Source organism: Bos indicus x Bos taurus, chromosome 24 (assembly GCF_003369695.1).
Source record: "Bos indicus x Bos taurus breed Angus x Brahman F1 hybrid chromosome 24, Bos_hybrid_MaternalHap_v2.0, whole genome shotgun sequence".
In the NCBI taxonomy this organism is placed as follows: Eukaryota; Metazoa; Chordata; class Mammalia; order Artiodactyla; family Bovidae; genus Bos; species Bos indicus x Bos taurus.
The window spans coordinates 26,142,075-26,266,815 of NC_040099.1; the positions used below are offsets into that span (position 1 = coordinate 26,142,075).

A 124,741-nucleotide genomic window follows, 5' to 3' on the forward strand; every position below is an offset into this window, starting at 1 on the left:
TGATCCTTTACGTGTTACATCTTCAAGTTCCTCCAACCTGGGAGTTTCTCATCACTTCCTGAATAAGCGTTGTTCGTCACACTGTTTTTGGTTTTGGTTATAAACTTCTCTGAAGATTGTTCTTCCTTTGGATCCCTTTAGTTGCTTAACTTCACTTCATCTTTCAAGAGCCACTCAAACAGTGCCTCCTCCTTTATGACGCACCAAATCTAACGGACTGCTTTCCTATCCACTGTGCCAAGTGACTCTCTCTTCTCTGTACTCTCATGACATTTGTTCAGAGCTCCTATTACATCATGCAGTGTTATAATTTTTCTCATCTGTTTCTTTTTTTCACACTTTAAGAAGAGGCCATGTCTGTAATCCTGGAAAACCTAGAAAAGCACCAGATACAAAGAAGGGGCACGCTAATTATCAGTTGATAAGTTTGGTCCTACCTATTCTAGCCGGTAACGCTAATCCATTTTGGTCAGTTCTCCATTCAAATTTACAGTTGTTGCTGGGTATCCAAGGGGGACTGGTTCCAGGATGCCCCACTCACAGCACTGAGGATACGAAAATCTGTGGATGTTCAAGTCCCTTAAATAAAATGACATAGGACAATTGGGTCTTGATATGCACAGGTTGGAATCCAAGGAAGGTAACTGCAACCAAGGGTGGGGCGCTGTGTTCGCGTGCCTCTTTTAGATCGGATGTTCTGCAGCCTCTTTTCGCTTATCTAATTCCTTTCTATCTTTCGATTCTCCATTTACAAGATACACTTTCTTTCTGAACCTCCATCTCACTTATAGTTAGTGAGGCGGCATTAACTTGTTTATCCTTGTTTTAATACACACTTACTTTGATTTCAGGGCCATTTTCTTGGTCTGTGCTTGAAGTCCTTGGTCTAGGCTTGAAGAACATGTTGGTGTCTATGCTTGGTCACCTAATACTGGCTAAGATGTTCTGGTGGTCTGGTTTTCTGATTGTCCTGCTCTTCTGTGAATGTCCTTCCTCTGAATGCTGGAAAACTAAAATTCTGACCAATATTTAGCATGTGCTCATGTATTTCATGGGGCTTCCGAGGTGGCTCAGACAATAAAGAATTTGCCTGCAATGCAGGAGACCCAGGTTTGATCCTGGGTTGGGAAGATCCTCTGGAGAAGAGAATGGGACCCCACTGTAGTATTCTTGCCTGGAGAATTCCATGAATAGAGGAGCTTCATGGGTTACAGTTCCTGAGATTGCAAAGAGTCGAACATGACTGGGGACTAACACTTTCTTTCTTTCATATATTTCTTGTTCTGTTCTCTCTTTGAAACATAGGCATTTTGTCCACTTCACAGCATTGTAAGCATTTTTTAGGGTATAAGTGTTTTCCCCTACAAATTTTGTTTTTCTCACATTCCCAGGCAGTGTGATAGACACATCAGTTCAGTTAAATTCAGTTCAGTCGCTCAGTCGTGTCCGACTCTGCAACCCATGAACTACAGCACTCCAGGTCTCCCTGTCCATCACCAACTCCCGGAGTCCACCCAAACCCATGTCCATTAAGTCGGTGATGCCATCCAACCATCTCATCCTCTATCATCCCCTTCTCCTCCTGCCTTCAATCTTTACCAGCATCAGGGTCTTTTCCAATGAGTCAGCTCTTCGCATCAGGTGGCCAAAGTATTGGAGTTTCAGCTTCAACATCAGTCCTTCCAGTAGACACACAGCAAATCCTTATTAATAAATAGGGGTCTTATTCTAATTCACACTGACGACCTGGCAAAATACTGGGCCTGTTCCAATATGAATCCAAACTCTGCGAGTTAAGTCTGGAAGTTCCTACAGTCAGTGCTTTCTAGACTCACTTTCCCTAAATTATTCCAGGGCTGGAGAATTGTATGTTCCCAGTTGATTGCAGAAGCATCTACAGTGCAACAATAATTTGAGTCCAGTGGCTAATTGAGGCTATTTCATAAAGGGAGTATGCTTTAAAGGGTGTGGTTTCTTTTGTTTAATGTTAATCACTCTTAATCCATTTACATAAAAGAATGTGTTTACACAGTTAATACAAACCTAAAGTGTAAATGTGTATTTTTAATGTAACTTAGTCCACAAATATTCAAGGGGCACTACCTTCCCTTTCTCCATCAATCACTATTTTATGCATTATATATTCTATGAGTTAAAAATTCTTATATATTCTATTGATGAAAGTAACACCATCAGGGCTTCAGCAAAACAGACTATAGAATTATTTTCTTTCTGAATAAAGGTAAAATCGCAAAAGAGTCAGCACAATAGTTGAGACCAAGTTGAGATAAAGCCGAGTTCTTTCACCGTACCTGAGACCTCTGATCAGTCTCAAGAGAAGCATAGGGGGCAGCCAGGCACATCTTCGAAGTACAAATATTCTCAGAAACAGTCTAGTTCAAATGTGTATAAGGAAACTTTTACTAAAAGACAAAACACTTTACAAAGTGTTTCTCTATTCACACAGGAGAACATGTTTTGTTTGATCGTGCACAGCAGTTTCTGCTTCCCATTCTCATTATCTTCCTGTATATGACTCAGGATGTAAAGAATCCACCTGCCAATGCAGCAGAATTGGGTTTGATCCCTGGGTCAAGAAGATCCCTTAGAGAAGGAAACGGCAACCCACCACTGTATTCTTGCCTGGGAGATCCCACCATGGACAGAGGAGCCTACTGAGCAACAGTCCATGCAGTTACGAAGAGTTAGACACTATTAAGCAACTAAACAACAACACTGCATATAAGAAATAGCAGCAGTTCATAGCAACCCTTGTAAGGACCAGCAATTTAATCCCTCTTCTTTACTCTTTGAGCCTTAAGCAGCAGCAGGACCACTGATTTGATGATTTGACAGTCTGTTTGTTCAGTTAACCTTAGATAAGAACAAATTCTTAGGGGCATTTCATGAAACACTATACAAAATCAGATCAATAGAGATTTATTTTTATGACATCCAAAACAAGCTACAAGAACCTTAGCGAATGGGTTTTACTTTTAGTTCAAGAATGAAAGAAATTAGAAATGGTTCCACTGAGTATGAATCACATTTGCTATAGAAATGACAACACGTATTTCAATCTAGCCAAAAATCAATTTATAAAGCTCTGGGTGAGTTCATGGTTCTTACTTCAGAAAATGTCAGTAGTTTCTCAGGGAAGATTAGTGTTGCAATGGACTTATAAGGCAGAAATACTTTTGCAGTCAATGCGTTCTGTTGACTCAATCACAAAGTTACAAAAGGCTAGAAATTAAGTGTAAAAATTTTCTCATCTCAAGAAGGTCCATTGAAGAAAGGCTTTTAATTATTAACGTGTTTGGTGTGTTCTATGGTTTCAAATATGTGCCAATACATAAAAAAGAACATAGGCATTATAAAAAAAACTACAATGGCTTGGTAGTTGCGAAAAGTGCTATACATCATGTTTAGGTAAATACTTCAAATTAAAATTATAATTTTTTTTACTTAGTAACATAGAAAGATTTTTAGTGATATGATAACTTCTGACCCTGGTGAGAGTGTTTGTTGTTGCATTCACTGTCAGTAAGAATGTACATAGATAGCATCACTCATTATTAGAGAAATGCAAATCAAAACCACAATGAGGTATTATCTCATGCTGGTCAGAATGGCTGCCATCAAAAAGTCTACAAAAAAATAAATGCTGGTGTGGAGAAAAGGGAACCCTTTTGCTCTGTTGGTGGGAATGCAAACTGTACAGCCACTATGGAAAAAACAGTGTGGAGATTCCTTAAAAAACTGCAAATATAACTGCCATACAACCCAGCAATCCCACTGCTGGGGGACTGCTCCCACACATGGAGGAAACTAGAATTGTAGCACTGTTTACAACAGCTAGGACTTGGAAGCAACCTAGATGTCCATTGGGAGGTGAATGGATAAGGGAATATGATTCAGATCAGATCAGTCGCTCAGTCGTGTCCGACTCTTTGCAACCCCATGAATCGCAGCACGCCAGGCCTCCCTGTCCATCACCAACTCCCGGAGTTCACTCAGACTCAAGTCCATCGAGTCGGTGATGCCATCCAGCCATCTCATCCTCTGTCGTCCCCTTCTTCTCTTGCCCCCAATCCCTCCCAGCATCAGAGTCTTTTCCAATCAGTCAACTCTTTGCAGGAGGTGGCCAGCTATAAAAAAAGAACGCATTTGAGTCAGTTCTAAAGAGGTGGATGAAACTGGAGCCTATTATTCAAAGTGAAGTAAGTCAGAAAGAAAAACACCAATGCAGTATATTAACTCACATATATGGAATTTAGAAAGATGGTAATGACGACCCTATATGCAAGGCAGCAGAAGAGACACAGATGTAAAGAACAGACTTTTGGACTATGTGGGAGAAGGCAAGGGTGGGATGATTTGAGAGAATAGCATTTAAACATGTATATTACCATATGTAAAATAGATGACCAGTGCAAGTTCGATGCATGAAGCAGTGTTCTCAAAGCCGGTGCTCTGGGACAACCTGGACAGATGGGGTGGGGAGGGAGGTGGGAAGGGGGTTCAGGATTGGGGGACGGACACATGTGCACCCATGACCGATTCATATCAATGTATGGCAAAAACAACCACAGTAGTGTAAAGTAATTTCCCTCCAATTAAAATTAATTAATTTTAAAAAAGAAAATATCCAGGTTGACAAAATTAAAGGGAAAAAAAAAGAATGTACACGGGTACTCTGATTTTGTGACGCAAGTTGATTTTGTATACTAAAAGCTATTAAGTCCCATTAAATATTTTTGATCTAGAACTTTGTAGGACTTGTAGGACTCTATCTTGAGAAGATGCTCCTAAATCTAGAGAGAGCCATCCCAGATAGCACAAGTGGTAAAGAACCTGCTTGCCAAGGCAGGAGACAAGAGATGCAGGTTTGATCCCTGGGTTGGGAAGATCCCCTGGAGGAGGAAATGGCAACTCACTCTAGTATTCTTGCCTGGAGAATCCCATGAACAGAGAAGCCTGGTGGGCTATAGTCCATAGGATTGTAAAGAGTCAGACTCAACTGAAGCAACTTAGCAAACAAATCTAAAGAAGGGTTTATCTGTCAAGATGATCTTTATAACCATAAAAATAAAAAATTAAATGACTTAGATATCCAATATTAAGGAGTTGGGTAAATCAATCATAAATCATTTATTTGAAGAAGTTTAATACAGTCACTGGTAAATCTATGTAGGACTTATGACATAGGACAAATGTTTGTTTTATTTTATTAAGTGGACAAGGCATGCTATGTAATTATATTTATAGCACAGTATAACAATGTTAAAAAATTCTATATACAGAAACTGGACTGGAGTATATACCCTGGAAGATTACCTGTAGATCATAGGTGAAGATTCCCTTCCTCATTTTTTATCTTAACAAAGTTTAGGTAGGGAATGTATATTTTTATGTTTAAAAATCAACATTTAAAAACATGATTTTTAATATGTAATATGAATAACTGACAGTAAAATTCCATTTGTCATTTAAAAATACTTTTTAAAAACTTAATTTTGAAAACCAGCACAGAAAATAATAATTGGAGGAAATATTAGAAAGAGATTAAAAGTCTAAAATATTCATTGTGTTTCTTTCACCAGGATGAAGTACTTTAATTTTCAAAACTGATAGTAGACTGTAAGCTTCATGAGGGCAGAGATGGTGTTTTTTCCAGCTTCCATTCAGCAGCACCATGAGTAGTGCTTAGGAAACAGAAGGTGTTAATAAATGATTGATGGATAATCCACTGACACTGTTGAAATGAGAATAAAGAAAAGGTCAGTTTACTGGGCATCATATAATCTGTTTTTCCAGACACCTTTTTCTGTCAATAGCTGACAACTGTCTTGGAGCAAGACCTTCCTCACCACTTCTTGCCCATGTGCTCTGGCCTTCCCTTGAGGTTAGCCTTTGGGGCAAGACTCTCCAGTGGGATTGTGTTTACTCCAATTAGTAAAAATGAGACATGCTCTTCCAACTATGGATTACTGAACAACTGACTGCAGTCTGAGAGTTTCTGGTTGCCATCTTTGGCTCTGTACTGAGAACACACTGAATGATAGTGAAACCAACAGAAAGTCAGAGCTAAGAGATGGAGAGAACCGATAGCTTTACTTATTCACTTGTTTTTGGCTGCACTGCTTCTTACTGTGGTGCACAGGCTTTTCTCTGTGGTGGCTTCTCTTGTTGAAGAGCACAGACTTCAGGCCCAGGGCTTCAGTAGTTGTGATGTGCGGACTCAGGTTCGGTAGTCGTGACACAAGGGCTTAGATGCTGTGAAGCATGTGAAATCTTCCTGGACCAGGGGTCACACTGGTGTCCCCTGCCTTGGCAGGCAGATTCTTAACCCCTGGGCCTCCAGGGAAGTCCGAGACAGCCAGTATCTTGGTGACATCATTTGATCGCTTGACTTGAACTATGCTTGAATCCAGGACATCCCTGGACTTCCCAATTACATGACCTAACAAATGCCTTTATCCTCAATAATTTTGTTTTGTTTTGCTCCTCTTAAGCCAATTTAAGTTGGGTGTGTGTGCTGAATAGAGAGAGTTCTAAATTATACAGATATTTATGCTGATGTTTCTTTTCATAAGTTTGCCAACAATTTTGATGATAATGGGAAGTGGTCATTTTTCATAAAATTAGTCAGTACTCTATGCAAACAGCCTTAAGAAATTGTTCCTTAGTAATTGTCAATAGCTATGAGTTACTTCTAATTTTTAGTAACACTTTACGCAGATAAAAGTCCATGAGTTCACTGGAATTGTAGGGACTTTCCATGGCACACTGAATCTCTGAGACCCAGATGGCTTTCTACAGTTAACTTCTTTTTAACTCCTTTATACATTTCTAATCTTCCACATTAAGCCCACACGCTCTGTTTTATTCCTGTAGTTTCTGTTTTCTTCAGTCCTATACACTTAACCTAAATATGCTTTGTGAGGGCTTCATTAACATGTAAAGCATTCCTACCAGTCCAGAGTCTTTCAGAATAAACTGGGTAGCCTGACATAGATAATATTTTATAAGCAAGAGGCTATTTTGAGGCCTAGATTTTATTCATAAGCAGTACTTTCTGCAAGTCAGCTGTGAATAAATATTTTTTATGAAAACTGTCACTGTGCTTCTATAAGACACATTCTTTGAAATTCACAGAAAGGCATATATTCTTGACACCTCTTAAACTAAAAACTAAAGAATTGCAGAGGTCAGGTGGCCCTTTAGACTTAAATCTTTCTCTGTGTGAGAAATAAATAAATCTAAACAAATAAGTCTATGGTGGAAAAGAAAATATACAATATATACATATTTTAAATTAATTCTTTTCTTTCACAGGAGTATCTCTGTTAAGCATGTAATCCTTATCTATTCTTAATTTCTCTCTAAATTGTTAAGATATTTAATATTTGTTAAATTGCCACTTTTTAACCTATGTGCTGTGGTGTGATTTTGAACTAAAAGAGAATAGATTTGTATTCTGCTCCACAAAGTATGCCTTTATGAATAGTAAGATTTCATCTTCTTTTCTTTCTGTATATGGTGCTAATTGTTTAGCAGGGGTCAGAGCCCAATATACAAACCTTTAAATATTTCTCCAGTGAATCTATCTGGTTATATATCTTTAAATAACATTTTCAAGAGACCTTGGGTTTGCAATAATTTAGCGTTTATTTCATTTAAAATTCAGTCTCTGTTTTTTTTATTATACTCCTGGGCAATTATATGGTATAAAACATTAGTACTTGCTATGAACCAGACGGTGTTCAAAGTGTTCTATGTAACATCATATTTACCCTCATAATAGCCTAAATTAGCAGCTATTATTACCCCCATTTTACTATGAAGAGATTGAGGCACAGAGGGTTAATTGACTTACCTAATGGCATACTGTGACTAAATAGTAAAGCCAGGAGTTGAAGCCAGAGTCTAAGCCCTTAACCACTGTCCTACACTATCAGTCAGTTATGTTGTTAATTCAGACACAGATTAAAAGAAACAAAATACAACAAATGTACACATAAAAATAAAATAGAGCTCTTTTTGAAAAACCTGATGGCAGGAAATTGAAAGGGATGATTTTTATTTTCATTTAACTTGATTTTAAGGTAATTGATTTATTATTTTATTTTATTATAAAAATAAATTGTTTTCATATAAAGTACTTAAATTTTTAAGGAAAATTTTGTGTATAAGTAGCAAATACAGGGAAAATATTGTTGATGTGGTAAATTTGCAAACCAATGATTCAGAGTTAGCCTTTTAAAAAGTTTTTTTAATGACTTTCAAGAAAGAATTAATTGGAGGAAAAACAAAGACTGTGTAACAGGCAGGCTAAAAGAAGTAGAATAAAAAAAAAAGATTCCAGAACCATGGAGAAGATTCTGGATTAACTTGAACTTAGTGATGAATGCCTTGCATCTCTTCTACAGGTCATACATGCTAATTTTTTCAGTATCACTAATTTAGTTTTTGTAATGCATTCCTCCCAATTTCAATGGAGAATGTCATAATATAGGAAGATGCAATTATGACTACATTAATTGGAAAATATAACCCAACTTTCCAGGATTCAAGAGTTGAAGAACTTTAGTCTTTGAATTCAGGAATATATATATAATTAAATATATCTTTATTATCTAAATCTATATTTAGATAATTATGCTTAAACATACACAGAATTTCAGTTGAATTTACACATATATATACATTTTAGGTAATTATTCCTGTTTCCACATTTTCATTCTTTTCTTCCAAAACATCAAATATAAAATTTGCCAATTGAAATGATTTTATTTTCTTAGTGAAAATCAATTGCAACACAGATTCAGAATATATATTTATTGGTGATTTTATCTTTGGCAATAACATACTACAAAATATCATTCAGTTCTTTTTCCAGGACCTTTTATTTTCCAGTTATATTATTATTTCCATCTCTACATATTCTGTCAGATTATAAAAAAAAAAATCTTTAATTTTTCCTTTCTCTGAAGCATGGAGATTAAACTGTACCTTTTTTTTTCCTTTTGAGGTAGAAATATAAGTAACAAGAGCAAGAAGACTAATTTCAAGTATATGTTTGTGTTAGTTGTTCAGTCATGTCCAACTTGTGATCCCATAGTCACGACCCCATGGTCTGTAGCCCACCAGGCTCCTCTGTCCATGGGATTCTCCAGGCAAGAATACTGGAGTGGGTACCCATTCCCTTCTCCAAGGGGTCCTCCTGAAACAGGGATTGAATCTGGGTCTCCTGCATTATAGGCAGATGCTTTACCACCTGAGCCACCAGGGAAGCTCAATTTCAAGTATAAACATTTGTAAGGTAAGTAGTTGAATAGCCATTTTACTTTGCCTATAGAAAGACCCCACAAAAGAGGCCAGATGCCCACAGTATTCTAGAATAATTGACTACAATTAAAAGGTGTAGCATATAACTGCTTCTGAATATATTTCACTGGTTTCAAACTGGCTTATCATTCAACAAGACAGAATTCTCACATTCCTGACCATCATTTTCTGCCCATTTTCAGTATATTGATATATATTTATTATCAGAATAGCAAGAAAGAGTGAAGGAGTAGCACCTTGGTGACGGTCAGACCCGAGTTCACATGTTTACTTCTCCTTTTTCTCTGGGTTAATGGGCAGAGGTTGGTTACTTCCTTTCTCATGGTGTCATTACCTAAAAGGAGCCCTCATTGGGCTGTTTGGGAGGATTTAGTGAAATGCCTGTCAGTGGTTTCTTATTCTTGCTGCTGCTGCTACTAAGTTGCTTCAGTCGTGTCCGACTCTATGCGACCCTATGGACAGCAGCCCACCAGGCTCTAGGCAAGAATACTGGAGTGGGTTGCCGTTTCCTTCTCCCTCAGATTCTTAGTAGTGTCTAATTAAATATGAATTTAAGTTTCCTTTTGATGCTCCAAATTAAACAATTACCATATGAAAATATTTACCCTCCTTTCCCAACTTCCATTGCTGCTGTGGGTGTGCAATTGATACTGACTGGTATTGAACTCATTGAGTTATGATGGGAGAAATGATGCTAAAGTTGCCATTGCCGGGGTCATTAGTGTTTAAAAAAACTAAGCTTGATGGGAAAATGTACTTTTAGGCAAGAATGTCCTGCATGTAATGTACAAGTAATTTGGATGAATGGAGTGATTTTTAAAAAGAGTTGGTCTTAGATTATAGGTGTTCTCAAATAAAGATATTCAAGGGAAAACATCTCTACATGAGTAATAAAAAGAATGCAATAAGAAGAGAATTGATATTTTATATTCCAATGGTATTTTTCACAGAAAGAGAAAAAGCAGTCCTAAAATTTGTATGGAACCACATAAGGCCCAAAAGAGCCAAAGCAGTCTTGAGAAACAATAAAATCGGAGACACTGTGGGACCTGATTTCAAACTCTATCACAGAGCTATCATAATCAAAATAGTGTGGTATTGCACTCGGATAGTGGCTGCAGGAGCAGAGTGGAGCAGTTGCAGCAGCAGCTGAGCTAAAGACCCAGCATGTCTGGTCAGCTGGATCTGGATCCAGTGGTGCAGTGAGCAAGGCTTGACCGCTCGAGCGGTGCAGGTCCATGTACCCATGGAGTTGCCAGTGAAGGGGGCGTCTCCCCAGACCCACCTGCCAGGCTTGGAGAGGCCAGAGGCCCAGGCACACAGGGGTGGGTGTCAACCTCAGGGTTTCTCGAGTGAACCTTTAATTAAGTGTGCCAAGGGAGGACGATGTTAGCCAATGGGTGCTACCTCCTCAAGGAGGGAGAGGAGGACCCCGACCATGATGCACTCTATCAGAAGTACTGCCTAACATTATTTTTTAGAAAATAGTATGATATCGGCATGAAAACAGACAGATCAATGGAACAGAATAGACAGCCCAGAAATAAACCCACAGTTAATGTGGTCAATTGATTTACAACAAAGGAGCTAAGCATATACAATGGAGAAAAGAGTTTCCCCAATAAATGGTGCTAGAAAAACTGGACAGCCAAATGCAAAAACAAATGAGACAGGACCACAATATTCCACCACACACAAAAACTCAGAATGACTAAGACTTGAAGATAGGACCTGGAAGCATAAAGCTCCTAAAAGAAAACAAAGGGGATAAGCTCCTTGAAATAAATATTGGCCATGATTTTTTGAATCTAATCCAAAAGCAAAAACAACAAAATCAAATACTAACACAAGCAAGTGGGACTATATAAACTAAAAAACTTCTTCACAACAAGGGAAAATATCAACAGAATGAAAAGACAATCTATTAAGTGGGAGAAAATAATTGCAAATCATATATTTGATAATGGGCTAATATCAAAACATGTAAAGAACTCATGCAACTCAATAGCAGAAAAGCAAACGATCTAGTATAAAAATGGACAGAAGATCTGAATAGACATTTCTCTAGAGGAGACACAGAGATTGGTCAGTAGGTACATGCAGAGATACTTAATATCACTGATCAACAGTGAAATGCTAATCAAAACCACAATGAGATATCACCTCATTCCTGTTAGAGTGGCTATCATCAAAAAGATTAGAAATAATAAGTGTTAGTGTGGATGTGGAGAAAAGGAACATTTCTGCACTGCTGATGGGAATGTAAATTGGTACCACCACTATGAAAAGCAGTATGGAGGTTCCTCAAAAAATTAAAAATAGAACTACCATATCCAGTTATTCCACTTCTGGGTATTTATCCAAGGAAAATGAAAACACTACTTTGAAAAGATATATGCAACCCCTTGTTCTTTGAAGCATTGTTTACAATAGACGAGATATAGAATCCACCTGGATTCCATTGATCAAGTCTCCATCAATGAACGAGTGGATAAAGAAATTGTGGTGTGTATATATACAATGGAATATTATTCATGCGACAACATGAATGGACCTGGAGGGCATTATGCTAAATGAAATAAATAGGACAGAGAAAGGCAAATGCCCATGATCTTACTTTCATGTGGAATCTAAGAAAAAAAAATAAATAGATGGAAAGCTAAGCTCATAGATACAGAGAACAGATTGGTGGTTTAGAAGAGAAGCAGGAGGTGGGAAATGGTGGAAGAAATGGGTGAACTCGGGGTTTTTTGTTTTTGTTTTCTTCCAGTTTAAATAAATAGAATTTTTAAAAAATTGAAGACTGCAATAAGAAAATTATATCTCATTCACTTACTGTTATAACATCAATACACACTGTAGTAAATTCCTCTGACAGAGAATCAAACCAGTGTGCAGTCGATAATAAGGAGCAGACACAGTGCCATCTGCAAAGTTGCTGCTGTGGACTGCGGCGCTTGGTCTCTAGCAGAACGGCTTTGCTGTGTGTGACAGACTACACCTAAATGCTTAGATGGGGAGATAACGCCTGATGTATGTGATTCCACATGCCTGTGTATCCCTGATTTGCCAAGGGTGGTTGAGGAGGCATCGCTTCTTTGCATGGAGTTCGTGCACAATCTATGTTTGTGCCCAGGGGCAAGACGGGTTAATAAGGCTAGGAAGGAGGGGAGGACGTGGGAGTGGGTAATAACTGGGGAGGACTTCAGAGCATTGACCTGGGGGGAAGGGCGGAGGGCCGAGGATGGAGGGTGTTCCCTGTTGCTTCTGCCGATGTGTCAAGTGGCAGGAGAAATTTTGAAAGCCGTGAGGAGGAGCCAGTGGCTGCGTTTGGGGGTGTTTTGTACCCCACCCTCCCCAGTTGTAGGAAAACCTCTTTCCATTCCGAGGTAACTGAATTGAAGGACGAAGACTGACCCGGGAATAGGAGGAAAGCAGTTGTCCCATTGCTCCCTCTCCTGTCATTTCTCCCGTTTGCCTGCTGACTTTTCTCCAAACAAAGTTCATCCGCGCCAAAGTGGCAACAGGTTACCCTGCCCAGGTGCCGGCTGTGGGGAATCTGCCGAAGCTGCCCTGTGTATTCCAAGCTGCCCTGTTATCCAGTCACCATCCCTGAGCATCAGGACCACTTCTGATGGCTGTGGCCTCTGCCGCCCCAGGGAGCATCTTCTGGAAGCAGCTCCTATTCTCTCTCCTGGTGAGTAACAAGCAAAGGATTAGGGAGTCTATGCATGTTACTCGGTGCTGCCTTCCTTCAGGTTGGGCTTGAAAGAGAGGAGGGCGGGAGTGGAAGGCAGAGAAGGGAGACTGGAAGAACAGGAGCAGAGCTGAGTAAAATTCAAGGAAGCACAGAGACTTGTGACCCAGGACGGCTGGTGTTTGGTTTGCTTTTCAAGTTTCCACTGCCAAGCTGTTCATTTTTCAAGGGAATCCCCTTTTCAATCTTGCTGGGGTGTTTTTCTAAGGAGCAATAGGATGAATTCACTCCTCAGGCATTTGGCCTGGAAAGTTCTGAGGTTTGCTTTTGCTACTAGTCACTAAATAAGCTGTACTTGTTTCACCTGCTTAGTTCCCCTGAGCTTCGAGAAGAGGAAAAGGAGTCTGGATGAAGATGTGAAATATCCAGGATTCGCTTCATTTTAGCCAGAAAGGGCTGAGAGAAGGGCAGAGCTCTTAGTTCAAGGAAGGCGTTTAACTGGGGAAAAAATAATAATAAAGAAAAATGTGACATTCATTGATAAAATACAGGAACTTGACTTCCACTTATGTTTTTTGTAACTGTGTATTTAGGTACTAATTTTTTTCTTTGGCGGGGGTTAGGAAGAGGGGAGTTGTCCCATATCTACATCTGGCATTTCTGAGCACTGAATTTCTTTCTTGTTTTATTTTTCATAAAATATTTTAGCTTCAAATTATATTTTCAGTATTTAAAGATTTTATTGTATCAGGGTAAATATTTTCTCTGTATAAACAGTACACTAGGGGACTTCCCTGGTGGTCCAGTGGCTGAGGCTGATGCTCCCAATGCAGGGCCCAGGTTCAGTTCCTATATCAGGGAACTAGATTCCCGCAGCTAAGTTTCTCATGCCTCAGCTAAGATCCCGTGACTAAAACCCAGCACGGCCAAATAAATGGATCAAAAAAAAAAAAAAAACACTAAGTGGGGTTAATGGTCATATGCTCATCCTATAATTGTCTGGGGGTATGTGTAGGGGGAGAACAGAGATCTTTAGTTAGTATTATTAGTTAGGTAAAATGAAGGGAAAGCTTTCTAAGATATTCACCCAGATTTCTTTTACTTTGGGTCTCTGCTTTGCCCAGTACCCTTTGGTTAGCCCACTGCCCATCCATTCCTTATGCCATGATGCCTAAAAATGAGTCTGACCCCAGCTTCCTCCAAATAACTAAGCTGCTTGTTTAGTTTGAAGACTGGGATATAGTATGTCTTAGAGATCTGCATTGGCTCTGTCTGTGAGGCAGAACCAATGAAGTGGGGACCCTAGGGCAGGAAGGAAAACTGATGGAGGTATGAGAGGATATGTAGATGTATCCTCTGAGAATAATGTGTGACTATATAGTATAGATGTGTAGGTCTATGAATCTATGCGTGTAGATACTCATATCTATTTCTAATTATAAAATGCTCTTCCATGTTATATACTTAGACCATTATTAATATAATTTTTTATATACAGAAAGTTCTTTAGGTATATTTTTGTACATTCCCTGACATTAGAAATGAAAACATTAAGAAGTCAAGTACGTAGTAAAAAGACCCATTTTTTAAAAAGAGGTTATTTAATTTAAAGCCAGAATACAAATACAACTTTTTAAATTCCAGTTTTTGGTGTTATCTAACAGAGTTATTGTAAAATTACAGACTATTTAAATGGGCCTACATGATATAGCCAATAGACTTGAGTTGAGTTAGAAAAGAAATGTACATCCATAGTATAGCTGATGGTTTTCTTTCCTTCTCTCAAATAATGGGTCCCCTAACTCTAGAAGGGCTTCCCTTGTGGCTCAACTGGCAAAGACTCTGCCTGCAATTCGGGAGATGTGGGTTTGATCCCTGGGTTGGGAATATCCCCTGGAGAAGGGAAAGGCCACGCTCCAGTATTCTGGCCTGGAGAAGTCCATGTGGTTGCAAAGAGTTGGATGCAACTGAGTGACTTTTCCTGAGAAATCAGAATGACATTTACAAAGGACCCTAGAGATGATAAACTCTACATATAAAGTCAATAGTTTGTAACTCATTTTCTTGAAATGATGCAATACAATTCAGGTTCTAAGAACTCTGTTCATTTTAATTTTTTCATTGCTACTAAATGACTGTTGGGTTCCTAAAGCCATTTTCTTTGCTGTTTCCTTTTAAAATGAATATGAAAAATATTGAAAGATTAGAAGATTAATTTGTTATTGAAATTCACAGTATTTTTATCAGTAAGACAAAACTGTAATGTGAAAGCTTCTGATCAAATGTAACTCCTGATTTTTTTCTTTCTTTTGAGGTTTTAATATTATTTTGCGATGCTTGTCAGAAAATTTCTCTTCAAGTTCCTTCTCATCTTCGGGCTGAAGCACTTGTAGGCAAAGGTGAGAAAGGATGTAAAGAATTTCATAGTTTTAACTGCTACACTTAGCTTTCGGCTGTTCAAGCCATACGGTAGTCACTTTGGCATTAAAATTCGACTTGAAAGATAAACAACTTGTTTTTTGGTTGTGGTTAGAAACAATTAAAGCACCAAGTTAGTTGTGTACTTTTCTTGCTAGGAAAATTAGCAAACATCAGAAGGCTAAATTATCTTAGTTTAGTACAAACAAAGCACCAAAATGAGAAACGTGTTTTAATTTCCTATGACTGATCTGCTGCCAAAATCACCAAACCAGCATTCTTTCATTGATTAGATAGAAAACAGACATGACAAAATTGAAATGCCCCCAAAGAAAATTTATGCTGGAGATTGATGACAAAGACCAGGTGCCCAGCAAGAATTTGTGTGATCTATTTTACAGAAAAGCTTCCGAAAGTCAAATAAAATGTTAAGTAGTTTTACTGTTGGAGAAGGCAATGGCACCCCACTCCAGTACTCTTGCCTGGAAAATCCCATGGATGGAGGAGCCTGGTGCGCTGCAGTCCATGGGGTTGCTAGGAGTCGGACACGACTGAGCGACTTCACTTTCACTTTTCACTTTCGTGCATTGGGGAAAGAAATGGCAATCCACTCCAGTGTTCTTGCCTGGAAAATCCCAGGGTTGGGGGAGCCTAGTGGGCTGCAGTCTCTGGGGTCGAACAGAGTCGGACATGACTGAAGCGACTTAGCAGCAGCAGCAACAGTCTTACTATCACAGCCAGGCTTCCCTGGTGGCTCAGCGGTAAAGAATCTGCCTGCCAATGCAGGAGACGAAAGAGAATGTGGGTTCAGTCCCTGGATTGGGATGATCTCCTGGAGAAGGAATTGACAACCCACTCTAGTATTCTTGCCTGGGAAATCCCATGGACAGAGGAGCCTAGTGGGCTACAATCATGGGGTTATAAAGAGTCAGACACAACTGAGTGCCTGAGGATGCATACACACACTGTCACAGCTATATCTGAGGCATGACTTGGTTGTTCTAAGTCCAGGAGTAACATCCCTTTCATCAATATTTTTCACTAGCCTTAAGTTTACAACTAGAAAAACACATCTCATATACAGAAGTGGTATTTTTTCCAAGACAGACAATGCTTTGCCCAGTGTTTGGAGGTTTTAAATTAATCCCCTTTTCTTTCAAAAGTACTGAAAGGATATACAGCCTACACTCTAAAGACACAAAGTAAATATGATAAATATTGGGTTAGCCACAGAGTTCATTGGGGTTTCTTCTGTAACAGCCTATGGAAAAATCTGAATGAACTTTTTAGCCAATCCAATATATTAAATATGAATCTGCAAAGGAAATATTTTGATACAACCACTAAGCATAATTAAGCATGGAGTTTATTAAGCTTCCAAAAGATTTTATAGAAGTAGTACTTGCAATATTACTGAGAAATATTATTCAAGTATAGGACAGTTTTCTAATTTTTTGCAAGAGAGTTTTATTAATAACCATCATAGATGATTACAAAGAAGTTCAAAATCTGACATTATGCAGTTAGTTTAACTACATGTAATAGAGAAGGATGCATTTGTGCATAATAATGAGTTAAAGTGGAAACAATAAATCCAGTGACATTAAAAATATTTTATATCTATTCATAAATTAATTGCTAATGAAATCAGTGGAGACAGCAACTCCATCAATTTAATTATTTAATTTTTATGGCCTATAAGTTTTAGAAGAGTAAGTACTCCACACCCTAGCGTAACCTCCCTCTTTTTGCTTCTCCCACATTAACTAGAGGTTGTCATTCCTGTAAAACTTGTTCTATCCTTGTTTCACTTTACAAATTACTGTGATATTTCTTCCCTGCAGTGAATCTGAAGGAGTGTCTCCAGTCGGCCAGCCTAATCCTGTCAAGTGATCCTGACTTCAGGATTCTAGAAGATGGCTCCATTTACACAACACATGACCTTGTTTTGTCTTCTGGAAAGAGTTTTTCGATTTTGCTCTCAGACAGTCAGGGACAGGGGCAGAAGGAGATAGAAATCATACTGGAAGCAGGAGGAAAGAAGGTATATTAGACAAGACTTAAATGGCAACCCACTCTAGTGTTCTTGCCTGGAGAATCCCAGGGACTGGGGAGCCTGGTGGGCTGCTGTCTATGGGGTCGCACAGAGTCGGACACGACTGAAGCGACTTGGCAGCAGCAGCAGCAAGCGCAATAATCTGCTCACCAGAGCCCTTCATCTATTTCCATCCTTGTTAAAATTCTTGTTCTTGAATACTCACTTTTTTTCTATTCCATTTATAACAAACATATGTAAAAACTAGACTGCTTTAATGAGTCATAGAGTGATTTACAAGTGGTGTGAAAATGAACAGCTCTGTAGCCAGGGAACGAAGGCAGAATATCAAAGGTTTCAGGTGATGTTCTGAGGTGTGGCAACAAGAGTGACCTACCTGCAGAACAAGGCAGGGCAGGTCTAAGACTCACTGAAGATTGATCCTGGCTGGAGGCGTGACACTCCACCCTGAATGGCTTTCCCTCAAGTGACTGTGGGTTTGAGTCTCTAAAAGAAAAGATGAGAAGGTCTCCAGTTTATTCCTATCTTAACAGAACATTTTACAAGGTCCTTCCCTTCAGAGAATGCTGTATGGCCAGTCCACGGGATTGGTTTGAATGTTCTGACTCTAAGCTAGTCTTCTTGCAGGGAGTGGTGGTGCTTAGGAAGTGAGAAGGGAGAAGGTTCCTGGAATTCATATAAATCTCACTTTAAACAAATTATGCACAACAATTTGGTCTTACAAGATAATTTATTAATAAGTGATTTGATTTATAAGGAAATTTTTCAGCTCAATTCCTTTTGACTGTAAGAATCTTCATCAAATTTAGAATATGCTTACGTATTACATATCCTTTACATTTGTTTAACATTTAGACTTAATGTTCTATAATAACATAACATTAACATAAGCCTTAATGTAACGTAAGGCTTATACAATATTATTTTATATCCAAATTGTAAAGAGTCTCCATATGAAATAAAATATGCTGGAACACACACTGTGTGTCTTTATATAGGTATACAAATGTATACATTTTCAAGTTAGCTAGTATTTTAGCAAATTCTGGTTGTACCACTCTTTGTGGAATAAAATCAAGTCTTTATTTTTTGGATTATTTCTTTTTAGCGGGTCAGTATTTCTTCAGATAGTATCTTTCATCAAAACCCTATAAAGTTCTGGTTGGTTAGGTGATAAGTGATTAAAACAGGAAATAGGTGAAACTGGTTTTGTGTGTGTATGTGTGTGTGTGTTACTAACAAAAAAAGAGAAATTGGGCATTATCCATAAAATTGTTATGTGCAACTGTTACCTATTTTCTTCATGTTACTGTTTATGTGAAAAATCACTGGATCTAGAATGATAAACAATGCTGTATTTTTTTCACCTCTCATCCAATGCAGGTTCCTAAGAGACATATGAAAGACGCAGTCCTCAGGCGAAGCAAGAGGCGATGGGCGCCTATTCCGTGTTCGCTGATGGAGAACTCACTAGGTCCATTTCCACAGCATGTGCAGCAGGTATATGTCATCTTATTTGATGTTATATGTTAGCTTTGTTTCTTTGTTTTTAGAACTTTCCATTTGAGTTGAATCAGGGTTTTAACCTGTTGGTACTAATAAGGACCACCTATTTATGAGAACTAGGGTCCTATAGAAGACAGTTTGAATTTTATCACTTCCCTCCAAAAGTCATATTTTAGCATTAGAAACAAGTTGTATATTTTGAGTTTCTGATTCTTTTAGGTCTGCATCCAGATTCTCTCAAATATCTTGCCAGAATTTAGCGTTCACATACAGAGGACATGCCTACAGGTTTTGCATAATTCAATTCTCCCTTTCATTAGCACTTACCCTCACAAAAAAAGGCCAATATATCTGTTTTCAAAAAGTAGTATTACTGCCACTTAACTTAGGCCAATTTTCAGTTCAGTTCAGTTCAGTTCAATTCAGTTGCTCAGTTTTGTCCAACTCTTTGCGACCCCATGGACTGCAGCACGCCGGGTTTCCCCATCCATCACCAACTCCCGGAGCTTGCTCAAACTCATGTCCATCAAGTCGGTGATGACATCCAACCATTTCATCCTCTGTTGTCCCCTTCTCCTCCTGCCTTTAATCTTTCCTGGCATCAGGGTCTTTTCCAATGAGTCAGTTCTTTGCATCCAGGTGGTCAAAGTATTGGAGCTTCAGCTTCAGCATCAGTCCTTCCAATGAAGATTCAGGACTGATTTCCTTTAGAATTGACTGGTTTGATCTCCTTGCATTCCAAGGAATTCTCAAGAGTCTTATCCAACATCACAGTTCAAAGGCAACAATTCTTCAGCACTCAGTTTTCTTTATAGTCCAATTCCCATATCCGTACATGACTACTGGAAAAACCATAGCTTTGACTAGATGGCAAAGTAGTGTCTCTGCTTTTTAATATGCTGTCTAGGTTGGTCATAGCTTTTCTTCCAAGGAGCAAGTGTCTTTTAATTTCATGGCTGTAGTCACCATCTGCAGTGATTTGGAGCCCAAGAAAATCAAGTCTGCCACTAATTCCATTGTCTCCCCATCTATTTGCCATGAAGTGATGGGACCGGATGCCATGATCTTCAGTTGAAATTGTACAATTCATGATGCATTAACTATGGGAGGAAAGTTGTGTTATTTCCAGTTTTTTAGTCACAAAATTTCCCTTCCAAATAATTCAAAACCACTGAAATCATGGCTGTATACAGGAATAAGAGTAAGTGAATAAGAATAGAAAAAGAATAATCAGTGCCATGATTTTTCCATACTTATGCAGATAACTTCAAAGAATTTAGTATTCAATAATAAGTGACAGAGTTTGTGGCTTCGCACAATGCAGGATATAACTGAGAATTTTAAAATATGGGAGACACTGGGAAAGAAAGAATAGATATGTGGGAAAGAGAGCAGGAAATAAAAAATAAGGGCTTCCCTGGTGGCTCAGTGGTAAAGAATCTGCCTGCCAGTGCAGGAGACCTGGGTTTGATCCCTGGGTTGGGAAGATCCCCTGGAGAAGGAAAAGACAACTCACTCCGGTATTCTTGCCTGAGAAATTCCAAGGACAGGGAAGCCTGTCTGGCTACAGTCTATGGGGTCACAAAAGAGTCAGACACGACTTAGTGACTAAATAAACTATCACAAGAGATTAGGCTGAAAGTATTTATCATGATATATTTGCTCTTTTCCTAAACTGTCAATTATTGTTACAGGTTCAGTCTGATGCTGCACAAAACTACACCATCTTTTACTCCATAAGCGGACCAGGGGTAGACAAAGAGCCCTTCAATCTGTTCTTCATAGAAAAAGATACAGGGGATATATTTTGTACAAGAAGCATAGACCGTGAGCAATATCAAGAGTTTCCGGTAAGATGATTGCATCATTAATTCAGATTTATGTTTTTTTATTACTGGTTTAGTATTTTCATGGGGCTTCCCTGGTGGCTCAGAGGTTAAAGCGTCTGTCTGCAGTGTGGGAGACCTGGTTCAATCCCTGGGTTGGGAAGATCCCCTGGAGAAGGAAATGGCAACCCACTCCAGTATTCTTGCCTGGAGAATCCCATGGATGGAGGAGCCTGGTAGGCTGCAGTCCATGGGGTCGCAAAGAGTTGGACACGACTGAGCGACTTCACTTTCTTTAGTATTTTGAAGCTATTTGTATATATCAGAAGAATCAATGATTTGTCTTAATATTTTAAATATTGTCCATTGGTACAATAGATGAAAAAGGATGATTATTACAAGGGAATAAAAGGGAGGGGGAAGGGAAAATATAAATTTTAAAGGACAGGTTTTGATGTGTATAATCCTGGGACAAGAGCAGTGAATTTTAATGAATTTAAAGTTCTCTATAATAACTTAGCTCTGATCACATGAAGATTTTTTAAAAATACTGGTGTTTGGGCCAGTTCCCAGAAATTCCAATTTAATTGTTTCAGGATGAAAGTAAAAGTGTTAGCTGCTCAGTCTTGTCCGACTCTTTACAACACCATGGACTGTAGCCCACCAGGCTCCTCTGTCTGTGGGATTTTTCAGGCAAGAATACTGGAGTGGGTTGCCATTCCCTCCCCCAGGGGACCTTCCCGACCCAGGGATAGAACTGAGTCTCCTGCAATGTAGGTTGATTCTTTACCGTCTGAGTCACCAGTTGGAAATTTGTAGTCGATGGTATAAAATTTAAATAATAGTCTTCTAACTCGGCTGAAAATATGACTAATTATAAAATACAATATTCTATTTATACTTAATAGAGCAATATTTAAATATATTATTATTGCTTTCAATATAGAATTATGGGAACTAGCCTACAAAGTCATTAGTTTCATTGAGCTTTTTGAAACTGTTGCTGTAGTAACTATGAAAATATTTATAGTTTCTTTATTATCTGAGCATACGTGAATTATCCTAGGGATCCAGGCTGTAGTTTAAAGTTAGCTGAATCTCCAGTTTAAATCATCTTTTTTGAGATGCTCAGCACATGAATAGTGAAAAATAAAACTAGAAATCACTACATCTGAAAAATCAGTGGAATGTCAAATAATGATATTTATTTTAAACATTGGGACGTATCATTTTAAACGTAAGAAGTAGATGATCATTTTAAATGTAAGAAGTAGATGATCATTTCCATTGAGGAGAAAAACTAGCAAAAAGTAATGTAAATTACAGCAGGATGGACTTAGGTTAGATGGGGAGATGTTTTACTGCCAATGTGATGAGGTACAGAAATTCGTCATAAGTGGTCCTGTAAGGCAGTTTTTACAGAGGGCAAACCCTTGGGGGTAGTTTGTTCTCCTAAAAAAGAAAGACGGATGGAATTATATGCAAAAAGCTGTTTATTGAAGAATTATTCAATGTAAGGCACTGTGCTTTAGTCACACAAGGTGCTTTAGTCACACAAATATTCTTACTCTCAGGCTTCAACTCTGAAAAAAATTGGAAACCAATAGGGACATAAAACAATTATAGAGCTTCCTCTAGCCAAGAGTCTCAAAATGACAGCAGTCGAAAGAGAGAAAAATTACATCAAATATGAAGGGAGAGGGAGGGTTTGATAGGAAGGCTGAAAGTGTGGTGGTGGAGGTGATGATGGTAATGGTGAAGTGGTGATAATACACTGCTGTATCCCTTAGTGCGGAATTTATTAAGATACAGGGATCAGACTGATGGAAACCGAAGTATAAGCTTTATTACTGAAAAAGCCCAGCTGGAGGTTGTTTGGGGAAAAGTGAAAAAGGGAACAGAGGGAACATGGACGGTTATTTCAAAAACTTCTCTTCTAGAGATTAGAAGTAGAAATGTCTTCCCCATCAGGTTAGCATGCGAAGATGAAATATGGCTTTTCAACACAGCAATGAGGATTTTCTGTTACTTTGGTAGATAATGGTGAGATCACAGAAGAGTCTTATTCAGGAATATCATGATTAAGATTGTGCTTTATGGAAATGCGTCTGACTCCTGAGAGCTACATAGTTTGGAGAAGGTCAGTTAGGAAAATTATAGGAAATTTGTTGGACATTGGTTGGAAAGTTGGTCGGCCAATACTTTGGCCACCTGATACAAAGAACTGACTCTTTGGAAAAGACCCTGGTGCTGGGAAAGATTGAAGGCAAGAGAAGAAGGGGATGACAGAGGATGAGATGATTGGATGGCATCACCAACTCAATAGACATGAGTTTGAGAAAGCTCCGGCAGTTGGTGATAGACAGGGAAGCCTGGCATACTGCAGTCCATGGGGTTGCAAAGAGTCGGCCATGACTGAGCAACTGAACTGAACTGGTTGGACATGTATGTACAATATAACAGGAAAGTTGATAGGATGCATTTGGGGTCAAATGAGGATGGTGGCTTTGGAAATAGAAAAGAGGAGATGAATAATAAAGAGACACAGAAATGCTGTAATCTCAAGAACCTAGTGCACAGAAATGCTTCACTCTCTAGAGTCTGGCAATTGACTAACATAAGGCTAAAGAGGGAGGGGTTAGATACCTGGGGTTTTAATCTTGGTTCATTGTAGAAAATGGTTACAGTAGGGGAATCAAGAAAGTTAGCTATGGTGAAGAACTGAATTCACACAGAGTTCACTCTGGGCAGCTTTAGTTGTTTCTGTCAGTGGAGAAAATCTGTTTAACTCAACAACCATTTACCAAAGACTGACTATGCATATACTACATAAGAAGAGTTCAAAAATAATCTGATGGTATTTAAAGAGAAAGGGCATTAAATTATTGCATTTGGGGTCAAGATATATCCTTTTGAGATAGAGTTTGGAATGCATATATGATTTTGCTAACATTTTTACTACACAAGAAATACATCTTAAGGATAGAAAAAATGAGAAAATACAGGTAAAGAGAGAAAAGAGCATAATTGAATCACCCAGAAATCATTGATATATATTGTTTATTTCTTAAGTCATTAAATCATGTCCAACTCTTTGCAACCCTATGGACTTAGCCCACCAGGCTCCTCTGTCCATGTGATTTCCCAGGCAAGAATCCTGGCATGGATTGCTATTTTCTTCTCCATATATGTGTATCAGTTCAGTTCAGTTGCTCAGTCGTGTCTGACTCTTTGCGACCCCATGGACTGCAGTATGCCAGGCTTCCCTGTCCATCACCACCTCCGGGAGCTTGCTCAGACTCACGTCCATCGAGTTGGTAATACTGTCCAACCATCTCATCCTTTGTTGTCCATATATAAGTCTACAAATAACTAGAATCATATTTTGTACAAACTTTAGGGAAAAAAAAAAAACTTGTCATTAGCATGACCTGAGGAAGTCTACATGCATTCTAACAAGGAGAACAGTGCACAGTTAATTCGGGGACCAGAGAAGCCTCATTGAGCTAGAGTGTGGTCTTTGATGGGAAAACAATGAGAAAGGATTGAAGCTGGAGGGCAGGCAGAGACTGTGCAGCTGTGTTGTTTCTCTGTTGCATACATTCTTAGACCTTTGGCAATGATTTTTTTTTAAGTATTATGACTTTCCCCAACTGCTAACTTCAATTTTGTGCCAAATTTGTTATTTAAGAATCAACTGATGGTGTTCATCTACCTTTCAGATCTATGCCTATGCGACCACTGCAGATGGTTATGCACCTGAGTATCCACTTCCCCTAGTATTCAAAGTTGAAGATGACAATGATAATGCCCCATATTTTGAAAACAAACTGACCGTCTTTACTGTGCCTGAGAATTGCCGAACTGGTAAGTTCATGTTTTAGGAAAATATGAGATATTTTGCTTCAGTTGAATTCTTTATTACTGTTTTAAGCAGGGTTAGGCAAAACATTTTTAAATGTTTGACTTTCAAGGTATTTTACATACGGACTTCCCTGGCAGTCCAGTGGCTTAAACTACATGCTCCCATTGCAGGAAGTCCAGGTTCCATCCCTGGTCAGGGAACTAGATCCCACATGCCACAACTAAAACCCAGTGTGGTTAAATGAATAAATATTTTAAAAAATAATCTACATAAAACTTTGTAGTCTTATAAGATCCTAGGCTCTTCAAAGTCAAAGTCTTTGTATTAATTTTCTAGGTACATGTAGAAGGCTGCTAACTGATCCACAAAGTTTCTAACTTTGTTAGATTAATCCACAATGGCAGATAAATGCTGTTTATATTTTCTATTTTGATCATGTGCATAGGTGTCCATGATGTATTTATAAAGCAATAGATCTTTTGAATATTTACAAAGTCACAATACCTTTTCAAGGACTCAAAAATAGATTATGGTATGGAAATGCTGATCAGGCTTATAACATATGTATTCCTTTACTTTGCTTATTTTCCAAACAAATTGAAAAAAATTTTTTTTAACTAGTCTGATGCTCTTAGCAGCCAAGATTGTGACTTCATCAAACCAAAGGGTGTAACAAGTCTAATTTATTCTTAAAAATCACAAGATATGTTCTTAGTGTCTAAGCCTTCTCCATTCTGTTGTCACTCTGTGCCCATACTTTATGTTACTCTCCACAAGAAATGGTTTGCTAAGGTAGCATTACTAATACTTTTATTTCTGAGCCATAAAGCTTGTCCAGATGACACTCAGACTGTTGTGTAATGTTTGTCTCGTATGTATTAGCGATTCAGCACATTTATTAAAATATAAAAGCATGAAACCTTTGTTATCATATGCAAAGCTAGTCTTTTCCTTTAACATTATCAAGTTGAATATAAAGGAAACAAGATATATAGAGAAGGTCTCATCCAGAAATGGTCATGGACTAGATTAGGAGGAAGAATTTGAGCACCCTTGTTCCCAAGGGTGGGGCGGATATTCTTACCTATGTAGAATACAAATCATATTATCAGTGGTAGCCACCTAATTGAAGTTTCCAAGTAAGGGGAGCTTAAAGCTGTGGGAGAGCATTTAGTCACTTCCCAGTTGGCTCAGTGATAAAAAAGATTTGCCTATCTGAGTAAGAGTTGCAGGAGATGTGGATTCAATTCCTGGGTTAGGAAGATCCCCTGGAGGAAAAAATGGCAACCCATTCCAGTACTCTTGCCTGAGAAATGGACAGAGGAGCCTGGAGGGCTACAGCCCATGGGGTCACAGAGTCGGACATGACTGAGCATGTATGCATGCTTCAGTTCAGTCACTCAGTCATGTCCAACTCTTTGTGACCCCACGGACTGCAGTACACCAGGCCTCCCTGTCCATCACCAACTCACGGAGCTTACTCAAACTCATGTCCATCAAGTCAGTGATGCCATCTAACCATCTCATCCTCTGTCGTCCCCTTCTCCTCCCGCCTTCAATCTTTCCCAGCATCAGGGTGTTTTGTCATGAGTCAGTTCTTCTCATCAGGTGGCAGGCTTATTTATTGATAAATTAATCAACCTGGGGGTTTTAGGGGAGAATATGCCACAGCCATGCGTTGATTTTATTTTTGTTTGTAATTCAATTAGATCACTACTTTAAGTTGTTGACAACATTGGATTTCTCTAAACAGGAACTTCAGTGGGAAAAGTGACTGCAATAGACCTCGATGAGCCTGACACTCTACATACTCGTCTGAAGTACAAAATCTTGCAGCAAATTCCAAACAATCCAAGACATTTCACTGTACATCCAGACACAGGTGTCATCACCACAACCACACCTTTACTGGATAGAGAAGTAATGAATTACTTAATTTCTCAATCACTAAACTATATTTAAACTGATCATGAATTCCCAGAGAAGTTACAATAAGGTTCTTGGTGGCCACCTCTCCAAGAATGTTTCCATATAGACTGTGTGTAAATCTTCTCAGGTCTATTCCTTTGTCCCTACAGAGATCTGGGAAGATACAAGGTCTCAGAGATGGTTGACTTGGTTTGACGTGTGGATATTAAAATAGCTTTACTTTTTAAAATACTATATCAGAAACACCAGCTTTTCATTGTACTGACTGAAATATCTTTTCTTTATTTGCATTTATGGTGGCTTCTTTTTTTTTAATCAAAAAAGAACGTTTGTGAAAGAATCAAAGCCTGAGACATGGCTATGAGACTCACAAGTTATGAGAAATATGTGTTCATCAGTGTATCTTTTTCCTTTCTTCCAGAAATGTGATACGTATAAGTTAATAATGGAAGTTCGAGACATGGGGGGCCAACCTTTTGGTTTATTTAACACAGGAACAATTACTATTTCTCTTGAGGATGAAAATGATAATGCACCATATTTTACAGAAACTTCTGTGAGTATATACATGTATTCATTTATCTAGGTTCATTTACATCTTCAAAGAACAAATCTAGAATCTGGTAGCACCATGAGATTATACATTTTGGTTTTAATAGCTACCATTTACAAATAACATCCACAGAAAAACATGATTTCTGTAGAAATAGTCAGTGCTAGGATGCAAGGAAAATCAGGATGCAAGGAAAATAACTACTCTCTTACAGTTAGTTAGTACAGTTTAGTTGCTCAGTTGTGTCCAATCTTTGCAACCCCATGGACTGCAGCACACCAGGCTTCCCTGTCCATCACCAACTCCTGGAGCTTGCTCAAACTCATGTCCATCAATTTGGTGATGCCATCCAACCATCTCATCCTCTGTCTTCCCTTTCTTCTCCTGTCTTCAATTTTTCCCAGAATCGGGGTTTTTTTCTAATGAATCAGTTATTTGCATCAGGTTCTTAGCCCTGAATTCATTCATATAGTTGGTGTTTCTTGGATACCAAGCTTTGGAATCAAATTCTTTGGATTTAAATTCCTTTTATAGGGTGAAGGAAAAGAGGGCATTTGTCTGTGTTCTTTACACGTCATCTTCATAAGAGAGCAAGGGACTAGCTTGTATCTTCTGCTCTGCTGCGAGCTCGATAGTATAGGTTGCCCACTGCCATCTGTACACAGGCTCTGTAGATATGGGTTATATATGAGGACACTTTCACTTAGGAAGTACACAATGCAAGAAATACATTTTGGATGATACTTCTAGAAAATGATTCTTCCTTGAACTTTTCATGAGTAATCTCCACATTTTCATTAACCTATACCAGAATACAAGTCAAAGAAGAGAAAACCTGTAGTGAGAAGCACATTCATGTAATTTTTTACATTAATCCTTGTAATTTATAAGGATATGTTTAATTTTATATTTCATAGGAGGAAATGAAAGTTCAGTTAGGTAACTTGCCCATGCGCTCATACCAAGAGACCATATAAGAGGAAAATGTGGGATTCAAATCTATATCTATTATTAAAAAAAAAAAAAAAGAATCTAGAGCTATTGTATTCCAAAGGCTATTAGGCTATCATCTTTCTATGAATTTATTTTACATCTCTAGAATGTTCTGATTTACTGCTTTTTTAATGTCCTTTTCTGTAATCATATTTCTTGAGGGGGTTAGGGGAGAGAAATTATGATTTCATTTCTCAAAGAGGGCAAATTTTTTTCCTTAAAGTGTTTGTGAATTAAAAGTTTAAAAAATACAATTTATAATTATCTTTAAATAACTGAAGGTTTAATATCTTGATAGAAAGCATTTATGTATTTCAAAAAGAGGAGTATTAGACTGTAAATATTGTAAGATCAGATCAGATCAGATCAGTCGCTCAGTCGTGTCCGACTGTTTGTGACCCCATGAATCGCAGCACACCAGGCCTCTCTGTCCATCACCAACTCCCGGAGTTCACTCAGACTCACGTCCATCAAGTCAGTGATGCCATCCAGCCATCTCATCCTCTGTCATCCCCTTCTCCTGCCCCCAATCCCTCCCAGCATCAGAGTCTTTTCCAATGAGTCAACTCTTTGCATGAGGGGGCCAAAGTACTGGAGTTTCAGCTTTAGCATCATTCCTTCCAAAGAAATCCCAGGGCTGATCTCCTTCAGAATGGACTGGTTGGATCTCCTTGCAGTCCAAGGGACTCTCAAGAGTCTCCTCCAACACCAATGCAGTTCAAAAGCATCAATTCTTTGGCGCTCAGCCTTCTTCACAGTCCAAGTCTCACATCCATACATGACCACAGGAAAAACCATAGCCTTGACTAGATGAACCTTTGTTGGCAAAGTAATGTCTCTGCTTTTGAATATGCTATCTAGGTTGGTCATAACTTTCCTTCCAAGGAGTAAGCGTCTTTTAATTTCATGGCTGCAGTCACCATCTGCAGTGATTTTGGAGCCCCCAAAAATAAAGTCTGACACTGTTTCCGCATCTATTCCCCATGAAGTGATGGGACTGGATGCCATGATCTTCATTTTCTGAATGTTGAGCTTTAAGCCAACTTTTTCACTCTCCACTTTCACTTTCATCAAGAGGCTTTTTAGTTCTTCTTCACTTTCTGCCATAAGGGTGGTGTCATCTGCATATCTGAGGTTACTGATATTTCTCCCAGCAATCTTGATTCCAGCTTGTGTTTCTTCCAGCCCAGCGTTTCTCATGATGTACTCTGCATATAAGTTAAATAAACAGGGTGACAATATACAGCCTTGACGAACTCCTTTTCCTATTTGGAACCAGTCTGTTGTTCCATGTCCAGTTCTAACTGTTGCTTCCTGACCTGCATACAGGTTTCTCAAGAGGCAGGTCAGGTGGTCTGGTATTCCCATCTCTTTCAGACTTGTCCACAGTTTATTGTGATCCACACAGTCAAAGGCTTTGGCATAGTCAATAAAGCAGAAACAGATGCTTTTCTGGAACTCTCTTGCTTTTTCCATGATCCAGCAGATATTGGCAATTTGATCTCTGGTTCCTCTGCCTTTTCTAAAACCGGCTTGAACATCAGGAAGTTCACGGTTCACATATTGCTGAAGCCTGGCTTGGAGAATTTTGAGCATTACTTTACTAGCGTGTGAGATGAGTGCAATTGTGTGGTAGTTTGAGCATTTTTTGGCATTGTCTTTCTTTGGGATTGGAATGAAAACTGACCTTTTCCAGTCCTGTGGCCACTGTTGAGTTTTCCAAATGTGCTGGCATATTGAGTGCAGCACTTTCACAGCATCATCTTTCAGGATTGGGAATAGCTCAACTGGAATTCCATCACCTCCACTAGCTTTGTTGGTAGTGATGCTTTCTTTTTTTTTTCTTTTTTTTTCTTTTTTGGTAGTGATGCTTTCTAAGGCCCACTTGACTTCACATTCCGGGATGTCTGGCTCTAGGTCAGTGATCACACCATCATGATTATCTGGGTCGTGAAGATCTTTTTTGTACAGTTCTTCTGTGTATTCTTGCCATCTCTTCTTAATATCTTCTGCTTCTGTTAGGTCCATACCATTTCTGTCCTTTATGAAGCCCATCTTTGCATGAAATGTTCCTTTGGTATCTCTGATTTTCTTGAAGAGATCCTTAGTCTTTCCCATTCTGTTGTTTTCCTCTATTTCTTGGCATTGATCGCTGAAGAAGGCTTTCTGATCTCTTCTTGCTCTTCTTTGGAACTCTGCATTCAGATGTTTATATCTTTCCTTTTCTCCTTTGCTTTTCACTTCTCTTCTTTTCACAGCTATTTGTAAGGCCTCCCCAGACAGCCATTTTGCTTTTAAGGTTCAGACTAAAGCTAGATCTGAGGGTTTGAATTAGAAAAATCACCTCAGTCAGTCAATTCAGTCGCTCAGTCGTGTCCGACTCTTAGAGACCGCATGGCCTGCAGCACGCCAGCCTTCCCTGTCCATCACCAGCTCCCGGAGGTTGCTCAAACTCATGTCCATCGAGTCGGTGGTGTCATCCAACCATGTCATCCTCTGTCGTCCCCTTCTCCTCCTGCCTTTAATCTTTCCCAGAATCAGGGTCTTTTCAAATAAGTCAGCTCTTCGCATCAGGTGGCCAAAGTATTGGAGCTTCAGCTTCAGCATCAGTCCTTCCAATGAATATTCAGGACTGATTTCCTTTAGGATGGACTGGTTGGATCTCCTTGCAGTCCAAGGGACTCTCAAGCGTCTTCTCCAACACCACAGTTCAAAAGCATCAATTCTTTGGTGCTCAGTTTCTTTATAGTCCAACTCTCACATCCATACATGACCACTGGAAAACCATAGCTTTGACTAGACAGGCCTTCGTTGGTCAGGAAGTTGAAAAGGTAAGGCATAAAGAATGGCCAAGATTTGAAACAGCATTATGCGTTAAATGTGTACATCCTTCCCACTGCGTGTTTGCACATTTCCATATCACTTTGCTTTCTTTTTCTTTAATAACTTTGAGTAGAAAATTACATCATTAAAACTATGAATTTATAATAACAATGGGCAATTGTTTCAGTATACTGTAGAAGTAGAAGAAAACAGAATTGATGTTGAAATTTTACGAATGGCGGTGCATGACCATGATTTGCCAAACACGCCGCACTCGAGGGCTGTGTACCAGATCCTACAGGGAAATGAAAACGGAACCTTCAAAATTAGTACAGACCCAAATACAAATGAAGCGGTCTTGTGTGTTGTCAAGGTAAAAAATATTTATATATATATATATATGTATATAGTAATTCTTATATGTATATAACTAGAGTTATTGCAATGCAATGCTGAAATGATTTATATTGTTTCATACATGAGCTTTATTATTATTTTATCCTCCTTTTCTCTTAGACGAAAGAGGTGGTTGGTACAAAACTGACTGTTCTATACATGAGGAAAACCAAGGCAGAGAAATATTAAACTGATAGATATTAACCTTAGAAGGGGTCTTAGACACCCATTTATCTAATTCCTTATGAAGTATAAGACAGAGAGAAATGGAAAAATCAATATTGAAATTAACCTCTTGACTTTTCGATTCTCTTCACACTCACATTATAGTTTTACCACTCTACAATATATTTTGTAAGACAGACTATTTACTAAACATTTAGCATCTATTCCCATTAATTCTCCTATATTTGAGGTAACAAGTGTGTTGGGATTTTAAAAATCTAACTGCATTTGCTGGCTCAGAGAATATTCACTTTAACTCAACTTGGTTTCTTTCTGAGACCTTCTACCTGCAATGTTCACTAACTTCTTACAACTTTCCATATTAATTTCTTAGAGACAGTGTATTTTCTTAGAAGGGATATGCATAAATTTTGCCTTCCTCATGAAATTTTTAGAATATGTCCTTTAATTATAATATTACCTATTCTATCTTTTTTTCTCTATTTCTTTCTTTTTAAAATTTTTGGACCTTTTTTCTGGGTTTGGTTCTCTCTTTTTTTTTGTATTTTGGTAGATTTAGTCTCTAACTGTTAATTGTTTGTAGATTCTTTCTAGTTATTCACTTCAGGAACAAACAAACCCAAATATAATGTACTTTGAAAAGGTGCTGCTGATAATACAATTATGTCTTTTGATTTAGACGCTCACAGTAACCGCTCCATTATAGCCAAGTCTCATGTCCTAGTGGTCTTATTACGGAGCCCAACTTGGGTCCACTCACTCCTGCATGGTAAAGACAATCTACTGACGCTCAGTTGTGATAAAGTGCAGCTTTCTTGTAAAGGTTTCAATACAAGGAGAGTGGCTGACTTGTGCTTGAAAACCCCAGACTCCCCTATCGTGCGTGTGTGTTAGTTCCTCAGTCGTGTCCGACTCTTTGTGACCCCATGGACTGTAGCCCACCATGCTCCTCTGTTCATGGATTTCTCCAGGCAAGAATACTGGAGTAGGTTGCCATCCCCTTCTCCAGGGGATCTTCCCAACCCAGGGATCAAACCCAGGTCCGCATTGCAGGCAGAATTTTTACTCTCTGAGGCACCAGGGAAGCCCCTAAGGGTTTCAACAAGCCATTTACAAAGGCAAGGTGAGGAAGGAACATTCCAGGTATGTGGTCGGCTTGTGCACAGTGCTCTGATTGGCTGATGGTGAGGTAACAGGAGTTAACAGTATCAGTCTTTAGGTCGGGGGGGCTGTGTTCTCATGGTCATCAAGGAGTTAACATCTTCCATTTGGTGAGTTGGGGGCGGGGTTTCACACCTTTAAAAGAACTCAGCAAGTGTGTGCCAGGTGTCATGCCATTATCTAGGTACTTCAGAAAGAGCTAAAGCAGAGGATATGGGGGACAAGGGCCTGCCCTAGGAAGGCCCCATAGGGTCCTGCTTGGTTACAGTCTATCTAATTATTTTATATACTTAGCTTAGAGGGACTTTTGCTGGTTTAGTTATCACTGTTACCCCATTTGATAAATAATAAAATAATGAGAAACTGTCCATTGAAATTCATTCGAATATTCTGTATTTTTATTCCTATTCAAACTTGTAAAAAAAAAAATAATGGAGGCAGGAACTTCCCAAAGGAAAGCAAGAAGAAAAATTGGTTGAATCTTAAAAATAAGCAATTTTGCACTTGGTAGTGTTTGTTGCTTATAGGAAGCTGATTATTCATTGTTAATACATGAGCTGCAACTTCCAGTAACATTTTATACATAATGATTCTCCCTTTGGTGCTAAAACTTAGAATCATACTTTTGTCTTCTGTGTATAGTGTTAAATATTGACTCATTCAAGTGTGTTTATTGAACAGCCACTGAACTATGAAGTCAATCGCCAAGTTGTTTTGCAAATTGGTGTACTTAACGAAGCACAATTCGCTAAGGCAGTAAACTCAAAAACTACTACGACTATGTGTACTACAATTGTCACTGTTAAAGTTAAAGACCATGATGAGGGCCCTGAGTGCCAGCCACCAGTAAAAGTCATTCAGAGTGAAGACTGCCTCCCCGCAGGCACAGAACTCCTTGGATACAAAGCAGTGGACCCGGAAAGGGGCACTGGCGAGGGCTTAAGGTAAGATATTTTCAGAATTTTCTTCTTTTTAATTGTGATGTTCATCCTCACGCTCAGTCGCTCAGTAGTGTCCGACTCTTTATGACCCCATGGACTGTGAAGAGTCTGACTCTTTGTGACCCCATGGACAGTAGCCCACTAGGCTCCTTTGTCCATGGAATTTCTCAGACAAGAATACTGGATAAGGGTGCCATTTCCTCCTCCAGGGGATCTTCCCACCCAGGGACGAAACTCACATCTCCTGCACTGGCAGGCAGATTCTTTACCACTGAGTCACCTGGGAAGCTCCAGTTGTGGTTGATGATTGATTTCGGATTTGGGAACATTCTATGTGTTTTTCAGAATGACAGATTTTGAGCTTATGTCCACTCTTTGGTTTGAACTTTTACATTTGATTTCTGAAAACTAGGTATAAGAAGATACAAGATGAAGATAACTGGTTTGAAATTAATGAATACACTGGTGACTTGAAAACTGTAAAAGTGCTAGATAGAGAATCAACATTTGTAAAAAACAACCAATACAATGTTTCTGTGATTGCGTTCGATGCAGGTGAGTGCAAGTTTCTAGAAATAAAATATAAATATAGGACATATTTTTAAGGAAATCTTGGAGTTAAATTTGTTTGTTTCCACATCAAAATTAAATACAAACAATAATTGTTTAATTGCAAACAATGGTTGCATCATGATTGCTTAATTTCTTGGCAACCACCCAGTTGAGGTCTCAGTGTATCACTAATTCAAAACTTGGAGGTTTCAGTTTCAAGGTTCATATTATTTGATGTCTGCCATGGACCTAGTGGCATCATCAAGGATCTCTATTGTTTTCAGGATTTTTAGGTTTAGATTATTCTAATTTTATTAGATTATTATCTAATTTTATTCTAATTTTTTTACATTATTCTGAACTTGCTGAAGGGATTCAACTCCCTAAAACAGATGGGTTCAGATAGGTTTGTTCTGAGTCTTTTTTACTAGGAAATAAAACATTTATCCTATTTCCTAAATAAATGTCCAAACAATGGTTTTTGGAGTCTTTTTTACTGAGATTCGCAATCATTCTCCAAGTTTAATTCTAGAACCTATTTTGTGAAGAAATGTCCTAAAATAGTGATCTCAAAACCCTTTTGAACATACTCTCCAAGCAGTAAATCATTTTTTAATATGAACCTTTGCAGTGTAAGCTCTGTTAGTTGGTTTCTCTTTTTGCAATGCAAGTGCTTGACTTAAGCTTTGATTGCCATCTCAAATAAACACATTCTGAGCCACTGAGCTAGATCCAGAACCATGTCAACCCCTTATCCCATCTCCCCAGGCTCCTTTGTTTTGGAGATCTTGGTTGATTTCAATAACTCACTATTTGAGCTGCTTGTTTTTCTCTTCCTGCGCTTTAAATTCTTGCTCTTGTGTTTTAAATTCATCAATAAAGAGTGAGCCTGTGAAACTCAAGGCCCTAGCCTCCACCTCAACTAATATGCTAACATCATAACATACTATGTATACATTATAAAAATAGACCTTAAGAGAAGATTATAAAAAACATATGTAAAAGTTACAATACGGCATTTCATCTGATCAATTATATACTCACTCATTTGGGGTAAATTTCCATAAATGATAAAGATGAGTGAACTTGGGTTTTTATGATAGAGCCTATGTTTTTGACTATCTGTTTAATCCAAGATGGTTGTCATGGTCTATACCTGGGTTGGAAAAGAATTTCCAGACATGAGGTAGAATGAGAGATGAATAAAGTTTATTAGAGTGGGAGAGGCTGTTGGAACAGCAGGCCGGCTCAAGGGAGAACAAACTCTTTTGTTGGGCTAGGAGCTGATTTTTATGGCCTCAAGACAGAGGAAATTCTACTGAAAATGGTGGCATTAGGTGATTGGTTAGGATGCTATAGGGTGGGTATTTTACCTAATATGGGGTCAAGGAACTGGCTGGTTTCGATCTAGAGGCCCATGGCAACAGTTGCTATGGGGCTTGGTCAGTTTCAGAGACTTTTGTCCTGTGACGTTGGTGCAGGGTTCCACTCACCTGTGGTCTTGGTATAGAGCTCTACAATGATATGGTTAGGGTATTTTTATACATTGGATTTTCAAAACAAACAAGCTGGTACAGCAATGCTGTGGTCTTTTTCTTTTTTTTTTGGGCTTTTTCTACAGAATCATTGAATTTCTTTAGCAGGAATGGGCAAGTGAATAAACATGTCAAATCCCATGGAAATAAACAAAAGCTGAAATGGTCCAAAGTCATGAAATGACTTGTTCATTTTATGAAAAATTACTTTTCATTTTACCTTTTAATAGTTTGATAATAAGATAAAGACAAATATTTTCTCACATATTATACTTCTACTCTTTTCTATAGCTTTACAATAAAAGCCACATCTACTTAAAAAAAAAAAAGATTCTCTGTTGAGAGAGAAAGGTTAAACTAATAAAGATGCTGCTGCTTATGATGTATGTGGCAAGCCAGTCCATTCACATTTGTCCCATTTGGGTTTTTTCCTTACTTTCTCTCTCAGCCTTGGTGTATTCTTGTTGCCTGGGAATGGGGACGGTCTGTCGCACGTCATAATCAGTGAGAAAACCAAGCAGTCTGAAAACAAAGTATGCCCACGAGTAGAAAATATTTCAATTTCAAAGTCTGAAAGAAAACCACAGTTTGAATATTGTTGCCTAATCATGTGCATATCATATTCCTTTAATCTTTTTAAAAAAAATTTATTCACTTATTATTTATTGTCAGCTGTGTTGGGTCTTCATTGCTACATGGGCTCTTTTCTAGTTGCATTGAGTAGGGGCTACTCTCTAATGGCCATGTGAGGGCTTCTCATGGCGGGGGCTTCTCTTGTTGCAGAGCATGGGCTTTAGAGTTTACAGGCTTCAGTAGCTGTGGTTCTGGGGGCTCTAGAGCGCTGGTTCAATAGTTGTGGTGTGCAGGGTTAACTGCATGTGGAATATTCCCCAACCAGGGATCGAACCTGTGTCCCCTGCACTGACGGGCAGATTCTTAACCACTGGACCACTAGAGAAGTCCTTCCTCTCCTCTTGACAGCTCTCACAGAATCTTTTATTATAAATCTTTCAGTATAAGTAGGAAAAGAAAATATCCTACTAAATAGTGGGGGAAACATGAACTGAGAAATACAGTTAAAACTGCTACTACTTTATAATCATGGTGATTTGCTGGTTATAAAAAAGCAAAGGTGAAATCTGATTGGATCAGGAACACAATTATGACGTGAAACAAGGATTTATATTTACTCACTTATTACACCAGTGTTGATTGTCTTTTAAATCCTAAGTTCTAAGCCATGAAAACTAGGATTCATAAGACAAAATCGAATTTTTCACATAGTATCAATTGAAGGATGATTATATTCTTATAAAGATTCTCTGGTATAAAAACTTTCCCCATCAAAGAATGCGTGAATATCATAAGAAGTGGAAAGCAGTTAAAGTGTTACCAAACTGAAAGGGTAAAGGGAGGTGATTTCACAGAAATGCAAAAGCTTGTTGATAAAAAAGGAAATACTCTTTGGGGAGAAGGAAAATATGGAAAACAGAGATATAAGAAGCTAACTTTGTCTTTTGGTGATAAAAGAATGTCTGTAAGTATAGTGATCACAGTACAAAGAAATGAAATGTCATATCTATGTCTGAAGCTCATGGATAACCTGGCCGTGCTCAAGAAGGAAAGATAGGGTGTAAGAAATGTTAATGGAAGATTATATGGTGAAGGATTTTGTTTATTTAAACTTTAATCCATTTTAATATATGCTTCCAAGGGTCAAATATATAAGTAATTACTTATATTTCTACATGAACATTTCGTTTTGATGCTCATATATAGTTCATGATGGTCATCTAGGTGTCCAATTAATTTCCTTGTATTTTTTGTGTCAGTTCTTTTTTGTCAACCAGGTTGCTTCCCTGCTTTCGCTCTAAAAGCACTGTTTTGTATCCTCTCCACCTACAATAAGGCTGCCCCTTCTGTTTGAAATTCAGGTCCCTCTGCTTCTTCAAATGGATGGCAGTGATGACTGTTGTGATAACTCTCACTAATCTTTGTTTAGTTCCTCTCTGAATACCTTTTTAACCCTCCTTCCCTGGGAATAATACTGTAATTATCACAGTATAAGTATATATACTTATATATAATTAAGTATAAGACATATAGATGATGTGTCTTCTCTATAAAATGGAGCTCTCATTGTTTCTCATGTACAGTCTTTCCCTCTAGCTAGGCTGACTATGAACTCATGTTCATATAAAGACCTTTATCTTTGCTAAATATCTTTTTACAAAGCATCTAGCAGAGATCTTGGCATGTTTGCTTCGTGTAGGTACTGGTATTTGCCATTCCTCTGCTGTTCTGTGAGTCTCCAGGTTCCAGGTTGTGAATTTTACTGCTTAGTCCTTTGCAAATTCAGGTGCATAACAGGCACTTGGAACTTAGTTTTAATGTAGAAACTTGAGTTCAAAAGTTTACAAATGCTTTGATATACTTGAGTGTAAAAAGAATTTTCTTAAAATGAATATTTCAGGGTTGTCACGTGGAAGAGGTAAACTTTTTGCATGTATAGTCCAAAAAAAGAAAAAATGAGAAATGATTAGGAAATGTATTACAGCTTGGTAAGAAAGAATCTGAAAACCTCCCAATCGTTAAAGAGTTCTGTATATGGAGTGGGCTAATTTATAACCCAGTGAACTTTCTGTTCCTGGAAACATTTAAATAACAATGGGGAACTCGTGCTTTTCAGAGTTCTTATTGTTGTAAATTTGGATTTTAGTTAACCTAAAATGTACTTTCTAGGAGATCATGACATTCCTTACTCACTGATTCTTGGCATTTGCTTACGTGTTTAACTTAAAATAAGGTTTGTTCTTATTTAGTTCCTTAGTTGTGTCTGACTCTTTTGCGACCTCACAGACTGTTGCCCGCCAGACTCCTCTGTCCATGGGATTTCCCAAGAAAGAACTGAAATGGGTTGCCATTTCCTTCTCCAGGGGATCTTCCTGACCCAGGGATTGAACTAGTGTCTCCTGCACTGTAGGCAGATTCTTTACCACTGAGCCACCTGGAAAGCCCAAAATAAGGTTTAGAAGCAGGCAAATATACATACTTAATTACTTTTTCATAGTCTTCAACTATTATCAGGAATTACTTTTTTTGGCTCTGTTTCCCAGAAGGAAAAAATTTGCAATCAGGCTTTCGTAGTTTTAGAAGACATCTAGGACTTAGTTTTGGAGAAGGCGATGGCACCCCACTCCAGTACTCTTGCCTGGAAAATCCCATGGGTGAAGGAGCCTGGTGGGCTGCAGTCCATGGGGTCGCGAAGAGTCGGACACGACTGAGCAACTTCACTTTCCCTTTTCACTTTCATGCATTGGAGAAGGAAATGGCAACCCACTCCAGTGTTCTTGCCTGGAGAATCCCAGGGACGGGGGAGCCTGGTGGGCTGCGGTCTATGGGGTCACACAGAGTCGTACACGATTGAAGTGACTTAGCAGCAGCAGCAGCAGGACTTAGTTTTCAGCTGTGGCTTTGCCTACTATCCGTTTTAACAGTTTCGAGTTTTCCTTTTTTAACAACATGCTTAAAACAGAGATTGTGATGGAAAATAATCATTTATGTGATAAATGTTTGTTGAATATGGAATTAAATGAGTCTTTATTTGCTTCTGGATGGCTGCCCTATTTCTTTATTTCACTTTTTAAAGTGTGATTTCTATTGTACCTTAAAGAGAAATAGCTTTCTTCTTATATTTTAATAGTTAAAATCCTAACACCCATGTTGATTCACACTAGTACCTGTAACTATTTTTTACATTAAAAAAGCTTATTTTTCCCACTTCTCACTTCTTTTTCAGGTGTTGAAGTTGTCATTTGTACTCAAATTTATTTACAAATTTATGGCAATCTCAAAATGTTTATATGCTATTGTGAAAGTGAAATCTTTTGGTCCTGTCCGACTTTTTGTGACCCCATGAACTGTGGCCTACCAGGCTCTTCTGTCCATGGGATTTTCCAGGCAAGGGTACTGGAGTGGTTGCCATTTCCCTCTCCACGGGCTCTTCCCAATTCAGGGATCAAACCCAAGTCCCCCGCATTGCAGGCAGACGCTTTACTGTCTGAATCACCAGGGAGATATCAATGCTATTGTAGATTTTTTTTAAACAAAAAAGTTGTTATTTCTCTTTAATTTCTAGATGTTTAAATTTGTTTAGATTGAATAGTTTTTAAATAGGTATATACTGCTGTTACCTTGTAAGTAACTAATTTAAAAGTCACTTTGAATAAATTCTTATTCAACAGAAAAAAAATTCACTGAAATACGCTACTTGATATGGCTTAATTGTTATTTTAATCTAAAAAGAAAGAATATTAAATTTGCACATGATTTATGGTAGTCTGTATGATAAATTCAATGTTTATGCATCAAAATTTAGACCACCATTCAAAGCAATAAAAGTGAGGAATTTCATCAGTTATTTTTCTGTTTATTTCAATTTTGAAATCTTACTATTTAGAGTAGTTTGTAATTTTATCACAAGCTTTAAAATTTGAACATGTTCTCTAAACTTCATTATCTTTTAAACATGCATAATGGGTATTATGCTAATTTAAGATATTTATTTAGATTTATGTGTTGAAGCATTAGGCCATTAATAGTGGAGTTCTGGAGGTAAGAGTTCTTATTCTCAAAAGCATATTAATTAGATTAGGGTGGGGGTACAACTTTTTTACAGTTTGTTCAATTGATTTTTTTAAATATAAAAATTAATGCTATGACAAACGTAGGCAGTAAAAAACAGAGACATCACTTTGCTGACAAAGGTCCGAATATTCAAAGCTGTGGTTTTTCCAGTAGTCGTGTAAGGATGTGAGAGTTGAACCATAAAGAAGGCTAAGCACCAAAGAACTAATACCTTCAAATAATGGACAGCAAGGAGATCAAACCAGTTAATTCTAAAGCAAATCAACCCCAAATATTCATTGGAAGGACTGATGCTGAAGCTGAGGTTCCCATAGTTTGGCCACCTGATGTGAAGAGCCGACTCATTAGAAAAGACCCTGATGCTGGGAAAGATCAAAGACAATACGAGAAGAAGGTGGCAGAGGATGAGATGGTTGGATGGCATCACCAATTCAGTGGACATGAGTTTGAGCAAACTGGGAGACAGTGAAGGACAGGGAAGTCTGGGGCAGCGAAGTTCATGGGGTTGCAAAGAGTTCGAAACAATTTAGCAATTGAACTGCAAGTGTTCAGTGTGTTAATATTAAGTTAGCCAGGAAATACTGGGCAGATCACTGAACTGTCAAGATGAATACAAAGTAGCTCTTAGGATGAAAAGTTAAGTGCATGAGCTAAAGATGAACAAGGGTTTTGAGAAACTGAAGGAGAATATGCAAGCATTGTCCATAGAAGTCACTGGCAAGTTTCATGCAGAGGTGACATTTGAACGGATTCTTAAAGGATAATAAGGTTTTATCAGGCAAAGGGGAGGAGAAAAGTATTCCCAGCAGTGGCAAGAGCATGTGCCAAAACTGCACACAGGATGGAGCACAGTTTCTGGGTTTGATGATCAGTTTTACAAAGTTTGGGCTTCCCTGGTGGCTCAGATGGTAAAGAATCTGCCTGCAATATGGGAGACCTGGGTTCGATCCCTGGGTTGGGTAGATCCCCTGGAGGAGGGCATGACAATCCACTCCAATATTTTTGCCTCTCTCCATGAGAATCCTCATGGAGAGAGGAGCATGGTAGGCTACGGTCCATGGGGTCGCAACGAGTCGGACACGACTGAGTGACTAAGCACACACATGACAAAGTTTGAACAATGAGTATATGAGGGAAAGGGTCAGGAGAGAAAGTTAGGAAGTGATTGTGACCTAATGTAAAGTGTTTATATTTTAAGCATGAATACACTTTCAAAGAAGGATGAAAGAAATCAATTATCTTCTAAATCGGTCATTCTGTAGTGACATGACTCATAATCTCATACCTTTTAATTTTAAAAACCACTTCACGATGTCATCTGATACAGCTACCAATCTCCAGGGAAGAGTAATGTCACTATTTTGTACTGGTAGCAGCGGTATTTGTGGTTTGGAAAGTGTGTGAAATTCAAGTTCAGACATCTAGTAGAAAGCAGATGTCCACTGTACATCATAGAGATTTTTGAAAATAAGTGTTCAAGTGGAGAAAAATCCTATTTTTTATTTTTCTTAGATGGCAGATCTTGCACTGGAACGTTAGTAGTTTTTTTGGAAGATAAAAATGACCACCCACCGCAGATAAAACAAGAAGAACTGACAATTTGCCGGCATGATAAGGATTATGTTGTCCTCGAACCTACAGATCAAGACGGACCTGACAATGGGCCACCTTTTCAATTCATTCTTGATAATTCTGCCAGCAAACTTTGGACAGTAGAGACAAGGGATGGTGTGTAATTATGCTAAACCTTCTAATCAATAGGACTTAGAATGTTTCGTGGCCTAGACTTCTACCTTAGTTACTTATACTAAATAAATCTTAATTTTAGTAAATTATTTTATTGATCCCAGATAAGGGATAATACATTGTTTCTTAAGACAATGAGTAATATGATTAGATTCTTATCCTGAATATCTTTAAGAAAACAGACAAATCCATTTTAATAAAATATTTGAATAACATAGTAAATATAGTAAAGATGAGCACAAAGCAATATCAATTACTTTTCCTGTCTTTTCAAGAAATCAAAATCTCTCTCTCTTTTTTTTTTTTTTGCATAGGTAAAACTGCCATTCTTCGGGGGCGGCAAGATCTTGATTATGACTATTATACTGTTCCTATCCAAATAAAAGACAGACATGGCGCTTCTGCAACACACATATTACCAGTGAGAGTATGTGATTGTACAATTCCATCCGAATGTAGAATGCCTAGTAAACTTTCGAGAGAGGCAGCACTCGCAAATGTATTCCTTGGAAAATGGGCAATTCTTGCCATGGTGTTGGGTTCTGTATTGTTATTATGTAAGTATAATTAGATAAAATGTGTTATCTGATATTTTAATATTAGAAATGTTATCTAATATTTTAAAAAATATATGACAATTCTTTACATTAGTGACATTGATAGCCTTTGAGAAGTGTGTCCTTTTAAAAATCTTGTGCAAACTCAATGGCTTGGAGTTGTGAGTCACAGAAGAAAAGGAGTTTTCAGAACTATGGCCACAGTTCTTCCAATAATTAGCTGTGAGACACTGGATAAATCATTTCCTCTTCTCTAAGCTCTTTTTTTTTTAATGGTTCAATGAAGTGGTTGGGTAAAATTAATGTTAAGTTTCCCTCCCATACAAGGTATGATTATCTTCCAACCAGCCACATTCATGGAGTGGATGCACAAAAAGAGTTAGTGAAAAGAGTAGTTTAAAAATTTACTTAGATGTTTGTGCTCAATGATATTAATGAATATTAATGACATCATTTAGCATACATCTTAATTAGACTCCAGAGTGTGAGAGAATGGAGAAGGCAATGGCACCCCACTCCGGTACTCTTGCCTGGAAAATCCCATGGATGGAGGAGCCTGGTGGGCTGCAGTCCATGGGGTCGCGAAGAGTCGGACACGACTGAACGACTTCACTTTCATTTTTCACTTTCATGCATTGGAGAAGGAAATGGCAACCCACTCCAGTGTTCTTGCTTGGAGAATCCCAGGGACAGGGGAGCCCAGTGGGCTGCGGTCTATGGGGTCCCACAGAGTCGAACACGACTGAAGTGACGCAGCAGCAGCAGCAGCAGCAGTGTGAGGGAAATGGCCATTTGATGAGTCGCTGAGGAAACACAGTGGAAGATTTTGCATTCTGCAAACTGGTTTTTGGAGAGGCAAAAGTGATGGAAATCTTTGCTCAGGCTTCTCCCCTCCCTTCCTCTCCCCTTTTTCCCTCCTTTGCTTCTTTTCCCTTCCCTCCTTCCTTCTTTTTAAAAAATCTGTTTGACTACACGCAGTCTATTTGCATTTATGGACTTTTCCCATAGCCTTTGCTGTGTCTGTGTTCAGTGATTTGTGTTTCAGGTTCAACTGGATATTCCTCTTAGCACTTGATGGACGCTTTCAAAACCAAGCACTGGTTTTATGTAATGGCTTTTCCTGTTTGATTTATGTCTAATGTTCTTTGTTTTGTGATTCTAAGATCTTTGAGTTGTTCCGTATGGACTTTAATGCCAATAATACTAGCTTAAAGTCCAATCAAATGAAGTTACTATTTCAGTGTGGAGATAAGAAGGAAAATGTTGAATTCTGAACCTGGGAAGAGAGCTGTTCACAATCTATGTTCACTTCCTCTTTCTTTCTATTGATTTGTTTCTTATTTAGCCTAATAACATAACCTCAGAGGTAGTCTATATATATTTGTTAATAATCTCTTTTAAATTTTATGACCCAAAGAAATCTCAATTTATGGAGATTTTTTTAAGTTTTTTTTTTTTAAAGTTCTGTGAAGAAACTTAAAAAAAAATCTGATTCAAATGATATACTATATAATTCAAATGATTATAATCATTTACTATAAATCACATGATCTACAGTACCAGAATGAAAAAATGTGATTTTACTTATATATTTTTTATTTTTTAGGTATTTTGTTCACATGTTTCTGTGTTACTGTTAAGAAAACAGTAAAGAAGTGTTTTCCAGAAGATGTAGCCCAGCAAAATTTAATTGTATCAAATACTGAAGGACCTGGAGAAGAAGTGATGGTAAATCAGATTTCACCTTTTTTGGTATGGTAGTTTAATGAGGCTGTGCTGTGCTTAGTCACTCAGTCAAGTCCAACTGTTTGCAACCCCATGGACTATAGCCCCACAGGATCCTCTGTCCGTGGGATTCTCCAGGAAAGAATACTGGAGTGGGTTGCCATTCTCTTCTCCATCAAACCCAGGTCTCCTGCATTACAGGCAGATTCTTTACCATCTGAGCCATCAGGGAAGCCCAAGTTCAATGATAACAGTTGATTATTACATAAAATAGTAATAATGATAACCTGCATGCAACCTAAGTCGCTTCACATATCCAACTTTGTGCGGCCCTTTGGACTGCAGCCTGCCAGGCTCCTCTGTCCGTGAGATTCTCTAGGCGAAAATACTAAAGTGGGTTGCCTGTCCTCCTCCAGGGGATTTTCTTGATCCAGGGATCAAACCTGAGTCTCTTAAACCTGCCTGCCTCGGAAATGGGTCCTTTAGCACTAGTGCTACCTGGGAAGCCCAAATAATGATAACAGCTAATGCTCCTGAGAAATCTGTATGCAGGTCAAGAAGCAACAGCTAGAACCGGACATGGGATAACAGACTGGTTCCAAATTGGGAAAGGAGAACAAAAAGGCTGTATATTGCCATCCTGCTTATTTAACTTATATACAGAGTACATCATGAGAAACGCTGGGCTGGATGAACACAAGCTGAAATCAAGATTGCCAGGAAAAATATCGATAACCTCAGATACGCAGATGACATTACCCTTACAGCGGAAAGCGAAGAGGAACTAAAGAGTCTCTTGATAAAAATGAAAGAGAGAGTGAAAAGCTGGCTTAAAACTCAACATTCAAAAAACTAAGATCATGGCATCTGGTCCCATCACTCCATGGCAAATAGATGGAAAAACAATGGAAACAGTGATAGACTTTATTTTCTTGGGCTCCAAAATCACTGCAGATGGTGATTGCAGCCATGAAATTAAAAGATGCTTGCTCCTTGGAAATAAAGCTATGACAAAACTAGACAGCATATTAAAAAGCAGAGACATTACTTTACTGACCAAAGTCTGTATAGTCAAAGCTATGGTTTTTCTAGCCATGTATGGATGTGAGAGTTGGACTATAAAGAAGACTGAGCGCTAAAGAATTGATGCCTTTGAACTGTGGTGTTGAAGAAGACTCTTGAGAGTCCCTTGGACTGAAAGGAGATCAAAGCAGTCAATCCTAAAGGAAATCAACCCGAGTATTCATTGGAAGGACTGATGCTGAACCTGAAGCTCCAATATTTTGGCCACCTGATGTGAAGAGCTGACTCATTGGAAAAGACCCTGATGCTGGGAAAGATGGAAGGCAGGAGGAGAAGGGGATGACAGAGTATAAGATGGTTGAATGGCATCACCAACTTGGTGGACATGAGTTTGAGCAAGCTCCAGGAGTTGGTGATGGACAGGAAAGCCTGGGGTGCTGCAGTCCATGTGGTAACACTGAATCGGACATGACTGAGTGACTGAAATGAACTGAATATTTTTGAGCACTTACTATGCCAAACAGGGGCTTCCCTGGTAGCTCTGCTGGTAAAGAATCCACCTGCAATGTGGGAGACCTGGGTTTGATCCCTGGGTTGGGAAGATCCCTTGGAGGAGGGCATGGCAACACAATAACAAAGCATGACAAACTGAATGTAACTGAATTGAAATTTATTGTCTCACAGTTCAGAAGGCTAGACATTAGAGATTAGGTGTTGACAGAATCCTACTCCCTCTGAAGGTACTAGGATTCTATTACAATTCTCCCTCCCAGCTTTTGGTAATTCTTTGGCTTATGACATCATTGACTGAGTCTTCATATGGCTTTGTGTATGTGTGTCTGTGTCCAACTTTCCCCTTTTGGATTAGAGACCCATCTTACTTGATTAGGACCTTGTCTTAATTTAACTAATTGCATCTAAAAATGACTCTATCTTCAAATAAGATCATATTCTGAGACACTTGAGGGTTAGGACTTTAACAATTGAATTGGGGTGGAGGATGTGATTTAACCTATAACACCTATGATATGAGTATTATTATTATCTTGATTTTACATATGGGGAATTAGAGAGGTACAGCAGGTAAGTGATTTGCCCATGTGAAAGTGAAAGTTGCTCAATCATGTCCGACTTTTTGCAACCCCATGAACTATGCAGTCCATGGGATTCTCCAGGCCAGAATACTGGAGTGGGTTGCCTTTCCCTTCTCCAGGGGATCTTCCCAACCCAGGGATGGAACCCAGGTCTCCCACATTGCAGGTGGATTCTTTACCAGCTGAGCCACAAGGGAAGCCCAAGAATACTGAAGTGGGTAGCCTATCCCTTCTTCAGGGGATCTTCCTGACCCAGGAATCAAACTGAGGTCTCCTGTATTGTAGGCAGATTCTTAACCAACTGAGCTATCAGGGAAGCCCTCAGATTTACCCCTATGAGATTTGCCCATGGTGGGAAATAAATGAAAGAAGACTGTTAGTTACAATTTGATTTATTTATTTTAGGATGCAAATATTAGACTCCCCACACAGACATCCAACGTTTGTGACACAAGCATATCTGTTGGCACACTTGGTGGCCAGGGAGTCAAAACACAGCAAAGTTTTGAGATGGTCAAAGGCGGCTACACTTTGGATGCCAACAAAGGAGGTGGACATCAGACGCTGGAATCTGTTAAGGGAGTGACGGACACTGGCAGATACACGTACAGTGACTGGCACAACTTCACCCAACCTCGGCTTGGCGAAGTAAGTGCCGCTGTCTTCATGTTCATTTTACATGAAAGTTAAACTCTGTTTATAAATCAGGATTTCCCCAAAGTTTCAGTCCTTATACATCTGGAGCTCATCACCTTTTTCATGTTGAATTATCATAGATATATGAATATTAGATCCAAACCCAAAGAGGAAAATGACCGCGTAAAGTTCAATTTTTAAAATAAGGTTTCCAAAACTTGACCTAGGAGTGGCATATGTAGGCATTTCTCTACTTTTGTAAGTATAAAAAGACTCAGCAGCAGCAGCAGCATAGCTTCTTTCCTAAAAATTGCCAGGAAAATCACCTAGAGTGAAATGTTACAGGGTACTACGTGGATCACAAATTATAAATATTCTTAAGATTATGAAATCTTAATGATCGCCATCAACCAGACAGATCATTAAGCTTTTATTTTGGGTTTTAGTTCCCCATTTTATGTTCAGATCAGGCAATGTACATTAATATTAGCCAGTTAAATATATTACTATAAGTATGTAATAATGTATAAACATAAGGGTCATAGCTTATATTTGTTTCCCCTAAATATGTAAAAAAGTTGTAGACACATTTCAATGATACAAGTTTCATGTTTAAATGGGAAATTGTAAGCTAGTTGTGTGATGCATGTTGAGCTTTAGTTTTTATCAATGTGTTCAGTAGGAGCATTTATATATCTGCTATATTTTAAGAATGAATATAATACAGACCAATCATGTGCATTTTTTATATGTAGGAATCCATTAGAGGACACACTCTGGTTAAAAATTAAACAGTAAAAGGTAAATCAAAGCCATTATTTTTAAGCTAATACATTTAGGTGTTTTTTAAAAAAAATAATAAAATGTGCTCTTTCTCGACACAGAAGGTGTATCTGTGCGGACAAGACGAGGAACACAAGCTCTGCGAAGACTACGTTCGCTCCTATAGCTATGAAGGCAAAGGGTCTGTGGCCGGCTCAGTGGGCTGCTGCAGCGATCGGCAGGAAGAAGAGGGGCTTGACTTCCTAGATCATCTGGAACCCAAATTTAGGACGCTAGCGAAAACATGTGTAAAGAAATAAAATGTGCCTTTTAATAGCGTAACAATTACCAGCGCATATGTAGGAGTTTATTGAATGTAAAACAATAGCAGCATCTGCTAAAGTATTTGTTTATGGAGGTAAACTTCCAGTTGTGTATAGATAAGGCTCCCTTAAATTCTCCTTGTCTGAGATAACTTTAGTCTTCTCTAGACATCAGTGCTTCCTTTGTTAATTTCCTTTTCTATGCACGTACCTTTTCTTGCCCTTTCCAGGACGGCACCGTGTGCTTTCTCACACCTTCTGTTTGAAAACTTACGTTACTTGGTATGCTCTGGAAGAGTATGTGAGGGAGTTAGGGATTGTGGAGATTAAAGAAAAACACATTGTTATTTTAAATGAAAATGAAATATTTTCTTCAGAATCTTGGGGACAATTATGCTTTTAGAAGTATTGTCTTTGGTGCTACAGAATTGCTTCCTTTACCTGAATGGCTTTGTGCTGAAGAATTTCTTATGCATTCTCTGATGCAATCTTTGATTTGGTGAATAAGAGCTCATCTTTCATTGTGTTTTCACCCTGTGGAGGTGCTCCCAGCTTGATCCTGGGATCTCTGTTGATGTGGATGTGTTATCAGGTTCCTACAGGTTCTAGAATTGTTGGAAAGATGTGGACCAGAAGAGGCTCACAGAAATTTGAGTCATTGAGATTTTTTAAAAAAAAGCATTTCCATGAAAGAATTGCAGCCTTAATGCCCATGGGTTGACTGAAACATGCAAATCTGTTTTGTTGGCCCATCATGATGTATTATTACTTTTTAAAAATGTAAATACCTTGGCAAGGACATGTTCTCTCTAGTTTGACACCATCCCACCATCCTCAAGCATTTGAGTAACTAGACCAGTAGGCATTAGGCTTACAACCCTGATCGCCCTTTGAATGTGCTAAACACTGAATGACTATCCATACTGGAATGGATACTCAGGCTACATTGGTAATCACTTTCAGAAAATGTTAAATAAGAAAAAGTGTCTGGCATATATATGTTAAAAAACTGAAATGTGTTATTAACTCAATTCTTACCAAACATTTGTTGAGTGATGCTGGATAAAAGAATGAAAACATGAGTTAATGAGCTATTTTGAATACATAGCATTTTAATAAGATATTCTATTTTATTACTTTAGAAAAAACCCATATATTTAAATAATATTTTAATATTTTTTGTGCCAAATGCTATAGATTCATAAAACATTTGCAGTATATATCACAAGGACATTTTCATTCAGACAAAAAAACTTTTTTTCATCTTTTAGCTACTTAACCTAAAAAAAAAATGAGTGACTAATTTTCTTAAATTTTGTGAATTATTTTCCTTCTTAGTCACAGGATCTAAATAAAGATTTTTCTTGAAATGAAATTGAATAGTAGAGCAGAATAAATAAGTAGCTTTAGTAAATACAGTTTTTATTTTAAAAGGTGCCCTCTATGTATTATTTTTATGGGCATTGTCAGTAAAATAATTTTGGAGAGTAATGCAGCTTCTGAATATCTGTTATCTGATGTACATGTTATTCTGACAATGATGCTAGTTTTGAAATTTTATAATATTAAAATTTTGGAAATATATCATAATAATGTTCTAAGTTATATTTTTGAACATAGGTGCAGAATGTTTGCTGAGCAATTAAAAATAATTAGTTGAACATTAGCCTACATGTTTATGTCTTCGTATTTCTTAAATTTAAATGTGAAAAAGAAAATTTGTATCTGAACATAAGGTACAAATAAAGGCCAAAGGCTGATTTCTCAAATCAACAAGAGAAGATACTTTAAAACTATGACCAGAATTATTAGAAAGTGTAGGAAATGAATTTGTATTAAGGAATTTGACTATTTTAAGATGTTTCAAAATATCATTAAATTGTATCTCATAGAAGAACTATGATGTCTTTTGATTTATTTAGGAATTTCAAAGTTATTCTCTAGTTACACTCAAAATCAAATGTTAATTGTATGATTAATGAAATTTATGGAACTCTGCTAGACTGTTATGAATTTAGTTAATAAAATATTGTATATTATGAGTTATTTCATGAATGTTAATTTTCACTTAATTGTTGGTAAGTTAATCATTCTGAATTGTTTTCAATAATGAAATCTATAGTTATGGAAAACATACAATTAAAACTTTCTTATCTTATCAAGATCTCAAACTATTTTATGTGAAAAACTTGATGGAAACTCCAAAATAGAAGAAAATTGGCATAATTGTTATAAATGAACTTTTGTTAAATACTTCCTTAACTTTATTGAGCTTTTAATTCCTCCTAGGTTTTTTAAAAATACTTTGTAAAACTTGATATCTATGCATGTGTTTACTTTTAGAGAATGGAATACGCTGTTATTTGGAAAATATTCACAATAGTTGTTCTAGAGTTGAGGACTTTCATTATCATAGAGAGGAAAAGCTAACTTTTTTGTTGTGTGTTAGTTATACAAGTCCTGTACTACTTGAAATTCCTCAATTAGATTAATGAAACAAACTGTATATTGCTGCGTATTTTTGGTCTCTTTTATCTGCTTTTCTAATAAATCTGAAGGAACATTTTTCATTTGGCCAGACATTTCATTTGTCTTACTACAAGGTTAGATAAAAGAAAAGAGGACTATTTATAGCAGCAGAAAGCATTACTAAGAATGGATAGACCTTTGCATACTTCATAGGGCCTAGTAAATTTGAGCAAGCATAGTTTTAAAAAAATTCTTTGAAAGGATAGTGTTGCATGAGAAGTAAAAACCACAGTTGATCTCAAATCCTTGCTACTACAAATGAAATGATAACCACTTTATAATATATAAGTAGAATAATTGTTTAAGAAATGTTATCTGCCAAGTATATTTATAATATGCATTTCATTCAGGTAGATCAAATTATTTTAAAATCTTTACTTCTTAAAGTAAGTGTTTTGAACAATAGGAATAAAATGTACTCTATAAAGTCAATCTGTAAAGAAGATGATTATTTACTAATGTTAGAGGAAAAACAATTAAAAAATAAGTGTGACTGTCTTCTGTATTTGGCCTGAGAATACATGAGATTTCGAAATGTTTAAAGTTTAATTGTCAGAGTACAACAGTGAATACCTATAATCATGGAGTGTTTTTATTTGTTCATATTTAGGGACCGTTAAATGCTAAAACATGGAATTATTATTAAAAAGAAACTTCAATGCTTCCTTTGAGAAACCTGAGTTTTTACCTAGAATTCATACCAAAAATTCAAATAGAATTATTTTCTGCCAGGTATAGTTCAGGAAAAACTAAAAGGAACCCTCTGATCCAATGTGGAAATGAAAGAATTTTCTTGTTTTGATTTTGTCTTTCTTAAAATATATAGAAAACTTAGAAATTAAGAGTGAATGACATTTATATAATTCATTTACACAAAATTTAAAATCCAACTTCACAAAGACCTTTTGTCCATATTAGGCATTCCACAAGAGGGACAGATTATTGTTCTATACTCACCATATTTCTCACCTCTTGGAGATCCATAATGAAATTCTAAACCTACTTAAGGTAGGTTTAGCACACTTCTTGAAGTGTGCTTCCTGAACTGGCAGCATCAGCATCACCTGGAAATGTGCCAGAAATGCTAATTCTTGGGTTCTTCCTCAGATTCACTAAATAAAAACTCTCAGGGGAGGCCCTCCAGGTGTTTGCAGTGTACAAATTCACCTCTGTACTGGGTCTTTGCTACTCAGTGCTGTTCACAGCACCTGAAGAAAGTGGATTCAGGCCCCACCCCAGACCTATTGAATCCTCTGTACGTGAAATTTTGACATGCACTGTGTAGATGACCCCTTGATTGGAACCTGAAAAAACTAATAGAAGAACAACATGATTAGCCAATTAAAGTGAGTGCCCAGAGAGTCTCAGACAGCAGGTCTATGGCTGCCAAAGGGTAGGGAAATTTGTCCAGGCTCACCTCGTGACTCCAATTCAAGACCAGCTGTCTTCTGTCCCCCCACACAGCAGAACCCTTCACCCAACTCTGTGTTATTCTGTACTTGGATAATTGACTCTCTGTGAATTTTGTACCTTATGGTGCCATATGTTGGAGAATATACAATGGTAGATTTTGACATTATTTCTGATCATGTCTAGGCAACAAATTTACCAAATTATGTTTAAAAATCAACTTGAATAACCTGGATAATTTAAGCAATGCATGCAGTACCCTGAGATCATTTTAGCAAATAGGTGTCTTGACATATTCTTTTCTTACTAAGCCAGTTCATCACCACGTGCCTTTTTAACCTTTTATTTTTCTGGGTGTAGCTGACTTAGAGCATCATAGGTGTGGCTAGGAAGCTGTCAGAACCAGTTGTGTTTTACTGACTAAACATATTCTTTCATTATTATTTCTTTTAGTTTCAAACTGGAAAATCAAGCAGAAGAAAATGAAAACAAATTTTCAGAGTTACTTTCATTTTAACAATTTAATATTTATACATGATTAATTAATATTAAATTAATTATATAATGTTAAATATATAACAAATGGACTTCCCTGGTGGCTCAGAGGTAAGGAATCCATCTGGCAATGCAGGCGACATGTATTGGGAAGATCTTTTGGAGAAGGGAATGGCAACCCACTCCAGTATTAGTGCCTGGGATGTCCCATGGACCAAGCAGCCTGGAGGGATACAGTCCATTGGGCTGCAAAGAGCTGGATATGACTATCTACTAAACAACAACAAATATGACAAATACTTATTAAAAATTAAATGTTAAATTGGTATTGATGTTTTAATATTAAACCTATTTAAAGCTAAATATTAGGGACTTCCCTGGGGTCTAGTGGTTAAGACTTTGCTCCCCAGTGTGTGGGGTTTGACCCTTGAGCAGGGAGCTAAGATCCACATGCCTCACAGCCAAAGCACCAGAACCTAAACAACAGAAGTAACATCATAACAAATTCAATACAGACTTCAAAAATGGTCCACATCAAAAAAAATCTTAAAGAAAATAAAGTTAAATATTAAGGAGACATTTGACACTGACAAACATATATCCCTTGATAGTTTGTGAGAGTCGACTGGGGGACACTGCTGATTGTCTACCAACTATCCCGTAACCTAGCTATCTCTTACAGATGGAGCTTAATTTCATTTGAGATTGCTATAGGAGACCATTATGTCCCAATCCCTCTAACTAAATTCTGGTCTGTGAGAAGTAAGTGAATTGCTGTGTCTAAAATTTTTGAGTAGGTCTTTTAAAGGAGCTGATTCAGCTGGAAGATGTCTTTAGTTTTTGTGTTTGTTTCCCTTGGTTGCATTTCATGATTTCTGGAACACAGATGTGATACCTGGTGCTCAAGCAGCCATTTTATGATGCTGAAAATGGGAAACCATGAGCCACTTGTTGAGAGTGGTAGAGCACAAAGACAGAAGGAGCCTGGATCCCTAGTGGCTTTGTGGAGACTGGACTTCATGCCTCTAGACGTGTCCACTTGAGTGAATAAAGCTTTCTGCGTTTAAGCAAGGCAATTTTAGATTTTCTGTTAAAAGTAGCTAGTCTAATCTGATGTAGGGAGAATAGAGGTTGGATAGAAATAATTGTTTTACTTAAGTCATGATTCAATAAAACTAAAATTAATCTGCATTGGGAACTCATTTTCTTTAGGCTAAGATGTCAAAAATGGTTGATTTCGAAGATAGTTCAGTGTTCTCTGAAAAGTCCCGAGACAAAATAAAGTATTAATTATTTGTTGTTGTTTTGTTGCTTAATTGTGTTGGACTCTTTTGTGACTCCGTGAACTGTAGCTTGCCAGATTCCTCTATCAGTGAGGTTTCTCAGGCAAGAATACTAGAGTGGGTTGCCATTTCCTTCTCCAGGGGATCTTCCTGACCCAGGGATCAAACCTATATCTTCTGCTGGGCAGGTGGATTCTTTACCACTGAGCCTTTTCTGAGTCATTTGAACATACTCTTATTTTTTTTTTAACTCTTGAAGCCTGACTTTGTCAGAATCCATGTTTCTAGCAGTAAAGGATCTGGATTCTTCTATTAATCTGGTGTATGATCTTTAACAATTCATCGAATCTCATTTAATTCAACTCTTCAACTATAAAAAGGATTTTACTGTTGATTTTATCAGCCAAACAGATGTTCTTCAATGCAAGGATGATGTTTCAGCCATCATTGTGTTCTCCCTTACACCTGTGCTTGACAAGGGTTTTTATTTGTTTGCTTGTGTGTATGTTTATAGTATATATACACAACATTTAATATTTAATTGATGCATTAAGTTAAAATCTTTAATGAAAATATCTTCCCTAATTTTAAAACACACTTTTAAAGATTTAGCATACTATTTCTACTGCTTCGGTCTCTGTCCCTGTAAATTGTGTGATCAAATGGATGTGCTCCTTTAAGTCTGAGGGATTCAATGTTTGTTTGCATTCTAATATCCCAAGGCATTGTTTTTCACTTAATTACTATAGGTGTATGCTAAGTCGCTTCAGTCATGTCCAACTCTTTGTGACTCCATGAACTGTAGCCCACCAGGCTCTTCTGTCCACAGGATTCACCAGGCAAGAATACTGGAGTGGATTGACATGCCTTCCTCCAGGGGATCTTCTTGACCCAGGGATCGAACCTGCATCTCTTATGTCTCCTGCGTTGGCAAGTGGATTCTTCACCATTAGTGTCACCTGGAAAGCCCCAATTACTATACAGATAAATAAAAATAAATGCAATTTATTTTCCTATTAATCAATCCAACAAATTACATCACAGTCTAAAATGCTTCTTACTCCAACTCAACTAGACTTCACAATGAGTAAAGGTGAGTTCAACAAACACAGAAAGTTGAGGAGCTTTCAGCAGGTGACAAGACAACTATGGTTTTGCTGTATGGCAAGTGGTGATTCCATATACTGATTGACTTAGATGGAATTCTATTCTTTCATATTAGAGACTATACAAAAAGATATTTTTAAATTGACCTCAGTGAATTAGCTAGGACTTGCATTAGACTACTTGATGACAGAGATAAAGTGGTTTATTTATTTATTTATATTTAAGTCATGTACCATCTGATCCTGCCAGCTCAGGGCATAGTGTCTTTCAGTAGTCCAAGCCAGAACCATGGGCATCACCCTTGACTCCTTCCCCCACCCCAGTATCCCGCATAGAATTACAGCCAGTTCACTCTACCTCCTAATTATCTCTTAATCAATTACTTATAAAGTGGTTTAAGAAAATCAACAGGTAAAAGTTGATTTTCACTGATGTAAAACAAGTGTAGAGAGTCTTGGACTTGTACGAAGGCTTCTTAATGCCATCTGTGTTCCAGGAGCCTTCCCTTTTTCTGCTCAACCATCCTCTGTACAAGTTGCTTCACAATCACAAAATGGGTAATGCAATGCCAGCCATCACATCTGAGTCTGGAGTAGAAACACAAGGAAGGAGGAAGACTTTCTTTTTAGGGAGCATTTACAGAGACTTCCTCCAACAACTGCCTACATACACTTTGTAGAACTTAGCCACTTGTCTATCCCTATCTTCAAGAGAGAGTGAGAAATGTGGTATTTCAGCTGACCAAAGTCAGGGCACTGTAACTAAGGAAGATGTTTAATAATGATAGGAGGTAATCTTGGGTAAATACGATGGAAAAATATAGTTTCTTAGTCTTTTATAAAAAATCTAATTTTAATTTTTCTGGTTGTGCTGCACTACATGTGGACAGAGCCTGCAACCCCTGCAGTGGAAACATGGCGCCCTAACCATTGGACTACCAGGGAAGCCCATGGTTTCTTATTCTTAACCAGTATTATCCTGCTCCAGGCAAATAAGGGGCTTCCCTGGTGGCTTAGACAGTGAAGAATCTACTTGCAATGCAGGAGACCTGGAGTCGATCCCTGGGTTAAGAAGATGCCCTGGAGGAGGGCATGGTAACCCACTCCAGTATTCTTGCCTGGAGAACCCCATGGAGGAGTCTGGTGGGCTGCAGTCCATGGGGTCACAAAAAGTGGGACGTGACTGAGCGTCCAATACTTTCACTTTTTTTTAGGCAAATAAGATTCTTAGCAAAATATTTATCCCTTATATAATAGTTAAGGGCCTACAGAGTAGTTAGGCTGAAGGGTCATGCTCTTTCACTTGTCAAGTTTTAAAAAAATATTGCAAAGCATAAGTTTTAAAAGTCACATAAATAAAACCTCAGTTTTTTTTCAGAGATTAAAACCTGTTTACATCCTTAAGCCAGATGTGACCTGCAAATTTTGTTGGGGGAGGGGAGGGAGGAGTTGAGGTTGAGGAGAAGAGAAGCTTTTGCAGTTGAAAATATTACGAGTAAACTGCTATGTTAAAAAACCAGGACATTTCACTCCACGTGCAAATTTGTGACTTCCCTTGAAAAATTGGCAGGTGTGGCAACACTAAGTCCATATTCCCAAAGGCCACCAATTGCTAAGAAGTGACAAGTGACTTCTTGAGGGTCCCCGCCAGCGCCCATGCCCTCTGAGGCTTGCCATTTCTGTGTCAGATAAGAAGGCTGTCAACTGCCATTTATCATGACATTTGTACTATTGTTCTCTGAAGGTAGATGTAGGAGAGAAAAGAGACATATTTTCTGTGCTTCTATCTTCTCAAAAGACTCTGTGGGAGAGGGAGAGGGTGGGATGATTTGGGAGAATAGCATTGAAACATGTATAATATCATATAAGAAACAAATCGCCAGTCCAGGTTCGATGCAGGATACAGGATGCTTGGGGCTGGTGCACTGGGATGACCCAGAGGGATGGTACGGGGAGGGAGGTGGGAGCCGGGTTCAGGATGGGGAACACGTGTACACCTGTGGCGGATTCATGTTGATGTACAGCAAAACCAATACAATATTGTAAAGTAAAAAAAATAATAATAAATAAATGATAAATCGTTAAAAAAAATAAAGAGAATGCATTAATGGCCAAAAAAAAAAAAAAAAAGGCAGAGTAATGAAAAAGGACTGCTTAAACCAACCTAATATGTTTATTTTAATTACTTTCCTGGACCCTGCAGGCATTAAAGGTTATGACTGCTTGCACTCCATGATTTTTCAATATAAAATGGATTATGTTGCCATTTGCTATACAGTGTAATTTGCTTCTTCATTACGTTTGTTGTTATTGTCTTCACTCCCATCCTCACGTTTGAGTGGAAGCTCTATGAGGGCAGAGATCTTTGTGTCTAGAACAGTGCCTGAAACATGGAAGGAGCTCAGTAAATATTTGTTGGAGACATTTATTGAGCCCCTACTATGTGAAAGCATTATAGGATACATATACAAATGTTATCTCATTAAAAAAAATTATTAACATACTTTCAAGTTTAGATGTTTACTCTTCCTTTGACCAATAAGAAAACTGAGGCTGGGAGAGGTTAACTCAACTTAAGATCAGACTGCAAGGCTTCCGTAGAGCAAAGATTTAAATCCAAGTCTGAGCAAAGATGACCCCATGAGCATTGTTCCTGAAATGGCCGTCTCGGGTCCACAATACAGTGGGAAAAGCATTTTAAGCTTATCAATCCTGAAAGAAAATATGCTTCCTATGAATCTGTGTTAAATATTAATATTTTACATACAACCTTCTATAATGTAAATTTTGATCTTCACCTGAGACATTTCTGTGGCCAAGAGGAAGACACATCATCTTCCTCACATCAGATCCATTCTCTCCACATCAAAATCAATGGGTTAAATAGATGGCTTCCATTTGGAGTTGCTCTTAACTCTTCGTATGCATTTCCAAAGCAGATGTCTCTCTTGAATTTCATATCCATACTGTTTATTCCAGGCTTCCCTGGTGATCCATATGGTAAAGAATCCACCTGCCAATGCAGGAGACCCAGGTTCAAACCCTGGGTTGGGAAGACTCCCTAAAGAAGGGAATGGCTACCCACTCCAGTATTCTTGCCTGGAGAATTCTATGGACAAAGGAGCCTGGCGGGCTACATTCCATGAGGTAGCAGAGTCGGACACAACTGAGTGACTTTCACTTCACTTCACTGCTTTTTCTGATCTGACGGCTCCCAGAAATCTCAAATTCAATACTTTCAAAAGCAGGTGATTTAACTCCTACATGCACTAACACTTTCCTGCCATCCTTAACTTTGTTAGTAACAACACCATTGCCTCTTTGTCCAAACAAATATCAAACCCAGAATTTTGCAATTAGCAGGGCATAAAAAGAATAGCACATGAATGCATCCAAAGGAGGCAGATTAATAAATTGAATAATTACAACACTTTGGCCAGATAACAAATTACAGAGGCACACTATGAAAGCTAGTGAGCACACAGAAAACTCACAGTGCTTCCCCTCCATGGGCAAGTAGAGAAAGCTCCCTGAATAAAGTGGTAGAAGACATTCTATGTGGAAAGAAAGTAAGGATTCCAAAACCAAGCAAAGTCAAAAGCAAGTGACCCAAAATGAAACAAGCAAAAACCAAGGTCTACTTGAGCTCCAAAAACCACAGTTTGAAAACCACTTGGGGGTGGGGAGGTGGGATGGGCAGTGGGGTTGAAGAGCTGGAGGACCAGTGAAGATGGTCCAGAGAAGAGATGAGGGGTTAAACACAGCAATGAATCTGGAGACTGACAGTGTGTGAGGGTGTGAGGATGAGGCCTTAGTTACTTTCTTGAGTAAGTGGGAGGATCATGAAACCATTAACCACAAGGAGAGAACCAAAGCTGTTTTGTTGTGGAGAGATAGTGGCTGCTGTTTGGAATATTCTGAACTTGAGGTATTTACAGGAGACTGGTTGGATCTCCTTGCAGTCCAAGGGACTCTCAAGAGTCTTCTCCAACAGTTCAAAAGCATCAATTCTTCAGCGCTCAGCTTTCTTCACAGTCCAACTCTCACATCCATACATGACCACTGGAAAAATCTAGCCTTGACTAGATGGACCTTTGTTGGCAAAGTAATGTCTCTGTTTTGAATATGCTATCTAGGTTGGTCATAAATTTTCTTCCAAGGAGTAAGTGTCTTTTAATTTCATGGCTGCAGTCACCATCTGCAGTGATTTTGGAGCCCCCAAAAATAAAGTCTGACACTGTTGCCCCTGTTTCCCCATCTATTTCCCATGAAGTGATGGGACCAGATGCCATGATCTTCATTTTCTGAATGTTGAGCTTTCAGCCAACTTTTTCACCCTCCTCTTTCACTGAAGGAGATCAGCCCTGGGATTTCTTTGGAAGGAATGATCTAAGGCTGAAATTCCAGTACTTTGGCCACCTCATGCGAAGAGTTGACTCATTGGAAAAGACTCTGATGCTGGGAGGGATTGGGGGCAGGAGGAGAAGGGGACAACAGAGGATGAGATGGCTGGATGGCATCACTGACTCGATGGACGTGAGTCTGAGTGAACTCCAGGAGTTGGTGATGGACAGGGAGGCCTGGTGTGCTGCGATTCATGGGGTCGCAAAGAGTCGGACACGACTGAGCAACTGAACTGAACAAGAAGTTACTTCCTGTTCAATGAACAGACCTGATGCTCTGCACCCCCACCAGCCATTCTTTATTACTTAATACCATGTAATCCTTCCCCAAACACTGGATGCTCACTTAGGGCAGGGAGCACTTTTTATTAATATTAGTTTTCTATCTAGTTAATAAATGGAATAAATACTTTTTCCTGCATGTATATTCAAAGCATCTTTTCCTTCCTCTGCTGGGTGAGGACTGACTAGGCGTTCCCTTATACCTCTTTCATTCTCTGACCCCAACCCCCGCCCCTACTCCTCACCCCACTCTAAGCTAGAGGGTTTTGTTATGAAAATCAAGTTGTCAGTGGCATGTCAGTGAGGATTACTATTGGGTGAAATAAAATCGATGTGAGAAAGGATGTGGGTTATATCTGGATAAATCTTTTATCAAAAAATGAAAGAAAAGAGATGGAAAAAAAAAAGACTTCAGAGAGTGAGGAGGGGGTTCATTTTATTTATGTTGTGATGATTGTCATTGCTGAGGCTGAGAAAGGAAAAAGTAGAAAAAAAGCACATTTAAATTTTCAGGAACCAGCAGCAAACTGTATAACGGGCGCTCAGAAGGTCACGCCACGGGAAGAAAATATTTTTTTTTAAATGTATTTATTTGGCTGTCAAACCTTGGTTCCTGCTCATGGGAGCTCCGTTGCTTCATATGGGATCTTTGTTGCTTCATATGGGATCTTTCCTTGTGGCCCGAGGACTCTCCAGTTGTGGAGCAAGGGCTCAGTTGCTCCTCATCACGTCGGATCTTAGTTCTACAACCAGGAATCGAATTCTGCACTGCAAGGCAGATTCTTAACCACTAGACCACCAGGAAAGTCTGCAAGAAAACAATTTAAAGGCGATTGCTGTGTATTGAGAATACCCCTGAAAAGGCTCGTTAGTGTCAGAAAGGAGGAAATTTCCCCTCTACCCTCTTGAGTTCTTGTGCCCAGACTAAAATCTACAGGTAACAGATTAATGGGAGAAAAATAAACATATTTTAATTTGCAAGCACAGAAGTGTCATAGAAATGAATCTGAAGAGTGGCAAAAGCAGGCAACTTTTATACTTTTTAGACAAAGAAACAAGAAATCTGTGACGAATTGACAGGACAAAGCAGCTTAGGTTTTGGTGCTTAATTGGTAAAGAATCTAAATAGAGTTTGGGCTTGGGGTAGTCAATTAAGAATTAAAAGGTTTGTTTATACAGGTTTCTCAGCCCAAATTCCTTGTCTCCGTGATAAGGATGACCTTTCACCTCCAGATTCAGGAAGGCATGGAGAGATTTATTTCCCACTTTCAGGGAGACAGAGAGGAGGGCCAGAGTGTCCTTCCTGTATTGCACATTTCTTAAATAACTTTAACTCAGAATAATCACTATGCCATGGAGGCATGTTTTGAGATGGCCTGCCCTGAGCCCTAGCAAATAGCAAAGATTTGAAATACGTGAACAGCTTTTCAAAATTAAAAAGAAATTTTAGATTAGTGACTATGTCTCCTAGAAAACCCACTCTGCCGGGACTGAACTCCGAGCGGGGGTAGGCTAAAGATACTAACATGGTAGCTGGCCAGGTAAATGTTTGGAGAATGATAGGAATTGTTTTGTTTTCAGTTTTATTGAGGTACAATTGACCAAATTGATATGCTTAAAGTGTACAATGTGATGATTTCATATCTGTATACTTTATGACATGATTATTGGAATCAACTCCAGTACCCTTGCCTGGAAAATCTCACAGACGGAGGAGCCTGGAAGGCTGTAGCCCATGGGGTCACTAAGAGTCGGACATGACTGAGCGACTTCCCTTTCACTTTTCACTTTAACGCACTGGAGAAGGAAATGGCAACCCACTCCGGTGTTCTTGCCTGGAGAATCCCAGGGATGGGGGAGCCTGGTGGGCTGCTATCTATGGGGTTGCATAGACTCGGACACGATTGAAGCAACATAGCAGCAGCAGCAGCAGCAAACACATTCATCAACTCACATACTTTAATTTTTTTGTTTGCGTGTATCACAGAGTCGGACGCGACTGAGCGACTGAACAACAATCGTAATTTATTAACTATAGTCATCACACTGTACATTACATCCACACAGCTTATTCATCTTGTATTGAAGGCTTGCACCTGTTGACCAGCTTTCCCTATTTCTCTACATCCCAAATATCTATCTATATATATATGTAGCTCTATGTATATATCTACCTGTGTATCTCTCCACATTTTTAAGCTGGCTTTCCCAAAACTGATCAGATGAAAAACATTTAACCTCAGTTTAGTAAGTTAATCCCTCCTATCAGTTTCTTTGGAGGGAGTTACATAGAATTGTCTTTATGACAATTAAATTTCTATGCTTGTTATTACAAATCAGTGTTGTAACTAGAAGTTCATTTTGTGTATATACATACACTTGTGGGACATAGTCTGTGCTAAGTCGCTTCAGTCATGTCTGATTCTTTGTGATCCTATGGACTATAGCCCACCAGGCTTCTCTGTCCATGGGATTCTCCAGGCAAGAATCCTGGAGTGGGTTGCCATGCCTTTCTCCAGGGGATCTTCCTGACCCAGGGATCGAACCCACATGTCTTGGGTCTCCTGCATTGCAGGAGGGTTCTTTCACCACTAGTGCCACCTGGGAAGCCCAGGGGAGATAGAGATGGAATAAACTGAAGGCATAGGAAAGAAGGAGAAAAATTGCTAGAGCAATGTTCTTGAGTAGGTGGGAGGAGACTGGAATGGATGCCCAAATGGAAAAGGTGACCCTAGCCATGAGCAGAGACAGTTCCTCCACGTATAGAAGAAAAGGCCATGTATACGGCACAGATGCAGACAGCTGGGTCAGTGTGGGGAAGCTTGATAGTTTTCCTGAATAATTTCTGTTTTCTCTGTGAAATAGAAAGCTAAGTCAGTAACAGAAACCGAGGGTAAAGGAGGGTGTTTGGGAAGCTTGAGCAGAAGTAAGGAAGAGCAAAAATACTGCCGAGGAGAGTGAGGAAGTGAAAGGATTAGATAAAGACTGAGACTGCTGGGCAGTTCTAGAGCCTACGTAGGATACTGCGCATGACCTTACAGAGAAACTCCTGAACTTGGGTATGGGTTTATCTCTAACTGAGGTGAAGTAGAGAATCAGTTTTGTTTTTCTCTAATAATGAATCAGTTTTCCTAACACGACCACTAAATAATTTTCTTTTCTTTTCCGGTGGTGTGTACTGTCCATACTTTCATCATATATAAGTTCCTGTTTCTGCACTGGTGTCTTTCTGAATTTTAGTTTAAAGCTCATTAGCCTATTTGTCTGTTTTTTGTGCAAAAACCATGCTGGAAATTCTTGGTTGGCCCAGCTTATATTTTGACAAATATACCAATATGGGTCCATCATGTTTGAGATCAGATTAGGAATGCCCACCCTGCTGAATTTGACTCAAGACAAGATTTATTTTAATAGGCCAATAAGCATTAAAATTAGGAAAACAAAGAGCCTGTCAGGAATCATTCATTCATTTATTCATTTACTCACGCATTCAATAAATATTTACTAGGCATCTATTATGTGCCAGGACTCATGATGATCAATGCTGGTGAGATGGGCAGAATCAAAAAAAGTCAACTGCAGTCATGAAAACGTAGTCTTTGGTGAATGTGTGTGCATGCTCAGTCACTCAGTTGTGTCCAACTCTTTGCAACAAGGACTGTAGCCCACCACGCTCCTCTGTTCATGGGACTTCCCAGGCAAGAATACTGGAGTGCGTTGCCATTTTCTTCTCCAGGGAATCTTCCCAACCCTGGGATGGAACCCACATTTTTGGTGTCTCCTGCAAATATTAATCAAAGAATGACTAAAATTTAACATTGTAATTGTGACAGGTGTTCTAAAGAAGAGGCAGCTGTTTGGTAAGAAAGATTTGACCCTATCAGAGAGGGTTTGACCTTGTGGGGAAGGAAATAAGAGTTGCTATTTATAGGATGAGTTGGAGGAGAGAAAGGAGAGAGACAGAAGAGAGTTCCAGGAGGAGGGAGGAGCAGATACAAAGCACCCAGCGATGGTAGGAGCCTCCTGAGTCCAAAGATATGAAAAGATGTGTTTGTGTGCAGTATTTAGAGATCAGATCATGCAGAGGAACGCAGGCAATGAGAATGCATAGACACAGCCAGCAGAGAAAGAAGAAAACAGGAGAAGCCAAGAGCAAATAGGTTCTAGGTGAAGTGATCCCACGAAATAGTGAGTTTCCTGTCCCTAGGTCCACTTCAGAAGAAGGTGGTTGTTGTTTAGTCGCTAAGCCGTATCCAGCTCTTTGCAACCCCATGGACTGTAGCCCGCCAGATCTCCTTGTCCAGGGGATTTCCCAGGCAAGAATACTGGAGTGGGTTGCCCTTTCCTTTTCCAAGGGATCTTCCCAACCAGGGATCAAACATGGGTCTCCTGCAATGGCAGGCAGATTCTTTACCACTGAGCCACCAGGGAGACCCTCAGAAGGTGGTAACAGTTTGCAATTCATGAGCAGATTTATCAAATGATTTAAAAATAAATTTACTTTTAATTGGAGGATAATTGCTTTACCATATTGTTGTGTTAGTTTCTGCCACACATCGACATGAATCAACCATAGGTATACATATGTCCCCTCCTTCATCCTCTGTCCCACCTTCCACCCCATCCCACCCCTCTAGGTTGTCACAGAGTACTGGGTTGAGCTCCTGCATCATACAGTAAATTCCCACTGGTTATCTATTTTTCAGGGCAGCAGTGGAAATCTAGACATAGATGACAGACTTGTGGACACAGTGCAGGGAGAGGGAAGCACAAATTGAGCGATTAACATTGCAACAAATGATTTTTATGCAAGGTGATTTTCCATCCTTATAGAATGCTGTTTATGTATCATTTTGCACTTAACTTATTCGCCTTTTCTTTTACAAAAGCATCAAAATGAGATGAATCGCAGATGAAGAGGGCTCCCTTAGGTGTTTGCCTGGAGCACAAGCCCTTTCTGTTTTAGGCACCACAGCAATCTCAGTGCTGGGAGCATGCCGGAGACAGAGTAGATACTGAATAATAACTTGTCAAAGTAGCCAGTTAGCAAAGTAAATAATTCAAAATTCTGTGGTTCTAAGGATATAAAATCACTACAGATGGTGACTGCAGCCATGAAATTAAAAGACGCTTACTCCTTGGAAGGAAAGTTATGACCAACCCAGATAGCATATTCAAAAGCAGAGACATTACTTTGCCAACAAAGGTCCATCTAGTCAAGGCTATGGTTTTTCCTGTGGTCATGTATGGATGTGAGAGTTGGACTGTGAAGAAAGCTGAGCACCGAAGAATTGATGCTTTTGAACTGTGGTGTTGGAGAAGACTCTTGAGAGTCCCTTGGACTGCAAGGAGATCCAACCAGTCCATTCTGAAGGAGATCAGCCCTGGGATTTCTTTGGAAGGAATGATGCTAAAGCTGAAACTCCAGTACTTTGGCCACCTCATGTGAAGAGTTGACTCATTGGAAAAGACTGTGATGCTGGGAGGGACTGGGGGCAGGAGGAGAAGGGGACGACAGAGGATGAGATGGCTGGATGGCATCACTGACTTGATGGACGTGAGTCGGGGTGAACTCCGGGAGTTGGTGATGGACAGGGAGGCCTGGTGTGCTGCGATTCATGGGGTCGCAAAGAGTCAGACACAACTGAGCGACTGATCTGATCTGATCTGAAGGATATATTTGTTCATAGCACTCCACAGTGGCACTTGTCAATGGCATCTGTTAAAGGTAAGAGCAGACATGGTCAGGTTCACCACAGCTGCCTGAGAATTCATTCATTGGCTTCTTTTTATTGCTGTGCTGTGCTTAGTTGCTGTGTCCTGCCCGACTCTGAAAACCCCTGGACTATAGCCCGCTAACCCTCTGTCCGTGGGGATTCTCCAGGCAAGAATACTAGAGTGGGTTGCCTTGCCCTCCTCCAGGGGATCTTCCTAACCCAGGGATCAAACCCAGGTCTCCCACACTGCAGGTGGATTCTTTACTCTCTGAACCACCAGGGAAGCAAGTTTATAATAAGAATTTACTTATTGTTTGTTTCACTTATTTATTTTAAAAATACATTTTGAAAGGTAATCAAAATTGAAAAGTACACTCTTCCTGAGTACAATTTGGAAGAAAACTTCAAAGAAATAAGGACAGCATTAAAAAAAAAAAATTATTTATTGGATAATGCGGCATTAGAAAGAAAAAAACATTTTTTCCTGTCATAAAAGGACTTGGATGGTCCTTGCCCTAAGAAGCTCACAGTGTAAAGGACAAATAGGAAAAATAAACAGAATTTCTATTAAATATGTTAATCACAATACTAGGAATGCATGACAAGAGGGCTATGGAAATGCATGGTGGACATTCAATAAATGTTTGTTACATGTTGAAAAAAGATTGATCCACATTTTCAGTAAGTAGGAAACTAGCACAAGCTGTAGCATCTCATCTTAGGGTTGCATTGTTTAGTCCTTTTGAATCAGACAAGGTTTTAAGGTCTTGTCAACAGGAAGGAGGCTGAAGGATCTGGGATCGGTGAGTGCATTAATACTGGGTTTCAGCCCTCGACCAGGACCTGAGGAGAGATACTGGAAAAGTAGGAACTAGGGAGCTGTCACAGGGATGAGGTGGGTTGTAAATGTATGAGGCTGTGGGGTAAAGAGGGATACCCATGTTAACCAACACTTACGGAGTTCTTAGAATGTGCTAGGTTTTATTCTGCGTGACTTCATGAACCTTATTTAATCCTGTAACAACTCTGAGAAGTAAATAGTCTAATTGTGCTCTTTTTACCATGGCTATCAGATATTTTCCTCTCTCACCTGTAAATAGCTAGACAATGTCCTTCAGTCATGTTTTTGATTTCTCCCTTCGGTCTGTTTCCTTTGCTTTGGGGTTCCATCCTGTGTCATTGCCCATGCCAAGAGAGATGCACCCTAAACATCATGTGTCCACATGGACCCTTCTCTCCAGGCTCCAACAGTGGACTCGTGCAGCTCAAAGAAAGCTGCTGCTGTGTGCACATCAGTGATGAAGTGGTATTTTGTTGCTCTTGCCATTTATATTCAATTACCACTTTCTGAAATTAGAGAATTGTGAAGCGTGGTTGCAGAGATGTGCCCCAAGGGCCTGGGGTTGCTATTTGTTCATCTTTTTAAGAACAACTCTGGTTCTGACTTTCTCTTTGAAAAGGAACACCCATCTCCAGCCAACTTTCTCAAAAATCAGCCACAAAGAGTCTAAACAGTTTAATTTTAGACGTGGAAGCTGCCATAGACAGCATCCAGTATTATTTTAATTATCTTCCTTAATGAATGAGAGTGCTGAGGGCTGAGGTTACATGAGCAGCCCAAAACACGAAGGACCTTGGTCCTGACTGTTGGTCTGGTGCATACTTTACTATAGCCCAGTGGAAGATCACTTCAAATCAGTAAAATCATGTTCACAGCCCAAAGACATTCTTAAAAAAAATTCCTCTTCTCACATTTCATGTCTCTTTAAATTATATCTGCTATTTCAAGATTGTATTATTAAAGAAACTATTTCAGAAGCCATATAGTCTAATCTAAAACTATTAAATAAATCTGGTCCCTTGTTTAGAGTTTATATTTCATTTCTTTAAGAAATTCACGAAGAAACAAACAAATTGCCATCTTAATAGCTTTAGTCAGTTACCTAGTGTGAAAGATGAAAATAAGGATCTAAGGCAAATTCTTTTCAAATTACCCTCTTCCCTTTTCTGGAATGTGGAAAAACATGAGTCACCCTTAGGTGTTTAAGGTTAAAGGGTAAGCAAGAATTTGAAAATGTTCTATTATCAAAGACCATAACAGCCTGAGTACATTTGTTGAACATGAAACTGGCATGATATCATCATTAACAGGACGAGGAGTGTTAATGAAATCACTGCTGGAAAAACATGAGGGTTAAAAAATGTGGAAACAGAAGGATGTCAACCAGAGTCTCATGCTGATGACCCAGGCTGATTTTACAAGCAGTTTCAGTGATAATTTTATAAATATGGAGACAACAGAACAGCTCACTATGTGTCATTCAATAATAAAATAAAGCATGGGACTAATACTTAGAATGTAAGACAGGTACTGTTTTACAATACTCTTGAATTTAAGTATATGGTCAACATTATAATAATTTTGGCTCTGTGTATAATGGTATTGGGACCACATATATTTTCAAGAGCTGAAATCTGAGTGTTATGGCTGGCTTTTCAAACAGGTTTCTCCACACACCCCTGTGCAGACAAACCAAATGAAATGGGACAGGTTTCTCCTTTGTGGTCAGACTTCTCTGGTTTAAGCCAGTAATTGAAAAGAGGTACAGCATAATGAGTCACAATGCCCCGTCATTGCTTTCTGAAGAGCTGCAAGAATACCACTTTTATATTTTAATCTTCCGGGTTAAGCACTCCTATAATTCACCTGGTTTAAGTATACTTCAAACCTAAACATAGATTTTATCCTATTCTTTTTCTTTGGGTGGTGGGAAAGGAAGAAATCTCAGTGAGACGTCCAGGAGTCCAACTTAGGAGATAAGTGATAAGAAGGTCAGTGGTTGGCTTTAACTGTGACAAAGGAGGGTCTTGGAGAAAATCATGAGGCCACATTAAGCCAATGTCTAGGATCTCAGAGAGATTCCGTAGTTAACTCACCCCTGATGCCTGGATTCCCTTATTTTAATTAATTAATTATTTTAATTTCCTTGTATCGTTGTTATTCTGGCCATGACATTTATTTACAAAAAAAAAAAAAAGACAACCCCCTCCCCGGAAACCAACGACCAAACAAGACCCAACAAGACCCCAGAAGGGTGTGCATACTGGTTGTCCGCAGGAAATTAACTCCAGGAGAGTGTGGAAAACAGTCTCCCTGGGTGCTTGATCGCTCGGGCGCGTCCGACTCTTTGCGATCCCAAGGACTGCAGCCAGCCAGGCTCCTCTGTCCATGGGGATTCTCCAGGCAAGAATACTGGAGAATACATGCCCTCCTCCAGGGGATCTCCCCAACCCAGGGATCGAACCCAAGTCTCCTGCATTGCAGGCGGATTCTTTACAGTTTGAGCCACCAGGGAAGCCCAGTCCCCCTGGGGCCAACCCTCTACTAGGTGGGCCTTAGGCAGCCGTGACACTAAAGTGCGACCTCTCCACCTCCCTCCCCGGCGGCCTCTGCGGGTCTGCAACTGACCACAGCTCGCGGGGCGGAGTCGGGCCGGGAGCGCGCACGGGTCCTCGCCCCCTTCCGCGGCCCGGCGCGCTTGGAGAGTGAGTCTTTGTACAGTCAGGGCTTCTGCTGGGCAGGGCCAGCTGTTAATCCTCCAGGCGGACACCGGGGCGTGGGGGGGAGATGGGGCATATAGGTGGCGTCCGCTGGTGAGAAACACCTAGCGCAGGTAAAAGGGTGGCGGCGAAAGGGAGTTCCCACCTGTTGAGTTCTTCCAGAAATGAAGACTTAAGAAAATACCTAGGAGGGGCCGATCGGTGTCTTTCGGACGCGCCTGGAAACCCCACCCTCTGTCAGAGGAAAAGCCTTTGGGCTGAGAGGCTGGAGCTTCAGAAAAACCGAGAAGAAAAGCAGCTCCTCCGCGCGCCAGGTCCTCGGCCTCGCACTCCTGCGCCCCGGCCGCGGCCCTTCGCCCCGCCGCGCCCTCCCTCCCCCGGCCTCCGGGTGCCTCGGCCGGCGACCTGCCCCGGAGTCCTCCCATGGCGCCAGCCCGAGCCCCAGGCTCCCCGAGCGGGGCCCTCTGCCGGCAACTCCTGCTGACCCTCGCGGTGAGTGGCCGCCTTGGACACTGGGCCCGGAGGGCGCACGGACAGATGTGGGAGAGAGGGCACCTTTAGGAGCAGAGAGAGATCTGTGGGTGGCGAGCCAGGCGGGGGCTCCTGGCGCCTGGGGCTGGCTGCAAAAGTGCAGCCGGTTGGGGTGGGGGAGGGCGGACAGAGGACGGCGACCTGGGCGCTGCGATCCCGTAGGGGACGAGGAGGAGGGTGTCTCCGGTAGCGGCTGCAAACGCCCATGCAAATCCGTGGCCCCTGGGTACGAGCCTCCGAGCGCCTCCAGCCCGCGCACCTCGAGGGGGAGGACAGTCCAGGCCGGCTCAGGGCCGGGTTCCGGTCACCGACCAGGCGAGCCGCTGGGCGGACGCGACCAAACCCGCCGATCCTGGGGTGAAAGAGAGGTCTAGGCGCCTTTTGGGGAATTTATCTTAGGCTGTGGGTGAAGGGGAGGGAAGCGCGGAGACCGGGCGGTCTGGACCCTCTGCGCGTGAAAATGGTAGACGGCTCCCAAATGGTCCTCAGTTAAGGTTTCTATTATGGGTCCGTACGTGAGGTTTCACTCCCTTTAAACTTTGGGGAAATGGTCGCCTCGGAGGCATCCGGATTCTTCCTCCCACCGCCCGCCCCTCCCCGCCCTCCAGCTCCAGTTTTTTTTCCACTTTATGAAACACAGTATCTACGAGCCCACCTCCCCAAAGCTCTGAGAGAAAGTAGGGGTGGCCTTATTTGGAAAGGACAACGCCACCACCCTCACCCCGCCACCCCCGGGCAAAAAAGCCCGGGCTCTCTTTGGGGGAGGGGGCTGCAGGCACGGAATCTAGAGCGGGGGAGCAGCCCCTGAGAGAGTGTGGGACCAGGGATTCCCCAGATAGAGCTCCCGGGATACCCTGGAAGAAGAAAAGTCACAGAGACCAAGAGCAAGGGGGCTAAGCCTGTAGTGGCCTTTTCAAGCTGAGCCGCAGGCATTAGGGCTCCAGGCAAACCTGAAGGACACGGGGACGAAACTGGAGAACAGACAGTCGGGGAATTCCTTCTGGGACTGGTGGAACTGGCGGCGTGAAATATCCAGTTTTACTCTACCGCTGTCCTGTTTCACGGAATTCCTGAAATTTTTAATGAATGAAATTGTAGTCGTTGCTATCATCAGAATGGCTTTCCTTATGGACTTCAAACCTTAACTCATTTCCTGGGGCACATTAATAACACAAAGGGCCAGGTACACAGCAATTAACAGTTAACTGTCGAGGAAATCGAGAATGGAATATGTAAATAACTGTCATAAAATGTCTCGATTTTGATTAGATTCTCAGTAAAGTCGACTCCCCCATCCCCCCTTTTTTTGGACACTTCTTTCTGAACCATTGCCCTTGAAGGAAAAAAGCATGATTAGGTTCAGGCAATGAAATGCACAGGCCATAAATATTCCCAGGTGGCTCAGATGGTAAAGAATCTGCCTCCAATGCAGGAGACTCAGGTTTGATCCCTGGGTGGGGAGGATCCCCTGGAGATGGGAATGGCAACCCACTCCAGTATTCATGCCGGAAGAATTCCATGGGCAGAGGAGACTGGCAGGCTACAGTCCACCTGGTTGCAAAGAGTAGGACACAACTGAGCAACTAACACAGATATACTAACAGAAGTTTCTGTGTGTCTTCTCAGACTCTTTTTAGAAAAAGCAGATATAGGGAATAATCTAAAGTTGAATAATCGTCTTTCTTTGACCTTTCTTAGCTTCAAAGCTGCGTCAGCCAGAAGTGGGGTGACTCTGGCCGCACCCCTCATCCTGCTGCGTTTTTGCTGGTTGGGTTGGTGTGTCTTCAGCTCTTCTGAGGCTCCTGTGCACGTCTGCAGAGCCCTGCCAGCCTCAGATGGTTTTTGGTTGTGAGCCTCATGTGTGATAGACGTGTAGAGAAGAGAAGCATTACTGAATACAAATGGCTTGTGGGACATAATCTCTTCCTCCCCATGCACCCAAGTCATCCTTCACCATTCCATGAACCAGCTCCCAACTTCCTAGTCTTGCCTCACCTCACACATTTGCACTCCACGTCCACCTCAATGTACTTCCACTATGGCTCAGATGTAAAGAATCTGCCTGCAATGCAGGAGACCTGGGGTTGATCCCTGGGTGGAGAAGTTTCCCTGAAGGAGGGCATGGCAACCCACTCTAGTATTCTTGCCTGGAGAATCCTCATGAACAGAGGAGCCTGGTGGGCTACAGTCCAGGGGGTCTCAAAGAATCAGACATGACTGAGTAACTTTCTGCCTAAACACCTAATGAAGCTTCTCTAAGGTCGTCAGGGATCTCCACTGTTAAATTCAAGTCATTCCTTAATGCAATTTCATCTTGTGATTGGAGCCTTTATGAAAAAGCTAATCTACCAATAGATAAAGAGTTCTTATAAATCAAGTCCAGCATTAACATGAAAAACCATAAAGTAATAAAAATGTCTCATAAAATATTTCAGCCTCACTCATAATAGGGAAAGATGAATTTTAAAACTACATTGAAATGTCATTTCTCATTTGGCAGATGTCCAAAAGTTTGAGAACAGGCTCTGTAGGCAAGAATGTGGAGAAGTAGAAGCTCTTAGATGGTTGGTGAATGTAACAAAAAATTACAACCTTATGATCTATATGGGTTGTAACAAATGTGAATAGAAACTGTTTTGTTTCTTCCTTTCCAATTTGTATGCACTTCCTTCTGTTGATATACCAAATGCTGCATTGTTTTAATTACTGAGACTTCGTAAAACCTTTCACTGTCAGCTAAAGCTAATATCCTTTCACTGCTTTTCTTTTTCATAATTTTTCTATTTTTAATTGTTTATTTTTTCCTTATGACCTCTTTAAAAACATAGCAATTATCACTTCATTTTTTAAAACCCTTTTTATTTTGTGTTGGGGTGTAGCTGACTGACAATGTTGTGATAGTTGCAGGAGAACAGTAAAAGGACTTAGTGATACATATACCTGTATCCATTCTTCCCCAAACTCCCCTCCCATCCAGGGGATCGTTCAATATTATCACATAATATTGAACAGAGTTCCCTGTGCTATTGAGTAGATCCTTGGTTATCCATTAAGCCTGAATTCTTTTTTTTTGGCTGCACTGGGTCTTCCTGCTGTGCATGGTGGGCTTTTGCTCTAGTTGTGGCAAGCAGGGGGCTGCTCTTTGTTGTCGTGAGTGGCCTTCTCATTGCAGTGGCTTCTCTTGTCGCTGGGCCCGGGCTTCGGTCATTGCAGCATGGCATGTGGAATTTTCCTGATCAGGGATCGAACCAGTATCTCCCTCATTGACAGCAGATTCTTATCTACTGTACCACCAGGGAAGTCTGGTTATCCATTTTAAATATAGCAGTGTGTACATGTCCATCCCAGACTCCCTAACTATCCTTCCCACCCAGTTTATGCAACCATAAATTTGTTCTCTTAAGTCTGTGAGTCTATTTCTGTTTTCGGAGTCAGTTCATTTGTATCATTTCTTTTTAGATTCTGTGTATAAGGGATGTCATACACTCTTTCTCCTGTCTGACTTAAGTTCCTTTGCTCATTATGACAATCTCTGGGTTTCCTTATGATCTTTTAAGTTAGCTTGTCTAGTTCTGGAAAAAAAGTACTGTTGGGATTTATTAGGTTCATAACCTTCATAATTTAACTTTGTGTAAATTGATATACTTACATTGTTGATTTTTTTTTCTATTCAAAATAATGATACATATTTATTTTTGTGCAAGTCTTCTTTTGTGTCCTTCAGAAATATTTTCAGATTTTTCTCACATAAGCTTAAGTTTACTTTTTGGTATTCTAACTTTTTTTTCTTTTACCACTTTTGAAAATGATTTCTTTTTTCCCAATATATTGCTTAACTGGCTTTATGTGGATGAAGACTAATGATTTGTGTATTTTAGCAGTTATTTCTGCACCCTTACTAAAATTCTCTTACTATTTTATGGTTAATTTGCTTGGGTTTTCCAGATAAATAGTCATATCAAATGCAAATAGTTATTTTTACTTTTACCTTCTTCTTTTCATTCATATATCTAATATACTTTAATGTAATGTTAGCTATAGGTGATGACCCTTGGGAAGTCCATCTTGTTTCTGAGTTTAGTGAGGCTATGTTAGGGCTTTTCTATTGGTGATGTGATTATAATGTAAAATAAAACTCATATTGAAATAGCACTTATCAATTCCTATTGGGGGCTCTTTTTTTAAAAAAAAAGTTTAAGAATGGTTATTGAATTTGGCCAAATGGTTTTCAGCAGCCATGGTGCTGATCACATTCTAAGTCTACTTACTTAGTGGCTTGAGTTTCCTATTCCTAGAACATCTGAATAACATGAGTGTGGCTCACAAGTCCATGCGAGGCTAGTTCACTTCTAGCTCATACCTACAGTGAAGGTTTTGCATTTGGGAGTCCAGATTAACATGAGTGGCTCTTCTCTTAGATCATAGGCAGGTCCATGCTTTGATTTTGCTCCCTTCTATTTGAGGCCAAAAAACCAAAATCTAATCTTTTCAGATTAGAAGTTTTTTCTGGTTACTCCTGTGTTCTATCTTAATCCTCAGTTTTTGCCTAGGACTTCCTTGTTAGATGTTTTAGGATGGTTTAAAAACATGTATCCGTTATTTTTAATTTTGGCCTAGGGATTTGACTGAACGCCCTAGGGCCCTTCTTGGCAAAGAAAATTGTTCCCCGAGTTCATTTGTCACACTGGTCAGAGTTACCTTATTCCAGTAGAAAGTTGCTTATGTCATTTGTGTGTGTGTGTGTGTGTGTGTGTGCACGCGCTAAGTTGCTTCAGTCTGGTCCAACTCTATGCAACGCTATGGACTGTAGCCCACCAGGCTCCTCTGTCCATGAGATTCTCCAGGCAAGGATACTGGAGTGTGTTGCCTTGCCCTCCTCCAGGGGACCTTCCCAACCCAGGGATTGGACCCACATCTCCCATGGTCCTGCTTTGCAGGCAAATTCTTTACAGCTGAGCTACCTGGAAAGCTTGCTTATGTCATTTATCTGCTTAAAACAAATCTTTGGTTTCTTATTATCTTTAGGAAAAAAAGATCTATGAGTGTGCTGTGTGAAGGCTGTTCAGACTCTCTCCCACACCTGCTTCTCTGAATCCATTTTCAGTTCCTCTCCCTCTTGTGCTATATTCATCAGCCATGGCAAATGGCATTTTCAGGTCTGTGGCCTCTCTGAGTTTGGGCACATGCAGTTCCTATGCTGGGAACATATAAGCTCTGCCTTCCTTGGACGTGACTAACATGTCTCCCCTCTTCACCTGTCCCTTAGAAGAGGCTGGCTCCCAGTGCTCTCCCAAAGCACCTTGAACTTCCCTGTCATAGCTTTTATCCTCCTTTATTGAAATTGCAAATGTCTTACCCTTGACTTGAATGTTTTATGAGAACCCTGTTTGCTGCTTGTGTCTGGAACATATTAGACATTCAATAAATATTTGTTGAATGAATCAATGAGTGGATGTCCAGGACACTGTTATCTGAGATGCTGTCTTAATTTGGCCATCCTCACCTTTTCCATCACTTTTACCTTAGTCCAAGTCACCACCCCTCCTCTCTTAGATTCCTCCCAGTGGGTCTCCTTGTTTCCACTCTGGTCCTCTATAGTATGTTCTCTGGTGGCTCAGAAAATAAAGAATCTGCCTTCAATGCAGAAGACGTGCATTCGATCCCTGGGTTGGGAAGGTCCCCTGGAGAAGGGAATGGCTACTCACTCCAGTATTCTTGCCTGGGGAATTTCATGGACAGAGCAGCCTGGCTACTGGTAAAGATGGTGAAGAATCACATGGCAAAGAATGCTAAAAATCATATGGCAAAAAATCCGCCTGCAATGCAGGAGATCCAGCTTTGATTCTTGGGTGGGAACGATCCCCTGGAGGAGGAAATGGCAACCCACTCCAGTATTCTTGCCTGGAGAATTCCATAGACAGAGAAGCCTGGTGGGCTACAGTCCATGGGGTTGCAAAGAGTTGGACACGACTGAGCGACTAACACTTTCACTCTTCTGTCTGTTTTCCCGTGGCCACCTGAATGAGTCTATGTAAATGCTCACAACGTGATGCCATAGTCTCTAAACATACGGTTGCTTCTCTTTAACCTCAGAATAAAACTGTACTCGTCCCTGTGGTCCTTTAGACCCTATCTAATACGCCCACGACTGTCTTTTCAATGTCGTCCTGTCACTCTTCCTGCTCTGTGTTTACTGCTGTTGTCTGTTGTTTGAGTTGCTCGGTTGGGTCTGACTCTGTGATCCCGTGGACTGTAGCCTGCCAACCTTCTCAGCCCATGGGATTTGGCAGCCAAGAATACTGGAATGGGTAGCCATTCCCTTCTCCAGGGGACCTTCCCAACCCAGGGATCGAACCCACGTTTCCTGCTTGGCAGGCAGATTCTTTACCACTGAGCCACCTGGGAAGCCTGTGTTTACAGCTGCGGGCTCCTTTGTGTTCCTTTGACACACCAGGTGAAGTCGCCTCTCAGGGCCTTTGGCACGGCTTTTGCTCCACTTGGAAGGCTCTCCCCTGGTTAGTGAATTGGTTTGCTTTCTTGTTTCATTCTGGTCTTTTCTTTTATCACCCTCTCTCCCTGTTTTACTTTTCTTGTAACACTTACTCATGGCGTTATGTGATCTTGGTGCATTTGTGTATTGACTTTTTGTCTTTCATTATAAAATAATCTCAGTGAAGTCAAGGAGTTTTCTTTGTTCACTGTGGTAGCCTTTGAACACTGCCTGGCACCCAGGCGGCAACCAAGAAACATGGGTTGAATGAATCAGTGGGTGTGTGCTTCCTGTCACCTTGAGCTGGGCTCTTCACACGTCCTACTCCTATTTGCTCTAGACTAGGCAACCAGTGAGAATTCTTCTCATCTTTTTATTTCTCAATATTTTTATTTGAGTACAGTCCCTTGGTTATGTTCATTGCTCAGTTCCAATTGAAATGTAATCTCTGCCATGCTTAGTCCTTCATACACAAGTTAAATTGGATAATTAAATGGTCTTTAATGTGTTTTGGAGATAAAAATTTTCATTCCAATTTTGACGATTTTAATTTATGTTTATAGATTTGTAAATAACAATGTAAATGCTCGTTAGTTATTTTGCTTTTGGCCAAAAACCTTTGCAAAAATATAGGAAAAAAAAACTCTCAATCTTTCAGAAGCATCCGTTTATAGTTTCAGAGAGAACCGAATTTATTTTCAGTGGGCTCAGATACGTATTGTATTGGAACTCATTCACCATATATCACTAAATCATTTACATTTTTTAAGTGAAATATTTTTAACACTGACTTTAATTTTCATTAATGAGAAGTTCAAAATAAGTTCATATTTCAAAGTCTTGTGCTTGTATGTGTGGGGTCACAGGTAAATAATTTTTAAATCATTCCATTGCAGTGAGTCGGAGAAGCAATGGCATCCCAATCCAGTACTCTTGCCTGGAAAATCCCATGGACGGAGGAGCCTGGTAGGCTGCAGTCCATGGGTCGCTAAGGGTCGGACACAACTGAGCGACTTCACTTTCACTTTTCACTTTCCTGCATTGGAGAAGGAAGTGGCAACCCACTCCAGTGTTCTTGCCTGGAGAATCCCAGGGATGGGGGAGCCTGGTGGGCTGCCATCTATGGGGTCGCACAGAGTCGGACACGACTGAAGCGACTTAGCAGCAGGAGCATGGCAGTGAGTCAGGGCTTGTCTTTAAAAGTGTTGGGCTTTTCTTTAGGATATTTTTGATTTGGTACCACAACTCATAGGCAGTTCACAGATAATTGAAATGATTTGCTGACTCATTAGATTTGTTTTTATTTTGTTATTTTTACATGTCTGTGCTGCCTTCCTAATAGTTTCCAGTGTTTTCCCACAAAAGGGTGTCGTTACTGCTGCTACTTCCACTGCTGAGTCGCTTCAGTCATGTCCGACCCTGTGCGACCCCATAGATGGCAGCCCACCAGGCTACTCCGTCCCTGGGATTCTCCAGGCAAGAATACTGGAGTGGGTTGCCATTTCCTTCTCCATTATTAACTCCATTTTCAGACTAGGAAACAAAGCCCAAGAGGATAAGGAATTCTCTGGGTTTACATGCCTTGTGAGGGAGGGAACCATGGCTCTCTATTGGTTTTATTCTTCTATGCAATTTTTTTTTCTGAATTCTTAATCCCATTATATGCTTGGTATTTTATTTTGATAATTTTATAAACAGATTTATAATTATACAAATGTGTGCAAACTGTGTACACATGAAAAGGCTCTTTTTCATGCATAATATTGATTTTTTTAGATCTTAACATTTGCCTGTGATGCCTGCAAAACAGTGACACTACATGTTCCTGCTAAACTAGATGCTGAAAAATTTATTGGTAGAGGTAAGAAACTGCCGAAGTATGCAATAAATCCTGATTTGCTGTGATCTTGTAAAATTAGTGTAATCTTTAGAAGAGTGACTGTATTGGAATTAATAGGTAAAACTAATACAATACATTGTAATACATTTTAATACATGTGGTGTCAATCCAGTGAATGAAATATTGTTCTTTATTGAAAGACATGATTATACAACATAAAATTGTTTTAATTTGATTAATGAAGTAATTACTAATATTTACATTAGAGGTAGGTTATGGTATGTGTCAAAACATGTCTTTGAAATTGAGAAATAGTATTGATACTATTTCTTGAGTTTAAAGGTGTTGTTTTTGGATTTTTATCCTAAACTATTTTGGCATCTTCCTGACATTTATTTCCACCTTTATTTTTTTAATGGGCTTCTCTGGTGGGGAAGAATGGTAAAGATGATGACGAATCATATGGCAAAAAAATGGTAAAAATCACATGGTAAAGAATCCACCTGCAATGCAGGAGATCTGGGGTTTGATTCTTGGGTGGGGATGATCCCTTGGAGGAAGAAATGGCAACCCATGCTGGTATTCTTGCCTGGAGAATTCCATGGACTTGAAGAGCCTGGTGGGCTGCAGTCCATGGGGTCGCAAAGAGTCAGACATGACTGAGTGACTAACATTTTCATTGCTTTTTTATCAATTAATTTTTTTCATATAACTCAAATGTATAACTAAAGATTGGATCAATGTAGAGACAGAATATGATGACTATTTAACAACAGATGCAAAGAGTTCAGTAATAATTTAATAACTTCCAGTTTTAATTTCTAGGTTCTATTTAACTTACTTTATGTGTTTTATTGTGTTGCTCTGTGGCTAGTTTCAGCTAATATAGAAAAACTTCTTTTGGTGTGAGTTTAATATTCAAACTGTGGAGTTTACATGTCTTTAAGAACAAATGTCTCTTTTTTTAAAAGGATGTGAAGTCGGTAAAAGACATGGTGGATATGTTTAATTAAGAACAACTTAATTAACCATGTAGTTTCATATGTCCTTTTAAAAAATGCAAAATTTACAAGTGTCAATGTAGTCAGAGTTTTTGATTGTTCCACCTCAAATGCATAGCTTACAGTTAAAATTATATATTGCTTTGATTTAGCTCACAAATGATTGCTCTGTGCATTTTCTACAGTTAACCTGAAGGAGTGCTTTAAATCTGCAACTCTCATTCACTCAAGTGACCCTGATTTCCAAATCTTAGAAGATGGCTCAGTCTATACAACACATACCATTCTTTTGTCCTCAGAGAAGAGCTCTTTTACCATATTGCTCTCCAACACAGAGACCCAAGAAGAGAAGGAAATACTTGTCCTTTTAGAACATCAAACAAAGGTATGCCAAAGTATAAAAATGAAGTATAATGAATTGACTTCTTCAGGTGTAACTCACATGACCAGAGAAGATGTGAATCAGAAAAGATGGGGTTAGTTTAGCTTGAAGAAGAAGGAAAACCATGACTCAAGTTAACTGTTGAAATGGAAAAGAGTGGTTCAACCTAGGTTATCCCAGGTTATAATTTCCTTTTATTTGGGGCATAAAAGGAGAAGTTGGCATATGGGACAGAATGAGAACTTGAGATTAAACATGGAACAGTGTTTCTTGATCTTCACTGTGGAGTAGGTATCCAAAACAATAAACATTATTGCTTAAGATGTTCATATGTAATTTGGAGTATGTAGCTTTTAAAGATTCAGGAGCTCGTATGACATGTTAATGACTTACTGTGATGTCCTATTCGGGCAGCGGTACTAGGGTCATCATGTGGTTAATTATGCTCTGACACCTGAGGCCTTCAGAGATAGGTTTCATGTATCTTGGCATAATTTTTAATCTTAGAAAATGGAAGGGTATTTTAGGTTAAATTTCAGATCTCATGCACGCATTTGACTTTGTGACACCCAAGATCAAAATGACTTCTGTTCAGCCCCTGGCCATTACTCATGACGGCCGTCTGAGAGTTGTCCCCCTGTTTCTCTCCTCCTTCTGACACAGATTTCTCTGTTGGTCCCCTGGCTCTTCCTAGCTGCTGGTGAGTGGAAGATGCTTATGCTGAATTTAGAAGGGCACCTATCCACTTAACGTTCTTTGCATATCTCTTCTCCTGTGTTTCTGCATGGCAATGTGGCAACAGTAATTTTTTTTTTTTTCCAGTTTTGCTTCTAGGCTTCAGATTCCATCTCTCTCTCTTCTATGTTCCCACCAAGTTATTTTCTCAAGAGGATTGCTGAGATAACAGTTAGGGCAGGGCTTTCTTCTTCTTCTTTTTTTTTTAGTGGTATTGACATTTTGTTTAGTTTTCAAGCACTACCGTGGTCCTACGCCTCCCCAGCTAATCCTCATGAGATAATGAGAGAAGAAAGATGTATCACTTTTCAGGTTTAAAAATAAAGTAGCTGTTGACTTGATTATTTGTTGTTGTTGTTGTTTTCTAAATTGAGGTACTAAAGAAAAGGCATTCTCAGGAAAAAGTTTTGAGACGTGCCAAGAGAAGATGGGCTCCTATTCCTTGCTCAGTGCCTGAGAATTCCTTGGGTCCATTCCCACTTTTTCTTCAACAGGTACAATTTACTTTCTTTTCACTGTGAGAGTCTATGGTTTCCATCTCTTTTAAAAATTTGGACAATAAGTATGCAATTATTTTTTAAAATGTGTATATATGAATATATAAGTGAATGAGTGTGTCTATCATATGCTTCAATATATGGTATAAATACATCTCTCTATACCTGCATAAACTTTTTTGCAGTTGTAGTCATGCAAAAGCCATTTATAAAGCTGTGAAGCCCATCTAGCACTCTCAAACACGTGCTTCTTCAATGGATTTTCATATCATCAAGTGTATCTCAGAGCCTGGACGTAGTCTAGAAAACCCGCAAACATCTTCCATAATAAAGGATGAAATTGTCGATAAAAAGTCAAATGCCATGAAAGGGAAAGATGGTACACCTTTCCATGGTTTCTTTTCGAGTTCACTGTTTAAATCACACTGGGTCCACATTTTCTCTTTCTCTTTTAACTTTCAGTGGGAACCTCAGCAAATCTTTGTGCCTCTCTCCACTATCAGTGGTCACTACCATTCAGTCTAGCTCTTAGGTTTCTTTTCCACAAATTCTTTAATCAGTGAGAGAGATACCTTATTTAGAGCCCAGCAATAAATACAGTGCAACCGAGAGAAGAGCATTTTAAAGTTGGGAAAAAATTTTTTTGAAAATAATTGTTAGTCATTCTGATAGGTAGTCAGGATCCTACTAAGAGGATGAAAATACTTTGGAAAAAAATGTTTTTTGATGTAGAATCTTAGTTCTCTGACCAGGGATGGAACACGTGCCCCCTGCATTTGAAGGCAAAGTCTTGACCGTCGGACCACTGGGGAAATCCCAGAGAAAATTTTCTTTTTGAATCAAATATCAAAGTAGCACATTCACCAAGATATTTTCACTCTTTTTCATCCTGTTCAACCCCTATAATAAAGACAATGCTGAGAAATGAAAACTAATTAAGGAAATCACTTTCCAGATGTTTGCCCTGCAGACAGTATACGTTAAATCCAGTGTCTCAAATATTACATTAGATAAAATAAAACTTCAGGTGTTAAAACAATTGATAAAAGGATAACTTTTCATGCTCAGAATACTTTGTTTTCTAAGACAAGAAAAGTCCAGAATGCTTGATCCATGTAGGTACATGTAGCCTTTGAAAGTATTCGTTAGTTATTCTGGAAAACTAAGATGCTACTTCATTATTTTCCTCATGCCTTGCTCTTGAATTTCTCAGTTATTAGGCTTCCTTTTCCTATTGCTGTCTTTTATTCATATATAGTAATAAATTAAAGGGGGTAATTACTTATTGTAATGAAAATATCAATGTGATTGCGTAAATATGTAGATGAAAGTTTTGCTGAAATACAAAATTTGTCTTTTATGTATATATTGTCTACTTTCTAGATTCAATCTGATACAGCCCAAAACTACACTATTTACTATTCCATAAGTGGGCCTGGAGTTGACAAAGAACCTCGCAATTTATTTTATGTAGAGAGAGATACTGGAAACCTGTTTTGTACTGCTTCTATAGATCGTGAAACATATCCATTATTTGAGGTAACGTTTACATATTGTGTTAGTAACATTAAGCTTGGCTATATTGCCTCTCTTCCTCAATTCAATTACTCTTTTCTGTCTCCTGAATTTCTCATCTGTGCTCTGGTAGTATTGTATGGACCTGATAGTTGCCTGGAAGCAAAAAGAATTTTATAAAATAAATAGTCTTCAGTTTTATTAAATTGTTCTGGGAATTACGGTTTTACTATTTCTGTTTTCAAAAGAAAAAAGAGCACCACTTTGAAAGTAGTTATTTATTTGGCAGAAAAGATCTGTGAACCTCTTTATGGTACTGAGAGTGATGCCATAGGAGATAAGTCAAGCTCTGAAGTTAAGCCTCAGAACCTTTGCAATGAGAGACAATTAATTTGTGAGCAAGTAAGGAGTGTGGACAGTGCTTAACTAGGATAACAAGGCATTTCATCATCTAGGCAACCTCCCATTGTGGGATGACTGTTACTATGTAAGAATTTAACCTAATGTTGTATTGAATTTCCCACAGGAACTGGTCATTTTGCCTAACTCAACTTTAGTTATATGTTTTTGGATGAATTAATTCTTTAGTTTTAAAATTACTACGACATGGCCTTCTAAGTACCTGTGATGGTCTGTTCTTTCTATGACAGCTGTTAGGAGATAATATGGAATTTAAATTGATATTGTATGATCAAAAGAATCAATTGCATTCTAGACACAATGTATGGCCATTTGGTCCATTTCTGACTCCCCTTTTTAAATTAAACAATTATTATGAAGACAGTTATCTAAATATAGCCATCAATATGGCTAAAATTCTAATTAGAAAATAAAATAGTATCTCAGTTGACTGCACCTGGGGAGTTTGGAATCCTAAGAATTCAGTTATAAAAAATCCAGAGAATTGTATTTAAAATACATGCACTTGAAACTTTCAAGCAAAACAAAATAGTTCTCAGGATCCTTTCAAGAAAATAATAATAATAACCATTATACTCATGAACAACAATACAGAATGGTGAGGAAACTGAATTTATCTATGTTATTATATTAGCTATATTATAAAATGCTATAGTACACCATGAAATTAGCCATCTCTTGTGGCATTAAGATTATGCTCACATTCAAAAGTAGTAACATGGTAAAACCCACACTGTGATGCTCAACAGTCTCCAAATGAAAGGCAAAGCATAAGCAAGTTTGAACCATAATTTATTTTCGCTTTTTTTTTCAATGTTACTCTCTTCACAGCTAGTTGCCTTCGCAACAACTCCGGATGGATATACTCCAGAATATCCATTGACCTTGGTCATCAGAATTGAGGATGAAAATGATAACGCCCCAATTTTTACAGAAACAAGTTACAGTTTTGAAGTTTTTGAAAACAGCAAAGTTGGTGAGTCCCCACCTTGGCAATGCACGGCAACTTAGTGTTTCCGTTCATGAGTTGACTTTCATTCTGGCCACTGGGAGGTAGCATAGCCTGCTGCCAAGAGCAAGGGACTTGCCAGACGGGTGGCTCTGGGAGGCATTTTACTCTGCCTTTTGCTAGCTGTGTGCTGTGACCTTGGGCAAGTTTCCTATCTTGACAAGCTTTGGTTTCTTCATCTGTAACATGAGATATTAACACACAAGGTTAAGTGAAGTGCAGTATACCTTGAATGCCAAGCACAGTGCCTCAATGTTATTTTGCCTTTCTGTGTGAGATAAATACTTTGAAGAGGCCATATTTTCTAAATATTCTAAGAATATTTTTTTTCTGAAAAGAAGTTATTGAGCAGTAGAAGTCTTAGCCTTGAAGAGACCTGCTGATATTCTATAGTGATTAAATGATAGACTGTATTCTGGGCATCACTGGGCTTCTCAGGTGACCCTAGTGGTAAAGAACCTGCCTACTAAGGCAGGAGATGTAAGATATGTGAGTTCAATCCCTGTACCGGGAAGATCCCCTGGAGAAGGGCATGGCAACCCACTCCAGTATTCTTTTTTTTTTTCCACTCCAGTATTCTGGCCTAGAGAATCCCATGGACAGGGGAGCCAGCTGGGCTGTAGCCCATAGGTCGCAAGAGTTGTACATGACTGATGTGACTTAGCCTGCATGCACACATGCATTCTGGGCATTGTTAAAAAGGTCTTGGAGAATAAATTTTCTTAATCTCTTGAAAAATGGACCATTTCAACTAGGAGTTAGAATTAGATTTTTAGTCTTCCTCTAGAAAGATCTAAGTAAGCTAAGAATTTTCAGAGCAAAACTGACCCATATGATCAATTTAAGTGCAGGCTTATAAATAGAAAAAGCTTAAAGAATAATTGGAATTCTTTAGTTAAGAAATACTAAGGCCATGGGGGGATATTATCAACATTTATAAAATTATACAGTAAACGTAGTAAATATGGATATGGTCACCAAATTTCAAAATGTTGGAACATTGGGATATTTAAAAAGAAGTGATACTTTATATGGAATCCTGAAAATGTACAAATGCTATTCTTATTATTAATTTTGTCGTGTGAAACTTTTTTGTGATAGATAGGAGTCAAAGGGAAAGTTGAAACTGTAAAGGTTTTGGAAAGTAAAGAGGATTTTTGTGTATGTAGGTACTACCGTGGGACAGGTTTGTGCAACAGACCAAGATGAGCCTGACACACTCCACACGCGTCTGAAGTACTCCATCATTGAGCAGTTTCCAGCATTACCCACCCTCTTTTCTATGCATCCAACTACAGGCGTGATCACCACATCGTCATCTAAGCTAGACAGAGAGGTAACAAATATTAACAAATAAAACCTGATTTGTTATTGTTCAGTCACTTAGTCGTGTTCAACTCTGCGATCCCATGGAGTGCAGCATGCCAACGCCAGGCTTCCCTGTCCTTCACCACCTCCTGGAGCTTGCTCAAACTCATGTCCATTGAGTCAGTGATGCCATCCAACTGTCTCATCCATCCTCTGTCGTCCCCTTCTCGTCCTGCCCTCAATCTTTCTCAGCATCAGGGTCTTTTCTAATGAGTTGGCTCTTTTGGTAGTACCTATGTTTCTCTGTATTATCACCTGCAGATAAGCTTTTGAAAAGCATATTGTGAATCTAACAAAAATTATTTTAGGTAGGTTGATGGAGGTCATTAATCTTGCAGCATGCTGATTTTGAACTGCTAATTCATTCTCTCCTGAATTATATGATTTATAAAATCAAATTTCCTAATATAAACATATTTGTAGTTGGAAAAAAATAAGAAATGTTGTAATTGTACAGTAAAACTTGGAATTTGTGGAAGTTTCTTATCTACAGATAACAATGCTTCTCTTTCTATCTGTGTAACTTCATTAGCAATCTCATCTACATTTTCCCCTTACATAGATTAAATGAAAGTTTATCTCTTGCTGATCTCTGATTCAACATTTTCAGTTGACTGACAGGAATTCTTATTTGAACATTTCACAGCTACCTAAGATGCAGGATATCTAGAATTCTTCTTTCCTTCTGAACATGCTCTCTTTCCCATGCTTTTAGTTAACATGACATTAGAATATTCTTTTCCTTTAGTGATTTTTCTATTTTCACCTTGGCTTTGTGTTCTCAAAATTGTATTTGATGTCTCCTCTTCCAAGTCAAATTACTTTCCAAAGCATGTTGATATTAGCTCCACAATGATCTTATATTCACATCTATCCATTGTCCCTGCAGCTATCCTAGTTTAGTAATTACTCATTTTGTTATTCAACTGTTACTCAACTGTTAGCATTTATTTATTTGAATTCTTATAGTACTTATCTGGCCTACTTCCTACATTTATAATCCTTAATTTTAAAATATAGTAATATGTGTTTGTCAGGTTTCTCTTTGATTCCTAAAACTCTGTATTAATTTCATTTCCTCTCCCATGGATTAAGGAAGTGGTTTGCAAGTTTTCTGGTCTCAGGAGCTCTTTACAGTCTTAAATTTTATTGACAATTCCAGGCTTTTGTTTATGTGGCTTATATTTATCACTGTTTAATCCAAAAATGTTTAAAACTGATAGAAGTTAAAAAATATATATTTACTTACCCATTTAAGATATTACATGTTAATATAAATAATATTTTTATAAAAATAACTACATTTCCAAAACAAACAATTGAATGAGGAGTAGCATTATTATACATTTTCCAAATCTGTTTAATACCTGACTTAATGTAAGAGTGATTAGTTTTCATATATCCTGCATTCAGTCTGCTATATCGTTTTAGTCAAGGTATATAAAGAAAATCCAAGATGACCTGAAGTTAGAATAGAAAGGAGTGTTTTAATAGTAATTCCAGATCATTGTGGATAGTCTTCTTTGATATACTACACCAAAGCTTGACAGGTGGTAGGTTCGTAAATGTTTTTTGCAGTGTGCACTCTTAAGAAGCCTTGTCTGTGAACTTTCATACTTTGTCACATCAGGATCCACTGTCTTGTACTAAAAGTGACTAGTTTATTTACCACGTGAGGTCTTGTAACATCATGCACTGGTCATATGGGAAGTACTGGCTCACCGAGTTATGCAGATCCTCCAAATATTGACACATTTAATTAAACAATATTAAAACAATCTCCTACTCATCTCCATTAATACCACAGTAGTTCATAAAAGTTTTCTAGAATCCTTATTTTTGCTTGAAAGCTCCAGTCGATCATTTGCATCAGATAGCCTTTTCTTTAAGTGACAGATTTGCCTTATGTACGTCAAAATGTCTTCCAGATCCCAAATTGAATAACCTTAGGTGTCTTTTATGTAAAAACAGCTTAGCTTCTAAATCAAACAATCCTGAAAGTACTTTTCCTTGGAAGAAAATCATATAATATTATGCAGAAGGGCTTTTATATATACCTCCCATTTTTTCATGTGGACTGAAGGCTGAGATTTAATAACAGTGGTTAAAATTGATCATTTTTACTGCATTTGCAAGGACATTCCTAAGTAAAATTTCAATTTTTAAATTCAATTTTATTATTTTAATTCTATTATTTTAATTTTTATTTTTAATTCATTTTTACTGTTTATAATTTATACATTCTTAAAATGAGTCTGTGCCAGTGAAGGGGCTTCCTGGGTGGCTCAGGGGTGAAGAATCCATCTGTAATGCAGAGTGGGTTCAATCCCTGGGTCAGGAAGATTGCCTGGAGTAGGAACTGGCAACCCACTCCAGAGTTCATGCCTGGAGAATCCCATGGACAGAGGAGCCTGGTGGGCTATGGTCCCTAGGGTCACAAGAGTCAGACACTGAATCGACTGGGCAAGCATGCATGCATGCACGTGCCAGTGAAGAATGGGGTATCATTTGCTAAATGAATGGATTGCTGTCACAGGTCTACAGATTATAGAGATTCTTCATGGAATTTGGATGCTCAGGAAGAGCAGGTTATAAACCAAATTTTCTTTTATCGTCGAGTCTTAAATAGATTATTCTGATAAAACACTTGAGAACATTTGACTAATGAAGGAGTCTTAGAGTTCTTTTACCCAAGAAAGCTCTGGACTCACGTTCTGATCCCAGGTTTCTGATTTTTTTTTCTGTTGGCCTTCCACGATTTAATCTCTTTAAGCATCAGAACTTTTCTTCCATCTGAAGATAATGATAGGTTGATATTTAAGTCCCAACCTTCATTTCTGTCTTTGTGTTATCTGCCAGTTGATCATTCCCAATAAATCATAGTTTGCTACAAATAGAATCCATATTTCCTCCTAGAAGTATACTAGTCTGAGCTTTTAAAAATTTTGAATAAAAGAAGACCATTAATTGTTTCAACTCTACATATGTGATTGATTATGAGAGAGGAGTAAATCAGGAAAAATCAGAAGTGTAACAACTATAGCCATTGAGAGAAATATTATTAATAGTTTTATTTTAGGTAATATTGAGTCCAGTGCATGAGGACTAGAAAGTTTAAGAAGTCTAAAGGAAGGAAAGGGCTTCCCTGATAGCTCAGTTGGTAAAGAATCTGCCTGCGATGCAGGAGACCCCGGTTCAATTTGGTTTTTTAAGAGAATGGCAACTATTCTAGATGGAAGGTTAGGAAGTATTTTATATATTTTTTGTCTTATAAAAGGTCAATTACTTAGCAAAGATGTTATTATTATCATTTTACAGAAGAGGAAAACTAAGGGAAAAGACTTTCCCAACTGCCAAAGATTACATTTGCTGTTTTTGAACTTGGGAATAGAACCCAAGCTTCCTAATGTTCAGTCTAGGTGGCATTATTATTAGAGATGCTGTTAATCCTTCAATATCTCAATACTTGTGACAGATGAGACCATTATCTGTGTATCTCAAGAAAGACTCATCACTTAAACTAGTGATGAGTCTGCAATCTCTAAAGAATGGAAAATCCTTAAAAAAAAGACACTATTTTCCATGAAGAGAAAAAAGAAAATTTTACAAAGCCCCAGAACTTTCTTCTTATGCTAATTTAATGATCTTTTAATAAATGTCAAGTAAATATTTAAAATCCACCACTTTTACAAGAGGATATGTTATTGCTTTATTATAAGACTGGTATAGAGTCACTGTTAATGTATTTTTGAATGTAAGAATGTACTTTGAATAGGAGATAAAGATTTTGATTAATTACTAGGCAATTTTAAGTGGCTATGACAATATTTTTTCTTTCTGTTAAGTAATGCAGAAACCAACTTGATTCTATGAGTAGCACTTTAAATTTGAGAAACTATTATATTTGCATAAATTAATTGAAAATTAGTATGTGGAAATTATTCCTCTGCCAGTATATGAAAACTATAAAGTCTAATAGTGTACTTCTTAAATTTTCAATGCAGGGAAAATTATAGAATAAGTTATGATTTCATTTATAATGTTACTTTCACTCAGTAATTAAATTCTTACTTTCTTTCCAGCTAATTGATAAATACCAGCTGAAAATTAAAGTGCAAGACATGGATGGTCAGTATTTTGGTTTGCAGACAACTGCAATTTGCATCATTAATATTGAAGATGTGAATGACAACTTGCCAACATTCACCCGTTCTTCTGTAAGTGTGTGATTTTAATATAAGAAAATGTAAAAGGCAGAGTTAATTGCTAAATATGCACATCTCCCTTCATGCCCCATGATTTCAAATGAAGTATTCCCAGCCATATCTAAGTAGTTTGGACTTAGGGTTTAAAATCACGTAAATATAGTTTTGGGCTTCCCTGAAAGCTCAGTTGGTAAAGAATCCGCCTGCAATGCAGGAGACCCCAGTTTGATTCCTGGGTCGGGAAGATCCCCTGGAGAAGGGATGGGCTACCCACTCTAGTACTCTTGGGCTTTCCTTGTGGCTCAGCTGGTAAAGAATCCGCCTGTAATGCAGGAGGCCTGGATTTGATCCGTGGGTTGGGAAGATCCCCTGGAGAAGGGAAAGGTTACCCACTCCACTCCACTCAAGGCCAGGACGGTATATATAGTCCATGGGGTCACAAAGAGTCCAACACGACTGAGCAACTTTCACTTACACTTTTCAAACATAATTTTTGGAAATTAGAAGAGCCAGGCTTACTTTACATGATGTTCTGCTTTTGTGAGAGTTACTAATTAAACTTCTTTTGTCATTTTTTGTTATTTTAGTATGTGGCATCAGTGGAGGAGAATAGAATTGATGTGGAAATCTTACGTGTTGCCGTTCGGGATAAGGACTTAATTAATACTGCTAATTGGAGGGCCAATTATACCATTTTAAAGGGTAATGAAGATGGAAATTTTAAAATTGTAACAGATTCCCAAACCAATGAAGGAGTTCTGTGTGTGGTTAAGGTAAGAATAAATCAGCAGATTAGTTATTTGCAGCTTATAATATGAAAGATTAGTATACTAGAGCTTGATGAAAAGAAAGGAATTCTAGTAAATGTAGATCTAAAATAGACAGTTAAGTAAATGTAAATGCTGTGTTCTTCATGTATATAGTGGGATGATTGTACTCATTTTGGGGAACATTTTGAAAAGATATGATAGTTTAGAATTATTATATATATGTATGTTCAATTAATAAGATATAGTACCCACTTTGTAACGAGTATCTCTGGGTTTTTTTTTTTTTTTTTTTTCCTTTTTTTGTTTTAACCAGTTATCTCTTAACAATTAAAAAGCCAGCACAGTTTTGGCAACAGTGAGACACTGCCAGGCTTTCCTAGTCCATTCTTTCTATCGCTGTGTCAAGGAGCTGCTACTTCATTACTGAATTTCCCAAATAATGAGTTATTCTTGGTCAGACTCATAGGGAAGCTGTTTTATAGATCTTTACTTTTGGATACAGTGTACATTATGTTCTTTACTTCCTGGTTTGGAACAGGAGTCCTCAACCATTCAAAATGTAAATACTTCCAAAACCTCTTTCTAATAATCTCTGATTATCTTAGGAGACATCACTGCTAATTCAGGTGGCAGAGTTAACCCATAAAGTCATCTGAGCTCTGGCTTTGGACAAAACCATAGGAGCCTATGGTTCTGTTGCATCTTTTACTAGAACATGATTCTATCCTGGGTTTCTGGTTTCCCTTTTCTTCATTCACAAGGAGAATGGGTTAAAAATGATGATTGGTTTTTCTTACTGTGATGAAAATTAGCTGCAGTCTGTGGGTTAATTTCTGCTTCAAATAGCAGAGGGATTGTCCCTTAAATCTTGTTTCTTTCTTCATCCAACCCTGCCCTAATCCTTGGCATTATAGAAAGGAAATTTATCTCTGTGAAATCTAAGACTTGACAGCACAGGGAGCCCAGCTTGGCACTCTGTGATAACCTTGAGGGGTGGGATGGGGGGGAGGGAGGGAGGGGAGGCTCAAGAGGGAGGGGATGTATGTATAGTTATGACTGATTCTGAAGTTGTTGTAGTGCAGAAACCAACACAACATTATAAAGCAATTTTCCTCCAATTAAAAAATAAAGGAAAAAAAATTCTGTCTTCTGGGAAATGGTTTCACCCATTTTCAATACAGCTATGAATCAGGCAAAATAAAATTAACACCTTCTATTAAAGTTGGTACTACCCATTTTTAAAAGGGTAACTCCAGCACTCTTGCCTGGAAAATCCCATGGTCGGAAGAGCCTGATAGGCTACAGTCCATGGAGTCGCAAAGAGTCGGATATGACTTCACTTCACTTCAATGGTATTAGAAGGTGGAGTGTATGGGAGGGGCCTAGATCATAAGGGTGGAGTCCTTACGAATGTGATTAGCGCCTTATTTAAGAGGGTCCAGCGGAGAAGGCAATAGCACCCCCCTCCAGTACTCTTGCCTGGAAAATCCCATGGACTGAGGAGCCTGGAGGGCTGCAGTCCATGGGGTCACTAAGAGTCGGACACGACTGAGCGACTTCACTTTCACTTTTCACTTTCATGCATTGGAGAAGGAAATGGCAACCCACTCCAGTGTTCTTGCCTGGAGAATCCCAGGGATGGGCGAGCCTGGTGGGCTGCAGTCTGTGGGGTCGCAGAGTCGGACACGACTGAAGCGACTTAGCAGTACCAGTAGCAGGGGTAGAAAAGGTAGAAAAAGAAAGTGTAATGCCCATGATCTTTCTATTTTCTTGTCTCTTAAAAACATCTTATAAAATTTGACCCACCTTTTCTACCTTAAACAAGATATAGATATTTGTTTTCATCGCAGGTGGATAGGATAAACTGTGCCCAAACTGATGGAATAGTAAGTTACTGTTGATTGGGGCATGGAGTCCCAAAAGTAATATTTCAAATAATAATAGTTCATTAAATACGATCTGAAATTGCCATTAGGACCTGTGATATTGTGTTAAATTTGCAATTGAGGGATTTTTTTTTTTTTTTTTTTGCTGGCTCTACCCAAATACTGAATCAGCACATTTGCGGGTATACATTTAGTATTTTCATGACTCTTCCTGAGCCAGCACTTAGTACACATTCCCAAAGCTAAGTAGTTACACACTAGTTCACATGGCCAAATACTGCATCTTGATCTCATTTTCAACATGCTTGCTTTTGTAGCCACTGAATTATGAAGAAAAACAGCAGGTGACCCTGGAAATTGGTGTAGTTAATGAAGCTCCATATACTGGTACTTCCAGATCCACCACGAACATGGCAACAGTCACTGTTAATGTCCAAAATCAGGATGAGGGCCCTGAGTGTGACCCTCGGGTACAAACTGTTCGAATTAAAGAAAACGTACCAGTGGGAACAAAGACCATTGGTTATAAAGCATACGACCCGGAAACAGGAAGTAGCAGTGGCATAAGGTACTTGTAATTCTATTTTAGTGGACGTCAAATTGACCATGCTTTTTTTCTTAGAAAAGAAAAAAAAAATTTCTGTATACATTGGGCTTCCCTGGTGGCTCAGCTGGTAAAGAATCTGCCTGCAGTGGGGAAGACCTGGATTCAATCCCTGGGTTGGAAGATCCCCTGGAGAAGGGAAAGGCTACCTACTCCAGTATTCTGGCCTGGAGAAATCCACAGTCCATGGGGTCAAAAAGAGTCAGACACGCCTGAGCAACTTTCACTGTTTAAAATGTATAATTTATTTTGATACTAGGATTGTAATTTGACTTATGATCTGTTTTGCTATTTTAACTCGTCATTATTCACAGGTATAAGAAATCAAGTGATCCAGAAGGGTGGGTCGATGTGGATGAAAACTCAGGAGTAATCACAATTTTGAAAAGACTCGATAGAGAAGCCAGAAGTGGTGTATATAATATTTCAATCATTGCCTCAGACAAAGGTAAGGACTTTGTGTTTAAGCTGGCTATGTAGACTCTCAATCATGTGCAGCCTCTGTTTTAAAATTAACAATGTACATTCAAAGTTTTTTGCTCCCCAGATGACAAGTATTGAGGGGTTGGTTATAATTTATTAACTCAAGTTTGCTTTCCAGTAGCACCTTCAGTTTTGTATGTAAGTATAAAATAATTTCGGAGAAGGAAATGGCACCCCACTCCAGTACTCTTGCCTGGAAAATCCCATGGATGGAGGAGCATGGTAGGCTGTAGTCCATGGGGTCGCTAAGAGTCGGACACGACTGAGCGACTTCCCTTTCACTTCTCACTTTCATGCATTGGAGAAGGAAATGGCAACCCACTCCAGTGTTCTTGCCTGGAGAATCCCAGGGACAGGGGAGCCTGGTGGGCTTCCCGTCTATGGGGTCTCACAGAGCCGGACACGACTGAAGCGACTTAGCAGCAGCAGCATTATAAAATAATTTAGTCATAGAAAATATATGACTGTACTTTATTAAAATTAAATAACCATTCATTTTAGTGAAGAAAATTACTTTAGTAAAATCAGTTTCAATTTATTTATTCATATATCTTAAAAAATACTCACTTCAGCAGGAAAGTTCATTATAGAGATAATATACTTTATTTCCTCATAGACAGTCCTAAAAGGGCTTCCCTGGTGGCGCTAGTATTAGAGAACCTGCCTGCCAATGTCGGAGACATAAGAGATTCTGGTTCAGTCCTTGGGTTGGGAAGATCCCTTCGAGGAGGACGTGGCAACCCACTCCAGTTTCTTGCCTGGAGAATCCCATGGACAGAGGGGCCTGGCAGGCTACAGTCCATGGTGTGCAAAGAGTCAGACATAACTGAAGCAACTCAGCACACACAATCCTAAAAACGTTGTATCTTTCTACAGGAAACTAACAGTACTTGGGGATTAGTTTTCTGATACTATAAAATTAGAATAACAAATACTGTGAATCCACAAAATCATGTAAAATGTAAAGTCATTTCTGTGAGCCCTGCACGGAGAAGGAAATGGCAACCCACTCCAGTATTCTTGCCTAGATAATCCCATGGACAGGGGAGCCTGGTGGACTGCTGTACATGGGGTCGCACAGAGTTGGACAAGACTGAAGCGAGTTAGCATGCATGCATGCATTGGAGAAGGAAATGGCAGCCCACTCCAGTATTCTTGCCTGGAGAATCCCAGGGACAGAGGAGCCTGGTGGGCTGCTGTCTATGGGGGTCGCACAGAGTCGGACACGACTGAAGTGACTTATCAGCAGCAGCAGCATGAGCCCTGCAAAATTGGAATGTGAGCACAAAGATCAGGAATGGAATCCTCTTATTACATAAAATATAATTTTACTGTAACATACACTTGAACTTTGTGCCTCTGTAAAATAAATGTTAATTACAGTAAACATAAATTATTATACCATAGCTTGCAAAATAAGATTTTAGAAGTGATTTTGGAAGACGTTTTAGGCATTTCAGCTTTTTCTAAATTAATGAGAAGTGGCTCATATACATTGATTGATTTGGTAAAGTTGAAACCATTGTTAATTTGACTTCATCCAATTAAAGACTATCTTTAAAGACCTCAGCTTCCTTTGTCCCTTTGTCAAGATATGCTTTTAGGTCAAAGTCAGGTGAAAAGAAGAGAAGTAATATGAATATGAAGTCCATTATTTTTACATTTTATATTGCAGTTGACAAATGATTTGTTCATTGATGGGATAAAAATTAGTCTGGAATGAGAGATTTTGGATATGATTTTATTCCACATTTTCCTCTGTTGCAGAGGAGATAAAAATAAGCGAGAGAGCAAATGTTTCATGGTGTTTAGAGAGGCTCTGTATCATCATTGTGGTAGAAAATAAATGTGTAATGGGGTCTTTTCCATTCATTTCTTTTGAAGCTGGTCAGGGTAACTCCACGTATTTTTTTTTTTTAATATGAACTGAGATTGTACTAAAGTATGTTTATTGTTTATTTGTTTTTGCTCTTTACCTTTTAAAAAAATCTATATCAACTCATTCCCTTTGGACCTTCCCCACCCCACCTGCTTCCATATGAGAAATCTGTCTTCTGTGAGCACTGATCTCTGTTGCTGCTGCTGCTAAGTCACTTCAGTCGTGTCCGACTCTGTGTGACCCCACAGATGACAGCCCACCAGGCTTCCCCATCCCTGGGATTCTCCAGGCAAGAACACTGGAGTGGGTTGCCATTTCCTTCTCCAGTGCATGAAAGTGAAAAGTGAAAGTGAAGTTGTTCAGTTGTGTCCAACTCTTAGCGACCCCATGGATTGCAGCCTACCAGCCTCCTCCATCCATGGGATTCTCCAGGCAAGAGTACTGGAGTGGGGTGCCATTGCCTTATCCGACTGATCTCTGGGCTTATGCTAAATTCCTCTCTCCGGCTTCCCTACAGCTCTTGCTTCTTCCTCTTTTAAAAATTCTCCCTCAAGTCTTCAATGTCTCAACTTTTCCACACATTCCTCTCATATCGCTGTAGTTTTTAGTTGTACTGCCTTCCCCTCTTCTAAACATAGGTCTTTTTTAAGCTTTGAGTTCAGTTTCCTTTCTTGATCTAACCTCAGTTGGCAGTTTCACCCAGGTGTCTCCTCTGTGTAGTTGAGTTTTACATTTCTTCTGTTCTAAGATTCACAGTGTTGGGAGGAGGAGTGTGCTTTCAGATTTGTAAAAGCATTTAGCAGGAGAGTGTCATGCACATAAATTGTGGACCACCTTCCAGGACTTTTTTGAAATTGGTATTTACCCATATAGAATTGGAACCAGGACTTCTCAAGTGGCACTAGTGATAAAGAACCTGCCTGCCAATGCAAGAGACATAAGAGATGCGGGTTTGATCCCTGGGTTGGGAAGATCCCCTGGAGAAGGGCATGGCAATCCACTCCAGAATTCTTGCCTGGAGAATCGCATGAACGGAGGAGCTACAGTCCATAGGGTTTCAAAGAGTTGGACACAACTGAAGGGACTTGGCATGCACACAAGCTTATAGAATTATATTAATATTAGAAGGTGAGCATTACATGCATATACTCCAGTAAATAAAATAATATTATTTATTACTAACACATGAAGAACAGAGCTGTAAGACACTGAGTTAGATGTCTAAAACCTTTGGTTGACATATTCTATACCGATACTGATCACAGTGTGCAAAAAAAAGGTTTATTGAACAACTCTACACATTTCATGAAAGGGGAATTCAAGCATTTATTACAGTGGTAGAACAGCAAACACTGCAGAGGTCAATTTTTAAAGCCATTACAATTAATCAGATTCAGTCAGTAAGACGTGCTTTCACCTCTGTGTGTGGACCCAAATCGTGTTCTGCAATCCGTATTTTCAGAGAGATCAGGAAAACACCACGCAGCATGAGAACCAGGAAAATCTGAGGGAAGAGAGTATTCTGTCCTAATAGGAAAGTTTGTCAGGCAGATAAAATACATGTTTGCGTATATTCCTGCTACCTTTCTGTCTTTTTTTTTAGAGTTGTCCATAGTGAGAGGTAGTTGCCTTGTTTCTTGTATCTCATTTCTTTTCGAGTTCTCTTTTCTTCTTGCTGGACTGTATCCTTTACTAGTTCTTTCAGTGGTGCGATGTGGGTGATAAACCCTGTCAGTGTTATTGTTCTGAAAAATATTTCAATATCATCCTCATCTTTGATTTTGTCATTTGACTTGCTTTAAAATTTTGAGTTAACTCCTTCTTTCCCTCAGTACCCTGCAAGTGATACTCCATCGTCCTTTGGCATTTCTTGTTGCCAATGCTTATTTTAGTGTCTATTGTCTTTTTGTAGGTCATACATCCAGATAACTTTTGTAGTCCCTAGGTTATGTTCAGTATATAGTTTTAATTCAGTGTTTATGCTGAGAATTTAGTTTTATTCACCCAGCAGTGCAGTCAGATCAGAACATTAAAAAAAAAAAAAAAGTCCATGTTTTTCTTTAATTCTGGGATATTCTCAACCAGTGCTTCTTTAAATATTGCTTCCCTACCATTTTATTTATCCTTTTCTTCTAGAGTCCCTATTAGATGATTATTAGGTTATTTCTACTGGAATTTCGGCTGTCAATTGCATTCTTATTTAAACAGTTAACTTTATGTTTTTGAAGATAGTAAATATTCATGATTTGAAGCTATCTTGCATAGAGTGAATTAATCTTCTGATTAGTGATTTTGTTGGCTTTCCTTTAAACATTAACCTTGCTCATTCTGGAATTTTAATTTGCAGGATATTAAATAGGAGGTATTGACTTGCCTTCAACTTCAGACTTTTCCTCTATTCCACTATCAGTTCAGTTCAGTTCAGTCACTCAGTCGTGTTGGACTCTTTGTGACCCCATGAATTGCAGCACACCAGGCCTCCCTGTCCATCACCATCTCCCGGAGTTCACTCAGACTCACGTCCATCGAGTTGGTGATGCCATCCAGCCATCTCATCCTCTGTCATCCCCTTCTCCTCCTGCCCCCAATCCCTCCCAGCATCAGGGTATTTTCCAATGAGTCAACTCGCATGAGGTGGCCAAAGTATTGGAGTTTCAGCTTCAGCATCAGTCCTTCCAATGAGCACCCAGGACTGATCTCCTTTAGGATGGACTGGTTGGATCTCCTTGCAGTCCAAGGGACTCTCAAGAGTCTTCTCAACACCACAGTTCAAAAGCATCAATTCTTTGGTGCTCAGCTTTCTTCACAGTCCAACTCTCACATCCATACATGACCACTGGAAAAACCATAGCCTTGACTAGATGGACCTTTGTTGGCAAAGTAACGTCTCTGCTTTTGAATATGCTATCTAGGTTGGTTATAAGTTTCCTTCCAAGGAGTAAGCGTCTTTTAATTTCATGGCTGTAATCACCATCTGCAGTGATTTTGGAGCCCCAAAAAATAAAGTCTGACACTGTTTCCCCATCTATTTCCCATGAAGTGATGGGACCAGATGCCATGATCTTCGTTTTCTGAATGTTGAGCTTTAAGCCAACTTTTTCACTCTCCTCTTTCACTTTCATCAAGAGGCTTTTTAGTTCCTCTCCACTTTCTGCCATAAGGGTACCCCAGAGCAATTTTGTAGTTGCTTCCACCATGTCCTTTTCTGTGGCCCCCAGTTCAGCACCAGTTTCTTAACTTGACGGGCTATGGCTCCTGGCCCAGGATGACCCTGGAAATACAAGGGATCCTGTTGTGGGGTTGAGGTAGTGGCTGCAGGGCTCTGCCTGGTCTCCTCGCTCTCCTTAGGAGGGCAGCTTCGTATGAGACACAGCCCCAGGTTGCAGATGGCACAAGTTTATTTCATCCTCTTTTCCACTCCTCATAACCGTGCCCTCCTTATTAATAAGCAGAAAGAAAAAATAGTTTAGAGACACAAGTCCTGGATTTATGTTCACTTTTAGGCTTCACAACTGTGTTACTCATTTGTAGCCGGGACCCATGCCCACTTCATCTTCGAATCTCCCAGGTTTTCCACTGCAGTGCTCTGTACAAAGTAATTACTCAGTAAGTTTATTGACTGTATTGATAGATGGGTTCCTTAGGCTACCTCAGAGTGATTATTCAGGTTTGCAAGTGATTTCCCACTTCTGGGGTCTTTTGTGTGTTAAACATTCCTGTGTACTAATTTTGTTCTAATCTTCCACATGCATATCTTATGCCTTTTACCCGTTTTACTTTTCCTGCCCCCAAACCTTAAGTGCTTTCCACATGCCTTCCCTTTCATTGTGTCCAGAACATAGGTCTGTGCATGTGATCTCCCCCCTTGTCAAATCTCCTTGTGTTTTGACTATACCAGAAATGCCCTTTTTGGCCCTCTCTTCCTTCCTCTTTTGAAAAATCTGTCAAACCTCACCTCTACAAAAATTCCATGTCTATTGCAGCTTTTTAGTGAATGGGCGACAAATCTAAAAAGCAGTTATTTTCTGTACAACATCTTTGAAATGGATTATGTCTTTCTTTTAACGTAACTTAGCGATGTAACCTAGGACTGTGCCTGTTCCTGTCATTTCTATGGTACAAGTGCCTAATAATGTGTAATTTTCAATGTGTAATTGCCTAATAGAAACTCAAAAATCAAGAAATTGTATTTTCATATTCGATTTTCTAGATGGGAGAACATGTAATGGAGTCCTGGGGATTGTTCTTGAGGATGTGAATGATAACGGCCCAGTCATACGTCAGCGGACGGTGGTCATCTGTAAAACCGTCATGTCATCGGCCGAGATTGTTGCTGTAGATCCTGATGAACCCATACACGGCCCACCCTTTGACTTCAGTTTGGAAGGTGTTTCTGATTCAGAGGTACTTAGAATGTGGAGACTGACAAAGGTTAACGGTATGTATTTCTAAATGTAACTCTGTCGTTTTCAGCATCAAAATGTCTAAAATATAGAAGAATAATTTGCTGTATGGTAACCACCAACGAATGAACGTGAGTTTCTCAGCGTTGGTGTGGTGGGAAGAGCCTGTTTCTGGTCAGTCCTGTGCCAGGATTCCCTACGGTTTGCGTGAATTCTCATTCCCATGCTACACTGCTATCCCTCCCGCCCCGACCCCACCAGACTAGATCTGATAGAACCACTGCCAGGCTTGTGTGCCTCCCAGCCACACAGATGTTTCACATGACGGTGGTTTCCTTGGTCAGAAGGGAATCCCCATCCTTTGCAGGTGTGTTCCAGGGAAGCGGACGCTGAGGCAGTCTTTCTAGGCTGAATGTTTATCAAGGTGTTTCCTTGGCATCAGTATATGTGAGTGGAAAGAAAGCAGAGTGGAGCAAACAGAGAACTCAAGCTGCAGCTCAGGCCAAAGGACAGCCTTGACTAATGCATGAGTCATCTCCATTCCTCAATGGCCAATCTGTTCTGTGCTCTTTCATGACTCTGTCTGTGATTTGGGGTGCCCAAGGGGGCATGACCTTTGGCAGGAAGGCCCAGTCCCTGGTGGTGCTGATAGCCTCCCAAGTAGCTGGGACAATACATCCCTGATTGGGGGGGATCTGGGAGCACATCACGGTGTCCACTGTATTAAATCTTCTCTGTGCTGCGTTGACTTCTGACCATTTCTTATCTAATGTTTTTTTATGTGGGATTCTTCCCCCACTTGGTCCCAGTGTGTACTTCCGACTTTACCTTTGTTAAAGGTAAAGTTTAACAAAGGATTACCTTTGTTAAAATCCACGGTGACAAGAATGGCAAAAGCAAAAGGAACTTCTCTCCGTGCCACCGTTGCCTCACTCCCTACATCAGCTCATAACTTTCCAGCACGTTCTGTGTCTCCTGACTGCACAACCTGTGCACCATGTCCTGTCACTGCAGCTTTCATGACCCTAACCCTAACCTTCATCTACTGTAAACTGAATGGGGGTTGCCTTTAAAATGCCCTTGAATGGTTTTCATCCCCATGCTTTCAGTGAATATTTCTTGATTTCCTATTATAAATTGCTCTGTGAACTGACAGACAAAATTTTCAGTGTTTTTAAATAGCATTCCAGTGAGTCCCAGGTGGAGCTAGTGGTAAAGAGTGTGCCTGCCAATGCAGGAGACATAAGAACCATGGGTTTGATCCCTGGGGAAGATCCCCTGAAAAAGGGTATGGCAACCCACTCCAGTAGTCTTGCCTGGAGAATCCCATGGACAGAGGAGCTTGGAGGGCTATAGTCCATGGAGTCGCAAAAAGCTGGACACAACTGAAGCGACTTAGCATACCAATGAATGTGTATTTGAGAAGCAACCTTATATTTAGATGACCTCTCTACTTTGGTGTCATAATATCACATCTTTTTTATATAATGTTAAAAGAGGCAGTAATTAAAACAAAATTCCTACTTAGTACAGTGAAATGTTAACAGGATTATGTTGGTCAAAACTGTATTAGTTTAAAGTTTTGCTGGGCTGTGAAATAGTCCAAAGCCTGAAAAATGCTAAGTGAAGACTGTATCCTAAGGAGCCTTTAGGTCTCATTATGCTATTTACTCTTCTTGGGCATTCATTTATTCATATGTAAAATGGGATTATAGGGGGAAGTAAACAAGATAGGCAATCCAATAGACTGTGGTATGTTTTGGATCATAAATTTTGGTTTTGTTAGTCATATTATTATTTCTTACACATTCATGGACACCGGGTTAATCATGCTTTCCTTTAAAATTGACTCAATTCAATGATTTATTTTTTTACCCAAGTATTGAAGGTTTACATTTAGAGCATCAAATATGAAATAATAAAAATGTCACACTGGGCCAGCTAACTTGGGAGGATTATTCTTGGGCATGGGCATGTGTAATCTATATGTAAAGTAGTATATTTTTGGCTCTGTCCCCAAGACTGTTGGATTTTGATCTGGATAAAATATCCACTCTTGACTTAAAAAAAAACATCAAAAGCAAAAAATATAAGGTTGGTCCCAGTGTCTTATAGGATCATGAGAAGAAGTTCCAGCATATGACTGATGCCTTGATAGTAAGTTCATGGTTTGGCATAATATATGAAAATAAAGTAAGGAGAAACATCCGGAATTCAGACTATGAAATTCTCTGATGAATCGTGCATAAAAGAAGATACATTAAAATTAAAATTTTGGTCATATTAAAATTTTTTAAGATATGATAAAAGTCAATCTCTTAACAAATCTATTATTTGTGATAAGAAGGACTTGTGTATGGACAGATAAAATATATTATTACAAAAGCCAAAAGACGTTTATACAACGAGGCAGCATAAACAAACTTGTATATGATCAGAAAGACTTTGTCCATGCACACTTACAATCGTGTAGCAATTGTGCCATTCCCATTAGGAATATCCATGGTATGGAAATAATGCTGAATATCCTGTCACTAGTTATTTATGCTCAGGAGAAATCAATGGCAATCTATAAGTCATGGTTTTATTTCCTTTCAGATACAGCAGCACGTCTCTCCTATCTGAATGACCTCCGGTTTGGAAAATATACAGTCCCTGTCAGAGTTACAGATAGACTTGGCCAGTCACTCGTCACTCAGTTAGTGGTGATATTATGTGACTGTGTTACCCCAAATGACTGCAGCCTTCCGCCAGTTCCGAGGACTAGCAACGGAGAAGTGATACTTGGAAAGTGGGCCATCCTTGCAATATTGTTGGGCATAGCATTGCTATTTTGTAAGTCCTTTCATGAATTTAAAAGATAACCTTTAAAATAACTTTCAGGACACATTCTCAGAATCAACACTGTTATCTATGGCTGCTCATTTGTATATAGCTACGTTTCTATTTAACACACACATATTTAATTCTTATATTGAACGTGCATGTAGGTATCATATTAGTGCTGTTGTAATTGGTGCAGACATAAAATTTAACACAAGTGCAGCACTGAGCGTGTCCTTGTTTGTGGCATATCCATTTAAGGCAGGCTTTTCTAATGGATGCTGCTTTGACTCAAGCAATAATATTTATGTTTTCTGGAAAGTTGTTTTTCTATTTGTCATTATAAATTCATAACAATCTTTTATGATAAACCAAAGTCATCTCTCTTATTTTGCAGGTATCTTATTTACCTTGGTCTGTGGGGCTACTACTGGGGCAGACAAAAAGCCAAAAGTATTTCCGGATGATTTAGCTCAGCAGAACCTCATTGTGTCAAACACTGAAGCTCCTGGCGATGACAAAGTGGTAAATTGTCTTTTCAAAATAGGTACAGATGATAGGGAATTCCCTGGCGGTCAATGGTTAAGACTCTGTGCTTCCACTGTAGGGGGCGCTGGTTCAGTCCTTGGTCAGGGAGTTAAGATCCCTCCTGCCACGTGGCTCAGCCAAAATATTAGAATACATTCAAACAATAAATTTGCCTAAACAACTGTAGTGATCTTTTCTGGGAAAAGTTTTTTTGAAATCAGATAGCTTACAATATATAACATGTCATCAGTTGCAGGGGACAAATCAAATGACATTGATCCCATGGTGATATGTGGCATTTCAATTTGGCCATGTAATGTTACTTAATAGTAAAATCCTTTGGCATATTGTTATTTTTTCCCCCCCTATTTCAAGTGTGTCACTGCTTCAACTTTAAATCCTGTCTTTTTTATATATTGAAGCTGCCGGTTGTGCTGTAAAAGGGTTTCATTTAGTTATTCACGGATCATCAGCATAATAATTTTAATTTTTTTTCTGGCAGCAGCCATAAAATGACTACAGGCTTTGATCATCGTGGGAAGAACTTTAATGGAGGCTCTCAGCCTCTACTATGGGTTAGAGAGGAGCCTGTGGTCAAATATATGAAGCAATCATGCTAACAGGTGATTGCACTGCTTCAGCTTTGAGTTCCAGCCTAGTATGTGGATGAAGGAAAAAAATGAAGTGAAAGTCACTCAGTTGTGTCCAACTCTTTGCAGCCCCATGGACTGTACGGTCCATGGAATTCTCCAGGCCAGAATACTGGAGTGGGTACCTATCCCTTCTCCAGTGGATCTTCCTGACCCAGGAATCAAACTGGTGTCTCCTGTATTGCAGGTAGATTCGTTACCAACTGAGCTATGAGGGAAGCCCCAGTATGTGGAGGAACAAATAAATTCCCTACCAAAATGTAATTGATGATTAGAGCAGGAAGGATCTAGAAAACAAAAGGATGTTGGCATCTAGGAAGGTATTAGAAAAAATGAAACTTAGAGTTTCCTAGAGAAACATAACATGGAAAGTTAGTGTCCAGAGCTTTGGTGTTCTTACTTTCTCTGCTGATTTGTCTTTATTTAATTAGATGACAAGGATTTAGTTAATTAGATGACAAGGATTTAGTATTGCCGCTTTTTATGGCAACTTGTTATTTCTGTTAATTTTGTTTCAGTTGAAGGGAACTCAATTAGGCACTGAATAAAAATACCGATTATTATTTCTGTTTCTGTTCTAGTCAGGTGAAGGGAATGAATTTAAGCAGCGTTAGTCTGTGTGAGACAATAGTGTGGAATCCTGAGCCTGAGATGTGAGATGCTGGAAGGATTTCACAGATGAAGTTGTACAGTATTCTAAGAAGTTATTAAAAAAGGAGTACACATCAGGTTTTCTGACTTGTCTCAAGGCTCAGACCACTTGACATCTTGCAGTTGGCTTCCTGTATTGGAAGCTACCTAGTGAAGTAGTAGAATTAAGGTAGTTAGGTACCCAAGGTTGCCAAGACAGATTGAGTTCCAGCCCTTGGAATGCTTACCTCCTAGCACGAAAATTCATGGCATTATCTGCTTGATTTGTTCTTTTTCTCATTTTTTGTTTTTCTCTGTATTTCCCCAATGCCACCTGTTTTGTTCCAGTATTCCACAAATGATTTCACAACCCATGCTGTGGGTGGCTCCGCTCATGGAATTGGTGGCACCCTGGGATCCAGAGTGAAGAATGGAGGGCAGGAGACCATCGAGATGGTCAAAGGAGGGCACCAGACCATGGAGTCCTGCCAGGAAACCGGGCATGATCACACCCTGGAACGGTGTAAGGAAGGTGGACAGCACACTCTGGATTCCTGTAGGGGAGGACCAGTAGCAACCGACAACTGCAAATACACGTACTCCGAGTGGTATACTTACACTCAGCCCCGTCTTGGTGAAGTGAGTTTCCCATAAATCTGTTTTGCTTTCTTTTCAGCTTTCTAAATGATTATGAAATGATTATGATCTTGATTTTTCACCCAATTAATCTACTCATTAGAAATTTGATTTTCCTTAATTTTGGTTGAATTGCAATCAGAGGTTAAATGGGTATTGACTTTTCTTCCTATTTTGTTTGGTTGTTCATTCTTTCTGAAAGAATAAGATGATACTTAAATTCTTTTTCTCATGGCTTTGTGTTACCACTTCCCATCAGACAAATCAGGTCTTAGAGACCAACAGTGGAATCCGAGGCAACTCCAACCTGCAGTCACTCTGCCTATCTGGGAAAGCTTTGAGCCACATGCATTCGGGTTCACTTGTACGAATGCATTTCACATTAGCCATAATCTGGAAAGGGAAAACAATGATAACTTAAAACAAATGCTTGCATACTTGCTGCCACATGTGTGACTTTTAGAAACCTGCTATGTAGTGAATTAACTGATGGTGTGATTTATGATACAGACCAATCATGTGCATTTTTTATACGTAGGAATCCATTAGAGGACACACTCTGGTTAAAAATTAAACAATGAAAGGTAAATCAAAGCAATTATTTTTATGCTAGTAAGTCTTGGTGTTTAAAATAATAATAATAAAATATGTTGTGTTTTATCCTCTTGGCAGAAGGTCCAGCAGTGTGATCAGGATAACACCCATATGCAAGCTCAAGACTATGTCCTGACCTATAACTACGAAGGAAGAGGATCGGCAGCTGGATCTGTGGGCTGTTGCAGCGAACGACAAGAAGAAGATGGGCTTGAATTTTTGGATCATCTGGGACCCAAATTTAGGACACTTGCGGAAACATGCATGAAGAGATGAGTGCCTTCTAGATGGTCTACAAAAGCCAATGGGTTTATCGTCTTTTTTTGTTTTTATAAGCTAAGATTTTTTTTAAACATAGAAGATGCTATATTGGGGGCTTTTCCCCTTTATTTTGTTGGGATCTCTTTAGCCAAATGTGCATTCACCGAGGGATGCTGTAAATAGCTACACAAATTTCCTGGCTTTTTCATATTGTTTAATTACTTACTGCCACCTAAGGACACCTGCAGATAGACAAGAAAGTCTGCGTTATTGTTTACATTTGGGTATAATGACAGCAACCAATGTATAGTGCAATACAGTGTAAGGAATTCATGTGTATATCATAGACTACTTGAAGTAGAACCAAATGGAAAATTGTAGAGACCTTGCTCTAATGTAATCTTCAGTTACCTGATTCATTAATCATTTGTATGGTACTTAAAGACTGCTGTTCTCCTAAACATTCTGAAGTGTTTATACTGCATTCTTGATGTTGTCTTAGTCTTGTAACATGACCTGTCTTCATAAAGCAAGTGTTGACTGTTATTCTAATTCCATTTTGGTGGAGTTTAGTTTCTACCTTGTATTCTTTGTGAAATCTGGCACTGAATTACACTTGCTCTTTTATTCACCTTCTCCAAACATTTACATTTTAAAAAATGCTTCAAGAGTGTATTTTTATTTCTGTGAGGCTTTGGTCTTTGGTCTCCTCGGCCCCGCTCTCCAGCGCCCCCTCGGCCTCTGTCTCTCGCCTTCCCTCTGCTCCCTTCGTTCCCTTCTCCCTCTCTCTCTCTGTCTCTATCTTCTTTGTGTTCTTAAAAGTTTTTATTTGGGCCGGAGAATCTAAATATAGTTAAGAGCCATCTCTCTTTCCTCTCGTATGAAGTTCTGTGTTTCTCTTTTATATAAGCACCTATATATTCTTGGCTTTTCTTAAAATCAATGTAATGTTGATTTTATTGTTTGAACTGTTTTGGTGCTTGCTTCATTATCTTCTCTACAAAGACCCTTTAATTTTGTCACTAAATTGTAGAAATGTATCATGCTTTTATTAGATGCAGCATTTTATGTTAACAAAAGGAATACTGTAATTAAAATTGGGATGTGGGCATTTAGTATATAATAGTATATTTGTTTGGTTCTCAGTTGCTCAGTGGTGTCTGACTCTTTGTGACTGCATGGACTGTAGATGCCAGGTTCCTCTGTCCCTGGGATTTCCCAGGCAAGATTACTGGAGTGGGTAGCCATTCCCTTCTCCAGGGATCTTCCCCACCCAGGGATCAAACCTATGTCTCCTGCGTCTCTTGCATTGGCAGGCAGATTCTTTACCACTGTACCACCTGGGAAGCCCAGTAGTATATTTATAGTTCCTTATTGCAAAGATCCAGTTTATAAATGCAAAATAGTGATGGTTTTTGAAATAAGCTTTGAAACGCAGGGATCTTGAAAGCTGTCTAGGAATAATATAGCTTTTTAGATGAGATGGCTAGTTACATCTATGTGTTTGTAAAGTTTTTTTTTTTTTAATATTATAAGAGTAAAGTTTTTAATGAATGTAGAAGTGGTTCAAACTGTTTAAATTTTGAACTAATAAGACAAAGTTAAACTTAATAGCTAACCAAATTCCAGGCTAGGTTTCACAGCTGATTTCAATCAATGAATTTTCTATCTATACTAACCACTGGACATTTAAAAATATTTCTAATATTTAGAATAGTTAATAATATGCCTGCTTTTGGATTCACAAGATTGGCTTATACCAATTATTTTTAAGAATTAACATTGGGTAGTTTATTGAATAATCTGTTTATCTTTTCAATAGTTTCATTGCTGCTCAGTCAAAAATACAGTTTCTCAATATTATTTATAAAATTCTTGTCCATGACTAGTTATGATAAAGTAAATCAGGTAGTTTTAAAAATCAGTGTGTTTGTTAATCATATGTCTGATATGAGCTTATGGGATGGTGTTTTTCTTAAAGAAGTGGTGCTCTTTTAGAATCCTGTTCTACACATTTTAGAATTTTAGAGGTTGATTTGGAGAGGTCTTCGGTTGTTACCATCACATTTATCTAATTTTACTGTTCTAAAGACTGTGATGCTATGGAATGTTGGTGAAGTTGCATTATTTCTCCATGTCTGGTTTTCTTCATCTAAAATGGGGGATAATAAATAGAACTCCTTTTCTAGGGTTCTCCTGGGGTAGCTGTAAGACATTTGAATAAAAAATGGTTTTTAAGCATGAAAGTCACTCAGAGTGGTCCACCCAAAAGGCACTCCTAATAGAACTAAACAATTTTAAATAAGTTGCATTAATAACCCATTTCATGTTAACAAAAATCAATTAAGAGAATAAGATAATGGAAGGATTGTCTTTGTTGTTGTTATTTTGTTTTTCACTTTTGAATATCTGTCAGCTGAGCATATGTTTCTCTGTAATGATGATCCAGTGACTGAGTCTTCTATTTCCAGTGTTTCAGAACACACACTGCAAAGACTGCTGAAGTATCTGCAAAGGATTGCTTTGTTGCAAATAATATGAAACTTTGTTCAAATTGGATGGAAAGAAGAACATTCACTTCTTAAAATGGGCACTAATTCTGGACCCCTGGGAAAATTACATGTGCTTAAGACTCCTCCTTCAAGCTTATTCTTAGCTGTTCTTCCAGCTTCTTCTGCTAAGGAATGGTTTTCCTCAGAGGCAAGCAATTGCTTGCCTGGGAGTTTAAGACTCTGGTATTCGCCCGTGGTAACCTAAATGCAAATACTCCAGAAAGACTGTCTTGATGCAAATGCCCAGCCCCTCCCTTATTGGCTGTGGGATTGGAGAAGTCACTCAGACTTTGAGTCTAGTTTCCTCATTTGTATGACCTGTACTGAGGGTGTTGGAAGAGTCTACATGGGTGGTAAGTTGCTTCAGTTGAGTCTGACTCTTTGCAACCCCATGGACTGTAGCCTGCCAGGCTCCTCTGTCTGTGGGATTCTCCAGGCAAGAACACTGAAGTGGGTTGCCAGGCCCTCCCCTCCTCCAGGGACTGAAAGAGTCTGCTTCATAGTTGTCAGAATTAAAAGAAATTCATGAAAAGACCTGGCACCAAGTTAGCCCTCAATATATGTGTTGGGCTTCCCTGGTGGCTCAGATGGTAAAGAATCCACCTGCAATGCTGGAGACCTGGGTTTTGATCCCTGGGTTGGGAAGATCCCCTGGAGGAGGGCTTGGCAACCCACTTCAGTATTCTTGCTTGGAGAATCCCCATAGACATAGGAGCCTGGTGGGCTACATTCCATGAGGTCACAAAGAGTTGGACACGACTGAGCGACTAAGCTGGAGAAGGAAATGGCAACCCACTCCAGTGTTCTTGCCTGGAGAATCCCAGGGACGGGGGAGCCTGTTGGGCTGCCGTCTATGGGGTCACACAGAGTCGGACACGACTGAAGCGACTTAGCAGCAGAGCGACTAAGCACACATGTATGTTACCTGCTGCTGTTATCATAGGAGAGGAAGATGCCATAGTTGGGAATAATCATAGATTCAGGCTCCACTTTCTCTTTAGCTGACATCTTGCCACGATGTTCCCATATATTTTTCCCAGAAGCGTGATCAGTGTTTTACCTGTGATAGTCTTTGAGAACATCACGGCTAGTAATAGTGTCCAGGTCGCTCATTCTTGGTAGTCAAGACGCTAAATCATTCATAGCCCACAAATCAGTGTGATCAATTTTCAGAATTAAACGAAAAGCAGATAAAATTCCTCATAAGTCATACACTGGTGTGGGAAGCAAAAAAGGAAGCAAAATCTTAGAGATTTCCTTATAAGATACTGCTTCAACAGGGGGAACCTACAGGGAATTGCCATCAGCTCAGTGCAGTCTGCATTTGGGGGTCTCCATTGTAATCACTTTTTGCTTTTAGGGATCCCCATTTTGATACTGGCTTTATCTTGGTTCCCTTTTTTTTTTAGTGGAAAATCTGACTTTGACAACAAGCTTTCCTTTAATCTCCATCTCCAGCCTTTTGCTGGGCTCCTGATTGAAATCTCAAGCCCAGATTTTGCCGTGGTCGTCCCCTTAGGCAGTAATGTCCTGAGGACAAAATGCTTCCTTCTATGGACCTAGAACCATCATTTTTTCTACCTCCGTGCATAACAAAGCTCTAAGATTGTATGAGATCTGTGTAGGTCTGCATCTCTCATTCCCGTTCTTCTGTGAGACCCACGTTACTCTGGTAACTTTTAACTCATTATGAGTAAAGATAACCTGTGTTACCATATCCAGTCAGGCCTTCCTGAGTTTCCTGTGTAGTATCCTTGTGATTACATGAAACTCGAGAATTCTCAGTTTCTCTTTTTTGCCTGCATGGCACATCCTTTTATTGCTCCAAACTGCCAAACTTTCTGAGAATTTTAATCACAATTTTGTTTGTTCATTTTTTTGCATACAGTCATCTAATGTCTTCCCGGTACCGCCACGGAAGGCCTTCCTAATACAGACTGTGCTCATATGTGAGAAGGAGCAAGCTGAATCAGCTATGCTCGGGGTCCACCTTGGCGCAGGACAAGGCATGGTGGAGTTGTCTCTTGTGCTCCTGCAGAAAATCTGTGCAAAGCTAAGAGGTTAGAGCTTTCGAATTTCTGCTGGTTGCCTGCCTACTCTTAGTTATGTTAGAATGTAGGAATGAGGATGGAGTAAATGCTGATCCTGTCACAGTTGACAAAGAGTAGCAAATTTCGGCAAATTGCTGAAATATTTGCTGGCGCTATCTTTTAGAATGTGGGTTCATAGATCATTTGCTTCGGAATCACCCATGGTGTTTGTTAAAATAAAGATCTTGTATTGAATTAGAATCACAGGGTTGACAGGCTGTTGAGAAGAAGTATGGAAGGCTGCGCTTTTTCATAAATTTCCTAGGTCACTTTTACAGCCTTTAAAGTCTGAGAACCACAGAGAGGGATTGGTAACTGGGTTTAGGTAATTATTTGGAAGCTTATGAAACAAGTATTTTAAGTTTGCTTCTTCATATCAGCTGCTTTGTGCAAAATGCTGGAACTATATCAAAGTTGACACATGTGAGTTTGTAAAATCCCATAATTTCAGTTAATTAGCCATTTCTGAATGAATTTTTTGCTCTGTGATTCTTGCCAACCACATGGAGGGGAACTGGAGGCAAAGTCTTAAGGTAGGATCGTGGGATGAAGGTACTAAGTAAACACTCAATAACAATGAACTAATTTTGCTACATAAACGCTGCTAGCCAATAAAATACATGCAAATTATGTTGTATATATTCCCAGAACAAGTCAGAGTTGTCAAATCTCCAGAGGCAAATGGGACAAGGAGGTCAGCACCAGGAGCATAGACAGGTGACTCTGTCTATGAAGTGGCAGATACTTGGCAGGGTTATGATGTTACTTGGAAGCTGTGACAGGTAGGGTGACAGGCACTGATTGCTGGATAACCATGATGGCTGGGAGCTTCAGAGGGCCTTATGAAATAGGACAGGTACTTGGGGAAGAGTCAAGACTTTCGCTTAAAGAATGTTTCCCGTGGGAAGTGGGCCAACTGGAAAATTTCTGAGAACCAAGGACATGAAGTGGAGCCATGGGGAATGAGATGCTGTGAAAGCTAGAGTTGAAAGGAGAGTGATGGGGTCAACCTACCGAACTTTGGTGCAAAATTACCAGTCAAATCAGGTAAAAGAAATTTATCCTCACAAGGTGAGATAATGGTGCAAAGGATGTTTAGCTCAGTGATGTGAGATATGTGGATAATTGGAAGTAAGCTCAATGTCCCATAAAGGGAAAATAAATGATTTGTAATACATTATTGTGATACAAGGTACTATAATTGAGGATTACAAATGTGGTGACCATGGACCCTAACTCTGAAAGACATGAATCCAGATACCAACTTTGTTTCCACTAACTGAGGAACCTTGGTAAGTCATGGGAGCCTCAGAATTCTTATGTATAACATGGGGACAAAATAGGAAGAAATGATGTAATACATGTAAAGATTCTTTCTTAATGCTTGACTCATCAATGTATTAATAAATGTAGTTGTGATGATGATAATAGAATAGTAAGAGCTAGTCCATGGGGTCGCTAAAGAGTTGGACATGACTTGGCAGCTAAACAGCAACAGCAAAATTTTATTTTGAAGGCTATTTAAATAAGAAAAGATATAAAACATAGTATTCATAGAAAAATAGAACAATCTCTAGATCAGTATAATTCCAAATTCATAAATGTAAAACTGTAATATACTAAAATATTGAGTGGTAATCTCAGATGAAATATTCTTCATTATGTTTCTATGTTTCCATTTTACAATGAGTTTATTGTAAAATCGGGGGAAATTAATAAATAACAAAAGTTCACGGACTTTAGGCTTTTGGAGATTTATAGACCTCTGAGAAAAAGAAAAAAAATCTTTAAATCTTAGCCTTACAACATCGAGGCTACAACGAACACACATTCACAGTAAATGACTGAGTTGAAGCAAAAAAATTTTATCGTTTCATAATAGAGTATACTCATGTTTTTGGTCTAAAATTTTACATTGTGTGTACTCAGTTATGTCCAATTATTTGCAACCCCATGAACTGTAGCCCACCAGGCTCCTCTGTCCATGAGATTATCCAGGCAAGAATACTGGAGTGTGTTGCCATTTCCTCCTCCAGAAGAACTTCTCAACCCAAGGATCCAACCCTTGTCTCCCGAGTCTCTTGCATTGCAGGCTGATTCTTTACCACTGTGCCACATGTGAAGTCCTTTAACACACAAATTTTATTATCATTAAATTTTCATATGCTGGCTAGGGACCAAGAAAAAGTAATCAATTTTCTAGACATGCCAAATGAACTATTTCAAATATTTGCATGAGTGCAACTGTGAACCAAGTAAATTGCTCATTTGTGGTAAGCCAAGCTTTATCACTTCCTCCTACCATGGACACGAAGTTAAGACTTTGAGAAGACTGCTGAAAAAGTCATTTTCTAATTATTTTAATATCTCCTTTACACAACATTTCCATATAAGCATCAGTAATTTAAATTCCTTCTTTTTGCATGACGCATATAGAAATGTTTTAGAGTATAAATATAATTTTAAAACTTCTAATTAATAAAATTATTTCCAAAACTCTTTATATGGTTCATTGACTATTCACAATAAAAGAATTTGGATAGTTTCCTAGAACAGGATTTAACTTGCGGATACAGTTTAATTTTTAGAAATTGGGTGCTGTTTCTTACAAGACTAATAATAATTTAAAACCTGCCAGTGCAACTCCAGTACTTTTGCCTAGAAAATCCCATGGATGGAGGAACCTGGTAGGCTGCAGTCCATGGGGTCGCTAGAGTCGGACACGACTGAACGACTTCACTTTCATGCATTGGAGAAGGAAATGGCAACCCACTCCAGTGTTCTTGCCTGGAGAATCCCAGGAACGGGAACCCTGGTGGGCTGCTGTCTATGGGGTCGCACAGAGCTGGACACGACTCAAGGGATGCAGCAGCAGCAGCAGCAGCAGTGCATCTTTACATTTAAGCAGGAAAGAAAAAAAGCAACACAATGAGTTTCAACCATTTTGGGTTTTAACAGATTATCTCCATAAATTTTATTTTTAAGAAAAAGGAATATGGGTCCAAATTCTGAATTTTTATCTCAACTGTTTTGGAACTCATCTGCATCTTTAGCTAAATCACATAATTTCTTCTCTGGGTATATGTTTCTTCAGTAAAATTAGAAGTTAGACTAGATTAACTTCCTTGGTAACTCAGATGGGTAAGAATCTGCCTGCAATGCAGGAGACCTGGGTTCTATCCCTGGGTCAGGAAGATCCTCCGGAGAAGGGAATGGCTTACCCACTCCAATATTCTTACCTGGGAAATCCCATGGACAAAGGAGACTGGCAGGCTACAGTCCATGGGCTTGCAAAGAGTCGAACATGACTGAGTGCTTAACACACTAGACCAGATTAAATATCTAGTCACTTTGGTATAATTTTCTATGACCCTGTTAATATGAGTGAAGTGGTAATTCAGTCTTGGTTTATCACTGATCTCCAAACGTCCTCCAAGTCAAAGAGATTGCATTGCAGTATCTGTGGTGTGGGGGAATGTACGTCAAGGACTGGGAAGGGCAGTTGGATTAGTCTGGTGTTGGTTCCAGGATAACATGAAGCTGGTTAGTGTCCCTGATAAAATGTCTTTAACAGACAAAATGCACAAGTCTACCCAAGAACTCTACTGACGCTTTGATTTATATAGTTGTCTGGATATGTGCCTAAAACTCAATTACTTAAGAAGTTCTCTTTTGCCTTTTTTGGGGCCTGAATTCCTTTAGGAATTCTTCCAATAACATTTTGGCAATTTTCAGTCTCTTGCAAAACCCTTCTACTTTTTCATTCTTTTTTTGTTCTCACCATTTCCTTCCTTTCTTGACTTCAGTTTACTTATTCATTACTACATTCCATAATAACCTCAACTTTCCCTTTCTGTCTTTGTAATTACTCAGTAAAACCCTATCACTGGATAAACCCCATTTGCCAACTATTTCATGAATCTTACTTGAACACGGCTCAAGAAAAAAAAAAACCAGTTAACCATGCTGACTCTCACAATTCTGCCCTGTTACCCAAGTTCAGGGTTTTTCAAACAGTGAGACACAGACAACGGGTTGAACACAGCCAGTTAACTTGAAGAATGATCACCTGCATTATTAATGAATTAGAAGGCGATGAACAGAATGGTCACTGTGTGTTACAATGGGAATAGTAGGTATTGTTCATGAAATTTAAGTTCCAGATTACAAGTATGAAATGTGTACGATTTTCACAACATTAAAAATACTTCTTGTTTAGTAGAGTCAATAATTCAAAAGACTGGTCTGGTCAATTTGCTATTTTACACATACTCTCTGCAGGTCTCAACTGACCTTCCGCACTTAGCAGATAACTTTGCATCTGCTTATAAAGGCAAAATAAAAACAGAAGAGAACTCCCATATCTTTCCACCACCAACTCTACCAGACTCCAACTATACCATGTAATTTGACCTCCATCCTTTATAACGGTTGAATTTCTCTCCTTCCCTTTAAATCAACCTCTCCAATAATACACTGGTTCCCATGCCCTTTTGCTTCAAGATCTTTGTTCAAGAAATTAAACCTCTCCAGTGTGTGTGTGTGCTTAGTCGCTAAGTCATTTCTGACTCTTTGGGACCCCACAGACTGTAGCCTGCCAGGCTCCTCTAACCATGGGATTTCCCAGCAAGAATACTGGAGTGGCTTGCTAGTTCCTCCTCCAGGGGATCGTCCTGACCCAAGGATAGAACCTGAGTCTCCTATGTCTCCTGCATTGCAAGCAGATTCTTTACCTGTTGAGTCACTGGGGAAGCCCAAACCTCTCCTGCATTATCTATAATCTGTTCTGGCCTGAATCATTTTCTTTCCTGGATGGTAAATAAAAATGCTTAATGGAAGTAATGGTTAGCATGGATATAGTACTTTTTATGTGCTATACTGTAAAGACTTTACATATGTTAATTATTTTTACACTCATTCAAATTAGGAACTATTATTATTCCCATTTTATGGATGAGAAAAGTGAGACAGAAGTGTTAAATGACTACTCAGGGTAGTGGTACTAGGATGTGATAGAACCAGACTAACCAAACTCCAGAATCTACGTTCTTAACCACTCTGTAATTTTCTTCTTTCATGTGAATACAATTACTTACCTCAAGTTGTTCTTCAGCTATTGCCTCATTTTTTTTCTGTCCCCCTTCATAGAAAAACCTGCATAACAGAGACCTGAATGATGTTGCAGAAGACTTTGAGTCCCACGGAACATTTTAGAACCCAATTTCAAATTGCTTAGGCTGACAGCTCCACATACCTGCCTCAAACTTTACACATCCAAATGTGTCCAAATTTACACATCCAAATAAAACCCTTCGTATCTTAAGCCAAATTCTGTCCCATTTCCTTCATTCATTTATTCATTGTGTTCATACTGCTGCTTAGTCCAAAGCCCTTGTCTGACACTTTTGAATCTTCTCTTTCTCTCACATCCCATCTCCAATCTATTGATGACTCCTACAAAGTCTAATTTCAAGTTATATCACAAATCTAAATTTCATCACTAGTTTCTTACAGCAGCCATAATTGATTTATAAAATGCATAAATCAGACCATGCCTCCTTCCCACACCATTACCCAAAAATCTTTCTATACCTTTTTTTTTAAGAGGTTTCTATACATTTTTATGAGCAGATGAAATTTAAAATAAAACCTAAACTCTTTAACAGGGCTTATGAGTTTATTTTTTTCCCTTTGTTGCTTCTTTTTTACTACGTTATGTGCTAGCAGACTTCATTCCTCTCCAGCACCTGTTGGCGTCTCTGTATTCTCGGAACAGACAAACTTGTTCTTGATATCCAGGGTTTTTGCACTCTATATTCTCTCAGACTGGGATGCTTTTCTTCCAGATTACTGGTCCCCTTTATCATTCAGATCTCCAAGCTCACATCTCAGTAAATCTGTCTCAGTTCAGTCACTGAGGCATGACCCCACGAATCGCAGCACGCCAGGCCTCCCTGTCCATCACCATCTCCCGGAGTTCACTCAGACTCACGTCCATCAAGTCGGTGATGCCATCCAGCCATCTCATCCTCTGTCGTCCCCTTCTCCTCCTGCCCCCAATCCCTCCCAGCATCAGAGTCTTTTCCAATGAGTCAACTCTTCACATGAGGTGGCCAAAGTACTGGAGTTTCAGCTTCAGCATCATTCCTTCCAAAGAACACCCAGGGCTGATCTCCTTTAGAATGGACTGGTTGGATCTCCTTGCAGTCCAAGGGACTCTCAAGAGTCTTCTCTAACACCACAGTTCAAAAGCATCAATTCTTCAGCGCTCAGCTTTCTTCACAGTCCAACTCTCACATCCATACATGAATCTGTCTAGATGACCTGTATAAAATACCCATTTCCCAGGATATTTAAACTAGCTTGGGTATCAAGTCTGTTTGGTCTTCCTAAAAAAGGAGTGGCAGAAAGCTTATGGTTTCAGGAAGCATGCCTTCGTCACTGTCAATTACATGTGCTTTGAGAACACTTCTGTTTTTATTGTCCCACTTAAGACTCGGAAATGTGGAATGGAAAAGCAAAAAAAGTAGGCAAGCCATGAGCCAAAGTAAGAGATTTTTTAAAATCCAAAACCCAAGGGGAGGGTTTTGTACATCTGTGACTATATACACCTATGGCTAATTCATGTTGATGTATGATAGAAATCAAACCAATATCATAAAACAGTTATCAATCAATTAAAAATAAATATAATTAATAAAAAAGAAAAATAATCCCCAAATGTAAAAAAAACCCAAAACCAAAAGGACTTTACTGGTGGTTCAGTGGTTATGAATCAGCCTCCCAATGCATGGGATGCCAGTTTGATCCCTGGCATCAGGGAGTTAAGATCCCACATGCCACAGGGCAACTAAGCCCACATGCCACAACTGCTGAGCCTGCCGGTCACAACCGAGACTCGATGTAGCCAAATATAAATAAATAAACATATGAATATTAAACAAAAAAACAAAACCCCTAACATCCAGGTAGAAATGAGCAGACGTATCTCAAAGGGACCTGTGGTTTAAACCACAGGTTTGAAAGTTATATCCTGATACTGCCTTGCAGTACTTAGTGTGAAGGCCATGGAAACACCGATCTTTGTCCTGTGTTTACTGTGTTATGATGTTAAAAAGTCTCACATGATAGCTTTGGTTGTCTAAGTGAAATGAATACCAAAAAATACCTGATCTTTTTCTTCTTTTTCCCCATGACGTCATGCATCTAAGTAAATGGTGAGAATTGTGTCAATTGCAAGCAAAGTCTTAATCAATTGAAAAAACTGGAAATCACTTAAAACTCCAAGCCCCAAGAGTTAGAATAAATACTCTTGCCTTGAAATAGGAAAACAGAGCCATTAGAACCTTGCTGCTGCTGTTGCTGCTAAGTCGCTTTAGTTGTATCCGACTCTGTGCGACCCAATGGACGGCAGCCCACCAGGCTCCCCCGTCCCTGGTATTCTCCAGGCAAGAAGACTGGAGTGGGTTGCCATTTCCTTCTCCAATGCATGAAAGTGAAAAGTGAAAGTGAAGTCGCTCAGTCATATCCGACTTTTCACGACCCCATGGACTGCAGCCTACCAGGCTCCTCTGTCCATGGGATTTTCCAGGCAAGAGTACTGGAGTGGGGTGCCACTGCCTTCTCCGAGAACCTTGCTAGCCATGAATATTTCACCAAAGATAGGAAACATCTAGACCTAAATGAGTCTGTGGAGGAAATACTTCCTTGATATAGATTTCTTCCATAATTAACTGCAATCCGGGGAGAGACTTTGAAAATAAGAATAAAAAAATATAGGTAACAACAGTCCAGGTAATAAATGAACCAGAAACCAGAATATATTTCACCATGCTCACCATGAAAAAACTTGATGAAGTATACAAAAGCAGACCTGAGTCTTTCTTTTAAAGTATTGATTAAATAGAGTATATAAGTGCTAAAAAGAGGGCTAAAAAATGGAGAAATGATTTACTTGTAGATGAAAAGAGGTTAGGAATTTGCATCTTAGGAAAACCAAGAGACCTGAATTCTTGCAACATCAGTCTCATCATTTCCTAGGTTTTGTATCTGTCATCATATTTCAGAGTGAGTCAAAAGCGTCTACATTCCCGACTTCCGCAGTGGTCCAGCGGTAAAGAATGCCTGCTAATGCAGGGGACATGGGTTTGATACCTGGTCGGAGAAGATCCCACACGCCACAACTACTGCGCCCACGTGCTGCCACTGCTGACATCCTTGTACTCGCGAGCCTGTGCTCAGAAACAAGAGAAGCCACTGCAAGAACTACTGATCCTGGTGATGATGTTCCTAAATTTGAAGGTAGTCTACTTGAGGTTCTGCTGGATTTGTTTTTAAGTTCATGTACACAACTTTTGGCGTGTACAAATTTAGTAACATCATGATGCCTTTTGTCCTAGGTAATCTACTACTGGGGACATACGGGAAAGAAATGAAACTCTATGCCTACAAAAAGACTTACACATGTTCACAGCAGCTTTATTCATAAATGATGGTATTAATAACACATTTACATACATATATACATGGTCAAGTTTCTGTTCCTGGTTTGGGAAGATCCTCTAGAGGAGGGCATGGCAACCCACTCCAGTTTCTTGCCTTGGAGAATCCCCATGGATAGAGGAGCCTGGCAGGCTATAGTCCTTGGGGTCACAGAGTCAACACGACTGAGTGACTAGGCACAGCATACCTGGTCAAAACTTGTACACTTACATTTGTCAAAACTTACTGAAGTGAGTGCTTAATGTCTATGAATTTTATCCTATGTAATTCAGATGTAAAAGGAAAAATCTTTTCTAAAAATTTACACATTCACAAGATGGAGAGGCTAGAGACTTAATACCTACCTACCCCAGGACAATTATGTCAAATAAGTTAACAGGCAATTTAAAACTTCAGTTACAGTCTCTAAATAGATGGGGTTAGAGTACCCAGATGAGGCTGACTTGGATCCCTGTTATTTTTAGAGGGAATTTCTTTATTTTGCTAATACTATGTTGTTGCCAAAAAGGTCTCTTTGATTTTGCCTCAACAATGGCCAAGTACAAAGGTTTACTGTGAACTAAAGAACATTGCGTCCACTTGTTCAAAATTAAAAGAAAGGATTAGGGGAAGAATAAGCTAGAGGGCCATGGACAAACTTGGGGGAAAAAAAAAACCCGGCATATTCCTGGCCAATTGCCATTACACAGGATTTCCTGCTTCTTTGAATAGAAAAGTTTGGAAAACTATTGCTGAGAGAGACTAGCAGAGCAAGGCTCAGACCATCTGTTCTCAGGGAACACTTTGTATATTATGATAAAGAAATGTGGCTGAACATAAATGTGTGTGCTTATCACTTTCCAATATCTCTCTGGAGAGAGAAAACCTTATTCCCAGTGTGCCAAATGAAAAGGAAAAGTTGATATCGGGTGACATTAGTGTCAGATATCTTGGGAATATTGTTGTTTAGTCAATAAGTTGTGTTCAGCTCTTTTTTGACCTCATGGACTGTAGCCTGCCGGGCTCCTCTGTTCATGGGATTTCTCAGGCAAGAATACGGGAGTGGGTAGCCATTTTCTTCTCCGGGAGATCTTCCTGGCCCAAGGATCAAACCTGTGTCTCCTGCTTGGCAGTCAAATTCTTTACCGCTAAGCCGTCTGGGAAGCCCTGCAAGTTAAAACTAGAACTTGTCAATTAGGAAAATATGTAGCTTATTATAACACTGAAAGGCAAATGCAATTATGATCCTTGAAAGCAATGCAAGAAAAGAACCTTGGCTTTGGCCTGTTTAGTGAACACTAAGTAGCTAATTGGTGAAAGCTACTGTTCATCTGGATACAGAAGGGCTTGGGAAACTGAGTAGGCTGAAAAGAGAAAGAAAAAATTAAGAAGAATAAATCTTGAGTAAATGCCATTCAAGAGTAGATAATGAATAATCAATAAAATAAATGATTAATAGCAATAAATAATAATTGCTGAAGTAAATCATTGACTGCCCATAGAGAATTGGTGGGAAAAGCTGCTTCCTTCTTCCTGAGTGAGCTTCCTGAGCTGGGGATCCGCCCCTTCCCCCAGCTGATTTTGAGGGATGGTCCTCCTAAACTTCTGGGAAGAAAGAAGGCTGACGGGGCAATGAATCAGGTGAATGACACATGGGATCTGGAAGGTGGCCTGTTCACACCTGTAGCCTTGGAGCTCAAGTAACGCCCTCTGAACAACAGAAGCACACACACAGTGAGCTCCTGGCATCATGAGAACATACAGGAGAAACTACAGCCTCACCCAGTAGGAGGACATCTTCACGCTGAATGAAGCAAAGGATTATGGGAAGGTTCTAAGATGAGAGGAACCAAGTTCGTCCTGTAACAGGGCTTTGTTACACTGGGTTCCTCCAGTTACTGTAAGAAGTCATCATTCACACAATGGAGTTGCTGTCTGTGTGGAAATTCCTATTCCTTCCAGCCTAGCGTGAAGTCATCAGGAGACCACTCCTCCTCTCTCCTTGAGAGGCCTGTTTGCAGAAGACAGGCTGTTGGTCAAGGCCTCTGAAGATTTCCCTGGAGGAAGAGTAAAACCATTGTCACAGTGGCTTGAATCATTTCTTAAGTAAGGGGAGACTGAAAGGGAGCATTTCTGAACCTGGCACACCCTATCTGGATTGAACTATTGACAAGGTTGTTGCTTAAATGGAATATTTCTGAATTTGAAAGATGTACCAGTGCTCAAACTGTGTATATTTGATGCAAAGTTTGAGCAAAAGGCCACACCTCTGTGGAGGGCAATGTTTTCTCTGAGAAGAAATGGATAGTCCTACTGTCAATCACTCTCTGTAGAGATTAATCCTCAAGATTAAGAACCGAGCATGAAAGACGAGAAAGGGTAAACTGCTGTTCCCCGGAAGACCAGGGCTCATTGTGGTCTAGTTTTGAGGTTTTTATTGCTTCCTGGAGCATTTCCGTAGGGGTGAAAGGAGAGCTTGGAGGGGTGGCTTGCCTTGGGGAAGACAGGAGGGGAGGGAGGCAGACGGAGGCCCTGGGATGGCTCTTGTCCTGAGCAGCAGTGAAATATTATAGCTTACTCTTGACTTCAACTGTCTCCAGTAGTCTTTTTAAAAGATCGCCAAAATCAAGCTCTTCTTAGTGATGCTCTGGGAATTCAGTGGAGGAACTTCAGTCACACTTAGAGAAATGTGGTAACAGGAAAGCAGAGTCCTCTCCTGGAGGCTGGCATGGCAGTAGCAGAGTTTATTACTCTTGGAGGAAAGGGGCAGCAAGGATGAGAGAATCCTACTGTCCAGCTCCCAAGCACCAGGGAGGAGCCTTCTGCAAAACAGCAAGTGTACACATTAAGGGGTGCATTCCTGTGTGCTCAGTCATGTCCGACTCTTTCCAACCCCATGGACCATAGCCTGCCAGGCTCCTCCGTCCATGGGATTCTCTAGGCAAGAATACTGGAGTGGGTTGCCACGCCCTCCTCCAGAGGATCTTTCCGACACAGGGATCGAACCCACGTCTCCTGTGTGTCCTATACTAGCAGATGGGTTCTTTACCACTGAACCACGTGGGAAGCTCACATTAAGGGGAGATAATCCTGGGGAGCTAATTTATCTAAAAATAAAGTCCGGGAAGGCTCCTGGCATTTGAATACATATTTGTTTAGTATTCCTCATTGTTGCTCCAATAAGCAATTTGTTTGGATACTGCTTATCACAGTGACTATTTATCCTAAACAATATTCTACAAATGCCTCAGAGCTAATGTTTCAGGGCAGAGCTCATTTGTGTCACTAGCAGAACTATTCAACGTGAAACTTTCACTCAGTTGTATTGTCTGCTTTTCGTAAATATTTCTTCCCTTACCAGCAAATTTGTGCCAACTATCATACAGTTGTTCTGGTCGTGTTTTACAGGGATATGTGAGGAGATCTACATTTGGGGTGTCACGCCTATTTAAACCACTGAGAAGAGTGGGTGTGAGAAACCAGCACCCGTGGGCATGGAGTTGTGCAAGGCAGCCTTCTCAGTGGGCCAGGTGTCAGCTCCCAGCTCCTAGGGTCATGATCCTTTCTGTGGCTAGAGAGTTCTCTTAGCTATGGAGAACTCTTCCTAATGATCTTAAATATGCTTTCTACTGAAAAATTTGACAGTTTACCTAGATCTCTGACATTTTATACGTTAGCATAAGCTCACCTTCCATTTTTGATCTATTTAATTATTGCTCTCACTCCTCAAATTAAGAAGATAACAAGGAAAACTAATATTTCTTTTCTATTTTTTGCACATTATTCTTTTAGGAGTGACTTCCAACTGACTTTGCAATTTGGGGTAGAGTACTGAAATAAAGATATTTTAGAATAACTCTTTATGGTTTGCAATGTCTTGTGATGATTTTAAATTAATGCTGTTATAGAAGGCATTTCTGATTCTAACCATACTCAAACCAAAGCTCATATTTTAAATACATTTTCAATAATCTCATTTACAATTATAATTTTCATAGGAAAAATAAAAGCAGTTTCAATTTATCTTCAAGTCATAGTTATGTTATAAACACAACTGCCCATGAAGATTCACTTCTAAATTATAAAAATGCATTGCTTTTTATTGGGACTAGGCTAATATACACATGATGGACAGATATATGCCTTAGCAAAACAGGAAATTCCAAGATAGTTACTAATACTCCATATAGAAATTATTCAGTATTCATATTGCACCTAGAATTTTATAATACAAATAGAAAATATCACCCATATGCTTTCTTTCAGCATTTCTAGGATAAATCCCTATAACTTTTATTTTGTAGAAGCTAGCCGTGGAAGCTCAGAGTAGCTGTCATATAATCAGTAGGTTTAACAATCGGCTTAATTATACAGTATATGATAGTTATATTATGGTTTTAGTCACATAGAAGAGAGTAGGAATCAGGTCAGACTCTAGTGGACAAAGCTGAAAGTACTGAAAGACTCTGATGCTGGGAAAGATTGAGGGCAGGAGGAGAAGTAGGTAACAGAGGATGAGATGGTTGGATGGCATCACTGACTCAGTAGACATGAGTTTGAGCAAACTGCAGGAGATGGTGAAGGACAAGGAAGCCTGGGGCGCTACGGTCCATGGGGTCATAGAGTTGGACATGACTTAGCAACTGAACAAGGAAAACCCATATAATGGCAGAAAGAGGTTCATTAATGAAGTTAGTGAGCCCATTTAACTCACCCAAAGTGATCATTTTACAGACTGAGTGGCTGGCTCTCCATCTCATCCAGGACGAAATTCAACTCCTCAGCCTGGTTTGTTAGGAGACTATCTTTCTAACCTAATTCCCAGCTCAGGAGTTCTTCCATCCATGGTTCTGAAGAAACTTCTTTCTGTTTCCTTGATGTGGGAAGCCCTCATAAGATTCTCCAGAGTTTCGCTAGGGTTATTTCTATGGCTTTAACCCCAAACATGCTCCTACCCTTCCCCTTTTCTCTGTTGGTTCTTATCTCAAGCATTATTCAGCCCTGGAGGCTGAGGGTTAAAAATCAAGGGGCTAGTAGATTTCCTTTCTGATGAGAGCTATGGTCCAGGCTTATGTTTTACAGTCTACCTGAGGCCAGAAAACACTTTGAGAGGCTCGCTCTTGAGGTCATGGTCAGGGTGAAGGTCCGGAGGATGGGAGATGAAAATAGTTGGAGTCAAGTGTGGAGAACTTTCTCTGAGACTGGAAGAGCTCCTCCATACAGAGGCCTCCAGAGGTGAGACAAAGTCTCTGTTGAGTGCGTAGGAGCCTTGGATGCCTCAGAGACAGGACTAGGAAACTGAGCTTAGTGTCTGCATCCTGAGAGCTTAGGCCTAGTAGTTCAGGAAAGCCCAAGACTTTAGGAAAACCCATGACTTAGACAAATAGCCTATTGGGGGTGACCATGGGGTGAATGAAGGTCACAGTGCCTTCTCTGAATAATCTGCACTGCCTGAGAATCCTGACCTTGGAATTTGTGTACAGACTTTGAGAAGCAACAACACATGTCCAAGAGGGAGTTCATCCTGAGTCTAGTAGGTAGAGGCTTAGAGAACACAATACCCAGTCTAGAGAGAAGTACAGGAATGTGCCCTAATGTTAGGGTGCTTCTCAGGTGGTGTTAGTGGTAAAGAACCTGATTGCCAATGCAGGAGACATGAGACTCAGTTCAATCCCTGGGTTGGGAAGATCCCCAAGAAAGGAGAAGGGAATGGCTACCCACTCCAGTATTCTTGCCTGGAGAATTCCATGGGTTGAGAAGTCTGGCAGACTACAGTCCATAGGGTTGCAAAGAATTGGACATGACTGAAGCGACTTGGCATGCACACTCTAATGTTATAAGCTACCTCTTTATTAAAAGGTTTAGCATACTGGGCAATGATCATTACCTTTAATCCCTTCTAGACTTTGAATTGCTTTGGGCGGGATCTGGGTTGTTGCCTTTCCTCCAGTGCCTGTGCAACTCTTGGCCCTGATGAACGTTTGTTAAATAATATTGAATCTGGAAGCCTCATTTTAGACTAGAAGCTTTTGTGTGGTGAATTTTTCTTTGACCACCAACCGAAAAACTGCATCTTAGTACAATTACCAGGTAATTCCTCAAATCAATTGTTTCATATAAGAAGAACAAATTCTTTCTTACAAGGTTCAAATAAGACCACATCATCGGCCGGACATGAAAGCTCTGCGCTTAATCCCTCACATTTGGGGTGTGTGAAAATGGTGAGATGTCAGCATTTCCTTAATTTGCTTTCAATTTCTGATGTACCCAGTGTCAGCTTATTCGTGCCACTGGCGATAATTTCTCCTGCGTCCTTTATTTTATCGAGGGAGTCAAGTTTGGGAAGAGACTTCGCTCAGCGTTTGATCAGAAGCTGGAGGGAGGATTCGCC

General features: G+C 39.3%; 2 protein-coding genes across 5 annotated transcripts; both read left to right on the forward strand.

Moving 5' to 3' along the window:
- The first annotated feature begins 12,665 nt into the window (after positions 1-12,665).
- On the forward strand, positions 12,666-50,871 carry DSC1 (desmocollin 1). Of its 2 annotated transcripts, XM_027526158.1 has the most exons (17): positions 12,666-13,048; positions 15,363-15,447; positions 17,311-17,510; positions 18,906-19,022; positions 20,723-20,878; positions 24,577-24,721; positions 26,473-26,639; positions 27,070-27,204; positions 31,205-31,390; positions 33,442-33,704; positions 34,114-34,256; positions 41,948-42,163; positions 42,496-42,738; positions 44,345-44,466; positions 46,986-47,228; positions 47,972-48,017; positions 48,101-50,866. In XM_027526158.1, exons 1-16 carry the CDS (start codon positions 12,986-12,988, stop codon positions 48,005-48,007), a joined length of 2,520 nt encoding a protein of 839 aa, XP_027381959.1. In that variant the 5' UTR covers positions 12,666-12,985; the 3' UTR covers positions 48,008-48,017; positions 48,101-50,866. The 2 variants fall into 2 exon arrangements, with proteins under 2 accessions (XP_027381959.1, XP_027381958.1); XM_027526157.1 differs by lacking the exon at positions 47,972-48,017 and having other exon boundaries at positions 48,101-50,871.
- Positions 50,872-69,029: 18,158 nt separating this feature from the next.
- Positions 69,030-107,574, forward strand: LOC113882757 (desmocollin-2). Of its 3 annotated transcripts, XM_027525859.1 has the most exons (17): positions 69,053-69,579; positions 77,885-77,969; positions 79,135-79,334; positions 80,441-80,560; positions 81,947-82,102; positions 83,330-83,474; positions 84,677-84,843; positions 88,958-89,092; positions 89,668-89,853; positions 92,054-92,304; positions 92,655-92,788; positions 98,913-99,140; positions 101,704-101,940; positions 102,326-102,453; positions 104,085-104,375; positions 104,911-104,956; positions 105,045-107,574. In XM_027525859.1, the coding sequence occupies exons 1-16, from the start codon at positions 69,511-69,513 to the stop codon at positions 104,944-104,946; spliced, it is 2,568 nt and encodes an 855-aa protein (XP_027381660.1). In that variant the 5' UTR covers positions 69,053-69,510; the 3' UTR covers positions 104,947-104,956; positions 105,045-107,574. The 3 variants fall into 3 exon arrangements, with proteins under 3 accessions (XP_027381658.1, XP_027381660.1, XP_027381659.1); XM_027525857.1 differs by lacking the exon at positions 104,911-104,956 and having other exon boundaries at positions 69,030-69,579; XM_027525858.1 differs by lacking the exon at positions 104,911-104,956 and having other exon boundaries at positions 69,055-69,579; positions 80,450-80,560.
- The last annotated feature ends 17,167 nt before the right edge of the window (positions 107,575-124,741 follow it).

Excerpts from the sequence above, each read along its gene's own strand:
- DSC1 (XM_027526157.1), top strand. The coding sequence starts at position 12,986 with ATGGCTGTGGCCTCTGCCGCCCCAGGGAGCATCTTCTGGAAGCAGCTC. Across the intron at positions 24,722-26,472 it reads GCCTGAGAATTGCCGAACTG|GAACTTCAGTGGGAAAAGTG; the intron begins GTAAGTTCATGT and ends TTCTCTAAACAG. Across the intron at positions 47,229-48,100 it reads CCCAACCTCGGCTTGGCGAA|AAGGTGTATCTGTGCGGACA; the intron begins GTAAGTGCCGCT and ends TTCTCGACACAG.
- LOC113882757 (XM_027525857.1), top strand. The coding sequence starts at position 69,511 with ATGGCGCCAGCCCGAGCCCCAGGCTCCCCGAGCGGGGCCCTCTGCCGG. Across the intron at positions 84,844-88,957 it reads CATCTAAGCTAGACAGAGAG|CTAATTGATAAATACCAGCT; the intron begins GTAACAAATATT and ends CTTTCTTTCCAG. Across the intron at positions 89,854-92,053 it reads GAGTTCTGTGTGTGGTTAAG|CCACTGAATTATGAAGAAAA; the intron begins GTAAGAATAAAT and ends TTGCTTTTGTAG.